Source organism: Lemur catta, chromosome 1 (genome assembly GCF_020740605.2).
Source record: "Lemur catta isolate mLemCat1 chromosome 1, mLemCat1.pri, whole genome shotgun sequence".
NCBI classification, from domain to species: domain Eukaryota; kingdom Metazoa; phylum Chordata; class Mammalia; order Primates; family Lemuridae; genus Lemur; species Lemur catta.
The window spans coordinates 109,872,435-109,995,848 of record NC_059128.1 but is presented as its reverse complement, the minus strand read 5'-3'; the positions used below and the strand labels follow the sequence as shown (position 1 = coordinate 109,995,848).

The 123,414-nt window shown below is 54.0% G+C and overlaps 9 protein-coding genes and 1 non-coding gene across 20 annotated transcripts; 6 read left to right on the top strand and 4 right to left on the bottom strand.

The window, feature by feature from the left end:
• The first annotated feature begins 13,022 nt into the window (after window positions 1-13,022).
• On the top strand, window positions 13,023-21,715 carry CDC37 (cell division cycle 37, HSP90 cochaperone). Of its 2 annotated transcripts, none has more exons than XM_045545621.1 (8): window positions 13,023-13,219; window positions 17,736-18,011; window positions 18,224-18,485; window positions 18,595-18,710; window positions 18,795-18,917; window positions 19,494-19,676; window positions 19,779-19,850; window positions 21,145-21,715. In XM_045545621.1, exons 1-8 carry the CDS (start codon window positions 13,118-13,120, stop codon window positions 21,292-21,294), a joined length of 1,284 nt encoding a protein of 427 aa, XP_045401577.1. In that variant the 5' UTR covers window positions 13,023-13,117; the 3' UTR covers window positions 21,295-21,715. The 2 variants fall into 2 exon arrangements, with proteins under 2 accessions (XP_045401577.1, XP_045401586.1); XM_045545630.1 differs by having other exon boundaries at window positions 13,025-13,219; window positions 18,377-18,485.
• An 8,997-nt stretch (window positions 21,716-30,712) lies between these two features.
• On the top strand, window positions 30,713-50,137 carry TYK2 (tyrosine kinase 2). 6 transcript variants are annotated; one of them, XM_045545579.1, is made up of 26 exons: window positions 30,742-30,799; window positions 31,245-31,491; window positions 31,612-31,775; window positions 32,681-32,893; window positions 36,127-36,250; window positions 36,346-36,493; window positions 36,861-37,024; window positions 38,848-39,214; window positions 39,669-39,893; window positions 39,981-40,138; window positions 41,504-41,612; window positions 41,705-41,897; window positions 41,977-42,080; window positions 42,165-42,347; window positions 42,452-42,539; window positions 43,736-43,863; window positions 44,826-44,961; window positions 45,045-45,199; window positions 45,476-45,626; window positions 46,082-46,179; window positions 46,462-46,654; window positions 46,998-47,116; window positions 47,453-47,625; window positions 47,961-48,078; window positions 49,297-49,407; window positions 49,492-50,137. In XM_045545579.1, the coding sequence occupies exons 4-26, from the start codon at window positions 32,701-32,703 to the stop codon at window positions 49,624-49,626; spliced, it is 3,573 nt and encodes a 1,190-aa protein (XP_045401535.1). In that variant the 5' UTR covers window positions 30,742-30,799; window positions 31,245-31,491; window positions 31,612-31,775; window positions 32,681-32,700; the 3' UTR covers window positions 49,627-50,137. The 6 variants fall into 6 exon arrangements, with proteins under 6 accessions (XP_045401545.1, XP_045401535.1, XP_045401553.1 ...); XM_045545597.1 differs by having other exon boundaries at window positions 30,743-30,799; window positions 31,339-31,491; XM_045545570.1 differs by having other exon boundaries at window positions 30,755-30,930.
• A 1,662-nt stretch (window positions 50,138-51,799) lies between these two features.
• Window positions 51,800-51,861, bottom strand: LOC123631269. Its single transcript, XR_006733111.1, has one exon. It is a non-coding gene; the product is annotated as a U7 small nuclear RNA (small nuclear RNA).
• Window positions 51,862-54,217: 2,356 nt separating this feature from the next.
• On the top strand, window positions 54,218-59,303 carry ICAM3 (intercellular adhesion molecule 3). Its single transcript, XM_045545537.1, has 7 exons — window positions 54,218-54,566; window positions 55,192-55,458; window positions 57,142-57,459; window positions 57,756-58,043; window positions 58,313-58,567; window positions 58,687-58,935; window positions 59,023-59,303. The coding sequence occupies exons 1-7, from the start codon at window positions 54,485-54,487 to the stop codon at window positions 59,211-59,213; spliced, it is 1,650 nt and encodes a 549-aa protein (XP_045401493.1). The 5' UTR covers window positions 54,218-54,484; the 3' UTR covers window positions 59,214-59,303.
• Window positions 59,304-59,522: 219 nt separating this feature from the next.
• Window positions 59,523-74,159, top strand: RAVER1 (ribonucleoprotein, PTB binding 1). 2 transcript variants are annotated; one of them, XM_045545525.1, is made up of 14 exons: window positions 59,523-59,792; window positions 61,296-61,362; window positions 63,743-64,212; window positions 68,146-68,337; window positions 68,425-68,554; window positions 68,911-69,005; window positions 69,868-69,955; window positions 70,219-70,430; window positions 70,541-70,634; window positions 70,710-70,864; window positions 71,637-71,711; window positions 72,087-72,227; window positions 72,623-72,706; window positions 72,796-74,159. In XM_045545525.1, exons 1-14 carry the CDS (start codon window positions 59,523-59,525, stop codon window positions 72,940-72,942), a joined length of 2,220 nt encoding a protein of 739 aa, XP_045401481.1. In that variant the 3' UTR covers window positions 72,943-74,159. The 2 variants fall into 2 exon arrangements, with proteins under 2 accessions (XP_045401481.1, XP_045401473.1); XM_045545517.1 differs by having other exon boundaries at window positions 70,541-70,864.
• An 81-nt stretch (window positions 74,160-74,240) lies between these two features.
• FDX2 (ferredoxin 2) lies at window positions 74,241-77,438 on the top strand. Its single transcript, XM_045545549.1, has 5 exons — window positions 74,241-74,537; window positions 74,625-74,679; window positions 74,892-74,998; window positions 76,695-76,782; window positions 76,995-77,438. The coding sequence occupies exons 1-5, from the start codon at window positions 74,384-74,386 to the stop codon at window positions 77,149-77,151; spliced, it is 561 nt and encodes a 186-aa protein (XP_045401505.1). The 5' UTR covers window positions 74,241-74,383; the 3' UTR covers window positions 77,152-77,438.
• Window positions 77,439-77,643: 205 nt separating this feature from the next.
• ZGLP1 (zinc finger GATA like protein 1) lies at window positions 77,644-80,824 on the top strand (the record flags this gene model as incomplete). Its single annotated transcript, XM_045548404.1, has 6 exons — window positions 77,644-77,689; window positions 77,822-77,918; window positions 78,544-78,909; window positions 79,730-79,815; window positions 80,165-80,258; window positions 80,405-80,824. Coding segments are annotated over 6 exons (819 nt in total), but the record flags the coding sequence as incomplete, so codon positions are not given.
• Window positions 80,825-83,986: 3,162 nt separating this feature from the next.
• Window positions 83,987-90,565, bottom strand: ICAM5 (intercellular adhesion molecule 5). The gene is made up of 11 exons (XM_045545506.1): window positions 90,367-90,565; window positions 89,164-89,433; window positions 88,644-88,964; window positions 88,132-88,419; window positions 87,587-87,841; window positions 87,202-87,450; window positions 86,507-86,752; window positions 86,141-86,419; window positions 85,819-86,058; window positions 85,154-85,420; window positions 83,987-84,426 (listed from the first exon to the last, which is right to left on the bottom strand). Exons 1-11 carry the CDS (start codon window positions 90,446-90,448, stop codon window positions 84,152-84,154), a joined length of 2,772 nt encoding a protein of 923 aa, XP_045401462.1. The 5' UTR covers window positions 90,449-90,565; the 3' UTR covers window positions 83,987-84,151.
• Window positions 90,566-90,718: 153 nt separating this feature from the next.
• Window positions 90,719-93,278, bottom strand: ICAM4 (intercellular adhesion molecule 4 (Landsteiner-Wiener blood group)). Of its 4 annotated transcripts, none has more exons than XR_006733873.1 (4): window positions 92,781-93,278; window positions 92,355-92,657; window positions 91,482-91,610; window positions 90,719-91,298 (listed from the first exon to the last, which is right to left on the bottom strand). XR_006733873.1 is itself a non-coding variant. In XM_045545476.1 (3 exons), the coding sequence occupies exons 1-3, from the start codon at window positions 93,172-93,174 to the stop codon at window positions 92,072-92,074; spliced, it is 816 nt and encodes a 271-aa protein (XP_045401432.1). In that variant the 5' UTR covers window positions 93,175-93,278; the 3' UTR covers window positions 91,994-92,071. The 4 variants fall into 4 exon arrangements, 2 of the variants coding, with proteins under 2 accessions (XP_045401432.1, XP_045401441.1); XR_006733872.1 differs by having other exon boundaries at window positions 90,719-91,294; XM_045545476.1 differs by lacking the exons at window positions 90,719-91,298; window positions 91,482-91,610 and adding an exon at window positions 91,994-92,190.
• A 306-nt stretch (window positions 93,279-93,584) lies between these two features.
• Window positions 93,585-102,466, bottom strand: ICAM1 (intercellular adhesion molecule 1). The gene is made up of 7 exons (XM_045545464.1): window positions 102,324-102,466; window positions 100,094-100,354; window positions 96,271-96,576; window positions 95,747-96,040; window positions 95,418-95,672; window positions 94,977-95,225; window positions 93,585-94,891 (listed from the first exon to the last, which is right to left on the bottom strand). The coding sequence occupies exons 1-7, from the start codon at window positions 102,388-102,390 to the stop codon at window positions 94,716-94,718; spliced, it is 1,608 nt and encodes a 535-aa protein (XP_045401420.1). The 5' UTR covers window positions 102,391-102,466; the 3' UTR covers window positions 93,585-94,715.
• Window positions 102,467-123,414: the final 20,948 nt, after the last annotated feature.

Genomic DNA, 123,414 nt, shown 5'->3' with positions numbered 1-123,414 from the left:
CCCGGTGCTTGCTGCCGGCAGCGGCGGAGTGTGTAGGATCTCCTGTTTGTGGGTCGCAGGATGGTGATGGTGCGTGCCCGAGGCGGGATGTGCGCGCACGTGGCCTCTTCCGAGGGTTGTCTGTTTTCAGTGTCGGCTGGAAGTGTGTTTTGTGCACGTGGTTGGCTGCTGCTGTCTGCCTGTTTCTCGGGATTTGGCTGTGTGTATATCTCTGTGTGTCTGTGGGTGAAGGATGTGCGCGCACGTGTGCTGCCTGTTTGGAAGGTGTCCGCCCCTACGGGGTATGTTCCGGGAGCCTGGGGGCTGTGGATATGTTCCCAAGCGTTTGGGTATGCTTGAGGTCGGTGCGTGCTCCAGGAGTTGTGCACGCGATTCTGCCTCTGTTGTCTGACTATGGTATCTAAGGACATCTATGTGTGTTGGTGTGTGTGTGTGTGTGTGTGTGTGTGTGTGTGTATGTATGTGGTCGGCCTGGGGCCTCTTTGGAGTGTTTCTGGGGTGTGTCCCTTTGGTTCCCTTGTGGCTCCAGGAGGACACCCTGTGGCCAATCAATACCCGGTTGCCCGCCCACTGCTTTGTGTATCGCTGCCTCTCCTAAAGCATTTCTGCGGGAGGTAAACTGAGGCAGGTCCCCGGTAGCCATGGCGCAGCCCCGTGCCCTTTTCAGGAGAGTAAACAGCCAAGCCTCCTCCCCGCGGCCCCCGCCGGCAAAGCCCCCCTTCCGGCACCTAAATCGGGAGTCGCCGTGACTCACGCTCCCGCCTCCCCCAGCGCCGCGCCGAGCGAGCGAGCAGAGAGCGAGCGGGATCCGAGCGCGCCCCCATCCCCCCTCCCAGGCCCCGGCCGAGCTCGGGTGGCTGCTGGGAGGGGGGAGCGCAAGCGCCTCCGTGCCTCACCCCCCACGCCGATAAGAGCTCGGACGCAAAACTGCTCTGGTGCCCGTTCCCCGGGGACAAGGCCGCCGCCCCCGTGCGCCCCCTCTCACGGGCTCCCCAGGGCAGGCCGTGCCGTCTGCCACCGCCCTCCCCCTGCGCTGTTCTCCTTGTAAAAAAACTGCCCGTCTCCAACCCCCACAGCCACACTTCTCCCTGCGGGAGGGGGCTCCTGGCGTGGGCGAACGCAGAGCAAGAACTGGCAGGCCCCCATCAGCAGCCGCGGGGCATCCCAGAGGCCAGAACTGTGTCCCCCACTTCTTTCAGGAACACCCCCAAGTGCACACTCAAAACGGCTTCTAGGGGATTTTCAGGGGCTGTGGGTTCTTTCCAGATCATTTGGGGTCCCGAGCTAGTTCAAATTCTTGGATGGTGGGAGGCGGCTGTAACGTTGGTCAGAGATCTGGATGGGGGATGGGTAACACGGGGGGGGGGTAGGGGTAGGGGCGGTGTCAGGCCGCTGCCGGGGTTGCAGGAGGAGGGCACAAGGCAGTGGCCCATAGCTGGTAATTGGAGCTGTGGCCTGATCAAGCTGGACTTGAACCAGAGGCTAGTGGGATGGTGGGGGAGAGGTGCAATTTAGGTGGCCCCAGGGGGCAGTGACAGTCACTTGCTCCCCCCCATCTGGAAATGAGCCATTATACCATTACCGGAGCAGAGAACCTGGAGCCCTCCAATTGAATAGATGGGAGGAGGGGTTGGTTGGGGTTGCAGAGAGCGGTGACCAGGCGAGGACATGAGGGCAGTGGCCGGCCAGTAGCCAGGACCGGCTCAGCGGTCTGGCTTTCCGGCTCATCCTTGGGCCAAGAGAGGGGGCTGGGTGCCCTCGGAAGACCCCAGTTGAGAAACTACAAGAAAGTGCAATGTGAGGCTGGGGCTTCCAGATATTTCTCACATCTCCCCGGGAGAAAGAAAAATGCCGCTCCAGACCTCCAGGACTCCACCATGCCCTTTAAGGCGCACAAGAAACGGAATCCTCCCAACAGGGGACACTGAGGCAGGTGCACAGCAGACTGGCCAGCCTGTCCCAGCTCTGCGAATATGGGGCTATCCTGGGGCTGGAGAGATGGGGGCTCACTTAGGCAGCTGGGAATGGAAGAAGGGGTTCGCAGAGGCTGCAAAGGGCGCCTTAGGGGAGGGTCATTGCAGCTGACCACCAGGCTACAGAAGTTTCAATTAGTTTTGCAAACCGCAGAGAGCTTGGAGATCCCCAAGGGCTGGTGGCTGGACCTAGCCCAGCTGGCTCGTGCCTCCGCCCCACCTCCCGCTCTGGTCCCCCTCCTGCCTACCTGTCGGCCTCCGCCCTGGTGATGGAAATCCGCGGCGGGATCAGCAGCGGCAGCGTGGTGGGCCTTGGCAGCTGAGGGACCCCAGCGTCGGAGGGCTCAGGAGGGGCCCAGCCCAGGCCGGGACCCGACGAGAGGCGGCGGCGAGGGCGACGGAGGTCGGCCCCCAGCATGTTGGCACAGCCGGGCTGGGGGGTCTCCCGCGGCCTCTGAGGATGGACAAGGTGGGATGGGGGCGTGGCCTGGCAAGGAGGCTCTGGCCCCTGCCCCCCCAACACCCCTCCCAAATCATCTGAGGGAGTAGCTGATGGGGGTATAGGCTCCCTGTGTCCCCCTCATGTCTGAGCCACTCGCTGACCCCTCCCACCCCTGGTGCCCTGCCCAGGTCTGAGGGCACCTTCTCAGCCATAATTTTTGTGGGTTCCCCTCTCCATGTCCCAGCCCTGGGTTCTGGGCCCTCATGTGTCTACATTCTGTCTCACGTGTGCGACCCCTCTAACACATCACCTTTTGAGGGTCTCTTCCCACCCTCAGCGTGTAAGAGGCCCCCACTTGGCCTTAATGTCAATGGCCCCCTCCCACGCCTCACACCTGAGACCCTCAAGACCTCACTCCCAGCGCCCCATTCCACTTCCTCGCCAAAATTCTGTCCCTATTTTGAAATCCCCTGCCCTCTGCCCCTGGGGCTGAGAGCCTCTTAATCTGGGCAACAGGAGAAAAATGGAATCAAGGGAGTAAACTGAGGCATGAGGGAAAGAGACTTCTCAGGGCCTTGAGGTAGTGGAACTACGCTCAGTAAACAGCTGTGGTCACCAGAGGGCGGCCGTCTCCCTGGAGGCGTAAGCCCCGCCCCCAGCCCAGGCCCCGCCCCTCGCACCTCGTCCCTGGTCCCGGCCACGGACAGGGCACTGCGACTCCTCTTCATCCCGCCAACCTAGCGCGCCACGGGGACTACGTGGGCCCTGTCGGCCAGGCCTGGGCCTCCTGCGGGACCAAGCCGAAGGCATCTGCCATTAGCGCCCTGGGGCTCCCTCTGCCGGTGGGGCTTGGAATCCGCTCCCGCCCCTTTCCTATTGCCTCTCCTGGGGCGTGACGCCAGCAGACGGCTGACGCACTGCCTATTGGTGACGTCTCCCGGCCGTTGCCAAAGCGACAGCTGACGCATGCTTGAGTTCTGGACAGCGTCAATGCCCGGGTTGGCCACTGGGGGGCCGGGAGCCTCCGGGCCCGGGTCGCCCCAGCCCCCACCCGTCTTCCCGCGGGGGCTTCCCCGGCGTGGGGATCCCGCAGAGAAGACTGGGAGCTCCCCAAAGCTGGCCGCGTGTGGCGCGTGGTCAGAGCCGGGGGCCGGAGGAAGCGTCTCCTCCGAGCTGTTGGGCTTTTATGCCTGAACCCGAAATAGCTCTGATGTGCGGGGGCCGGGCGCAGAGAGACGGCGGCTTGGGCACAGATGGGGGACGCACAGGCAGAGGCGCGCGGAGACAGACAGGGACATGTGGAAATAGAAACAGACAGACAGGGACACAGACTCAGCTCCCGGTGATGGGTGCGTTCTGCTGCAGCCGATCCTTACCTAAAAGCCTGGGAGAGGGAGAGGCTGGCTTACTTTACCTTTGCACCCAGGCGCTAAAGATTATTGCTGTGTGGCCGTGGGTCCGTGACTTAAATTCTCTGAGCCTCAGTTTCTCCTCCGTGAAATGCGATGATAATCCCTATGAGATCCATGTGAGAATGAAATGAGATCAAACTATATTGAACGGAACAGTGTCAGGCACTCAGTAAGTGCTTAATAAATGCTACTAACATCAGAGCCCATGGGAGCCTGTTAGAACCCAAGTCAGATCCTGTCCCTGCTCTGATTAGAACCCTCAATGGCTCTCACTTCATTGAGAGGAAAAGTCAAAATCTTCAGCACATGGCTCATGCAGTCCTGCAGGATGTGCCCAGTCACCTCCCTGCCCTGGGCTCCAGCCACATTGTTCTCCTGGCTACTTTTGGACACATCAAGCATGCTGTGGTCTCAGGGCCTTTGCACTTGCTGTTCTCCACCTGGATCTCTCTTCCCCCAAATATCCACAGGTGCGTCACCTCCTCCGGATCTTTGCTTACAACTCATCCTTTCAGGCATTTCTCTCCTTCTCACCCCACCCCCATTTAAAGTTACAAACCTCCAGGACTTGTGACCACCCACCCTTAACCAGCTCTGGTTTTCCACAGCACTTATCGCTTGATACCACACCACATTTGTTTATTACATTTATTATGTCTCTCCTCACCCTAACGTACCCTATCTTGCAAGAGGGCAAGAATATTTTTTTCTATTTTATTCACGATTATATCCCCAGGGCCCAGAAGAGAGACTGGAAGATAATAGGCTCTTAGTAAGTTTTTGTTCAATGTCTGGTTATTATTTTTGGGGACCCAAGAGCGTATTTATAATGTTCTTAGCAGGTCTACTGTAGACTAGCTGCTTTGCTCCCTATGTTGTTTCTAATTTCATTTTCTTGCCTTATTGCACTAGCTAGCACTTCAGTTCAATGTCAATTAGTAAAAGTGAATGTAAATATCATCTCATCAACCTAGTGCTTAGTGCCTGGAAGGCCTTTGACAGACATTTGTTGAATGAATTAATGGATGTATAGAGATAGCTTAAAATTCACCTCCATTTTTCAGCCAGAGTGCAGGTTAATAAGCACTCATCAGTCGTGGTTGTAATTACCTTTGTTCTCCAGTAAGAAATGGCATCTGTTCATTATGGCCCCCCACACATAGTCTCAATGAATGCTGCATGAATGAAGGGAGGAAGGAATAAGGCAGACAGGGAGAGAGAGGCAACCTTTCTCTGTGTATGCAGATGATACGGATACAGACATGCACACAATAGGCCATGTAGTAAGACGCTTGGGCTCTGGAATGACACCGACAGCCCTCTGCTCAAATCCTGGCTTTGCCACTTATTAGCCATACAGGCACACTTTATTACGCTTTGCTTTATTGAATTTTTTACAAATTGAAGGTTTGCGGCAACCCTCAGTTGAACAAGTCTATCAGTACCATTTTTCCAACAGCATGTGCTCGCTCAGTGTCTCTGTGTCACATTTTGGTAATTCTTGCAATATTTCAAACTTTTGCATTATTATTCTATCTGTTATGGTGGCCTGTGATCAGCCATCTTTGATGTTACTATTGTAATTGTTTCGAGGTGCCATGAACTGGGCCCAATAACACATTAAATCTAATTGATACATGTTGTGTGTGTTCTGACTTCTCCATTGGACATTTCCCAACCTCTCTCCCTCTCCTTGGGCCTCCATATTCCCTGAGACACAGCAATGTTGAAATTAGGCCAATGAATAACTCTACAATGGCCTCTAAGTATTCAAGAGAAAGGAAAGGTTAAATGTCTCCCACTTTAAATCAAAAGCTAGAAGTGATTAAGCTTCACTGAGGAAGGCATGTCAAAAGACAGCTGAGATAGGCCAAAAGCTTGGTCTCTTGTGCCAAACACCCAAATTATACAAAGGAAAAGTTCTCGAAGGAAGTTAAAAGAGCTACTCCAGTGAACACATTCATGATAAGAAAGCAAAACAACCTTATTGCTGATACGGAGAAAGTTTGAGTTGTCTGGATAGAAGATCAAACCAGCCACAACATTCCCTTAAACAAAAGCCTAATCCAGAGAAAAGCACCAACTCTCTTCAAGTCTGTGAAGGCTGAAAGAGGTCAGGAAGCCACAGAAGAAAAGTTTGAAGCTACCAGAGGTTGGTTGATGAGGTTTAAGGAAAGAAGCCATCTCTATAACATAAAAATGCAAGGTGAAGCATCAAGCACTGGTGTAGAATCTTCAAGAAGTTATGCAGAAGACCTAGCTAAGATCATCGGTGAAAGTGGCTACATTAAACAACATATTTTCAATGTATATTGGAAGAAGTTGGCATCTGGGACTTTCGTAGCTAGAAAGAATTCAATGTCTGGCTTCAAAGCTTCACAGGACAGGGCAACTCTCTCATTAGGGGCTAATGTGACAGTTGGTGATTTTGGTGCAAGCCAATGCTCATGTATTATTCTGAAAAATCCTAGGGCCTTTCAGAATTATGCTAATTCTACCCTGCCTGTGCTCTACAAATGCAACACCAAAGCCTGGATGACAGCACTTCTTTCTACAACAAGTTTTACTGAATATTTTAAGCCCACTGCTGAGACCTACTGCTCAGAAAAAAAGATTGCTTTCAAAATATGACTGCTCATTGACAATGCACCCGCTCACCCAAGAGCTCTGATAGAAATGTACAAGGAGATGAATGCCATTTTCATCTCCATTCTGCAGCCCATGAATAAAAGGAGTCATTTGGACTTTCAAGTGTTATTATGTAAGAAATAATGTTTTGTAAGGCCATAACTGCCATGAATGGTGATTCCTCTGATGGATCTGAGCAAAGTCAACTGAAAACCTTCTGGAAAGGATTCATCATTCTAGATTGCACTAAGAACATTCAGAATTCATGGGAAGAGGTCAAAATATCAACATTAACAAAGGAATTTGGAAGAAGTTAATTCCAGTTGTCATGGATGACTCTGAGGGGTTCAAGACTTCAGTGGAGGGACTGCAGATGGGGTAGAAATTGCAAGAGAACTAGAATTAGAAAGTGGAGCCTGAAGATATGACAGAATGGCCACAATCTCATGATAAAAATTAAACAGATGAGGAGTTGCTTAGTGTGGAAGAGCAAAGAAAGTGGTTTCTTGAGACGAAATTTAATCCTGGTGAAGATGCTGTGAACATTGCTGAAATGGCAGCAAAGGATTTAGAATATTACATAAACTTAGTTGACAAGACAATGGTAGTGTTTGAGAGGATTGACTCCAACTTTGAAAGAAGTTACCCATTTTACTGTGGGTAAAATTCTATCAAACAGCATCGCATGCAACAGACAAATCTTTTGTGAAAGGAGGAGTCAATTGATGTGGCGAACTTCATCATTGTCTTATGTTGACAAATCGCCACAGTCACCCAACCCTTCAGCAACCACCACTCTGATCAGTCAGCAGCCAGTAACATTGAGGCAGGACGCTTCACCAGCAAAAAGATTACGATACTCTGAAGGCTCAGAGGATTGTTAGCATTTTTTTTTAGCAATATTGTTTAATTAAGGTATGCGCAGTGTTTTTTAAAGAGATAATGCTATTGCACGCTTAATAGACTACAGTATAGTGTAAATGTGACTTTTACATGCACTGGGAAACCAAAAAAGTTGTGTGACTTGCTTTATTGCAGATATAAGCTTTATTGAGGTGGTCTGGAACTGAACTTACAATATCTCTGAGTTATGCCTGTATAACCTTGGGCAGGGCTGGGCATGGTGGCTCACACCTGTAATCCCAGCACTTTGGGAGGCTGAGGCAGGAAGATCGCTTGAACCCAGGAGTTCGAGGCCAGGATGGGGAACATAGGGAGACCCCGTCTCTAAAAAATTTTTTTTTTAAATTAGTCAGGCATGGTGATGCATGCCTGTAGTCCCAGCTACTCATGAGGCTGAGGCAGGAGGACCACTTGAACCCAGAAATTCGAGGCTACAGTGAGCTATGATTGCACCACTTCACTCCAGCCTGGGTGACAGAGACTCTTCCTCAGAAAAAAACAAAAACAAAAAAACCTTGGGCAGCCTCTCTGGGCCTCAGTTTCCTCATCTGTAAAATGGGGATAATATTCATACCTACCTGGTGGGGTTGTTGTGAGGATGATGTGAAGCAATGTGCATAAAGTTCTGAGCACAGCACCTGGTTCCTAGTAGGTACTCACAAAATGGTAGCCAATATTATAGGAACAATAACAAAATTATTAGGCCCGGTGTCGTGGCTCATGCCTGTAATCCTAGCACTCTGGGAGGCCAAGGCAGGAGGATTGCTTGAGCTCAGGAGTTCGAGACCAGCCTGAGCAAGAACGAGACCCTGCCTCTACTAAAAATAGAAAAAATTAGCTAGGCGACTAAATATAGAAAAAAAAATTTTTTAGACACAGGGTTTTCCCATATCACCAAGGCTGGTCTCGAACTCCTCAAGGGATCCTCCTGCCTCAGCCTACTTGAGTAGCTGGGACTACAGGTGTGGGCCATTGTGCCTAGCTAATTATTTTTTATTTTTTAGAGACGGGTTATTCTCTTGAATGAATGAATGAACGAATGGTTGACTCCTTTACCTCCTCTGGGTCTTGGCTCAAAATCACCTCTTTCCAGAAGGCTTCCCTGAGATGTCTCCCCTCTACCCCATCACCCTCTGTCCCTCACTCAGCTTTCTTTTTCTTTTTTTGATACAGAGTCTCCCTCTCGCTCCAGCTAGAGTGCAGTGGCAAGTGCAGTGGTGTGATCATAGCTCACCACAACCTGGAACTCCTGGGCTCAAGAGATCCTCCTGCCTCAGCCTCCCAAGTAGCTGGGACCACAGGTACGCACCACCACACCAGCTGTATTTTTACTTTTTGTAGAGATGGGGTCTCACTATGTCACCCAGGCTGGCCTCAAACTCCTGGGCTCAAGCAATCCTCTTGCCTCAGCCTCCCAAAGTGCTGGGATTACAGTCATGAGCCATCACACCCAGGTGAAATTCTCTGTAATTTTGAACAGAGAGCCTGAATTTACACTTTCCCTGGACCCTGCAAATTCTGTAGCTTGTCCTGGCTATATCCCCAGTGCTTGGAACAGCCTATGATGGGTGATCCAGGATTTGCCAAATGATAGAAGTCATGGAAGAGGCCATGCCAGAGGAGAGTGACAGGCCAGCAAGGAGAGGCAGAGACAGGCACCCTACCGCCTTCAGGACACGAGTGCACGTTTGGAGAAATTAGCCCTGGCTGAACACCAGGAGAGGGAGGCAGGGCCTCAGGAACTGGTGGAGGAATACCTCTAAGCTTGCCTCCTCCCCTGGATGACAGGACGCTGGGGAAGGGGTCCAGATGGCAGAGCAAGCTGCTCTGGGCAGCTGGCACCAGGCTCAGGCTGAGAAAGTCCTCTTCCCCCACCCAGCTTGTCAGTGCTGTCAGCCACCAGCTCTGCCTGGGAGCCACTGGCCTGGGCTGGCAGAGGAAAGCTGACTTCACCCAGCCCAACATCCTGCCACCCCCACTTCTCTCGACAGAAGGATGTGGGGAAGGGTAGCAGATCAGAGAGAAGGAAGTGAGGACAGACGCCTACGCTGTGGCCCAGAGCATTCACAGCTACCCAAGCTGCACGCCTAGAGCCCAAGCAGGTCTGTGAAGGATCGTGGAGTGCTCCAGCCATGAGCGTGTGCACTGCACACACATGCATGTATATATGCATGAGTCTTCATGCACAGTTGTGCATGTGCAACTGGTCAGGTGGAACTTTCTATAAGTCTAAGTCATACATAGTTGAGACCAGACTGTACCTGCGGGAGTGCATGTGTGTGTGTCAGGGCAACATCGCATCAGTCTACCTACGTGGGTGTAAAGTTGGATGTGCCTCCGTGTGACTGTAATAGAAGTGTGTATATATGTGTAGAGGGGAATTTGTGTGTCAGTGCAGCAGAAAACACTATTTCACGGTGCTTAGAAATGCAGGCTCTAGTTTCAAATCTCTGTTCAGCCACTCACTACCCATGTGGCCTCAGGGACATTGTCATAGGTTCAGGCCTGTTTGTGGTGTTCAATAGTGTGATTGTGCTTGTCTGGGTTTGAGTGTGTGTGTGTGTTGAAGAGCAATTCACCTCCTCTAGGAAGTCTTGGTCCTAATCACAATGTGTTGTTAGATATTTAGTTTATGTTGTTTCTTTTCAGTTTCTGCCAATAAAGCTCAGCTCCATGGGGGCAGGGAGTCATGTTTTGTTCACTGTTCTGTGCCCAACACCTGGTGTACAGTAGGCGCTGAATATATACTTAAATAGTCGTTGAATGGATGAATGCAGGCTCTGTCTGTGCGGTATATGGGGAGGGGTGGACACTGGCTGGGCTTCATGAGTTCCTGGAAGGCCCTGTGCTCAATTTGATCTCTGTTCCTTGCTTTCCTAGCCGTTCACAACCCTTCCTTCAGCCATCTTCACTTTTGTAGGAACAAGGACATTCCGGGCTCACTGCCTCCGGTGAAAAATGCGAGGGGGGTTGGACTGGTTCATGATAAAGCCTCCTTCCTGATCTACAGTTCTATGAATCTATTTTTAACATTTTTTTAGAGATAGGGTCTTGCTATGTTGCCCAGGCTGTCCTCAGACTCCTGGGCTCAAGCGATCCTCCTACCTTAGTCTTCCCAGTAAACTGGGACTACAGGGGTGAGCCCTGTGCCCTCCTATACTATGAATCTAGTCTTAATCTAATCATTTCTTTATTTCATTCAACATGAATTGGGCACCTACTGCATACCAGGCACTGTTGGAGACCTGACCCCTACCCTTATGGAAGGAGGAAGGCAGACCTGAACCAGAAATCTCATTTAATCTTGAGGGCCTTGCACCGCACCCCAGGACCCCAAGTCTCTCTCTGCCCTAGGACAGAATTTTGGTCTTCACAGTCTGAAATCGCCTCAGGGATTTCTCTGTTTATACACTGATCTTGCTCCCTCACCAGCCAGGAGCAGGGACCTTGCTGGGCTTGCTGGTTGCGGCGGCCCCAGGAGCTGGCCACAGTGCCTGGCACATAGTAGGCACTTGGGAAATAGGAGCTGAATAAATGCGTGGAGAAATAAACTATGGCGCAAAGACAGGCCCGGCAAGCATGACCGCCGAATCCTCGGTGTGTGTAATCACCCACTTTGCAGATGAGGAAATTGAGGCTTACCCGGAAGGCAAAGCCGATCCCACGGCAGCTTAGTGGCGCGTGGTTGTGCGATGCAGCAGAAGAGCAAGAGTGGCCCCCAAAAGCATTCCCAGATCCCCCTCACCCCACCCCACAGGAACAAGAGACACAGCAAGGGATCACTGATGTGGCGCAAAGGTTGGGTACAGAGACACAGTGCAAAGCAGCTCGGGGGTCCTTTCTCTTTCTCAGTCCCCAGGGTTGGAGAGGCTGTGCTGGCAGATTAGGAAATGCTTGGCGCTGATGGGGGAGCTTCCGGCGCCCTGTCCCCTGTCCCCAGTTTTGGTAGCTGGAGCTCCGGGGACCCCGTTCCGCTGGGGCCGGGCAGCTCCAGTCTCCCAAGCTGGGGAGAGCCCCCCGCGCCTACCCAGGAACCCCCGGCATCCGGGGTCCTTCCCACACACCCCAAGCCTGGCGGCGCGGCAGAAGCCCTCAAAGGGCCTATGAAATGGGGGACCCGGCTTTCCTAGGGAGCCGAGGAAGCCCCTGTGGTCCTGGTCCCTTCCCTCTGTGGTGCCGGGCCCCCCTCCCCGCCGCAGCTCGCAGCCCGAAGCTTACCTTGCAGGGGGGCTGGGGAGGGGATGCCCCGCCCTCTCCAGCCTGGGGGCCGGGAGGGGACGGGGGTGTTCAGACCCTTTGTTTGCTGGTGTGTGAGTGTGTGTATGTGTGTGTGCGATGGTGACACCCGCCGGGGTGGGTGTCTGTGCGCGCGCGTGCCCGGGCCGTGACAGCCGCTGCCGTGCTGGACTGCCTGGGCTGGAGGGGGAGGAGGAGGAGAGGGGACTCCCCCGCCCCTGCCCGCGCACTCGCGGGCTTGAATGGAGCCCGAGGGGGAGGGGCGATAGGGGGAGGGCGCTTTTGTCCGGATGGCCCCTCCCCCTCCTCCTCCCCGCGCCGGGGAATCCCCCCATCAGGCGCCCTTCTCTCCGTTCTCCCCTGGCCCGGTCCCTAACCCGGACTGCGGGGGAGACTTAGTAGAGGCGCCCCTCACCTAGGAGGCTGGAGCTCCTCCCACCCAGCCTGCCCCTCGCGGGGCATCCTTTAATCTGAGATAATCCCAGCCTTAGGCTGCAACGTGGCCTTTTATCCCTGTATCAAAGCGAGGATTGGGATGTATGGAAGTGTGCCATTGGGGGTCCCCTGGGCTCAGAGTAATGGAGTCCTTAGAGCCCCATCCGAGGAAGGGAGCTCCAGACGAACGGGGAGGGGCTATGCGTGGCCTCAGACTGGGACGACCAGGAAAGCCCCCTTCCACCCCTCCACGATCCCCCACCGCCTGCGGGCCAGGAGCACTGACCGCTGGATAGACTTCAGCGACACCCAGCGGCTGTGTGGGGAGACGCCGCCAAGGGGCGCCCGAGACCCGTTAGGGGGGTCTGGGTGATTCCAGAGTGGGTGTGTGTGCGCAAGTCCTCGCTACGGGTGGCAGGAGGTGGAGGCGGGTTGGTCCGAGGCGGGGAAACACCGGCTCCCAGGCTGGGCCACGATCCCCCCATACCTTCAACCCCCAACACAGGCAGGGCCATGCTGCTCCCCAATTAGACCCTCCCAGGACAGGGCCACACCGCCCCTCATACTTAGATCCTTCCAGGGCAGGGCCACGGGCCCCTCGGACTGGGAAGATCCCTCAGATCAGCCACTCTTCCCCAGCGCAGGGTTGGGTCCCCCAACCTTCTCGCCGAGGCCCTGCCCCTTGCAGACGTCACTGCGGCGTGGCTAAGGGCACAATCCTCTCCCTCAGCCTCGTCATCTGTCCTCCAGCTGCAGCCGCAGACACCCACCGCGGGGCGGCGAGAGATGAAGGGGCTCATAATCAGGGCGCCCACCCATATAGCCCCCACGATGCCCAGCGGAGCCCCTGCGGCCGATAACGCGGGGCCTGGGCGGGAACTCCGGGGGCTAGGAACATGTGCGCAGGGCCCTTTAAGGCGAGCTCAGTCTCCAGTGCCGCTGCCGCGGTTACTAGGGATGTGACGTCACGGGCGAGGGGCGTACGCGGCCGGGCGGAAGCGGAAGGGGCGGGGCTCCGCGCACCGAGTCTTCAGCACTGCCGCCACCGCCGCCACCGGGGCCCGAACGGGCTGGGCCGCCGAGGCAAGATGGTGGACTACAGCGTGTGGGACCACATCGAGGTGTCTGACGATGAGGACGAGACGCACCCCAACATCGACACGGCCAGCCTCTTCCGCTGGCGGCACCAGGTACAGCGTGCGCGTCCATCCCCTTCCCCCCACCGTGCCGGACCCCGCTTCAGCGTTCTGAGCCCGAATACTGCCCAGGGACCTTGCTACTCACACCTGGGATTCTCAGCCCACAGTCTGGACTTTCCGGTCTCTCGATTCAACTCCGGGACCCCAGTACCGATGGGACCTTGCGTCCCTGCCCGCGATCTCTAGACCCCCCACCCCTTATTTTTGTGTGTGGGACTCTCTGTTCACCCCTTGGGCTTCCTCATAGTCTAGACTCCCAAGACGAGCCTTGGAGGGTCCCCCTAATCTTGTCTGGGACCGTCTGTTTACACCCAGAAACCTACCTCAGAGTCTGTACCCCGAATCCTGCTGGATGATCCCTCATCCTGTTCGAGTACCCGCTTCTGATTTGGGATTTCCCATTGCCCCTTCCCCAAACCCTATAGTTTGGGCCCCCAATACTTTGGCTCTATTTTGGGATCTGCTTCCCCGGGTTTTGACCCACAATTGATACCCCACTCGTTTTGGAAACACAGCAAGGAACTTTGCCCTACCCTGAGATTCCTGTTCCTGTCCTGGGAGCCCCTACCCACTCCCGGGACCCCCTTTCTGTAGTGTAGACCCGTGACCCACCAGCATCCCCAGTACCACCTATGGCTTGGGTTCCCCTCTGGATCCAACCACCAGCTTCACCCCGATGGACTCTCCAATTCTGGCATCTCTGTTTTGAGTGCACCTTCTGTAGTCCCTGTTATTCCAGGAGACCCTGCCCACGTGGCTTCTGGCACTAGCCAGAGCTCCTGCTCCTACTTAGTATTGCAGACCCTGTCACCGCCCACCGCCAAGGCTGACTTCCTGTATGAACCTCTGCCAGCATGGGAAACTCTCCCCCACCCAAGCCCAGGACCCAAAACCCATCCCACCTTACTTCTGTCCCCAGCCTGATCTGCTACTCTCTCACATCCAAATTGTCCCTGCCTCCATCCCAGGATCCTTCCTGGTATGATTCCAAATTCACTACCACATCTTTTATCTTTCTGCCCACAACAGAACCCCCAAATCCAGACCTCAGAACCCCAAATCTGGTAATCCATCTCCTACCACCCCTTGGTGCTCACTAGCCAGTAGGGTGGCTCTAAAACCCAACAGTCTAACTTCCTGCTCCCCTAAATCAGAATGCCTGCACCCATATACCTGTGCTTATTATACTTTCAAACTCAGGGCATATACCTCTCAGTACCATCTGGCTAGGAATTTCTCACCCCAGCCTCCCATAGGGTAACTCCCAATCATTTATCCCAAAACTCCTAGAAGGGCCCTTCCCTATTCTTTGGTTGGCATTAGGCCCTATATCTGGTTCCCAGTCCCCACCTCCAAACCTATTCCTCAAAGCTGCAGTCTCCTGGGTAGTGTACCTGCCAGGCAAGCCACTGGAGTGTGGGAAGAAGGTTCTAGCACTTCTATTTCTTGCTGCGTGTAACATTTTATCATGGAATGTTTAAGACCTCCGCAAAGCTCCAAAGACTATTCTTGGGAACACCTATTTCTGTCACGTAAAGAGGTTAATCTTTACTACTGTGTGTGGAGAGTGGTTCGGTCCTGCTGGGTAGGAGGATTTTCCTCTGCTGCTGAGTAGCCTGCCTGCCACGCCCTCCTCCCTGCTGGCACAGAACCTTTCCTGTCCTGCCACTGAGAGCCCAGTGGCTGTAGTGCAGTGGAGGGGAGGCAGGGGGCCTCAGCGTCTCTAGCACAAGTTCTAGGGCAGGCAAGCTCGGGTTCTAATCCCAGCTGTAGAATAATATAGCCCCACCTCCATGAGACCCTTCTAAGAATGAAATGAAAAGTAGGTCCATAAAAACTTGGGGCAGGGCAGTGGGGTAAACCTTTTGGAGAAGGAAGGAGATTAGTAAAAAGGAGGCCTGGTGTCTTGGTTCTGAACACAGACCTGACCACATGGGTTCAAATCCTGGTTCCTTGGCATGGTGGCTCATACCTGTAAACCCAGAACTTTGGGAGGCCAAGGTGGGAAATCACTTGAGCCCAGCTTGGGCAACCTAACAAGACCCCATCTCTCTAAAAAAAAAAAAAAAAAAAAAAATGCCTGGGCATAGTGACACACACCTGTAGTGCCTGCTACTCCAGACATTGAGACAGGAGGATCATCACTTGAGCCCAGGAGTTCAAGGCTGCAGTGAGCTGTGATCGTGCCACGGCTTTCCAGCCTGGGCGACAGAGCAAGACTCTGTCTCTTAAAAAAAAAAAAAAAATCCTGGCGCCTTCTGTGTCATTCACATGCTGCATGACTTCTAGTTAGTTGTGATTGTTCTGTGCCTCAGTTTTCCCACCTGAGAATCTGAATAATATCCACCCTGTAAGGTCATTGTGAGGGTTACCTTATTTGATGTCTGTAATGCTCTTGGGGCAGTAACTACTATTGTCATCCTTATTTAGGCAATTCTTGCTCATGGTTAAAAAAAAAATTACAAAAGTTCCAGAAGGAGACAACGGAGTCTCTGTTCCCAGCCCTAGTTCCCTGACTCTTTTGCCCAGAGACAGCTGCTATGAGTGGTTTCTTGTGGCTCCTTCCAATGAACTGTACAACGTTGAGATTCTGTGAGCCTCAGTTTCCCTGGTGGTAAGGTGGGCGCAGTGACACCTGCAGGCCCTGCTTGCTGCGGTGGCTTCTGCCCTGTTCTGCCTGCCACATGAGGTGTAAGGCCAAGGCTGCGCAACCCCACTAGTTTCAGGAGGCTTTTTTTAGCTCTGGCTTCCCTGGCGGCTGCTCAGAGGACACTGGGGAGAGTGGTGGCCATCAACAGAGGCCAGGAGGGTGGTAGGGAGACTCCAGTGTGACACAGGCCCATGATGGAGAAAGGGAGGTGGCACAGGCCACAGCTGCTTTTTCATACCTAGCCACGAGGCATGGGCCACCTCAGCCCCTAATCCATATGGGTGAAACTGAGGCTCAGGATTGGCTGTGTCAGTCCTATTGGGTATTAGAATAGGGGCCAGATCTCCCCATGATCCTCACCAGTGGGTGAGACCCTGTGACAGTACTTGGGGACACAGCCTTAAATAAGGCATGGGAACGAGTCAGCAGAACACTCTGGTGGCAGTGATGAGTGCTGTGTTGGAAGCATTTTCCACGGAGTTACTCATTTGGTCCTCACGGCAACCCTGTGAGGACCCATTTCACAGAGGGGAAAACGAAGGCCAGGAAAGGTTTAGGTGACGTGTGGGAAGTCACGTTAGCAGAGTTGAGTGCTTTGACCATGTGGTAGCACCAACTCCCGATTATGGAGCATTTATTTCAGGCCAGAAATCAAGCTAAGCACTTGAAGGACATTTACTTGTTTAAGCCCCAGAGCATTCCCCAGAGAGAGAGAGATTGTGCCCTTGGACAGATGGTAATGACAGTGGGCAGCACAGGACTGGTGTTCCCTGAGTGCCCAGCGTGGCCCTTGACTTTTTACTTTAATGCTCTCCTTTGTTTCTCCTAGTACAAGCTTGTGAGGTTGGTGCTGTTGTCTGTGTTTGACAGATGAGGAAACCGAGGTTCTGAGAGGTTAGGGGATAGCCTTGGGGCATCCAACCCAAGGTGTGGTGCCCTGAGGCCATCCTCTAGCACCTCATCACATGGTCTGATGGTCCTTGGTGGTCAATGGCACTGTGGGCCGGGGTACTTGGGAGCAAAAGCAGGGAAAGGAACCCCATGTGCAGAGGCTGAGAAGCAAGAGAGAGCCAGCATCTGTGTGGGACCTGCAGTAGGCATCAGGAATCCCATCTGAACCCACCACTCCAAGGTGAGGTAGCGGGAAGGGCCAGGGGTCAGGTGGTCAGATGTACAGGTGTCAAAAACCCCTCTGGCGGCCTCCAAGCTTAGATCAGAGGGACAGTGATTGAAGGCAGCAGCTCTGGACAGAGCAGGCCCCACAGGGAGCCAGATGATGTGACGTGAAGGAGGAGCCAAATGGGAGTTGGGGACAGAGGGGACCGAGTGATAATTAGGGGCTCGGGTGGGGGTCTGAGCGAGACGGGCAGTGAAGGCGGGGCCAGGAGTCTGAAGAGACACGGCGCCATCGTGGAGCTTGGGGTGCAGTGGAAGAGAAGGCACCTGGGGAGCGACATCAGAGGGCAGGGGTGGGCAGGAGGCAGATGGACACCAAGCTGGGGGCTCAGACAGAGCTGAGAGGGCCCTGGCAGTGATCCTGGAGCAAGACCGGGGTGGAACGAAGTGGAGAAGCATCTAGAAGTGAAAACTGCCAGGACTTGGTGGAGTGGGAAGGGAGACAGGGCCTTTGCTGAGGGAGAGTACAGCAGAGACCTGGTTTTGAGGGGTAAGATGGGCTGGTTTGAGGACTGGGGCTCTGGTGCGCACGGGCACCTGGTGAGGGTGGGAGCTCGGAGGCCAGGGCAGGGAGGTGGGCGCAGACATTTCCTGGGGTCATCTCCAGTGCAGTGACCGGCTGTGGGGCAGGGGACAGGCCTTTCCCCTGAGTGACAGGCCGCTGTCCACCCCTGCCCGCAGGCCCGGGTGGAGCGCATGGAGCAGTTCCAGAAGGAGAAGGAGGAACTGGACAGAGGCTGCCGCGAGTGCAAGCGCAAGGTGGCCGAGTGCCAGCGCAAGCTGAAGGAGCTGGAGGTGGCCGAGGGCGGCAAGGCGGAGCTGGAGCGGCTGCAGGCCGAGGCGCAGCAGCTGCGCAAGGAGGAGCGGAGCTGGGAGCAGAAGCTAGAGGAGATGCGCAAGAAGGAGAAGAGCATGCCCTGGAACGTGGACACGCTCAGCAAAGATGGCTTCAGCAAGGTGGGTGGGGAGGCCACTGCGCACGCGCAGCGGGCACGCATGCGCAGCCAGCTCCACGTGGGGACGAGGACTGGGTAGGTCAAGTTAGACCTTGGGGGGAGGGCCGTGGCCACAGGGCACAGGGGTGGAGGAAGGACAGAGGGAGCGGGGACGGGTTTGGGGGGCCGAGCGGATGAAACACCCCACCGGTTCCCCCTCTGATCTGCCTGAAGGCCCATGCCCACGCTCCCGCCTCCTTGATGCTCATGGCTTCGTCACCACCTCCGCCGTGGATGGGATGGGCGCTGCGGCCACGGCCGCCACGGCCGCGTTCGAGGTGCCCCACAGCCTTGCCCCAGCCCACTCCCCTTCTCACCCTACCACAGAGCATGGTTAACATCAAGCCTGAGAAGGCGGAGGAGGACTCGGAGGAGGTGAGGGAGCAGAAACACAAGACGTTTGTGGAAAAGTACGAGAAACAGATCAAGCACTTTGGTAAGTTAGGGGTGAGTCCCCCCTCCCCAGGAGGATGAGGGGGGACGAGGTAGGGGCTGGCCCTTTGCCTCGAGGGTCTTTGCAGCATCTTGCCAGCACCTCCCCACAGGCATGCTCCGCCGCTGGGATGACAGCCAGAAGTACTTGTCAGACAACGTCCACCTGGTGTGCGAGGAGACAGCCAATTACCTGGTCATCTGGTGCATTGACCTGGAGGTGGAGGAGGTGAGTGGAGCCTGCCCCAGGGCTGGGGAAAGGCACTACCCTGAGACCGCCACTTGGTGACACCATGCCTGTTCTCCCTGGCAGAAATGTGCGCTCATGGAGCAGGTGGCCCACCAGACCATCGTCATGCAGTTCATCCTTGAGCTGGCCAAGAGCCTGAAGGTGGACCCCCGGGCCTGCTTCCGGCAGTTCTTCACGAAGATTAAGGTAGGGTCCCTCCTCAGGGCACCAGCCCATGGTCCTTGGGGAGGCAGACAGGTGTCCGCTTGTACTGGGTTCACGTCAGAAGAGAGTGGGGCCTGGGAGGGGGTGAGAAGTAGGCAGATCCTGGCCAGATTTTAAATGAGGAGGCAACAGGATCTGCTGATTTGGGGTAAGGGGTAGAGTTAAGGATGCCTCCATCTTTGTTTGTTTGTTTGTTATCGGAGCACTTGGAGGAAAAGGGCTTACCCTTAGGGAGACCAAAGGCAGGGCAAGCTGGAGGGATAATTAGGAGCTGGGATGTTGCTGTGTGGAGTTAGAGGCATCCACGTGAGGACATTGAGGACGGGGGTGTCACAGGTCTGTGGTGGAAGGGGCCTCACAGGCAGGCAGATGATCGTTATTGTATAGGCAGATGAGGTCCTGGTGGGGGGAGGCCTAGACAGAGGGAAGGAGAGGCTCAAGCCTTGGGGTGCCCATCACGTAGTTCAAGACCAGACTTGGGGAGCTCTGAGGACCTTCAACTGGAGGGTCCTGGCCAAGCGCTGGGCTGGGGCCAGTGAGCACTGCCCGTCCCTGTAGACGGCTGACCGCCAGTACATGGAGGGCTTCAATGATGAGCTGGAAGCCTTCAAGGAGCGAGTGCGGGGCCGGGCCAAGCTGCGTATCGAGAAGGCCATGAAAGAGTATGAGGAGGAAGAGCGCAAGAAGCGGCTGGGCCCCGGCGGCCTAGACCCCGTCGAGGTCTACGAGTCCCTCCCTGAGGTGCGGCTCCCTGGCCCAGGCAGGCGGTAGGTGGGCAGTGAGTGGAACCTCCCCCGAGGTCACAAGGACCCACACCTTGACCCTGGCTCCTCTGACCCCCAGGAACTCCAGAAGTGCTTTGATGTGAAGGATGTACAGATGCTGCAAGATGCCATCAGCAAGATGGACCCCACTGTGAGTGACTGACCAAGTCCCAGGCCCTTGGGGACAAGCCACATGTCCTTGGCCCTGCTCCCTGAGTCCAAAGCAGGCTGGTGAAGATGTCTCTCCTGGGCTTCTCCAAGGAATAATGGGGGTTGTGTCACTGTGCCACATGCTCACTTAGATTTATTGAGCACCTACTATGTACCTAGTGTCCAGTGATGGATGCGGAGCTTCCAGTGCATGGTCCTCAGGACGTACGATGCCTGTCACTGTGGGCCATTTATGAGCCCAGCCTCAGTTTCCTTGTCTAACCCAGAGTTTCTCTGTTGAAAGCAGCTCACAAATTACCTGGGGAAGGTGCTGAGCACATGGCAGGTTCTGGTAAACACTGGTTGGTAATGTTATTAGGCCTGTCAGCGCCAGTAGACAAGGACTTTGAGTCTCAACAGGCCTTGATTTGATCCCATTTCTTGCCATTTGGCACAGTGGTTGGCCACACTGGCTTCCTGATCTGTAAAATGGATCTAGTTCTAGGACCTGATTTCTAGAAGCTTCCATGGGAATAAACATCTAGACCAGGGTCTGCAAACTACAATAAATAAGGTTTTATTGGGCCAGAGACAGTGGCTCACACCTGAAATCGCAGCACTTTCGGAAGCTGAAGTGGGAGGATCACTTGAGGCCAGGAGTTTGAGACCAGCCTGGGCAACATAATGAGACCCCATCTCTACAAAAAATTTTAAAATTAACCCGGTGTGGCGTGGTGGCACGCACCTGTAGTCCCAGCTACTTGGGAGGCTGAGGCAGGAGGATTGCATGAGCCCAGGAGTCTGAGGTTGCTGTGAGCTACGATCACACCACTGCACTCCAGCCTGGGGGACAGAGAGTAACCCTATCTCAAAAAAAAAAAATAAATAAATAAATAAATATATATATATATAAGGTTCTATTGAAACACAGCGGCTGTGTTCCCTTGTTTTCATATATTGTCTACAACTGATTTTTTTCTACAATGGCAGAATGAAGTCGTGACAGAGACCATATGGCCTGTAGAGCCAAAAATATTTACCGTCTGGCCCATTACTAAAAAAGTTTGTTGGCCTTTTTTCTAGATTACACTATTTAAATTTAAAGTAAAATTTAAAGTTCGATTCCTCAGCTGCACCGGCCCCATTTGAAAGGCTCAGTAGCCACACCTGGCTGCTGCCATGTCGGCCAGCCGTGACCTAGAATAAGCCGGAAGTGGGCTTGAGGATGTGCAGGGGACAGGCGGGCCACACGGCAGTGGCACCTTAGCCTCACCTACTCACCCTTCTCCCCACAGGATGCGAAGTACCACATGCAGCGCTGCATCGACTCTGGCCTCTGGGTCCCCAACTCAAAGTCCAGCGAGGCCAAGGAGGGGGAGGATGCAGGTCCCGGGGACTCGCTGCTGGAAGCCAAGCCGGGCGATGACAAAGATGTCAGCGTGTGAACCGCCCCAGCTGCCACCTGCCTGCCTGCAGGCCCCTGTGCCCCTCTTTTGAGAAAATGAAAATAGATACCATCTCCCTAGCTCCTGGCTTCCTCCGGTTTCGCTGCTCCCCCCAGCTCGGGGGGCCCACCCTGTCCCCACACCACTGCCCTGCTCCCCAGCACTCATCTGAGTCTTTGCTTTGAGTCGAGGGGCTTCACTGCCTGCAGTCCCCCCCACCCCACATCAGCATTATGCCAAAGGCCTGGGGGCCCGGGGGGGGGCAGAGGTCGCCAGATTGGTCCACCAGATGGTAGGGGGAGGGTCCCCAGCCGAGGGGCTTGTTCCCGTTACTGGGCTCTGTTTTCACTGTTTATCTGCTGTCTGAGTCTTCTATTTGGTAAGCGGCAGTGGTCTTCCAATAAAGGATTTCAGATGCTCACCAGGGCTGCTGCGAGGGTTGTTGGCACTGCCCTTCTCTTGGGGAGAGGGGAGGAAAGTCCTGTGTGGGCCGGGTGCAGTGGCTCACGCCTGTAATCCCAGCACTCTGGGAGGCCGAGGTGGGAGGATCATTTGAGCTCAGGAGTTCGAGACCAGCCTGAGCAAGAGCGAGACCCTGTCTCTACTAAAAATAGAAATTAGCTGGACAACTAAAATATATAGAAAAAATTAGCTGGGCATGGGGGCGCATGCTTGTAGTCCCAGCTACTCGGGAGGCTGAGGCAGGAGAATTGCTGGAGCCCAGGAGTTTGAGGTTGCTGTGAGCTAGGCTGACGCCACGGCACTCTAGCCAGGGCAACAGAGTGAGCCTCTGTCTCAAAAAAAAAAAAAAAAACAAAAACCCTGTGTGGATGGTTGGAGGATGAGCCCAGGTCACCCCAGGCTTCTGCCCTCCAGCCGTCCTGGGTCCTCACCTTGCACATGCTGTTCCACTGCCTGGAACAGTCTTCTTCCAGAGGCCTCCTGTCAAAAGCCTTCAACACCTTCAGTTCTCACCCACTCACACCCTTGCCAGGGCCATAACTCCTGCCCCAGCCTCCTCCCTCCCCCCAACACATCAGTCCCCAACAGGTGGCCGCCAGAGGGTGCCTAGGAGCACAGGAGTCAAGGCAGGTCTGGCCCAGAAGCCTTGCTGGGCTCCCCAGTCTGCACCACCTGCCTGTTTCCTGTCTACCCTGTTGTCCCCGCTCCCTCCTTGCTGATCCTTGAACACTCAAGGTTTCCCTTTGGCAGTGGGGCCCTAGGGGACTTACACTCAGTGTACCCCCTATATATGCCAAGAGTAACAACGCTAGTGCCTTCCTCCCAGGGCTGTAGCACAAGGAGGATTAAGTGTGATACTGCTTCAGGCAAACACAGCACCTGGCACTTACATGCTCAAAATGTGGACTTTAGCCTGGCATGGTGGCTTGTGCATGTAGCCCCAGCTACTCAGGAGGCGGGAGGAGCCCCAGGCTGCAGTGAGCTAGGATGATGCCACTGGACTCCAGCCTGGGGCAACAGAGCAAGATCCTGTCTCTTTAAAAAAAAAAAGACTTTGCCTCTTGCTTGTCCCTCTGCCTTAAAAAAGGGTGCACTCCCTTAAAAAATCATGAGATATTAGTACTTCTGCCACAGAAAGAGCTTAAAGACGAGTACTATAACACCTACATACACATGAACTTGAGCATGAAATGTCTCCCAATGGAGCCCTCTGCCCGCCCCTCCCGGGCTACACTACCCTCTGGGGGCTGCTTGTCACTCAGACCAGAACTTATGCCTCCTCCTCCCAGAGGCCTTCCTTGCCCCACATTCTGAGTCACCCTCATGCCAAGCCACCCAGCCTGAATTTCATGCCCTGCTTAGCCGACGTGTGTATTGTCACCCTCCCATGTAATGTGGGCGCCGTCAGGGGACAAACGGAGTCTTTCCTTTTTCTTGCAATACCCACATCATGGGAAAAGGGGCCCTTGAGAACGTTTGCAAAGCATTGGATCAAAGGACATCCCCGGCCTCCAGTTGCTGTTGCCTATCACCACCAGGGGGCAGACGTGAGCTGCATGTCAAGTGGTGTTCCTTGGTGCTTTGTGCATGGGTGGGAATGGCAGGTGGGGGCTGCCGACCCACCTGAATCCTCAACTTTTTCCTTAAGAGATGGGGACTCACTATGTTGCTGCCCAGGCTGGCCTCGAACTCCTGACCTCAAGCGATTCTCCTGCCTTGGCTTCCCAAGCAGCTGAAACTACAGGCCTCAACTTCTTTTCGATCTTTTACTGTGAAAACTTTCACAGACAGATTCAATATCACTGATTTTTCCTTTGGCCTGAGACTCCAGTGTGGCTCAACTGTTGTTACTGATTCTGTCTTGATTTAAAATTTTGACATTTTGTTCATCATGGACATGTTTGTATTAATGTCAGCTTTTCAAAATATTGCATTGAAATATTTATCCAGCTACTCCTCAGGCTGGAGTGCAGTGGCTCCATCATAGCTCACTGCAATCTTGAACTCCTGGGCTCTCCTGCCTCAGTCCCCTGAGTAGCTGGGACTACAGGCGCATGCCACTGGACCTGGCTAATTTTTCTGTTTTTTCTTTTTTTAGACATGGAGTCTTGCTATGCTGCCCTGGCTGGGCTCAAGTTTCTGAACTCAAGTGATCCTCCCGCCTCGGCCTCCCAAAGTGCTGGGATTACAGGCATGGCCACCCTGCCTGGCTGGGATCACCCTTAGTAGTTTCTTGCACATCTTTCCAGGGTTTCGTTTTGGAAAATCAAATATATTCTTATTCCTTACTTGTTTTGTTTTACACAAAACATAGTACACTCTACGGTCTGTGTGACCTGTGTGCATTTTGCTTTGTTCACTGAACAATTCACCCTGCAGAGCTTTCCTTATCAGTCTCACATCAGTTTCCTCATTCTAACTGCTTAGAGCTCCAGTAGGTGCATGGGTCAGCGTTTATTTTGCATTAGTCCCTTCTGATGGCCACTCGGATAGACCACATTTTGTCTATCCATTCATCTGTCGATGGACTCTTGGGATATTTGTACCTGCTATGAACATGGGTGTGTAAGTATCTAAGTCCCTGCTTTCAGTTCTTTTGGGGATAAGCCAAGGAGTGGAATTGCTAGATCACACGGCAATTCCGTGTTGAACTTTTTTAGGAATTGCCAAACTGGAAGCCTCTTTTGAATTCAGTAAGGAGCTGGTGTCAGGGACCCAGGAGCAGATTGGGGACTTGTCTTCAAAGCCCTCTGGTTCCCTTCTGGATTTGGAACCACGGGAATGAGTTACTTATTCAAAAAGAAACAAGAAAAAAAAATGTTTAAAACACAAAAATAGCAGGATAAGGATGTTTCCTGGAGCCATTGAATCCACAAAATTGAAAACCACATATATGTCCATCATGAGAAAAGAGACAAATAAATTGTGGTCTGTTGCCTGGCGCGGTGGCTCATGCCTGTAATCCTAGCACTGTGGGAGGCCAAGGGGGGAGGATCGCTTGAGGCCAAGAGTTCGACACCAGCCTGAGCAACATAGTGAGACCGCCCCCCTACTCCTTCGTCTCTACCAAAAAATAGAAAAATTAGCCAGGTGTGATGGTGCACACCTGCAGTTCCAGCTATTCCAGAGGATCGCTTGAGCCCAGGAATTTGAGGTTGCAGTGAGCTATGATCACACCACTGCACTCAGGGTAAGAGAGCAAGAACTTGTCTCAATAAAAAAAAAGAAAGAAATTGGTCTGTTAAGTTTTGCAATATTGCATGATAGAACAACACCAGTGAGTGAAGTAGGCCTTCTTGCATCAACAAGGATGAGATTCAGGAACATGATATGCATGGGGCAAGTTACAGATTCCAGTTTATGAAGTTCAAGAACAGGTTTCTCTTTGGGGCCTTTGCTTTGGCTATTCTCCTGCCTGGTACACTCTTTTCCTGGACATCCCTGTGGCTCCCTTCCCGCCTCCCTCAGGTGGAAATGGAGGTCTCCAGCCACCCAATCTCCACCATCCGTCTCCAGAACTGAACTTTCTCATCTTCCCAAACTGAAACTCTGTCCCCTTTAAACAGTAACTCCCCGTCCCACTCCCCAGCCCCTGGCACCCACCATTCTACTTTCTGTCTCTACGAATTTGATTACTTTAGGGATCTCATATAAATTGAATCATACAGCATTTGTCCTTTATGTCTGGCTTATTTCACTTAGCATAATTTTGGTTTTTTGAGACACAGTCTCACTCTGTCGCCCTGGGTAGAGTGCAGTGGCATCATCATAGCTCACTGCAGCCTCAAACTCCTGGGCTCAAGCGATCCTCCTGCCTCAGCTTCCCAAGTAACTGGAACTACAGGTGCGTGCCACCACATCTGGCTGATTTTTTTATTTTTTGCAGAGTTGGGGTCTTCCTCAGGCCGGTCTCGAACTCCTGAGCTCAAGCGATCCTCCCACCTCGGCCTCCCAGAGTGCTAGGATTACAGGCTTGAGCCACTGCGCCTGGACTGTTTCCACTATTTGCCTAGTGATGTACTGATTTCTCTCAATGTCTTTTGGGGTGTTTAAAAGATTTCATAATAAATAAATTTCACAATATAGATCTATAGGTAGTGGAAAGGAACAATCAACAAGAAATATTGTTGAAGGAAAAAGATGACAACATTCATTGCACTGCAGTTCTAAACTTTTTGTGCGTATTAACTCATTTGATGCCCTCGACACTCTGCTGAGTATGGGACCCTGAATAGCTCTGTTAGGCACAGGAAGAAAGTGGGGCACAGCTAGGGTAAGGGACTGCCCAGGGTCACACAGTGGCCCAGCTGGGATTTGAACTCAGGCTGCCTGATGCCAGCCTTTGTGCGTGTCGAGCCTCTGTTTCCTCTCAGGCCAGCACAGAGTGTCCCTTCTATGGCTGCTCCTGGGAATTTTCTAGAGAACACAGATTCACCCATGTGCCCAGTGGGGTGTGGAACCTTCTTGGAAAAATCCCCAGGAAATGCACTTCATAGCTGTTTTGGGGAGGGGGCTGACTGTTCACTGCACTCTCCCATTCAAATGAAGATGAAAAGGTTTTGTTTTTAATTCATCAACTCTTGGCTTTTCCCCGGGCCCAGTGGGAGCTGTGGGGAGGCGGTTCCTTGCAGGTCTGGCAGCGGCAGGGGAATCCCCCAGTTCCAGCGACTTCCTGACAGGGTGGCTAACTCTCCTGGTTTGCCTGGGATTGTCCCAATCTTAGCATGGAAAGTCCTTCATCAGGGAAATCCCTCAGTCCTAGGAAGGCCTGGCTTGTCACTCTTAGTGCCTGGGGTCTCTGTTATAGGCCAGGGCTAGAACTTGCAGTGCAGGCAAGAGGCCTCGGGCCCTGGGACATGAGCCTCCATGGCCTCTTCTCTTCCACTGGCAAGTTGGGGGGCTGGTCCCACTTGAATATAACCTGGGAAGGCCCAGGGAGAGCTATGCGGCCAGGCCTTGGCCAAGCACCAGCCTGAGAAAATTGGAACTATTGTTATAATTTATTGTGATTACTGGGATTATTACCGCGATTGTTATTATGAGTCACCCCATCCTACATGTCCTGCTGGTTCCTTCTGGAGTAATGGATACCGGGTCCCAGGCCAGTCTGATCCTCTGTGGTCTGGTGTCCAACCCCAGAGCCTCGCCCAGGCTGACTGTTGAAGAATCTGGCACCATCAGCTTCCTGCTGCTGCACTCCCGGCAGCGACACAGAGGAAACTTGGGCTGGAAGGCCACGGCTTCTAGGCCATTCTCTCCTCCAGCAATGGCTTCTTAAGCACTCACTGGGCTCCAGGCACAATTCCAGGCACTGAGGACACAGCAGATGACAAGACAGACCCCTCCCTGGTGGAGCTGACCTTCAAGAACAGATGTCAGGCAGGCAGTCTGGTGTTCAAAGAAACTCCAGGCCAGGTGCGATGGCTCATGACTGTAATCCCAGCCCTCTGGGAAGCTGAGGTAGGAGGATCGCTTGAGGTCAGGAGTTCAAGACCAGTCTGAGCAAGAGCAAGACCCCATCTCTACTAAAAATAGAAAAATAAGCCAGGTGTGGTGGTGCGCCCCTGTAGTCCCAGCTACTTGGGAGGCTGAGGCAGGAGGATCGTTTGAGCCCAGGACTTTGAGGCTGCAGTGAGCTATGATAATGCCACTGCACTCTACCCAGAGTGACAGGGGAAGACTCTGTCTCAAAAAAAGAAGAATTTCTAGTGAAATGGCAGGTCGTGATAAGGGCTGTGAAGAAAATACACAAGCAAAGGGAACATAGTGATGGAGTTACTGATTCAAAATGAGGAGCTTCTGGGAAGTGGTGAGGTTTTATTTTTTGTCTTGGGAGCTCGGTTTGTTCTATCATTGTCCCTTAAAACTGGACCCATACTTTGGGAGGCTGAGGCAGGGGATTACTTGAGGCCAGGAGTTTAAGAACAGCGTGGGCAAGATAGACCCCATCTCTATTTTTTCTAAAAAGAAAAAAGAAAGAAAGAAATAGAAAACTGGACCCATAGGTAAAATTCATGAAAGAGTTTTTTTGTTTGTTTTGTTTTGTTTTGTTTTGTTTTAGAGACAGGGTCTCACTCTGTTGCCCAGGCTGGAGAGCAGTGGTACAATCATAGCTCACTGCAGCCTCCAACTCCTGGGCTCAAGTGATCCTCTTGGCTCTGTTTTTCTTTCTTTTTTAATACATGAAAGCTCAATTCCTTCAGATATAAGGATATTTGTGGGTTCAGAGTTGTCAGACTCATCTATGTCTGCCCAATATTCCCATTCCAACCTCAGGGACCCAATAAATCCAAACCAATGCCCTTATCTTAGTAAAGGAGACCATTTGGGGTGTGCATTTAAATGACTTTAAAATTCTGTAACCGATACACTTGGGCCTTGGGTCTGATCTCACACACACACACACACACACACACACACATATATATGTGTATATAAAGATTCCTTAAGGCCACCAAAACAAAACAAAATGAAACAAAAAACCTGTGCCTGTGTGCATTTACACCCCTAGAATGTTCCTTGCAGGAATAAAATTGAAAACCACATAAAAGGCTATCAATAGGAGAATGGACAATTAAATCTTTTTTTTTTTTTTTTGAGACAGAGTCTCACTCTGTTGCCCAGGCTAGAGTGCCGTGGCATCAGCCTACCTCACAGCAACCTCAAACTCCTGGGCTCAAGCAATCCTTCTGCCTCAGCCTCCCGAGTAGCTGGGATTACAGCCATGTGCCACCATGCCCGGCTAATTTTTTCTACATATTTTTTAGCTGTTCAGCTAATTTCTTTCTATTTTTTAGTAGAGACAGGGTCTTGCTTTTGCTCAGGCTGGTCTCAAACTCCTGAGCTCAAAACGATCCACCCGCCTCCTAGGATTATAGGCATGAGCCACCGTGCCCGGCCAGGACAATTACATTTTGATCTATTGATTTGTACAGTGGAATATGATACTGCAGAGAAAAGGAATATTCTAGAGTCTCTTATGTCAACATGGATGAATGTCAAGAATGTATCATTGGGTAAATAGAAACAAATGGCAGAAGAACATATACAGTATGATACATATGCATAGTTTTCTTGTTTTAGTATGATTTTTTTATTGTTTATTGTTTATTTTTATTGTTTATTGTTTATTTTTATTTTTTAGAGACAGAGTCTTGGTCTATTGCCCAGGCTGGGGAGCAGTGGCATGATCATAGCTCACTGGGTTCAAGCGATTCTCCCGAACTGGCCTCCCAAATTGCTGGGATTACAAGCAGGAGCCAGTGAACCCAGCCCAGGCTGTCTTTTTTTTGAGACAGAGTCTCACTCTGTTGCCTGGGCTAGAGTGAGTGCCATGGCGTCAGCCTAGCTCACAGCAACCTCAAACTCCTGGGCTTAAGCGATCCTACTGCCTCAGGCTCCCAAGTAGCTGGGACTACAGGCATGCGCCACCATGCCCGGCTAATTTTTCTATATATTTTTAGCTGTTCATATAATTTCTTTCTATTTTTAGTAGAGACAGGTTCTCGCTCTTGCTCAGGCTAGTCTCGAACTCCTGAGCTCAGAACGATCTGCCTGCCTCAGCCTCCCAGAGTGCTAGGATTACAGGCGTGAGTCACCGCAGGCTAAGTCTTTATCCACATTTTCATACTGAATCTCCACAGCTGTGCTGCAAGACAGTCTTTTCGCCATATTTTCTCAGACTCAGAGAGGAGCAGCCATGTGCCCTTGTCCTTGGCAAACAGACCCCAACTCCAGAACAGTCTGACCTGTCTGTGCCTGTCTGCTAAAGAAAAAAAAATATTCTAACACTGTTAAAACGGTAAGGAAGACTCTATTCAGGACTATACAATAGGGGTATTGCAATAAGGGAGAGAAATCAGGCTCAGCTCCAAATGCGGCAAAGACAGCCGGGGATTAATAGCCAGAAATCAGAGTGAGGGGGTCGTGGAGGGAATATTATTACTAAGAGGTGATATTAAGGGTAGGAAGAGTCTTGCTAAACTGATCTAACAAGACTCTTGCTAAAGGCAGGACAAGGATTTATACGTCAAAGGTGGGGGATGAGGAACTTGATCAGATATTAGGGGTGGGGGATGACTTAGTAGGATCCTTTGCTAAGACTGGCCAGGCCAGGCCAAAGACAGGCTCAGGGTCATGGTCAAGGACTGATCAAAGCCTAGTCCAGAAGAGGGGTCAGAGAACTAACGTTTGACTAAAGTTTGGTCAGAGATACAGTCTTTGTCACCTCTCCATGCCTCAGTGTCTTCCTCTGCGAAATGGGCATAATAAGAGGCCCCACATAGAGGGTTGCTGACAGGATTAAATGAGATAATGCAACGTAAAGCGATCAGCGTGTAGCCTCCTCAGTAAATGGCAACCACTGACTGGCCAGTGGGGATCTGAACTCAGATCTAGTGGTGGGAAGTCCAAGCTGCTACCTTGACCACTAGGGGGCCTCAGACGACAGGGCTGCTGGTGATCAGGAAGGGGACAGGAACTGGTAGGTCAGGAATGCCTCCCGGAAGTTAAGTGGGGAATCCCAGCCCGCAAGGTGGAGTTGGCCAGGTAGAGCCGAGAGAAGGGAGGTGGAACAGGATGGAAGGGGGAGCCACAAGGCAGGGGTTTGGAGGGTTGAATGGCGTCCGGGTGCAGCCTTGAACGCTGAGGTGAGGACAAGATCCTACGCCCCGAGTCAGGGTCATATACACCTGACTTGAGTACAGAACCCAGCTGGGAAACCCAGGTTCTGGTCACACCGCCCCAAACCCAGTTCTCCCGCCTACTTCCGTATCTCCGCCCTCCCCGTGGCAGCCAATCGCAGACGTTGTAGTGCATCCGGGGGGCTGATCCAGCCAATCGAGGCTGAGTCACGAGTAACACCAAGGCCCAATTGGACCGCCGCAGTAGCGGCGAACAGCCAGGGCAGTGGCCAATGGGCGTGTGCGTTTCAGGCGGCCAATGGGAGGCGGCGTCTCGGTGGCGAACCAGCTGCGGCTCCCCTGGGCGGCGGCGGCGGCGGCGGGGCGGGGTCCGGGTTCGAGTCCAGAATCCTGGGGGAAGGGTGAGTCTGGAGGGGGACATGGAAGGGGCGCTCCCGGGAGGTCATCAGGAAGGAGGCGCGGGGACTGGTTGCGCTTGGCAGGCAGCACTTGGATGGGAGCCCCCGCTGCCTCGGGTCCGGTCCGATGCCCGGTGAGTGCACATCCTGGTTCCTGCCCCTGTCAGCCGGCTCTGGAGGTTTTGCGGGGCGGGGGGTTGCAGCCTTCCCAGGTGCGGACCTCACCCCGACCCCATCTGCAAAGGCGGGTCTGGATCCAGTGCGGACGAGGAAGGAGGAAGTGAGCACCGGGAAAGCCCCATGTCTTGGATCTCGTCTGAAACATTAGTAGATGTTAACACTGGGCATTTATTAAGCACTTACTGTGTGCCAGGCCCTTCCCCTGCCCCATCTCGTTGAATCTTCCCAACAACCCTTTGAAGTAGAGACTTGCATACCTATTTTCCAGACAACGAGATAAACTCAGAGAGGAGCCAAGTCCTGAGGCATTTGACTTTCTGCCATTGTGACATCCTCCTCTTCCCATCACTGTCTTAAACCAGCGACATCAGTGGAATCCCTGACAGCCCTTCCCTGACCATACCGGAGACCTAACCTTTCACTCAGGAGGCCTAGGCCCTGGGTTGGGGAAACAGAGCTGGACCCTAATCCTCCTAGCAGTCAGCAGGGACTGGAGTCACTCATGGGGCGAAAGGGTAGGTGTGGGCGACAGGGATCGTGGCCTAAATGAGAAAAACAATGACAATGATGAAATTAATCATAATTATTTTGTTCTCATTTTGGTCATTTGTTATCTTTTTCATGTCTGCATCAAGGTCTGAACTGAACGTGTAACATGCTGAACTTCGTTGAAACGTCACAACCATCTTTTGATGGCAATGTTCCCAGCACCTCCCTTTTCCTGATGGGGAAACTGAGGCCCAGAGTGGCTGAGTGACCTGCTATAGCTGACACAGGGAGCTCCAGGACTCACCCCCAGGTCTGTTTGACTATGCCTATCTGCCTGCTGATCTCAGGGAGGTGGGTTCAGAGTGGATTTTTATGTTGGTACATATTGTCAAAAGAGGGGAGGGGCTGGGCACAGTGGCTCACACCTGTAATCCCAGCACTTTGGGAGGCTGAGGTGGGAGGATCACTTGAGGCCAGGAGTTTGACACCAGCCTGGGTAACACCGCAAGACCTCATTTCTACAGGAAGAAAAAAAGTTTTTTTTGAGAGAGTCTCACTTGGTTGCCCCAGGCTAGAATGCAGTGGTGTAATTATAGCTCACAGCATCCTCAAACTCCTGGGCTCAAGCGATCCTCCTGCTTCAGCCTCCCCAGTAGCTGGGACTACAGGAATGTACCATGATGTCCAGCTAATTTTTCTATTTTTAGTAGAGACGGGGTCTCACTCTTGCTCAGGCTGGTCTCGAACTCTTGATCTCAAGTGATCCTCCTGTCTTGGCCTCCTAGGGTGCTAGGATTACAGGTGTGAGCCACTGCGCCCAGCCCAGAAAAAAAATTGAAAAATTAGTCAGGCATAGTGACATGTGCCTGTAATCCCAGCTACTCCAGAGGCTGAGGAGGGAGGATTGGTTGAACCTAGGAGGTTAAGGCTTCAGTGAGCTATGAATGAGCCATTGCACACCAGCCCGGGTGACAGAGTGAGACCCTGTCTCTTAGGGGAAAAAAAAGGGGGGGGGTGGTTTCACTGTTATCATTGATGACAGATCTACTAGGTGGGGACGCATACCCCAGCCCTGTCAAAAAAATGTGGAAACAGAGGCTCAGAGATGGGGAATCGGGTGTCTAAGGTCACACAGTGAGGGGGACCTAGAATCTTTGAGGTGCTAAAGGGGGCCTCCAGGCGAGGCCTGGGACCTGACAGACTGTTCTCTCCCAGCCGAGTCAGCCGTGAGGAGCATGCCCCTGTGCCAACGGCGGGGCTCCAGGGGCAGCAAGCCCGATGCGAACGGAGCTCAGCCTGTGGCTGCCATGGGGGGCCTGAAGGTGCTTTTGCACTGGGCTGGCCCTGGTGGTGGGGAGCCCTGGGTCACCTTCAGTGACAGCTCGCTAACCGCTGAGGAGGTCTGCATCCATATCGCACACAAAATCGGTGAGTCTGGGACATCGACACCATCAGGGCTGGGTGGCGGTACAGGTAGCAGCTGGGCCCCACCTATCCATCCATCCATCCATCCATTCATTCAGCAGCCACTGAGTGAGCACCTACTATGTGCCAGCCCCAAATCACTGCCTTTGTAGAACTGATATTCTAGTAGGGAAGACAGCAGAAACATAATAAATAAATGGCCAGGTGTGGTGGCTCCCACCACTTTGGGAGGCTGAAGTGGGAGGATCAGAGGATCACTGGGGACCAGGAGTTTGAGCCCAGCCTGGACAACATAGCAAGACCCCATCTCTAAAAAAAAAAAAAAAGAAAAAGAAAAATTAGCCAGATGTGGTGATGTTCGCCTGTAATCCTAGCTACTCAGGAGGCTAAGGTGGGAGGATCACTTAAGCCCAGGATTTGAAGGCTACAGCGAGCTGTGATCACGTCACAGCACTCCAGCCTGGGTGACAGAGTGAGATCCTGTCTCTAAAAAAACATAAATAAAATACATTTTAAAATAAAAAAGTAAGAAAACCGGATGAGAACATCAGAGATAATGGAGGAATATTAAGCAGCGAAGGGAGATGGGGCGTGCTGGGGGTGGAGAGAGGTTTCTCTGAGAAGGTGCCACTTGAATGACAAGTTAAGGAGGTGAGAGCGGGAGGCATGGTGATATCCAGGCAGAGGGAACAGCAAGTGCAAAGGCCCTGAGGTGGGAACTGGTCAGGAACAGTGAGGAGCAGAGTGAGTGAAGGGGAGACAGGAGGACGTGAGAAGGCAGATTATGTATGGGCTTGTAGGCCTTGGAGGGGACTTTGGATTTTATTCTGAATGACATGGGACCCCCAGAGGGCTGTGAGCAGAGGAGAAACATGGCTGGACTTGGGTGCTCACAGGCGCCCTCTGGCGGCAGTCAGGGGAACAGGCTGGAGCGGTCAAGGCAGGAGAAAGGAGAGTAGGGCAGAGGTGACCTCTAGGTGGGACATGAAGGGGGCAGGTGAACCAGGGCCAGATCTTACAGTAAGTTATATGCTAGACGGAGGACTTTAGAGTTTAGACCTCCTGAGAGCAGTAGGGAGCAGAACCCCAGAATGGCTTAGAGAAGCTGCAGTCGATGTGCTCGGAAGTATGATTTCACCTGTTGGTGGAGGGAAGGGCTCTTTCCAAGGAGGCAATGCTTACCTGTCCCTTCCTCCAGAAAGCCCCCTTAACCCTCGGCCACCACATCCTGCTTCTGGATTGGGGCGCTCCGGTGGATGTCTGCATCTCATATTTCCCCATCCGTGGCTGATTCTTAAAGGACTTGGACAGGTTAGCTGGGTGGCGTGAATGAGGCCCAGCAGAGGGAACAGTGTGCATAGAGTGCCCAGAGAGCTCGGTCAGTTGGAGGAAGCAAAAGACCTTCAGGGTGACTGGGGTTTCAATTTGGACAGTTTGAAAGGAAGTAAGAATTGAAACCAGAACATAATAGGCAGAAGCAAGGTCATGGTTACTCAGTGCTGGGATGGGGTGGCGGGGGCAGGTGTTGAGCTTTTTCAGGGGACAACAGGGAGCCATGGAAGGTTTAAGCTAGAGAGTGAAGCAATCTGACTGGTTCTTTAGGAAGTCTCACAAGGAAGATATCCTCCCTTTGCAACAGGCAGTACAATTAAATGCAATGACTTTGCAGAGCAACTTGACATCTTCTAACAGTTGAAATGTACATTCCCTGAGGCCATGTAGTTCCACTCCTGGATGGATATTCACTCTACAAACACTCAGCTCGTGTCCCAGGGGACACCTATGACAACATTCAGAGCTGCCTCATTTATCATAGTTAAAAATGGTGGTTGGGTGCGGTGGCTCACACCTGTAATCCCAGCACTTTGGGAGGCCGAGGCAGGAGGATCACTTGAGGCCAAGAGTTTGAGATCAGCCTGAGCAAGAGTGAGACCCTGTCTCTATAAAAAATAGAAAAATTAGCCAGGTTTGGTGACACTCACCTGTAGTCCCAGCTACTCTGGAGGCTGAGACAGGAGGATCCCTTGAGCCCAGGAGTTTGAGGCTGCAGTGAGCTATGATAACACCACTGCACTCCAGCCTGGGCAACAGAGTGAGACCCTGTCTCTAAAAAAATAAAAAATACATAAATAAAACCCTACTGTAGCATGAAAAGCACATTGCAGAAAGACATCTGCAGTATAATGCCACACATTTCAAGTTTGTGACATTCAAGACTAGATTGGAAAGGACACAAAAATGATAAACACTACTTTGGGAGTATGCTGACCACCTCTTTGAAGGAGGAAAAACAAAAAAGATGTAGACAGGAGCTTCAGTTGTACTTGTCAAGTTTTATTTCTTTATCTGGTGGCTGGTACATACATGATCATAAATTATTCTAAAGGGACTATTTTAGATAAAACTCTAAAATGATATGTAGAAAAAGAAAGATGCCTTGGGTGGCTATGGAGAATGATGGCAAGTTTGAAGGCTGGACTAGAGTTGAGCTTTGGATTTGAAGGTGGCAGACGGATCCCAAGAACATGGAGGCTGCAGAAAGAGCAGGCCTTGGTGACCAATCTTCTGTGGAGGGGATGGGAGAAGTTGAGGACAAGGACCACGTTCCTGGCTCAGAGAACTGGGCAGAGGAGGGGCAGGTTTGAGGTCCACGAATGAGATATGTTTGGAATAAGGCACATCTAAGGGGGGCCTCTGATGTTCATGGGGAGATCCCAGGAGGAGGTTGCATGTGTCTTTGGGGCTGGAGTTTAGGGGAGACATTGGGCAAATTGCCAGCAGCTGATAGGGTTGTGTTAGTCAGGCTAAGATAGGTTTTGCTGCAGTAACAAGCAAACTTCCAAATCTTCCTGTTTTAAGACAATCAAGGTTTACCTAAAATCGAATACAGGTTGGATGGTTCACCTCCATCTTCACCACCTGGCACAAGGTGGTGACAGGAAAGATGGTAAGGGGGTTAATTCCAAGCTTGGAAATGTGTCCACCTCCCATTGGCCAGAAACCAATCCAGTGGCCCCATCCTAGCTGCAAAGGAGGCTGGGAAATGAAGTCCTCCTGTGAGGCCACAGCATAGTCACTCATGCATTGTCCTCTGCCCATGAGCAATGTGAGACCAAAGCTGTAGGCAGGGGAGGTGGCCCAGGGTAGGAGTGTAAAGAGAGACAGAGAATCTGGGGGTCCTCCCTGTTGATGGCATCAGGTGACCTGACCTTGACCTCATTTCTCCCCTGATGCAGGCATAACTCCTCCCTGCGTCAATCTCTTTGCCCTATTCGATGCCCAAGCTCAAGTCTGGCTGCCCCCAAACCACATCCTAGAGATCTCCAGTGACACAAGCCTGGTGCTGTATTTCCGCATGAGGTAGGTGAAGGCCCCTTGGAAGGTTTGTCCCCTTCTCTTCTGGACCTGATCTGAGTCTATACTAAGCCCCCAGCTGTGCCCTTCCCTTCCTGCAGGTTTTATTTCCGGAACTGGCATGGCATGAATCCTCAGGAGCCAGCTGTGTACCGCTGCGGGCCCCCAGGCACCGAGGCTTCCTCAGAACAGACAGAGCAGGGGGTGCAACTCCTGGACCCAGCCTCATTTGAGTACCTCTTTGAGCAGGTGTGAGCAGGGCTGGGGAGGGGTGGCAGGACTATTTAGGGGGGACTTACGAGCAGTTGAGGAGCCTCCACTTCCCTCCCTGATTCAATATAGCCAATAAGTTTCAACTCATGGCATCTGGGATCTTTTGGTTGCCTGAACTGATTGAGTTTGGGTCGAAGGGGAAAGAGTGTTGTGATTGATTAGTGATGTCTGCCACAGGCATAGGATTGGACAGAGTTGGTATGTGTGCTGTATATTTGGTCTTTCCAGAAAATGGTGATCTCTCCCCTCCCCAAGGTGGCCAGAAACAGTAAACCAGAGTCCTCTGGCTAGAGAGTGAATGCATTCTTACGGCTCCTTTTCTGCCCAACTCCCCCGTCCCCAGGGCAAGCACGAGTTTGTGAATGATGTAGCATCACTGTGGGAGCTCTCAAACGAAGAGGAGATCCACCACTTTAAGAATGAGAGCCTGGGCATGGCTTTTCTGCACCTCTGCCACCTTGCCCTCCACCGCGGTGTACCCCTGGAGGAGGTGGCCAAGAAGATCAGGTGTCTGGGAATGGGGTGTTGACACTGCCTGGGTCGCAGGGGGTGGGAATGCCCCAAACATCTGGGAGCCAGGGTGGACTTTGCATATTGCCATGCTGTTATTCATTTATCACTTAGTGAACACCTACTAGCACTAGTTTTTTGTGTTTTTTTGTCTGTTTTAAAGGCAGGTATGGGCCAGGTGAAGCAGCTAATGCCTATAATCCTAGTATTTTGGGAGGTCGAAAGCCCAGGAGTTCGAGACCAGGCTGGATAACATAGCAAGACCCCATCGCTACAAAAAATAGAAAAATTAGCCAGGCATTGTTCCACGTGCCTGTAGTCCCAGCTACATGGGAGGCTGAGGCAGAAGGATCACTTGAGCCCAGGAGTTTGAGATTGCAGTGAGCTGTGATGATATCACTGCACTCTAGCCTGGGCAATAGAGTGAGACCCTGTCTCAAAAAAATAAAATAAAATAAAGGCAGGTATATTCCTGAATGGCACTAGTTCTAAATGTTGAGGTCACAACAGTGAACAAGTCAGACAAAACTCTCCACTTTCTTGGAGGTCCCATCCCATGGAGTCAGGCAGTTAACAAAATACAAAAGTGAAATATACAGGCCTGGTGCTGTGCCTCACTCCTGTAGTCCCAGCCATTTGGGAGGCTGAGACAGGAGGATCGCTTGAGCCCAGGAGTTGAGGCTGCAGTTAGTGGGGTGGGGGAGGAAATTGGAACAGGAAAGTAGGGACCTGGCAGACCCCCAAAGCCCATTGGCTTTGAGAACTCATTCTAATTCAAGGGAAGGAAGGACACAGGAGTCTGGGGAGCTGGGAGCCAACTCTTCTCACTCCCACCAACAGAGCTGTGGTGGATCCATGCATCGCAGTGAGGGCTGGCCAGTCAGGGCATACTGCCTGGAGGAGGCAGCACAAGAGATGGATCTTTCAAAACCGGCCATTCTCTCTGGGCACGGTGGCTCACACCTGTAATCCCAGTGCTCTGGAAGGCCTAGGTGAGAGGATCGCTTGAGGCCAGGAGTTGGAGGCTCCAGTGAACTATAATTGGGCCACTACACTCCAGCATGGGTGACAAGGCAAGACCCTGCCTCAAAAGAAAAAAAAAGACAGCCATTTTTCTTAAAGCATGTATTTTGCCATCTCTATCCTGTTATCCTCTGAAGGACTAGGGCTGTGGCAGCAAAGTCCAGGGCTTTGGGAAGCCCAGAGGAGGGACCCCGTGCAGGCTGGACATCAAAGAATGCTTCCCTGGAAGAGATGACTTCTCTGCTGAGACCATAAGTTGAGTAGGTTGCCAGACTACACTGGCAACACATTCTAGGCAGAGAGGATAGCATACATGAAGGCTGAGGCAGAAGGTGGCAAAGGCCCGTTTCCACGGCAACTGAATATAGAAATTTTTAATGTTTTTTTTTTTTTTTTTTTAAGACAGGATCTTGCTCTGTCTCCCAGGCTAGGGTGCAGTGGTGTCATCATAGCTCATTGCAACCTCAGACTCCTGGGCTCAAGTGATCCTCCTGCCTCAGCTTCCAAAGCAGCTGCGACTACAGGAGACGCCATTACGCCTGGCTAATTTTTCTATTTTTTGTAGATATGGGGTCTTGCTTTATTGCCCAGGCTGGTCTTGAACTCCTGGCCTCAAGTGATCCTCCCGCCTCTGCCTCCCAAAGTGCTGGGATTTGAGGCATTTTCCACTGTCCCCGGCCAGTGTGCCTATTTTCTAGATGAGCTGAGGCTCCGAGAGGTTAAGCCGCTTGCCCCATGTTGCCCAGCCTGGCCTGCCACACAGGTCCCTGACAGATCCCTCCATGTGGCCCCCACAGCTTCAAGGACTGCATCCCACGCTCCTTCCGGAGGCAGATCCAGCAGCACAACGTGCTGACGCGGCTGCGCCTGCGCAATGTCTTCCGCAAGTTCATCCGGGCCTTTCAGCCGGGCCTCCTCTCCCAGCAATTGGTCATGGTCAAATACCTGGCCACACTGGAGCGGCTGGCGCCTCGCTTTGGCACAGAGCGCCTGCCGGTGTGCCACCTGAGGCTGCTGGCCCAGGCCGAAGTTGAGCCCTGCTACACCCTGGACAGCGGGCCGTCCCCCGCGGACCCCAGCCCTGAGTCTGCAGCTGGGCCCTCCACCCACGAGGTGCTGGTGACAGGCACCGGCGGCATCCAGTGGCGACCTATACAAACGGAGGTGAGCAGGGTGCCTCTTCCGCTCTGGGGTTCCAAGTAGGGCTGGGGCGGGGATCTCTGCTCATCTTTGAGGGTGGCTGAGGTGAGCCCTCTCCCCATATGGCTCTTGGCTGGCTGTCCCCTGGGGTCTATTCCTTGGAGAGTGTGCTACATCTGCCTGCCCCCTGGGGTCCTGATTTCTGGAGTCTACACCCCTGGGAAATCCCTTTGTCTGGGGACCTGGCACCTGGGGGTGAGTGGACCGGGATTGTCCACTCTGCCTTCCCAGAGGTTGCTGACATGTGTTATCTTTTGGGAGTGGGTCCCTGTCCTACCTGTGACACCTGGACTCCTGGGAGGGTGACCTGAGGTGGTGCCTGGCCCCTCTGGCTCCCATCTCTCTCCTGAGGAAAAGTGCAAAGGAAATTAACAGGCATCGCCTACTCCAACCCCTGCCCTACACACTGGGTGTCTAGGGCTCTAGTGGTGGCGGTGGCAGCAGCAACATCAGTGGCAGCAGTGGCAGGAATCCCCACGCCAGCCTGTCTGGGAAGAAAGCCAAGGTGCACGAGGTGGGGGACCCACCAGTGGACAGGCCGCAAGAGCCACCGTGGGCCTACTTCTGCGACTTCCGGGACATCACCCATGTGGTGCTCAAAGAGCGCCATGTCAGCATCCATCGGCAGGACAACAAGTGCCTGGTGGGGCCCGGGCAGGAGTGGGGGGTCCGGGCTGGGGGCTGCTCTGGTTTGGGCCACCTGCCTGATGTGACCTGCCCCTGTCCTAAGGAACTCAGCCTGCCCTCCCGGGCCGAGGCCCTGTCCTTCGTGTCACTCGTGGATGGCTATTTCCGCCTGACAGCTGACTCCAGTCACTACCTGTGCCACGAGGTGGCCCCACCACGGCTGGTGATGAGCATTCAGGATGGCATCCACGGCCCCTTGCTGTGAGTGCCCAGGGCGGGGGTGCAGGGGGGCCTAGGGGACCTAGGGGGGTACCACTGAGGCTGCCAGCTAGACTGTAAGCACCAGGGGCTGTGTGTGTGCATATGTGTTTGGCTACGTGTGCATGTGTGTGTGCATTTATTTCTCAGTGTGTGTGTGTGTGCACACGTGTGCATGCATGCACCAGTGTGTGCTTATGTGAGTGTACACGTACACATGCATTTATGATAGTGCATGCACACACACCAGTGTCTTTATGTGTGCACACGTGTTTGCCTGTGCGCATGGATGTGTGTGCACACACTGTGTGTACATGAGAGTGAGCATACGTACGTATGCACATCAGGGGTTATGGGACAAGGTGGTATGGACTGCATGTCATCATGAGCATCCTGTGTTCGGGACTGTCACTGTGCAGTTCTGGATGTACAACTGCCTGTTTGTCACGTGGCTATGTCACTGCCCCAGTGACTGTGTTTGAGACTGTCATTGCATATTGAGGTTGTCATTGCACAAAATGGGTGATGTGTTGCACTGACACTGGTGACAATTCGGGGTATGTCGGGCACTTCCACCTCTGCAGGCAGGTGCCGTGCTGGCAATTTGTGTGTCACTGTCTCAGCAGGTTTGTTTGTGACTTGTGGGGCCAAGAATGTGAAGTGTCCATACCTGTGGGGTCATCAGGTGCAGGGGTGTGCATGGCCATCCTGGGTGCTGCCAGGTCATGGTTTGTGTCTGTGTGCTCATCTGGTCATCAGCTGTCTCTTGTCCTTACCTGTGACACAGGGGCAGGGGGGAGTGGCTGTTTCACCTCGTGAGGCCTGTGGCCGTGCCTGCCTTCACGGCTGGGTGTGTACTGCCCCTGGTACAGGTGTCTGGGGGCCGTGTTGCTGTGTCAGCCACTGCATGTGTTGCTATCTGGGCCTGTGTGGCTGTGTCACCTTGTAGTGCCTCTGATAATTGTCACCTCGGGGTCTGGGATGTCAGGGCCCCCGTGTTGCTGTGTTACATAATCAGGTGTATCTATGATTGTTGTCCTTTGGGTGTATGACAGATCATCCATCATCTGTCACCCTAAGAGTGGCCCCAGGTGGCTGTTTCCTGTCTTGGGTGTGTCAACCTTGTCAGCCCCTGTGTCTGTCATGCACAAGTTTGTACCTGTTCTTGTGCTTGTGTCTCTGTGTGAGTGGCTGTATATATGTGTGTGTGTCCAGACTTAGTGTCACAACTTTAGTGGATGTGTCTGTCACTTGTCCCAGCTGGGTTGTGCCCCTCTGGACAGGTGTTCTGTGGTGTTGTTACCCAGTGTGTGTCCAGCAGTGGCTCTGGGTGGCCTGATGGTGTCCCCTCATCCCCCTCTTCCCCAGGGAGCCGTTTGTGCAGGCCAAGCTGCGGCCCGAGGACGGCCTGTACCTCATCCACTGGAGCACCAGCCACCTCTACCGCCTCATCCTCACAGTGGCCCAGCGTGGCCAGGTGGGCCTGGGGCAGGAGACCTGGGCTGGGGCTGGACATGCTCCCTGCCTGGACCCCTGCTCACCGTGTGTACCCCTGCCACCTCCACACAGTCACCTGGCCACGCACAGAGCCTGCACCTCCGCAAGTTCCCCATTGAGCAGCGGGCTGGGGCCTTCGTGCTGGAGGGCTGGGGCCGCTCCTTCCCCAGCGTGCGGGAGCTGCGGGCCGCCTTGCAGGGCTGCTGGCTGCGGGCCGGGAACGACAGCTTCTCTTTGCACCGCTGCTGCCTGCCACGGCCGGGAGGTACGGTGATAGGGACCACTGGGTGGGGGTGGCATCTCTGCCCCATGCCAGCCCTCAGTGACATCACCCCTGCCCCCAGAAATCTCCAACCTCATTGTCATGCGGGGGCCTCGGGCCAGCAGCAGGCAGCTCAACCTCAGTCAGCTCAGCTTCCACCGTGTCGGCCAGGACAAGATCACCCAGGTGGGTGGCAGGGAAGGGCTAGGGTCCCGGAGAGGTCAGCTGCCAACTGTCCTCATGGCGATGTTCTGTGCCTTGTTCCTGTAGCTGTCCCACTTGGGCCAGGGCACGAGGACCAACGTGTATGAGGGCGTCCTGCAAGTGGAGGGTGGGGACCCCGAGGAGGGCAAAGTGGACGGCGGGGACCCTCTCGTGCCCGGTGGGAACTCTGGGCAGAAGCTACGAGTGGTGCTCAAAGTGCTGGATCCTAGTCACCATGACATTGCCCTGGTGAGTGACACGGCCCAGCCTGCGTGTGTCTGCAGAGTAGGGCGCAGGGGGACAGGATGGGACGAGTTGGGTTTGCAGCCACCTGACCTGCCTGGTCCCCACAGGCCTTCTACGAGACGGCCAGCCTCATGAGCCAGGTGTCCCACGTGCATCTGGCCTTTGTGCACGGCGTCTGTGTGCGCGGCTCTGAGAGTGAGTGGGCCCCGCCACACCCAAGCCCCTGTTCCCCGCCACCCCCCACTTTTACCTACTGCGTGGGTGGCATCGGACCCCCAACTTACACCCCAGCCTATGACCACTTCTCCACTCTCCCTTGCACCCTGACCCTCGGCTACACCTTGACCTTCAACCTATATTCCCAGCTCTGACTATATTCTAGCCCTCAACTTACATCCCTTGACTTCGCCTGCACCCTGACCTTTGACCTACACCCTGATTCCTGACTACATCTCAATTAACATCTGCCACCGGCATGACCTCCACAACCTAGGCCCTGTCCACCCTCTGACCCCATCAGCACTAGTGCCCCAGGCAGACCCCAGCCCTGTCGGGACCCTGACATCCAATCCTACTGAAAGCCCAGCTGCAGCACACCCCAACTCTGTGTGGACCTCAAAACTCCTTGTACAGGTGACCCCAGACCCGCCAGTCCTTCAACCCCATGTGTGTACATTTCTTTTACTTTCACCTTGGCACTGGCCCACGCCCAGACCCGCATCTTCCTGCCAACTCTGGAAGAATCCATTTTGGGTTTTTTTTTTTTTTGAGACAGGGTCTTGCTCTGTCACCCAGGCTGGAGTACAGCAGTGATGCAGTCACAGCTCACTGTAGCCTCGAATGCCTGTGTTCAAGTGATCCTCCTGCCTCAGCCTCCTGAGTAGCTGGGACTACAGGTGCACACCACCATGCCTAGCTACTTACTTATTTTTTTGTAGAGATGGGGTCTCACTATGTTGCCCAGGCTGGTCTGGACTTCCTAGCCTCAAGTGACCCTCCCACCTCAGCCTCCCAGAGTGCTGGGATTACAGGCATGAGCCACTGCACCTGGCCTGGCATCCTAACATCACTGTGCCCCAGTCTCAAGCACCCTACTTCCCCACTTCCGTGGTCACCTTTATCACTTGAACTTCACCTTCCTCAATGCCCCAGCCCACCTGGACTCACGCCACTGTCCACCTCTGCCTTACCCTGCACCGACTGCAGCCTCTGCCCTGTCTTGCATTTCTCCTCTCCCCAAACTCACTTCCAACCCAGACCAAACCCTGCCCACACCTCTGCCCTGACACCTCCCCAGCCACAAGCCCAGTCCCTGAGTCCAATCCTGCCCGTCTCCCCCTCCAGAGGGTAGAAGCAGGCAGGTAGCCTCTGGAGCAGCTTTGTCTTTGCAGACATCATGGTGACGGAGTACGTGGAACATGGGCCCCTAGATGTGTGGCTGCGGCGAGAGAGAGGCCATGTGCCTGTGGCCTGGAAGGTGGTGGTCGCCCAGCAGCTGGCCAGTGCCCTCAGCTACTTGGTGCGTGGCCTGTGCCTGGGGCCCTTGGCATTGGGGAGGGCCAGGGTCGTCTTGGCATTGGGGTGGGAGGCCTCCACCCTTTGCTCAGTCTACACGCAGACCCTGGCTCATGAACCTCCTCTGCCTAGTGGCCCAAGGCCCTTGGGGCCTGGCTGTGTGGCCTCCTCTGACTGTCTCTCTCTCTTACCCTTCCTTCTTCCAGCCCCTCCTGCTCTGGTCACCCCAGTTTCCAGAGCTCCCCCTTCACCTACTCATTCAGTGTTTACTGAGCACCCTCTATGTTCCAGGCCCTGTTCTAGACCCTGGGGACACAACAGAGAACAGAACAGACCAATCCCTGTCCTCAGAGAACTGGCATTTTAATAGGAAGGGACAAACAAGGAAAAATGAGTATGTGACAATATGTTAGAAAATAATAAGAACTACTAGGCGTAGTGGCTCAGCCTGTAATCCCAGCACTTTGGGAGGCCAAGGTGGGAGGATTGCTAAAGGCCCAGGGTTCGAGACCAGCCTGGGCAATATAGCAAGACCCCGTCTCTTAAAAAAAATAAAATTAAATTAAAAGATAAAAAGCATAGGGGCAGAGATAAGGAGTTGCTATGGTTTGAGGAAGAGGTGAAGTTTTAAATAGGTGGCCCCAGAAGGAGGTTGGCAGGGGGGAGCTCTGAGGGTTCTGGGGGAACAGAATTCCAGGCAGAGGGAATAGCCAGTGCGAAGGCTCTGGAGAAGGAGTGTGCCTGTGTGGGTTTGAGGAGAGCCTTGGCCACCAGCTCTGGGAGAACAGGAAGTACCGCACAGTCCCCAGCGCTATTTCGTCATGGTGACAGTGTATTGGCATCCCAATAGTCACCACAATTGTCTTTTTCACATTGGCTGTCCCTGGGGGGGCCCCATGGTTTAGGGGTTGGGAGTCAGGTCTGCGCCCCTCCTCCATGGCCACATCCCTCTCCTTTCCACCCCAGGAGGACAAGAACTTGGTTCATGGTAACGTGTGTGGCCGGAACGTCCTGCTGGCACGGCCGGGGCTGGCAGAAGGCACCAGCCCCTTCATCAAGCTGAGTGACCCAGGCGTGGGCCTGAGTGCCCTCACCAGGGAGGGTGAGAACCTGAGCAGGGCTGGGCGCAGAGAGGGGCTTCCTCTCCTCTTCCCACCCTTAGTGACCTCTGACCCTGGCCCCCAGAGCGGGTGGAGCGGATCCCGTGGATGGCCCCTGAGTGTCTGCCCGGCGGAGCCAACAGCCTGAGCACTGCCACCGACAAGTGGGGCTTTGGTGCCACCCTCCTAGAGATCTGCTTCGATGGGGAAGCCCCCCTTCAGGGCCGAGGCCCCTCTGAGGTACGTCCAGGGGAGGTGAATGGAAGCCAGGCCAGAAGGGACAAGTGTCCCAGCTCAGCTCAGCAGAGTCAGTAGGACTGGGGTTCCAAGTCCTGGCTCTGGGGCCGTGAGCAAGTTGTCTCCCCTTTGCCGATGCCTTGTCTACAAAATGGAACTGGCCAAGAGCAGGCACCTGGCTGGTCTGGACCTGCTGCTCTAGGGACCTGCCTCTGCTTCTTGGGGAAGGGGTGGGAGAGTATGGGGGTTGCTGATTCCTGTGGGTCCCCTGCCCTGCAGAAAGAGCGTTTCTACCAGAAGCAGCACCAGCTGCCGGAGCCCTCGTGCCCCGAACTGGCCACACTCACCAGTCAGTGCCTGACCTACGAGCCAGGCCAGAGGCCGTCATTCCGCACCATCCTGCGCGACCTCACTCGGCTGCAGCCACACAGTGAGCCACCTCCCAGTGCTGGGACCCTGGGGAAGGGGCCAGGGATGGGGTTCCTGCTGATGCACCCACAGTATGCCCAAGGTCTGTGGTTAGGTGTACAGTGGCTCAGGATGTGTGCTGGTTTCCAATTCACTTAAAGGCCCTGGCTGTCCTGAGCTGTCCTTTTTATTAATGTTTCCACAACTTCTTTGGATATGAGACCACCACAGTTTTTTTCTTTACTCAATGAAATGTCTGTGCACTCTATCCAATCTCAGGACATCCAAGTGTCAGTTTTAATGTGGCCCACTCTGCACATGTTGGACAGGAACTGTAATTTTTCCGTTGTTGCAAAAATATGTTTTCTTGCCTCTGGGGGCAGAGGCTGGTGGAGCAGCAGCCACTTCGGGACCCCCAAGCATGGGTCCGCTGGGGAAAGGGCCAGTGTCTGGCCTCACTTACTGGGGCTCTTCCAGATCTTGCTGACGTTGTGACTGTGAACCCCGACTCCCCGGCGTCGGACCCCACGGTTTTCCACAAGCGCTATTTGAAAAAGATCCGGGATTTGGGCGAGGTGAGGGCGGGCCCTGGCCCACGTGGTGGGGGAGAAGTTTGGGAATTAAGTAAAGGCCTGCCTAAGGGTGGTTTTGGGGAGAAGTGAGTGGGGTGTGGCATAGAAGACCCTCAGCTTTGAGTGAGGCCTTGGGGAATTGGAAGAGGTCTGGGCTCCCAGGAGACCCATCTACACGGAGTAGGTGGGACCTGGAACTTTTAATGTGGATCTGCGTGGGGGCAGAGCCAGGGAACTCGGGGGTGGGGCTGACCAGCCGTCGTGCGCTCCGTGCGCTCCGGCCAGGGTCACTTTGGCAAGGTCAGCTTGTACTGCTACGACCCGACCAACGACGGCACTGGCGAGATGGTGGCCGTGAAAGCCCTCAAGGCGGACTGCGGCCCCCAGCTCCGCTCCGGCTGGAGGCGGGAGATAGACATCCTGCGCACGCTCTACCACGAGCACATCGTCAAGTACAAGGGCTGCTGCGAGGACCAAGGTGGGCCGGGCTGGGCGGGGCCTAGCTGTGTATGGGGTGTGGCTAGGATGTGGGTGTGGCATTGTGGGCGGGGCCTGGTTTGTTTGGCCAATTAGAGCTTCTTCAGCCCAGGCTGCCTCCTTCCCACCTGGCGGGGGCTGCCTGGTGGACCCAGGATGGGCAGAGTCACCGGTAGCTCCCTCGCGTTGGGGATGGGGTACAGGATGGGCCCTTCTCACCTAAGGACTGAGCCTAGCGTGCGCGGGTCTTGGCTTTCCCTCTCCACTTTGGAGGGGGCTCTGCATGGCTCGGGGTGGGCTGTCCCCGGCCCCTCCCTCTATGTCCCCCCCGTCCTCCGCACCAGGCGAGAAGTCGGTGCAGCTCGTCATGGAGTATGTGCCCCTGGGCAGCCTCCGAGACTACCTGCCCCGGCACAGCGTCGGGCTGGCCCAGCTGCTGCTCTTCGCCCAGCAGATCTGTGAGGTGGGTCGGCCCCGCTGCTGCTTCCAGAACTCGCTCCCTCCTCTTGGGTCTGACCTGGTCTGAGCCAGTCCAGGCCTGTCGGCTTGCACACCCGCCTCCGCTCACTTGGCCACGCCCAGCAGATTCAGCCCCGCCCAATTGGCCCTCCCCCCGCCAAGCATCTTTCGTCTGGCCCTGCGCCTGCTTTCGGGCCCCGCCCCCCTTGCTTGGCCACACCTGTCATCCTGCACTCTCCAGCAGCCAGTCCCCAGGCCTGACCTGACCCGCCCCCAGCCCTCCTGGCTGCTCAGGCCCGCCCTGCCCCACAGATCCTGACCTGGTCCACCCCGCCCCCAGGGCATGGCCTACCTGCACGCGCAGCACTACATCCACCGAGACCTCGCTGCGCGCAACGTGCTGCTGGACAACGACAGGCTGGTCAAGATAGGGGACTTTGGCCTAGCCAAGGCGGTGCCCGAAGGCCACGAGTACTACTGCGTGCGCGAGGATGGGGACAGCCCCGTGTTCTGGTGACCAGGAGGGGCGCACACTGGGGGTGGGGTGCCAGGGTTATTTGGAAGAGGCAGGGTGGAGGAGACAGACGCTGGGTCTGAGGTGACCCCCCTCCTCCCCCCGCCGAAAAAAAAAGAAAAATCCCAGTGGAAACTGGCGGGGCCTAGAGATGTGAGGGGGCGGGGCCAAGCTGGCCTGGCCAATTAGCATCTCACCCCCACTCAGGCTGCGCCCTTAAGGGTGGGTCCTAACTGAGGCCAGAGGGGTCCCTCAGTCCCACTTGAGGGCTCCAGCCTGGTCTGACCCCAAACCCCGAGTCTAGCCCCCAGGCCTGAATGTCCCCTCCCCCTAGGTATGCCCCAGAATGCCTGAAGGAGGGTAAGTTCTACTATGCGTCTGACGTCTGGTCCTTCGGGGTCACCGTGTATGAGCTGCTAACACACTGCGACTCCAGCCAGAGCCCCCCCTCGGTGAGAGCCAGGCCCTCGCTCCAGAATTTGCTAGAGGAGTTAGACATACATTCACATCCCAGCTCCTTACCCAAGCAAGCGCTTAACCTACCTGAGCCTCCTAGTCCTGATCTATAAAATGGGCCACTTACAGTGCATGCAGGGGGCTTTGATTGTGACAGAACCCCCACTCCAACTGATGTAGGCAAAATAGGAACAGCATACTCCACTGTTTATACACTGCATGGGAAAGGGCGTGGCTGAGGGTGGGGCTTACACTGGACTCTCAGGTGTCATCAGGAATCCCATTTTCTCCACCTCTCTTCTCTGTGGTAGGATCTCCCCCTGTTGTGCCAGCAGTGAACCCCAGACCTCCAGGTACCCTGCCTGCTGGCTGCAGGCTGGGGGCCAGTGGTCCCCCTTACGCATAATTCTCAGGACTTTTCTCTGGTTGGTCCACCTTGGCTCATGTGTCCACGTATGTGGCCAATCACTGCCTAGCCACCACGGTCCACAGTGATTGGCCAGACCTAGACTGGAAGGAGGAGCCCAGAATATGTTAGGGGTTTATTCCCAAAACCAGAGAACCTTTACAGAAGAAAAAGAAGATTCTGGATGGATAAGAACTACTTGCTGTAAGGCTTTAATAATAACAGCAAACACATAATTCAGACTTACTCTGTGAATATTAGTTTATCCAACTCTCACAGTAACCCCAGGTGGTAGATGCTGTCACCCCATTTTAGGGAAGAGGAAACTGAGGCCCAGAGAGGAAAAGTCCTAAATCCAAAGTCATACAGCCAAGAAGTGTGTGGAGTTGGGGTTAGAACCCACGTGGTTGGCCAGGCGTGGTGGCTCATGCCTGTAATCCTAACACTTCGGGAGGCCCAGGTAGGAGGTTTGCTTGAGGTCAGGAATTTGAGGCCAGCCTGAGCAAGAGCAAGACCCCGTCTCTACAAAAAAATAGAAAAATTAGCCAGGCGTGGTGGTGCACACCTGTAGTTTCAGCTACTCGGGAGGCTGAGGCAGGAGGATCACTTGAGCCCAGGAGTTTGAGGTTGCAGTGAGCTATGATGATGCCACTGTGCTCTAGCCAGGGTGACATCGTGAGACTCTGTCTCAAAAAATGAAAAAACGACAAAGCAAAAAAAATGATAAATAAATAAAAGGGGGGGAGAAAAAAAGAACCCACGCAGTTTTCACTGCCTCTTGAAAAGAATTCGTCTTGTTCTACTATAGAAATTCATCGAGCTCATAGGCCACACCCAGGGCCAGATGACGGTGCTGAGACTCATAGAGCTGCTGGAACGAGGGGAAAGGCTGCCCCGGCCTGACAGATGTCCCCCCGAGGTGAGACCCCCCTGCATCTTCTCCTGCCCCCACTATCACGGTATGGAGAGAGCCGCCACCACAACCTGGGTGTTTCCTTCCTAGATCTATCTTCTCATGAAGAACTGCTGGGACACGGAAGCCTCCTTCCGCCCCACCTTCCAGAACCTCATACCCATCCTCAAGACAGTCCAGGAGAAATACCGAAGCCAGGCCCCTTCGGTGTTCAGTGTGTGCTGAGGCCCAGTGGTGCCTTGGGGCACCATCCACTTCGGGGGCTTGGACCAGGCAGTACTCACAGAGTGGGCCCAAGACGGAGAAATCAGCCTCACCTACCTGCTGTGCCTTACTTCTGTCCGGAGACCCCACCTCTGTGAACTGACTTTCCATCCATGGCCGTGAGCCGGACCGTGACCCTGAGGAACCCAGGACAAGCAGGGAGCGAATCAGGCCTTTAATCCCCTAACTCCTACACTGGGGTCCACCATCTCCACTAGCCAATAACTACTTGTTAAGTGTACACATTACTTGGTGAGGACCACGTGCCGCATAGACTGCCAGTTTCACCTTTTCATTCCTGTGTGACCTCAGGCCAATGGCTTCACCTCTCTGGGCCTCCATTCTTCACATGCAGTGGTCATGCTTGCTTGCTCATAGGACTAATGTAAAGATCTAATGAGGTGGTATATGTAAAATGCTTAGCAGAGGGACGTGCAAATAAGTGTTTAATAAACATTCAATATGATTGTTATTCTGATGTTTGCCAAACTGTTTCTACGGATGTGACTTAAGATGGATTATGAAGTCAGTCACATTGTGAAAGGCAGTTAGAAATTTTTCTTCTAAAGACTTTATGCAGGCTGGGCAAGGGGGCTCACGCCTGTAATCCTAGCACTCTGGGAGGCCGAGGTGGGAAGATTGCTTGAGGTCAGGAGTTCGAGACCAGCCTGAGCAAGTGCAAGACCCCATCTCTACCAAAAATAGAAAAAATTAGCCAGGTGTCATGGCATGCACCTGTAGTCCCAGCTACTCGGGAGGCTGAGACAGGAGGATCCCTTGAGCCCAGGAGGTTGAGGTTGCAGCGAGCTACAGTGATGCCACTGCATTCTCCCCAGGGCGACAGAGTAAGACTGTCTCAAAAAACAACAAAAAAAAGACTTTATGCCTTGTAGCTTTCCTGACTGAACAATTCTATGCTATTCTAATGACAGATGCTTTTAATAACATTTTTCAAAATTAAATATTCATTATAATCTGAAATCTTTGGGGAGGAATAGGTAATATTGACATTGTTCCAAATTCCAAAAGCATGTAAAAGTAGACAGTGAAATGTGTCCCTCCTGTGTCCCTCAGCTACTACTTTCTCTTCCCTGGAGGCAACCAATGTCATCAGGTTTCCTATGTATGCTTCTGGTGATATGTTACCCAGATACAAGGAAATCTGCATACATATGTTTTCCCATCTTGTGCAAAATAGTAGCATGTTCCATACACTGTTCTAATCTATATCTTGCTCTGTGTGTATGTGTGTGTGTGTGTGTGACAGAGTCTCAGTCTGTTTCCCTGGGTAGAGTGCAGTGGCCGTCACCATAGCTCATTGCAACTTCAAACTCCTGGACTCAGGTGATCCTCCTGCCTCAGCCTCCCCAGTAGCTGGGACCACAGGCACATGCCACCACGCCTGGCTAATTTTTCTATTTTTAGTAGAGACGGGGGTCTCGCTCTTGCTCAGGCTGGTCTCAAACTCCTGAGTCCAAGCGATCCTCCCGCCTCAGCCTCCCAGGGTGCTGGGATTACAGGCATGAGCCACCGTGCCTGGTCTGTATCTTGCTATTTTTTCCCCAATAACAGGTCCCGGGGATGGTCCCATATATCAAGATACACAGAGTTTCCTCGTGTTTTATAATTGTGTTGTAGCCCATCATTTAAACGTTATCAGCATTCATTTCCTATGGGTGTTTATGAAGTAATTTCCAATCCTTTGCCGTTCCCATGGTGTTGCTACAGCGAGCAACCAAGGACACACACAGTTCACCCATATGCTAGGATAGCTGTGGGTCAAATCCCTGGAGGGAGCAACTGTCTTCAGGATCTGGCTGGTAATTTGGAAAGATATTGCCACCGAGATATGCTTTGATGTTCGGCAGGGCAGGTCTCTTCTCATTCTTTTTCTCAAAATGATCTTGGCTTATTCTTATGCAGTTATGTGCTTTAAAATTAACAAACTTACTTTGTTTAGAGTAGTTTTACAGTACAGTTGAGTGGAAAGTATAGAGTTCCTAGGTGTGTGTGTGAGAATGAATGAACCCCTAGTTTCCATTAGGGTTTACTCTTGGTCTTGGTGTTGTATATTCTGTGGGTTTGGACAAATGTACAATGACATGTGTCCACCATTATAGTATTTTGGGGGGGGGTGGATCTTCTGGTGAGGACCAGAAAACTTGCTAGACAAATTCTAAAAGAGCTGTGACATTCACCATTACAGTATCATACAGAGTAATTTCACTGTCCTCTGCGCTGTGCTACTCCTCCTAACCTCTGGCAATCACTGACTGTGTATAATTTACTGTCTGCATAGTTTTGCCTTTCCCAGAATGTCATGTAGTTGGAATCATACACCGTGTAGCCTTTTCTGATTGGCCGCTTCCGCTTAGTGATATGCATTGATGATGCCTCCACGTCTTTCCATGACTTGATAACTCATTTCTTTTTAACGCTGAATAGTGTTCCACTGTCTGAATGTGCCATGGTTTAGGTATCCACTCACCTTCTGGAAGACATCTTGGTTGCTTCAAAATTTTGGAAATTACTATGAATAAAGCCGTTATAAACATCTACCTTTTATTATTATAATAAACCTTTTATTATCGACCGTTTAGCAACATTATTCAAAACTAGACAGAGTAACGTAACTAACTTACACTTAACCACCAGGCAGCGTGGACAGTTTTCACCAGGCAGTGTGGACAGTTTTCAACACCCATGGCCAGTCTTGTTTCAACTTTACCCCCTCCACCCACCCCTACAACTGGATGATTTTGAAGCCAATTGCAAACATAATCATTTTTTTAACGATCCCTATTGTAAAAATATACATATTGCATAGAAAAAACCTACGGGAAGAATATATGCCAACATATTACTAGTGGTTATGTTTAAGTGGGGTGATTATAGGTGAATTTTATTTACTTTGTAAAAATACGGATAAATGTGTATAAAGTCTGGATTTAGGACTTTCTTCTATGTATTTTTTATTGATATATAATAGTCGTACATATTTTGGGGGTACTTATTTTTGTACATACACCCTGATTGGTACTGAATCAGGGTAAAGTGGCATATCCGTCACTCAAACATATGTTTTCATCTATAAAAACTTTGATGTGTATCTCAAAAAGATGTAACCACAAACAATAACCACAGTGTCACTATCACACCAAAAAAGCCCGATAATTCTTCAATCTCACTGTGTAGGCTGTGAGTGTTTAGATTTCCTCCATTGACTCTTAAATATTTGTGTTTTGTTTGCTTACAGTGTGTTCAACAAGGTCCACAATTGCATTTAATTAAGGCCAGTTTTCTTTAAATCTCTTTTAGCCTCTGGTGTTCCCTTCCTCTCCCTTTCCCCTCTTACAATATATTTGTTGATGAAACCAGGCTGTGTGTCTGGTAGACTTTACCAATCTGATGTCATCTTTGTGGTTCTGTTTAACACATTCCTCTATCCAGTGGAACTCGATTGACCGTAAACAGGTTCAGTTTTGATTTTGTTGGAAAGATTCCTTCATGCTCTTAGCAGGAAGCACACAAGTCCTCCTTGTCTTTCCTTGACATGAGCAGCCACCAAGATCCATTAGGGACACTGTTTGTATTTTCCAACATTTAAAAAAAAGTTTTTCAAATTGTAAGAATTGTGTGGTGAACGCCCAACATTCTATAATGACCATGTTGCTACATGTGCTTTATTATATTATATCTGTCCATTGGTTTGCCTGTCCCTAAATCTGTCTCTTTGGATACAAATCAAAATAGATGGCTGTCTATTTTTTTTTTTTTTTTTGAGACAGGATCTCACTCTGTTGCCCAGGCTAGAGTGCAGTGGTGTCATCATAGCTCACTGCAACCTCCAACTCCTGGGCTCAAGCCATCCTCCTGCCTCAGCCTCCTGAGTAGCTGGGACTACAGGCATGCACCACCATGCCTGGCTAAATTATTTTATATTTTTGTAGAGCTTCGGCCTTACCATATTGCCCAGGCTGGTCGGGAACTCTTGGCCTCAAGCGATCCTCCCACCTCAGCCTCCCAAAGTGCTGGGACCACAGGTGTGAGCCCTCATGCTTGGCTCAATTATTTTATTTTTTGTAGAAATAGGGTCTTGCTATGTTGCTCGGGCTGGGCTATCATTTTCTTATTATGGTAAAGTATATATAACATAGATTTTACCATTTTAACCACTTTTTAATTATTTATTTTTTAAGACAGGGGTCTCACTATGTTACCCAGACTGGTCTCAAACTCTGGGCTCAAGCGATCCTCCTGTCGCAGCCTCCTGAACAGCTGGGATTACAGGTGTCAGCCAGCATGTCCAGCTTCCACCCCCCAAAAACTCTCGAGGCTGTGCCTAGAAGTCCTCCTCATCTTGGCCCCCTTAAAACGTTGCCTTGAAATCCTCCCTTATTGCCTTAAGGACAGTGCTGCAGGTCCCCTGTTAACTTCCTTTCTCCCCCACACCTAAGTTCACCCGGAAGGAGGTATCTCATTCCCCCCACCCCAAGGCCTCAGTGCTTGAGAACAAAGGAAGCCAATTGTGTCAGCATTTCCTGAGAGTCCAAGGGGTGGGGTGTCAGCAGTGCACGGAGGGCTGCCCTACCCTTGGTGGAGACCCAGGGGTGTCAGCCATCTTGCTGTGCCCCGCCTGTGTCCCCCCCAGGCCCTCAGGGTCAGAGCATCCCCCCTCCCCACCAGGCCTGGGCAAGGTACAGCCCCCCTGGCTTCTGCAATCTCAACCACTGTGCTTCCTTCCCCTTGGGTGGCCCCGCCTCACCCCTGCCCTACAGGGCACCTCCTGAAGGCACTTTCCTGCCTCAGGCTGGCCACCATGGTGCCCTCCAGGCCACTGCCTGGGACCTGCCAGACTCTGCTTCTCTTCCTGCTGCTGGTCTGCTGTGTGCTGTCCCCAGGTGAGACCGGTCAACCTGGGGAGGGCTGAGTTTGGGGGATGGGCAGGGGGTGGGGGAACGGAGAAAGTGAAGCTCCCCATATCCTGCAGCCCTGGCCACTGTCTCAGCTTCCTGGGGAGAAAGTTCTGGCTCCTTAGCTCAGCCTTCAGATGGTCAAGCCCCCCACCGCAACACACACACACACACACACACACACACACACACACACACACACACACACACACACACACACACACACACGCTTGGGCTCTCTCTCTCTCTCTCTCTCCTCTCCTGCTCCACCTGGACCCCTGATCTTTGCCTATGCGGTTCCCTTTGCCCAGACCACTCTTCTCCTTCACTTGGCTAACTCTGACTTAGCCTTCAAAACCCGTGGATGTGGACACCTCCTCCAGGAAGCCTTCCTTGACTCATCTCCTCTGTGTTGGATTGGAGCCACCTCGGGCCTCCCTCTGAGCCCTCCCCCATCCCTGACGGATTCTCTGTCTTTCCCACTGTACTGGCAGCATCACGAGGGCAGGGGCCATTATATCTCAGCTACAGGAGGGGTCGAATGGTGGGGCCTGCTGATGGGTGGGTCAGGGGTCCCCAGAACAACCAGTGGAAATTCTCCATGTTCCCAAAGGTTCCCAGGGGCAGCAGTTCCTGCTGCGAGTGCAGCCCCAAGACCCGGTGCTTCCTGCTGGCGGGTCCCTGGTGGTGAATTGCAGTACCGAATGTCCCGATCCGAAGCTCATCATTCTGGAGACATCCCTGTTGAAGAAGCCAGTGGGCGCTGGCCCGGGCTGGGCAGCCTTCCAGCTCATCAACGTGACTAGTGACAGTCGAGTCCTCTGCGCCGGGTTCTGCAATGGCTTCCAGATGATAAGCTCCTCTAACATCACTGTGTACCGTGAGTAGATGTGCCTGCAGGTGGCACTGACCTCGGGCAGTGGTAGGGACAGATGGCTAATGGCTTGGGGCAATGGGGACCCTGAGTTTGCAGGAATGTACCAGCGTTTTGACTCAGAGCCCAGACCTGGACGTGCACATCCGTGTGTATGGATGTGTTTGCTGATGAGTGTATCTGTGTATGTCTCTGTGTGTTTGTAAGATTCACTGTGACTGTGACCTGGGTGTGTAGCCCCCCGCTGACACTCACTGGGAAGTTTCTGTCCAGGGCTGGGTGTCATCTCTTTCCAACTCTCCCTCAACACTGAAATCACCTATGGAGGCAGTATTTACACCACAGGAATTGGCAACTGCTGTAAATTGGGGCTCCTCCTTCCCACCCAACCTTGAGATCCTGGTCACTGGCATGACCACCATTTAGCAGTATACCACTGTCCCTGACCAGTAGTACCTGAGTTTAAGGTGGGTTCCTCCTTGTTAAATATTCTACGATTATAAATATTAAGATGTTAAATATCTTTCACAGCAGCCAGTCTGTAGGTCTCTGTGTCACAGCTCTAGACCAAGGCTGTCAAGGGTGAAAAGATGCTTCCCAAGGAGGCCTGGGGTTTTGCAGCAGAGGACCCAGCTTGGGGGTGTGAGTCCCCCATGACTATGCCAGAACACCCTGAGAAGCTGTCACATGGCAGGTGGACAGGGAAAGCTTTGAGTGGCTGGGACTGATTGCAGAGAGCTGAACCAACTTCTGGGACAGGGTGAGTCAAAACTCCAGGCCAGAAGCTGGGAGGAGGGTCCAAGGGAGTCCCTAGACATGACATCAACGAGGCAGTTGTTTGGAGACCCACACTCTAGCCAGGGTTCTGCTACTTCCTTGCTGTGTGTCCTTGGGCAAATCACCTCACCTCTCTGGGCTGCTATGTTCTTCTTTCCATAAAAGAGAAAAATAGAAATTTCATGAGGATGCTGTGTGCATGAAGATGGATGACTGTCTTGTAGAGAAAGTTCTAGATAAACAGGAACTTTTATGATTAATATTAGTATCATAAATGGTCATAAAAGTTCATCCCCTTTCCTTTTTTTTTTCTCTTAACTGTGACATCTTTGTTTTTTATTTATTTATTTATTTATTTATTTTGAGACAGAGTCTCACTCTGTTGCCCAGGCTAGAGTGAGTGCCGTGGCATCAACCTAGCTCACAGCAACCTCAAACTCCTGGGCTCAAGCGATCCTACTGCCTCAGCCTCCCGAGTAGCTGGGACTACAGGCATGCGCCACCATGCCCGGCTAATTTTTTCTATATGTTTTTAGTTGTCCAGCTAATTTCTTTCTATTTTTTTAGTAGAGACGGGGTCTCACTCTTGCTCAGGCTGGTCTCAAACTCCTGAGCTCAAACGATCCGCCCGCCTCGGCCTCTCAGAGTGCTAGGATTACAGGCGTGAGCCACTGTGCCTGGCCAACTGTGACATCTTTGGTAACAGAAGATTTTCCTTTTATTTTAGCACCTAGCAAGGTGTCTGAGAACACAGGAAATAATAAACACTGGTACTTGAACAGTTCTAAGCCCTACATGTTTATTAACTCAAAGCTCACAGTTCTGCACACAGCCTCCCTGTGTCTTCCCCTGTCCCTGTGGTGGGGGTTGCAGGGCCAGGTGACAAGTGCCATTCCCTCTTCCCTCCCCCAGGGTTCCCGGATCAGGTGGAGCTGGCACCCCTGCCCCCCTGGCAGCCTGTGGGCAAGAACCTCACCCTGCGCTGCCAGGTGGCCGGCGGGGCGCCCCGGTCTCAACTCACAGTGGTGTTTCTCCGTGGGGAGGAGGAGCTGAGCCGGCAGCGGGTGGCTGGGGAGCCTGCCCAGGTCGAGGTCGAGGTCACAGCCACGGTGCTGGCGAGCAGAAGTGACCATGGCGCCAGTTTCTCATGCCACACAGAACTGGATCTGCGGCCCCAAGGGCTGGGGCTGTTTGAGAACACCTCAGCCCCCCACCAGCTCCGAACCTTCGGTGAGGGAAGGGGCTTCAGATGGTGGGTGATGAGCTAAGCTAGGGGAGGGGGTGCTCCTGGGAAGGCATGCCCCTGGCCATTTGGTCAGGTGGTCCCAGAAGGGAGGCTCATGCTGTTTGGGAGCTTTTGAGAATGTGTGTTCATGGCCCTGCGAGTGTGTCCTGAGAAAGAGGTGACCCAGGCCTCAAGCTATCCTGGGACGAGGACCCTGGCTGGGGGGATGAGGTGTGCTGAGGAAAACAGCATCTGTGGTTGTGTGAGGCCTCCTCCTGCTCACTCGTACCCTTCTCCCCAGCCCTGCCCGGGACTCTCCCTCACCTCGTGGCTCCCCGGTCCTTGGAGGTGGGAACCTCCAGGCAGGTCACCTGCACCCTGGATGGGCTGTTTCCATCCTCTGAGGCCCAGGTCCAACTGGCACTGGGGGACCAGATGCTGAATCCTGCAGTCACAAGGCACGGCGACAGGCTCATGGCCAGAACCACAGTCACAGCACGGGCAGATCAGGAAGGTTCCCAGGAAATTGTCTGCAACGTGACATTGGGGGGCGAGACTCGAGAGTCCCGCGAGAACCTGACAGTCTTTAGTAAGAGGGGACGGGGTCTCAGCAGTGGGGGGGGAGGGGGTGACGGGCGGAGAGTAACCGAAAAGGCAGGGCCTGAGCTGCCCAATAGAACTTGCAATGTGGGTTGGGAGCACCCCAAGTAGGACAAGGCCCACAAAGAGGGAGGGGGTGGCTTGAGAAGCCTAAAGGCGTGGCCCGGATACCCCCAGAAGAAAGAAGCCCGGGAGGGCGCAGCCTGACTCTCAGGAGGGTCCTGGTCTGTAAGCTCCTGCGCAATGTCTTGCCCTTAGGCTTCCTAGGGCCCATTCTGAACCTGAGCGAGTCCAGCGCCCCCGAGGGGTCAATAGTGACCGTGACTTGCATGGCCGGGGCCCGAGTCAACGTCTTGCTGGACGGGGTTTCGGCTGCAGCCCCAGGACAGCCCGCCCAGCTTCAACTAAATGCTACCGAGATCGACGACCAGCGCAACTTCTTCTGCAGTGCCATTCTCGAGGTGGATGGGGAGATCTTCAAGAGGAACACAAGCGTCCAGCTGCGTGTCCTGTGTGAGTTGGTCACTCTGACCTTTAATCCCTTGAACCCTGCCCTGGAAAGATTGGACATTCCTTTGCCTCACTGTGCCTCTGGTGTGTTGAGTGTGTCTGATCACATTGTGATTCCACAGATGGTCCCAAGATCGACCGAGCCAATTGTCCCGAGCGCTTGAAATGGAAAGAGAAAACGAAGCAGGTCCTGCAGTGCCAGGCCCGGGGCAACCCAGCCCCGCAGCTACACTGTTTGCAGAAAGACTCGAACCTTGAGGTGCCCATTGGGATCCCAGTCTTCGTCAAGTTAAGATATAATGGCACTTATCACTGCCAAGCGGCCAGCTCACGGGGCACGTACACCCTGGTGGTGGTGATGGACGTTCAGGGTGAGCCAAGGCGGGGTCACGGGTCTGGACAGGCAAGTCCAGAACGGGCTGGGGCGTGGGTATTTACTCCGCGCTTTCTCTGCACAGGTCGGAACCACCCCTTCGTCACCATCTTCATGGCGGTGTTAGTGATCGTGGGCTTGGTGACTGTCACAGTGGCCTTAAAATACCTCTACGGGGCGAAGCGGAGAGGCAACTACAAGGTGAATCAGGAGAGCTCCTCGCTGCCCCTCACGTCTATGCGGCCCAAGGAGGCCGTGGCGGAAGAACCGTCCTGAGCTGCAGGACGCTGACACCTTGGGCCAAAGTCGGTGGGGCTTTGGCTGTACCCCCTGATTCCCCAACCAATAAAGCCCCCAGACTCGGTAGTGTGTAGCTTGGTTCCACCTGCGCTGCGGGGCCGTCCCACTGCGCTGCGAGACCCACCGCGTACCGCCGCTGCTGCGGAAAGGGGCGGAGTCTGTGGCGCCCAGACGCGGCTTGAACTCTTGAGAGGCGGGCTGAGCCTTAGCCAATGGGCTGAGGGGGTCGGGAGGGAGGTGGGGCTTCTCTCAGCCAATCGGAGGGCGTTCCTACGTTGCCGCTCTATGCCGCTCCGCCCCGGCTCGCTGGTCCCAGAAGGCGCCGGGTTTCCCAAGATGGCGGCCGACGTGTCCGTTACTCACCGGGCCCCGCTGAGCCCGGAGCCTGGGGCCGAGGTTGAAGCTGGTGATGCCGCGGAGCGCCGGGCGCCCGAAGAAGAGTTGCCGCCGCTAGATCCAGAAGAGATCCGGAAGCGCCTGGAACACACCGAGCGCCAGTTTCGTAACCGCCGCAAGATACTGATCCGGGGCCTCCCGGGGGACGTGACCAACCAGGTATGGGGGGGGCGGTGTGGGAGCGTGGCGGGAAATACCACCGTGCGCGTGCGCGGGGGGAACAGGGCCACACCAACGTTGACGTGCCCGGGGGTCGTTGGCGGGGGCGCGGGATCCACGCGGGATCGGGAGAGACCAAGAGCGGGATGTGGGGGGGGGGGTTGATGATGAAGGGAGAAACCAACTTTGGGCTGGAGAACGTTGCTAGGGGCGACCACAGGCTTGGGCGAGACCAAGTGATTGAAGGGGGCGGGGAATGGGAGGTGGCGGGCAGCTTTGGCCCTTTTTGGGGGTTGTGAATGGGCCTCTAGATTGGGACACCAGTTGCCCTTTCTCGTGCTTATCCCCACCCCCTGTATCATGGGGTGATGGGACCTCATATCCAGAAGTTTCAGGGGTGTCTGGAGCATGCCCCTCATATCACGCGTTTATTCACTCCTCTCAGAGGTAGATCCGGAAGTTACGGCAGCCCCTAAGGTCTTATCCCCCAAAACCCCAGGAATAATTTGGAAAAATTGGGTCTCCTGCCACCAGCCCACAGACCTACAGAAAGGAAAGGGGGCCTGGGTTTTGTGGAGCACCCCGTTGGCCAATCTGCCTGCCAGGAGGGCCCTTCTCCTGGGGCCTACGTCCAGCAAGGCTTTCCAGTGCTCTTTGGACTCAGGGAAGTGGCATCTATGCTGCCCTGCCCTGTGGCGGCGGAATGGGTTCTGTCTATCTACTGCTGAGAATCCCAGCTCTCTGGCCCACCAGCACACTTGCCACTGGTCCTTCCTGCCCATGGGTGGGCACATGCCCATGGATAGGGCCCCAGGAGTGTTGGAAGGGGCTTGATGTGGGGACAGACCAGGGGCAGGCACCACCAAGCACAATCTGATTTGTTTCTGGAGCCAGTCCTCCTCTTGGTGCCTGCACTCTCTCGGCTGGGAACACACTGCCTCTCTGGCGAAGTGCACAGCGTATCTCACACAAGCAGGCCTCAGCGCCTTGCTCTGAAAGCTGGCTTGCGAGAGGGTGGTCCTGTCAGCAGGAGAGAATTAGGACGTATGTGAATCCACACAATGTGGGCTTATTAAGTACTGCAGTCAGGTTCCCCTGGGTAGCATTCCCGCCACTGCCCTTACCTACTGCATGACCTTTAACAGGTCCCTTCACCTCTCTACCCTCCATTTCCTCATATACAAAATGGGTTCATTAATACTTCACTTGTAGAGTTGTTGGAAACAGTCTTGCAAAAGAAGGTTCAGACAGGTGACGTGGGTTCCCTAAAGGCATATTCTCTAAGAGTGTGTTGTGTTGGTTAATAGCACAGGGCCTGCAGCCATGTTGGGTCTGGCCTGCTGAATGGCCTTGGGCAAATAACTGCTGTAAGCCTCGGTTTCCCCGTTTGTAATAGGGGGGTGGTAAGTGACCTGCCTTCATAGCTGGTCCACGTGAAGGTGGCACTGGGTTGCTCCCTGTAGTCTCTGGTGACTCCTGGTCCTTTGTCTTCTGTCCCCGCAGGAAGTGCACGACCTGCTCAGCGACTATGAGCTCAAGTACTGTTTTGTGGACAAATACAAAGGGACAGGTTTGTGGGGCCGTGGGGTGGACCAGGGCAGGGGGTGACAGTCCTCGAAGACGGGAGGGTCCCGGCTCAGTGTCTCCTCTCCTAGGGACCTGGTATCGTCCCCAGGCTGCGCAGTAGGTTGCCTCAATCTGTCTCTGGTCCTGGGTGCCCATCTTGGGGCAGCCTTCATGTTCTCTAGGCTGCGCGGCCAGATACCTTGGCATAGGGCTCACCCTCTTCCCACATTACTGGCCCCATCCTGTGTAGTCTTCCCTTTGAAGCCTTCCACACCCTTGGCTTCCACCTGGGCTGTGCCCCTCTGTCTTTGCCTAAATGGCTGCCTTCCTCCGGCCTCTAGGCCAATGTGATTTCATGCCGCTACTTGCCCTTCCCCAGGAAGCCAGCTCCGATACCACTGCCAACCCGATTAAACCTGATCCTGACACTCACCGTTATCCTCTTTCCTCACAATCTGTCTGCGGCTCCTCCCAACATGTGCCCCAGCCTCACCATCTCCTTGGCCACCCATAAGATTCCAGGCTGTCCCCTCTTCCATCCAGGCCCCACCCAGGTTTCAGCAGGCAGCTGCCTTTCAGAGCATTGACCACTCTGGGCTGTGGTTGCTGGCTCTCCTGTCTACCTTCTGCCTGGAGTGGTCAGCTCCATTACAACGGGGACAGGTCTTGGCCCCTGGTGGATGTCAGTGCCCACCAGGCATTGTGCCGGCATTAGACCTTCCAGGGCCTTTGCTTGCAATCTGTAACATGGGTGAGAAGGAGCTAAGGACAGGTACCCCTCGGAGAGCTAGTAGTGGTTAAGGTCTTGGCAAACAGACCTAGAATTCACATCCTGCTTTGTCCTGGGGAAGTGGTTTACCCTTCCAGAGGCTCCATTTGCTCACCAGCAAATTGACTGTGACCATAACATGTGTTGTACCTGCTTGAGTTGGCCATAGAACCAAACACATTAAAATGCCTAAAAGGCTTTGGGTACTTGGCACATAGTAGGTGCTTAGTAAACAGTGGCAGGAAGGCCGGATGCAATGGCTCATACCTGTAATCCCAGTACTTTGGGAGGCCAAGACAAGAGGATCACTTGAGGCCAGGAGTTCAAGACCAGCTCAGCCTGGGCTATATAGCAAGACCCTGAGCATGGTAGGGTGCACCTGTAGTGCCAGCTACTCGGGAGGCTCAGGCAGGAGGGTCCCTTGAGCCCAGGAGTTCAAGGTTGCAATGAGCTGTGATCACACCACTGCACTTCAGCATGGGCGGCAGAGTGAGACCGTGTCTCTAAAAAAAAGAAAACAGAAAGAAAAACAAAGAAAGAAAGAAGCAGTCAGTAAGTCACATGTTTACTGAGCACCTAGGTAGGTACCACACATCAGGGATGCAGATATTGAGTGACACTTTTGTTCACACAGTCTTTCAGCAAGTATTTATTTAGTGCCTCCTATGTGCTAGGTACCAGGGACACAGTGGTGAACCAGACAGAGATGGTCTAGTCTGGGGAGGAGGATGGTATTCAGACAACTCCAAGTGTGAAGGTGAAATGGTCTTGAAGGAGCACAGAGCTGGGATCTGAAGCAGGAGCAGTCAGGGTAGGCTTCATGGGGAAGTGACCTTTGAGGTCAGAGCTGACATGTGGGCCAGGGTTAACCAGGTAAAGAGGTGGTGCTCAGTGTTCCACACTCAGAGAACAGTAGCTGCAAAGGCCCCGGATGAAGTGTGCCTGGCATGGCCCAGGAAACAGTGTTGAGCGAGCCCACACAGGCTCTACTGGACGCTGCAACGAGAAGCCACCAGACAGGGGTGCAGCACTTTCTGCTTATCATTTTGAACAAAGCTTCCTGTGGCCACTGGGTAGATGGGGAATTGGGAGCGGCACATGGCAGCAGGGCCGAGGGGCACAGGTGCCCTGGAAAGGTGGTGGAGGGTGTTCAGAGCAGGATCTGATCTCTGAACCCAACTGCCAGGGTTCAAGTCCAAGCTACTCCACTTGGGCGAGGAGGCACTGTTTCCTCGCTGGCAAAATGATGGTTGTGAGGACTAACTTGTGCCCATTTGACAGATGAGGAAACTGAGGCCCCCAAAGCCTCCTAAGGTTTGGGACTTAGACCCAAGCTCAGTGACCACACGCTTAACCACCACCCTTGGTGTCACCTCAGTTGCCCACGTAGTTCTTAGGACAGAGCCAGGCAAGCGCTGCTGTGTGTGCGAGTGGGCTGACTCGCCCATGCGAGTTGCTCAAGGCTGGCAACTGTTCATACGGGGTGGTGTCCAAGGTGTCACCATCTGAGATGTCCAGCATTGGGATATCACACCTAGTTTTGAGGGCAGTGGGGTAGAGGAGCAGGCCCTCGGGGCCCCACTGACCCCGAGCTGCCCTCCTCCTGCCGCTTTAGCCTTCGTGACCCTGCTGAATGGGGAGCAGGCCGAGGCTGCCATCAGCGCTTTTCATCAGAGCCGCCTGCGGGAGCGCGAGCTGTCGGTGCAGCTGCAGCCCACGGATGCCCTGCTGTGTGTGGCCAACCTGCCGCCCAGCCTCACGCAGCAGCAGTTCGAGGAGCTGGTGCGGCCCTTTGGCAGCCTGGAGCGCTGCTTCCTGGTCTACAGCGAGCGCACCGGCCACTCCAAGGGCTATGGCTTTGCCGAGTACATGAAGAAGGACTCAGCTGCCCGCGCCAAGTCAGACCTGCTGGGCAAGCCGCTGGGCTCGCGTACCCTCTACGTGCACTGGACAGATGCTGGGCAGCTGACGCCTGCTCTGCTGCACTCCCGCTGCCTCTGTGTCGACCGCCTGCCACCTGGCTTCAGTGACGTGGACGCCCTGTGCCGGGCGCTATCTGCCATCCATGCACCCACCTTCTGCCAGGTGAGCCCTGTGCCCGGCGCGGAGGGCATTGGGGAGCAGATGCCAGGCCCAGAGCACCTCAGAGGTGCTCACCCCTCAAGTCAAGAACTTGACTCCAAAGGCAAGTTCTTTGGAGTCACTTGCCTTTTCTGATCTCCTAGTTCCCTTTTCAGTAAAGCAGCAGCAACACAGCTTTGAATGGGGTGCTTGCTAGAGAGGCCTCATGGTGCGATGGGCCCGGATCTGAGCCAGAGAGCTGGGGGTGAATCCCTGGGCCTCCTCAGGCCTCTCTCTGCCCAGTCAGACACAGCAAGGCTGCCCTTATAATTGCCGATCTCAAGGCGTGCTCACCCCTCATTCGCTGATACCCTCACCACATGTTTGTTGAGTTCTTACCAGCCCCCAACCACAGGCTAGGCTTTGAGGAAGGTGTTGCAGAGGGGCTGAGGTGGGAGGATCGCTTGAGGCCAGGAGTTCAAGACCAGCCTGGGCAACATAGCAATACCCCATCTCTAAAAAAAAAAAAAAGGAAAGTGGGGATTGGCCAGATTCCAGCCCCGAGCCTCAGTTTCCCTTCTCTGTCAGTAGGGATTCAATACCTGCCCTCACTGGGGTTGGCCAGACAATCCCATCTTCATTCAACCCACATGTGCCAGGCACTTCTGTGTGTACCTTGCTTGCCCTGTGACTGGTGCAGTGGGGCAAGGTAGGCCAGGCCCAGCTCTCTGATAGCCTGGTAAGGTCTTGTCCACAGACCCGCAAGGGTCCTTTGGCACTCATGTGGGTCCTGAGTACATTACCTGCAATTGCTCCTGTAACTACCTGGAGAGGCAGGTGTCATCCCCATTTTCAGGTTAGGACACCGAGGCACAGAGGAGTCGAGTGACATGCCCAGGGTCACACAGCCAGGGCCTGGCAGAGCCAGGATGGGCAGGCTGCTGCCTAGATCCGAAGCCCTGGACCAGCCGAGAGGAGGCCACTGCTTGGGCTGGGATGGGACAGTCCTAGGCTCAGACCCCAGCTCTGCAGCTTTGAGCAGGTCCTGGCTGCCTTGTGTAAGTGGGGTGTTGGTGCCCCATTTAAACTAGGTGTCTTTCGGAAAGTTGCCCACTTACCATTCATTCTGCTACCTGCTGTCGCACACCTGTGTCCAGGAGGATACAGGGTGCATTATCATTAAAAGGGTTTGTTCTGTAAAATTTGGATTCAGCCAAAAGGCCACACTCAAAGATCCAGAAGGCCACATGTGGCCCCAAGGCCACAGGTTCCCCACCCCTCCACCAGACATTTATTGAGCACCTGCTGAGTACTAGGCATTGAAGCAGTTTGCCTCCGAGGAGCTCACGTTAAGTGTCCTGGTTGAATGTGATACCTATTTAGTAACCATGTGGCCTTGGTCACCCTTTGACCGCTCTGAGTCTTTCTCTGTTCATCTGTAAGATGGGCGTGATTATCAGAAGATGCACGGCCCAACTGAGCCAACACTTTTCCTGGCCAGGTGCTCAGTGGGTGCAGGGCCCAGGCCTGGTCATGTCGTGTAGCGTCGCTGCCTGGTTTGGCCACTGCCTGGAACAGGAGTGTTCCTTTCTCCACCCCTTGTTCAGCATCTTATTTAATCCTTACAACAGCCCTATGAGGTAGGGCCAGTTGCTCGCCCATTTTGCAGATGAGGAAAGAGGAGGACAGGGACATGAAAGTGTAGTGACCAGCCAGGTTGGCCAGCCGGCAAGAGGTGGGCTGGGATTCCAGGTGGGACAGCTGACCTCAGGGCCCAGGTGCTTCAGTCAGGCACCCCCGGCCCCTGAGATTGCTAGATGCCAAACTGCGAGTTTACTGTCCCCATGGCGGGCAGGGAGCAGGGTGTTTGTTTTCTGTATAATCAAGATGAGACTCGTGGGGAAACCCACAGAAACCCACTGCAGTGCGTTCCGCCATTTATTCATAGGTAAATTGACATGTCTTAATTGCTTCATTTTATTACAAAGTTGCTTATAAATATTCACCATGCAAATGTATAAAGCAAGTCTCACAAGACCTTGGGTGTTACTAAAAAGCCTTTTGCACTTATTTTTGTGAATGGGCAGTCCAGTCTCACTTCAGAATTCAGCGTGTCTGGAAAGGTGAGGCTCCCTCCTTGCTGGCCTCAAGTTTGCTATGTTCCTTGTTTAAAACAACCCATGAGATTGTTTTGTGCACTTCAAAATACATATGCTGTGTACTTTCCGGCTTTCCCCCCTGCCTTTTTTTTTTTTTTTGGAGACACAGTCTCGCTCTGTTGCCCGGGCTAGAGTTCCGTGGCATCAGCCTAGCTCACAGCAACCTCAAACTCCCGGGCTCAAGCAATCCTTCTGCCTCAGCCTCCCCAGTAGCTGGGACCACAAGCATGTGCCACCAGGCCTGGCTAATGTTTTCTATATATTTTTCGCTGTCCAGATCATTTCTTTCTATTTTTAGTAGAGACGGGGTCTTGCTCTTGCTCAGGCTGGTCTCGAACTCCTGACCTCGAGCAATCCTCCCGTCTTGGCCTCCCAGAGTGCTAGGATTACAGGCGTGAGCCACCGTGCCCGGCCTGTCCCCTTTTTTTTGACCCAAATACTGCTGTGCCTGGTTTGGTCTTTCTCCACCTGCTCTGTGGCATGTTTCCGTGCTCAGGCACAAGAGCTTTCTTAGTTCTTTTGTGGCTGGGCATGTTCCATTTGATGGACACTATGCTATGCTAGCCCCTACTGATGGACGGGGCATTGGTCCCGAACCACAACCCAGCCATCCGCTTGTCACTTCAGACCAGGAGAGACAGCATTGTTTCTTGGGACAGCCATCACCACGCCCAAGGTGGCCAGTTCCATGAAGGGCATCTGCCTGACCTTGTCTGATCTCAGGTCTAGCTCCGTGGCCTGGACAAGAGACCCCCTCACTCCCCGAGCCTCAATGTCCTCATGAGGGCGCTGAAAATGCCTGCCTGTGCCATGCGGTGACAACGCCAGCGGCACCCAGCCCTCGGGTGTGCAGCGTGGTCCCTCGGTGCCAGGCAGGGCCTGGGCTGGGTGCCCTCACAGAATTTCTGCTTGCTGTGGGACAGCCCCCATCCACAGTTCCAGCACCCAAAGTGCCCTGACAACCAAGGGCTTTGTCCCTTGAGTTTATGGCAGCCCCAAACCTGCCCTGAACCAATGCGGGCCCCTTGTGGCCTTGATCTTTACATCTTGGTCTTGCGGTTTAGTGTGGTTCATGTGTTTGTGGTACGGGGAGCTGCCCCAGACCCTGTCGGGAGTGCCTGGTACATAAATAACACTCGCTGTGTGCGGCACTCTGCCCCTCCAGTCTCCCCAAAACCTCAGTCCTGGAGCATACCTGGCCTCAGGGGTCCAGGTAAGGGGCTGTGGGCCCAAAGATCCAAGTGGCTGCTGCCAAGGGGGCAGAGAGACCCCCGTACCCTAGCCGTGACTATACCTCTGTCCTTAGTGCTCCCTGGCTGCATGACCACTGCCTGCCTGGCACCGGCAGCCTTGAACCCAAGCTTGGAAGCCACCTGCCTTACCCACAGGCTGTGTGCCCTTCCCACCCCTGCCTGCAGTGTCCTCACCTTGTGGTCAGGGGGTGCTCCGGAGCCACCTGCCTATCTCCCACCTTGCACCTCGGTGTGCTCTGGAATCCCGGTGGAAGTCCCTCCTCTGTCGTGTTGCCCTCCCAGCCGCTGTGTGGCCTTGGGGGAGCTGCCCTCTGCCTCAGTTGCCTGCTCTGGAAAATGAGTCTGGTGCAGCCTCCCAGGGCCATGGAGAAAATCAGATGAGCCGGTGCAGGAACAGGGCTCAGGATGGTGCCTGGTCCTAAGGTCCCCCTCTCTGGAGGGTCCCTGTCATGATCAGGAGCCACGTTTGGTTACTGTTGTCACTTCACGGGGTGGTGCAGTCACTGCCACCCTGGCACTCATGCCCACCTGCCTCCTCCCCACAGCTGGCTTGTGGCCAGGACGGGCAGCTGAAGGGCTTTGCGGTGCTGGAGTACGAGTCGGCAGAGATGGCGGAGGAGGCGCAGCAGCGGGCCGATGGCCTGGCCCTGGGGGGCAGCCACCTGCGCATCTCCTTCTGCGCCCCTGGGCCCCCCGGCCGCAGCATGCTGGCTGCACTCATCGCTGCCCAGGCCACGGTGAGCGTGCTCGGGTGGGGGTGCCCCAGGGTGGGGATGGGGAGACCCCGGGCAGAGCGCTGAGCTGCCCTCCATTCCTCCCCGCAGGCCCTCAACCGGGGCAAGGGGCTCCTGCCTGAGCCCAACATCCTGCAGCTGCTCAACAACCTGGGGCCGTCCGCCTCCCTCCAGCTGCTGCTCAACCCCCTGCTCCATGGCAGCGCAGGGGGCAAGCAGGGTAAGGCGGGGCCAGGCGGGACCCCCAGCGCGCTCAGAACAGGGGCCGCAGCCCTGTCCTCCATGTTCCCTGGAATTCTGCTCCTTTCAGCAGCAGGCACTAGGAAGCCCTTGGGCAGGGCTCAGGAGAATGGAGGTGGCCTGAGGGACAGCAGAGCAGCCCGTAGCCAGGGCGGGTGGTGGGAGGACGGGGCCATCCCTCCCTGGAGTGGACTCCGCCTCTTCTGAGCCCTTCTTGTGGGCATATCTGTTATCCCCTGAAAGCTTCAGTTTCTTGCTCTGGCAACAGACTTGGTGCTGTGTTTCATGGTGGGGGGACACAGGGACCACCACCCATTCCCTTATGTCTCCCCGCAGGCCTCCTGGGTGCCCCGCCGGCCATGCCCCTGCTCAGTGGGCCAGCCCTGTCCACGGCACTGCTGCAGCTCGCCCTGCAGACCCAGAGCCAGAAGGTAATGTCGCCCCTCCCCACACCCACACGGCCCTTCCTAGCACGGCTAGCCTGCCTAAGGGTGGCCGTCAGTGGCATTGGGGGACCTCTGGCTGTCCCTGGGGCCCAGGATGAGGGTGATGCTGACTCACCCCATCCAATCCCACACACCAGGGTTTGCCTTTCCCTCTGCTCTGGGGAGGGCCCCTGGCCTTGGTGGCTGGGGCGGGGTCAGGGGACCTGGACACACACCCATTTACATTCTGAGACTGGGCGTGGGCTGGGAGTGCCACTGCCGGGCACCAGTTTGTGAATAGACTCTGCTCGATGTCTCCCCTGCAGAGGAGCCACTTGGGGAAGAAAGTCCAGGCTGGCCCCCTCAGTACGCACACACGTGGATATACATGTATGGGTACACGTATACAGACACAGATGCACCCATTCCCCACCCTGTCTGGTTTGGTTCCCTGAGGCCTAGTTGGTGACATGGGTGTGTTCAGTGGTAACAGACAAAGTGGAAGCTTGTGGGTTCAGACCTTGTGTGACTAAGTGACTGAGACCACCTACACCATGCTGTGTGACCATTTGCCAGGGGCTGGGTTTTGGAGAGTGTGTGCCTAAGAAGGACTGTCACTGTGTCTGACGTTGATGGGCAGTGTGGGGTGACAGGCCCTGGCATGCAGGAGACCCTCAGTGGCCTGGCTGACCAGATGGGCAATGGGTGGCATGTCACAGGCATGGGCAAACACTGTGTGTGTGTCTGCCTGGGACTAGCCATAGACTCTCGATATGCTGAGTGTGGTGACCCTCAAGACTCTGGGTGACACCTGTCTGCTGCCCAGGCCACCCTGCCCCGTCTCCAGCTGTCTGTGCTCTGTTCCCAGAAGCCCGGGATCCTAGGAGATTCACCCCTGGGCACCCTCCAGCCTGGCGCCCAGCCGGCCACCCCCCTCCTGGGAGAGCTGTCTGCAGGTAACATAGACCCCGCCCCGTGTCTCTCCGGACACCAGCACCCTGCCCCTCCCAAGCCCCTTTTCCCCACTGGAGTTGGAAGTTCCCAGCTGTGTGGCCTTGGACAAGTGACACAGCCGCTTTGGGTCTCAGCATCCTCATCTGTCAGTGGGGTGCCCACCTCACGGAGTGGCCATGAGCTTTGTTCAGTGGGCAATACTTAGTTGCCCTGGGAAGAGGGGTCCTGTGTGGCCGGGCCACTGAACTCCTCCTTCTCTCCGTAGGGGGGGGCCTGCCCCTGGAGCTGCCACCCCGGCGAGGGAAGCCACCACCCCTGTTGCCACCACTGCTTGGCCCCGCTGCGGGTGACCGGGAGGCCATGGGCCTGGGTCCCCCAGCCACCCAGCACACTCCTCCCCCAGCCCCCGTAGGGCTCCGAGGCACTGGCCTCAGGGGCCTCCAGAAAGACAGTGGGCCTCTGCCGACGCCCCCTGGGGTAAGGCCTCGTTCTGCACCTGCCACCACTCCAGCCACCCACCCCAGCCTCCCACCCAGCCAGGTGCCCCCCTGCCGGGGGCCCTCGTGAATCCGGCCCTCCTGCCGCAGGTCTCGCTGCTGGGGGAGCCTCCCAAGGACTACCGGATCCCCCTGAATCCCTACCTGAACCTACACAGCCTGCTCCCGGCCAGCAACCTGGCGGGTAAGGAGGCCCGGGGCTGGGGAGGCGCCGGGAGAAGCCGCCGCCCAGCTGAGGGCCCCCTGCCTAACCCCCCAGCCCCTGGCGGTGGCGGCAGTGGTGGCAGCAGCAGTAGCAGCAGCAGCAGCAGCAAAGCCTTCCAGCTTAAGTCCCGCCTGCTCAGCCCCCTCACCAGCGCCCGCCTGCCCCCCGAACCAGGGCTACCCGACAGCTACGGCTTCGACTACCCTTTGGTGAGTGGCTGGCTGCGTAGACCTTCATCCCCTGAGACCAAACCATTCTCCAAACTGGTATTTCTCTAATACTGACTGCCAGGCCACGAGCCAGCGGGGACTGTGCCAGATGCATTGCATCCCTTACCCCTCCTGTCCGTCTGTCTGTGCACGTCTGACCCTGCTTCTTGTCTGTCTGCTTGTCTGTCCGTTCCCAGGACCTGGTGATCTCAGCCCACATCTGTCTGTTAGTCTTTGTGTCCCTCCCGACAGGCCTTAGGCTGTACTCGGTCCCCCTAGAGACAAGCTCAGCCTCCTACCCAGCTCTGTCCATCTTTCCTGCCTTTGATTCTCGTTTCTGTCCCTGGAGAGTTGGTCCTTTTATGATCCCAATGTCCTCCAGGTCAGAAATTGCAAACTGGCCGCCTACAGGCCGCCTGTGTTATGTTTGTCCCACACAGGGCTTCAAACAAATCACAACTAAAATAAATGTCAACACAGGAATTTCGAGAAGTCACACAGCATGGATTCCCAGCTTGCCTTGAGAACTTCAAACATCTGGCCTTGCTGGGGCCATGCACCTTCACAGCAGCCACTGCTGGGGCCGAGGGGCAGCTACCTCCTGGGACGGAGCATATTCTGCCTCATTCCAGCTCCCCAGCCTCTCACGGCCCTTACAGGCCATGTTTGCCTCCTCCTGGCCCCAGCATGGTAGGGGACAACTTCCCTGGTGACCACTATGCCATGGAGTTCAGCCAGCCTGATCCACTGTGCTTCTCCCACTTTCATTCAGGATGTGGGACCTCGGCGGCTCTTCTCCCACCCACGGGAGCCAGCCCTCGGGCCTCACGGACCCAGCCGGCACAAGGTAAGAGCTGCCCTGCGTGTCCTACCTGCCGGTGTAGCAGTCAGCCTTTGCCGCATAACAAGCCATGCCACTGCTTAGCCTACAGCAGCAAGCATTTTATAATGTCTCACCATTCTGCGGGGCTATGGGTGGTCCCCTGAAGTCACCTGGTGCTCTCCTGGGCCTCGGTGGAGCACATGGCCATACTCACATACCTTGGTCATCCATGGGCTGGGACGGTTCATCTCTGCTGCTGGGCTGTGCTATTTGCGGGATCTCTTCAGTCCTGCTGGCCACAGCTAGTTAGGGCAAAGCACAGAGCTGTTTGGGGGGATCCTATGCAAGGGAGTAGATGCTACAGTCACCTATTCTAGTGAGCTGACCCTTTCTCTGCAGATGTCTCCCCCGCCCAGCGGCTTTGGCGAGCGGAGTGGTGGGGGCGGAGGCGGGCCCCTCTCTCACTTTTACTCGGGCTCGCCCACCTCCTACTTCACCAGCGGCCTGCAGGCTGGCCTTAAGCAAAGCCACCTCAACAAGGTAAGGAGCCTCCCCAGCTGAGGACAGGTCCCCTGGGACAGCCAGGATTTGGAGGCACCTGCCACCAGGGGTCTCTGATTTTCGCTGCCTAGGCCAAGGTTGGGGTAGTGGCAGGGGTCAGTCCTGCTCAGGACAGAGTGGAAGCAGCCTGTGGTCCTCCCTCCATGCTAGTCTTCCCTCATGTCCTCCCCCAGCAGCCCAGGGGGTGGGTGGTATTAGTCCCATTTGACAGATAAGGAAACTGAGGCTCAGAGAAATGGTGTGATTTGCCCCAGGTCTCACAGTTAGTAAGTGGCAGAGGCAAGACTGGAACCTGAAACCCCTCACCTTCCCTCTGGGGGTGTTCCCTGTGGCCCCCAAGAAGTGACCCGTCCTGCCTCTCTCATTTCTCCCAGGCTGTCGGCTCCTCCCCACTGGGCTCCGGAGAAGGGCTCCTGGGTCTTGGTCCTGGGCCCAATGGTCACAGCCACCTGCTGAAGGTACGGGCAGGGGGTGGGGACATGCAGGGCTGGGGAGCCCTGATCCTCGGGCAGCCCCTGACCCGTTGCCCCCTGCCCTCTGTCCCCAGACCCCACTGGGCGGCCAGAAACGCAGCTTTGCCCACCTGCTGCCCTCACCTGAGCCCAGCCCCGAAGGCAGCTACGTGGGCCAGCACTCCCAGGGCCTCGGCGGGCACTACGCGGACTCCTACCTGAAGCGGAAGAGAATTTTCTAAGGGGCTGGCACCAGAGATGCCTGAGGACCTGCACCAAATCGCTTTTCGGTTTTCTGGTGTTTTGTTTTGTGTTTTTTTAAAACATTTTCTTTCTTTCGGTAATAGAAAAATCTCTGAAAGACTTTACTGACCAACCAGCGGAGCCTCAGGAGCCCAAGGAGTGTGGGGGCGTCTAGGGGCCTCAGTGCCCCTCTGGCCAGCTCCCGGAGCTGAAACCCTGCAGCCTTAAGAGAGGGGGCCTGGCCTGCTCTCTCCCTCCCTGTCTCCTGTCCTCTGCCTGTAACCGTCTCTCCAGGAGTCCTCTCCTGCCTCGTCACTCCTGTATTTTGGCCTTTTGAGTGCCTTGGAGGTTTCCCTGACCTCCCGTGAGGATCAGAGACTGTCCCCCTTTTTTAACTTTGACAATTGACTTTTGTTTCCTTTTCTAATTTTTAATTTTTAAACCATCCAGGACAACCCCCAGCTCTGATTCCTTCAAGGCCCAGCCTGTCTGGGCTTCATTCCACACTTTGCGGTTTGAAACAGCTCAGCCCTTTTCTCTTTCCCTGTGTCTGCTGCAGGCATGGCTGTTCTCCTGCCTCTGCCTGCCCACTCTGGCCTGTACCCCAGCTCTAGGTCCCCGGCTCCCTGCCACAGCCCCCTCGCCTTCTGATGCCTTAAAGCTGGGCCCCAGGGCCTGCTGGCCAGAGCTTCAGATGCTGAACTCTGGGAGCTTGACTATGGACCAAACAGCTCTGGCCTGGGGATTGGGCCCCCCTGCCTAGGGTCTCCACCCTGGGGACAGTAGTAGGCCAAAGCCTTCTTCTTGGCAAACCAACCCCACCACTCCTTTGCCCAGATGGACTTTCTCCAGCTTAAACCAGTACCCCTGCTGTCTGTCTGTGGGAGTTAGGCATGGCGCCCATCTCACTGAGCCTCTGCTGTCCGCCCCCTTGTTGAACTACACCCTCCAGCCCCAGGCCAGATCACTGGAGCTGGCCTCCTTCCGGCCCAGCCCCAGAAACCAACAGCTCTGTGCAGATAAGCTCTGCACCTGCCCACCAGCAGGCCCTGTGGACCTGAGGTGACCCTGGGCCCTGCCTCTGGCCGACTGGGCCACCAGCTTCCCTCCCCGGAACGGGGGCCTACATCCACTCCAGGGGATGTCCTCTCCCCAATCTCACCACACAGACCTTTGCTGAATTAAAGTTTGTAAGTAAATGGTTTTAAAGAAATCAGAGCTGGCTGTTTCTTGGCACAACAGTGGGCCTGGGTGGGAGGTCTGGGACACCCCAGCAGGTTTCCATGCGTTGGATCCTGCCCTGCACCTTTCCACCCTGGTAGTCCCCACGTGGGCCTCTTACTGCCGCGGCCCCCAAACGCTTGGCGCTTATATTCGGGCAATTACGGGCTTTTTGCGCGCCTCTCCGGTAGAGCGCATGCTCAGTTGACGGGTCACGTGATGCCTGTCATGGCCGCCTCCATGGCCCGAGGAGGCGTGAACGCGAAAGTTCTGCTGCGGGCTGCCAGGGGCACCTGGTGGAGCATGCCTGAGGTCTGTTCGGGGTCCGGGGAGGCGGCAGCGCCGGCGATAGCCAGAAAATTCCAGGGGACAGGTACCTGGGACGCCCGGGATAGGCAGCGTTAACGCGTCGGACGCCGGCTGGGTGGGACGCAGCCGCTCACCCAACCGTGTTTTCTAGGCTCGCGCCGGACGGGAGAGGAGGAGGCTGGCGGCCCTGAGCGGCCCGGGGACGTGTGAGTGCAGGGGCCAAGTCCCCTATTTTTCGTACCACAAGGTTCCCCTGGTCCCCGCTTTGCCCTCAAGCTTCGTCCCTAGGTCCCTCTTCTGCCTTGCTCTATTCGGTCCTTGTCCGTCAAACCTCAGCCCCAACTTTCTAACCATAGATTCTACCCGGGCCCCTGAGCCCATCGTCCACTTCAGCATTCGCACCTCTGTCTGTCCCCAGAGTGAATGTGGTGTTCGTAGACCGGTCAGGCCAGCGGATCCCAGTGAGCGGCAGAGTCGGGGACAATGTTCTCCACCTGGCCCAGCGCCACGGGGTGGACCTGGAAGGTAGGAGCCGGGCACAGGGAATTGAGGAGGTCCTTATCCATTCGTTCAAAAACACACAAATCAGGTATGTCTCTCCACTATTTAACCCACCCATGACTGCCCACCAAATATGTACTAAAATTCAGACTTCACACTGTGGCCCTATTCCGTTCCTTTCTCTTAACTTATTTGTTATTTATTAGAGGCCACTAAAACTCCTGCCTTCCAGGAGCTTTTGTTCTCTTCTCCCTTCCTCCCCTTATTCTAGCCACACTGGCTTTCTTGCTGTTCCTCAAACAGCTAAACTCATTCCTGCCTCAGGGCCTTTGCATGGGCTGTTTTCTCTGTCTGAAGTCCTTTCCCAAGATACATTGTGGCTCCTTCTCATCCTTCAGATCTCAATGTAAATGTCATCTCCCTGACAATCTTATCCCCCTGGGTCCAGCTAAAGTCCCTATGCCCTAGTCACTGTATCATATCAGTGTGATATGATATGACACATAGCACATCTCAGTGTTTCATTTCCTTCTTTGTCACCTGTCCCCCAATGAGATCAAAGACCCTGTTCTCCTTGTTCACACTTATCTGTTGCCTATTGTGGTTCTTATATTGATCTTATCAGTATTTGTTGAGGGAAAGATAATAATAGCAGAAATCACTTTCGGCTTGTTGATACATAGTAACTGATCGAATCTTCATGACAACTTTGTACGGGAGGGGAGACCATTATTCGCTTTTATAGGTGAGGAAAGTGATCTCCAGGATACGAGTAAGTGACAAAACTAGATTTCAGCCCAGCTCACTTTAGCCACTAATCTGTGCTACTCTTCTATGACCATTGAATACCTACTGTGTATCAGGCAACAGTGTACAAAACAGATAAGGCCTGTATCATCTCACACCAATTTCAGCCTAATAGGGACAATAATCCTATAACTAAACATATAATTACATCATGAGCAACTGGGAAGGGTGGTCAGAAGGAAAATGTACAGGGTTCATTTTTGGGGGGTGACTATAATAGGGAACCTGATTTAATTATCAAAGGGAGCAGAGATGTTGGGGGATCATGGCAGGCTTTTCTCAAGTTCTGTCGTGGAATCCATTGGCTAGCATCTGGGACAGAGATTGGAACATGAGTTTTAGAAACAGGTGGCCTGTGTTCACATTTTGCCTCCTACCAGCTGTGTAACCCTGAGGAAGGTACTTAGCCTCTTGGGCCCTTGTTTCCTCATCTATAAAATGGGATAATTTAGTTCCTATCTCACTGAATTGCTGTGAAGATTAAACTGTTTAGGCCAGGCACGGTGGCTCACACCTATAATCCTAGCACTCTGGGAGGCCGAGGCGGGAGGATTGGTTGAGGTCAGGAGTTTGAGACCAGCCTGAGCAAGAGTGAGACCCTGTCTCTACTAAAACAGAAAAAATTAGCCAGGTGTGGTGGGGTGCACCTGTAGTCCCAGCTACTCGGGAGGCTGAGGCAGGAGGATCGCTTGAGCCCAGGTGTTTGAGGTTGCTGTGAGCTAGGCTGACGCCACTGTACTCTACCCGGGGTGACAGAGTGAGACTGACAGAGTAAGAGTTGGGAACAGTGAGCCGGGTAAATGACAGAATGGAGGGTGTGCACAGTGCGTGTGCAAGCCCCGGAGGGACAGATGAGGCATGTGGTAAAACAAGGCTTCTCCTCCTGAACGGACCCCTCACTTCCTGCCCCTAGGGGCCTGCGAAGCCTCCCTGGCATGCTCCACCTGCCATGTGTACGTGAGTGAGGACCACCTGGACCTGCTGCCGCCTCCTGAGGAGAGGTGAGCTCTTCCCAGCTGCAGGCTTGGCCACGGGCCTCTGCATTCCAGGAGTCCAGAGGTGCCCCTGGGCAACAAGGGAGGGCCCCCCCTCCCCTCCCCTCCCCACCCCACCTCCAGCTCCTGGAAGGGGAGCTGCCCCTCTGACTGCTCCCGGCGGACCCCCCATCTCCCCAGCAGCCGAGCCAGCCTAACCACTGCCCTTGTTACCCCAGGGAAGATGACATGCTGGACATGGCCCCCCTCCTGCAGGAGAACTCCCGGTTGGGCTGCCAGATCGTGCTGACACCAGAGCTGGAAGGGGCGGAATTCACCCTGCCCAAGATCACCAGGAACTTCTACGTGGATGGCCACGTCCCCAAGCCCCACTGACATGGGCAGCTGGACAGGCCTGGACCGCCGTGGCGCCAGAGTGAGGACTGAAGGAATAGTCAAGTTGCCAGCCCAGCCCAGCCCAGCCCAGAGCACTGAGAGGCTGGAGAAAGAAGCAGGAAGCCCTGGAGAAGGCCAAAGCCCCTACTTGGGGGAGATCCCACTGCCTGGCCAGGCTCTGGTGGGGATAGGGCCGCTACTGGGGCGGGCTCCCGCACACCCCTGAGAATCAGGGTGCCAGGAGGGGCAGACTTAAATCAGAGCTGCAATAAAACTGTCTCACAGACCTTCAGTATGTTGAGTGTCCTTGGGGGGGCGGGGGGCAGGTCCCCGGTCTACAACTGCATATGCTGGGGACCCCCCTTCCCCTCCACGAGCAGCGATGGCCAGTGACGACCAGTTAGTGTGCTGAGGCGGAGGCCTGGGACTTCTTGGAAGGCCACGCCCCTGCAGCTGCGGAGGGATTTGGAGGGATGGAGACGCCGAAGCTGATCCTCTGATCCTCGTGTGATCGTGCTGGCCCGTCCGTGCTGCCCAGGTGGGGCTCATTGGTGGGCCCAGCGGGGGCGGGGCTGGGGCCAGGTGAAATTGGGAAGTGGGGGTGGGCTGGGCTGCGGCGTGATGGAAGCTGAGCCAGCTCCAGGCTGCTCTGACTGCCTGATGCCACCAGAGCTACTGGCGCCGCCCTGTCTGGACCCAGAGCCGCTCCCAGGATCCCCCACCCGGCAGGAGCTGAGGACCCCAGAATGCTGCAGACTCAGTGGGAGGTGTGTAAGGACAGGCTCCCTCCTTCCCCCATCATGCACGCCCCTCTGACTGCACCTGACCCAGCGGTCAAGGGGTCATGACCTCTGGTTCCTGGGGTTATCCAGGGTGGCAATGTTAGTTACAGGTACTTAATTAACAAAAGAAGAGGTTCTGGTCCCTAAGGACACTTGGGGTCATCCAGGGATCAGAGGCCGTGCAATTCCATGGCTCTGAGGCCGATGTAGGCACCAGCACGGGTTCATCCAGGGGTTATGGAGGGTAAACCAATAATAATGATAAAAATCATCGTGATCATCATGGCAAACCGGAGGCTTCAGATCTTGACTTGGTCCCTGAGGGTGGTCCTTGCCGGGGCGACCTACTGGATCGATGACGTGGTTAACTGATGTGGAGGGTTGAGAATGGTGCTGGGCGCACACACAGTAGGCACGTGGTGTTTGCAATTACTTTGCAACTTTTAAACCTTCTACCAGCGTTAGGAGTAATTCTTGGCTCCAGACAGGCATGTAGCCTCCCCGAGGGCACACAGCTAACAAGGAGCAGACACAGGTTGGAACCCCCCAGGCCTGCTGGGCCCAGGAGTCATCCAGGGAACTGGGTGACCCCATTGCCCCTTGTCCCCAGGTCTCTCTGGCCTGCATGCCCGGACTCAGTCACCGCTCTGCACTTCCTCCAAGTGACAGCAGAGGAGCTGGCCCAGCCCCCGGCCCACAACACCCAGGCCCTGGGACCCTACTGGGAGCCGATGTCTCTGGGGACTCCGGGCCCCCTGCCTCTGGACAGGGATTCCAAGGCTATGCAGACCCAGATCAGCAAGAAATGCCACAGCCTGGACGCCACAGGAACTCCCCCGGCCCCACCCCAGAGAAGGCGCCGGAAACAGCTGAATCCCTGCCGGGGCACTGAGAAAGTGGACCCCGGGTTCCAGGGGGTGACTCTGAAGTTTCAGATAAAGCCAGATTCCAGCCTGCAGATCATCTCCACATACAGGTAGGGGCTGGCAGGGGCCAGGAATCCCTTCATAACAGTAACAAGAACACCCAGGGTGCCAGGCAGAGGCTTGGGGACAGGTGCTCCCAGGCATCAGCTCATGGGCTCCCACACCAGCCCCATAGTACACAAGGCCCAGTCTCTGACACATCGAGACCTCAGGCTGGTGCAAGATCCAGCCCTGCTGCCACTGAGGTGTCCCCTGCCAGTGTGAGACCTGATCTTCTGTTTATGTGTCAGGCTGGATGCTACCAATGGCTGCTGTTATTTTTCCCAGTAATGGTAACAGTTATGAGAACAACAGCAATAAGAGGTAACAGGCAGCACTTGATATGTATGGGCTCACTGAAGCCTTGGGAAGCCCATTTTATAGATGAGGAAATTAAGGCAGAGAGAGGGAAATAACTTCCCAGGGTTACATAGCAAGAATGTGGGAGAACTAGGATTTGATTTTTAGTTTTGGATTTTTTTTTTTTTTTTTGGTAGAGATGGGGGTCTCACTATATTGCCAAGGCTGGTCTCGAACTTCTGGCCTGAAGTGATCCTCCCGCCTCGGCCTCCCAAAGTGCTGGGATTACCAGCATGAGCCACCATGCTGGCTGAGAACTGGGATTTGAACCTGGCAGGCTGACCCCAGGCTTACTACCTCTTAAAATAATATCAATGATGATGATGATGAATGAGGGGCAAAGCCAGGCCTTTCAGCATCAGATTCTTCCTTGGGAGGTGCCTGATGTCTTGATAGCAAATTTTCATTTTTGGGGAGCTGTCGGAGACAAGATACAAACCCCCTAATGCTAATGCCTTGTCTATCCCCCAGCTTGGCCTGTAGCAGCCGCTCTCAGGGGCCCCCTGCATGCCCCGCCAGGGCTCCAGAGGCCCACCCTGCAGGCAGTGAGGCCCTGGGTGAGTTCTGAAGACTTGACAGCTATAAATATTTTGGGGGGTGCCAATTTCCTATCTTCCCTATCTTCCTCCCTGCCCCCCTTCCCCATCCCGCTTCCCCATTTAGACCCTTCCAGGGGGAGTCACAGTGTCCCCCTCCACTCGGGCTGAGTCACCCCCACCCCCAGCTTCCCTGCCGAGCAGTGCCATCTGTCTCCCTTCCTGGTTTACACTCTCTCTTAGATCTGGCAACACCCCAGGGCTGGCCTGGAGCCAGGTGGGGCCTTCACACAGACCCCTACAAAATACCAGCCCTCCTGGCCCACATGCTTGGCCTCTGACCCCTGCCCTTTGCCACCCGACCCTTCAGGGCCCCGGTGCTGTGCCTCATGCAGGACCCAGACGACTCCACTCTGGAGAGATGCCGAAGATGGGACCCCTCTCTGCAATGCCTGCGGTATCAGGTCCTCAAAATGGAGGAGGGAATTGGGATTGGGGGGTCCCCAAATCAGTCTATCAACATCCAGCTCTTGGGAAAAGTGGTTTTCTTGTGGTGGTTTCTGGGCCCCCGCTGCGTCCTGAAGGGTGATTTCTTGTACCCCCACCTCAGGTACAAGAAGTATGGCATCCGCTGCTCTGGCTGTTGGCTGGTGCCCAGGAAGAGTGTCCAGCCCGGGAGGTTATGTGGCAGATGTGGAGTGGCCCTGGACCCACACCAAAGCCCAGTGCAGGCAGATTAAGCCCTGAGCCTTCACTGATTCCTCATCTGGAGCAAAAAAAAAAAAAAAAAAAAGCTGTGAGCCAGTTCTGCCTCAGTTTCCCCAGAGGGAGAATGGACAGAAGCTCTCCTAGGCGGAGTGGATTAAGAGCCAACCTGCCCTGTGTCCCCATTCAGGGATCCCAAGGCAAAGACCCAGGCCACAGGCCCCAGAGCCTGTCTCAGGGGGTCACCTGTCCCCTGCTCGGTCCCTTCTCCAGTCAGGCTGGGCTGAGCCCCACTCAGGAAATGCAGTTGGTAGTGATAGTTATATTGTTAATAGCAAGAACAATAAAACAGCTACTCAGAGAGAAAGAGTGGTGTGATTTGGGGTTCCCATCTTGTGTGCCCGTCTCCCAGCCTGGGAAAGTGGGGTGGGTATTTTCTCATTGTGAGGGGCGTGCACGTGCACACACAGGTACAGTCATATACAGGCCATAGTCTGACACACAGAATTAGCCACATTCACTACACTGTCCCATCTGGGAAAACAGCCACCACCCACAGAAACGGACAACACACTTAGAAAGACATACAAAACAGACACATGTGTGCCAATAGACATGTGTGCTAAAGGACACACGCATCAACAGACATACATGGAGATAGACACAGACCACACACAAGACAGAAAGGCACAAGCATTGACACACAAGCATTGACAGACACATGTGTCAACAGACATACAAAACACATGTAGATGACACACGTGGATAACAGAGGTGCACACCCAAGGGGGCCCTTCATTGGTCAGCTACACCCCAGCCTGCAGACTGTCACGCTGTCTCAGTCCTTACACATGCCAGCCCTGCTGTGTCCCCTGCCTGCTTTCCAGATCTCCCTAACCCAGCCAAAGGGTGTCCCCTCTCCCCCAAGCCTAAAGCCAAAAGCTACCTATGACAGGCCGGCCCTGGGCAAGTGGGACACACAGACCCCCAGCACTCACTTCAAGGGAGAGTCCAGAATGGCTGGGATGAAACAAGGGCAGGATTGTCCCTGCTACGATCACAAGGCCAGTGAGACCCTCCTTGTCTCTCCTGGGTGGCCCTGTAGGGACAGGGCTGGGGTCTAGATCTTCCAGTTGTCAGATCCATGAATCATCTGGTCTCACCCTTTCTCCCCTGGAACACCCTCCCTCCACATCTCCCTGGGGCTACCACATTCTTGTCATGTGGAGAGGTCCAACCCCATCACCTCGTCAAAGAAGCCTTCCTTGAAGACCCAGTCTAAAATAGACACCCTCTCCCACCCTATGTCAGCCTCTCATCCACCTCCTTGCTGGTATTCACCCTCCTAGAACCTACCAGAATTTTCTTTTCCTTTCTTTCTTTCTTTCTTTTTTTTTAAGAGATAGGGTCTCACTATGTTGCCCAGGCTGGTCTCAAACTCCTGGGCTCCAGCGATCCTCCTGCCTCAGCCTCCTGAGTAGCTGGGACTACAGGTGCGCACCACCATGCCCACCTCAGAAGCTACTAGATTTTTCAATTCTCTGGCCCATCTGCCCCACTGGACAGTGACTTCTCAGGTCTGACTCACCACATCTGTGTCCATGAATGACCTCCCCAGCGCCCAGCATAGAGAAATTCTTGGTGATATACCCTGAACACATGAAGGTCTCAAACTATGTGTCTTTCAAACTCAAGGCTGCTTTTACCCATTTATTCAACATGTCTTGAGCAACGATGTGTGCCAGGCCCCAATGGGGACACTCAGCTGTGACTAGAACAAAGATCCCTGCTCCAGGGTGGCTGATGTTCTAGGGAGACAGTAAAATATTCAATTAAATGTCCAATAGGATCTTAAGCTATAATCCTAAGCCTGAGCAAGACCGAAATTCCCTCTCTACAAAAAATAGAAAAATTAGCCAGGTGTGGTGGCACACGCCTGTAGTCCCAGCTACTTGGGAGGCTGAGGCAGGAGGAATCACTTGAGCTCAGGAGTTCAAGGCTGCAGTGAACTATGATTGTGCCACTGTACTCCAGCCTGGGTGACAGACAGAGTGAGACCCTGTCTCAAAAAAATACAAAGTTGGGGGGGCTACCTTAGCCCCTTACCCATGGGACTGAGGGAAGGCTTCCTTGAGGGGGTGACATTTGCATACAGACCTGAGGGTTAGGAACTGGCTCTGGGACTATTGGAGGTGAGGACACACCAGGGAGAAGGAAGAGCAAGAGCAAAGGCCACGTAGCAAGCAGGATTTTGTGGGCTTCCAGAAACCTAGAAAAGGCTAGTGGGAGTGCAGAGAGATGATTAAGGGGTGACAGGGGCTGCTCCTTGCTGTGCCTTTTGTACCTGGCACCAGGCACCCAGCACTGGCTTGCCCTCTCGTGCTGTTTCCTCCTCGTCTCATCCTTGCTCATTCAGTGTTTGCATGGGGCAGCCAATGGCGCTCAGCAGCCCAGGGTGGCTTCCTTTTCCAGGGCCCTGTGTTCCTGCTTCTGAGGCTGTGGGGAGAAGGCCCAGCTGTTCCGCCTTATGCCGCTGGGGGTGAGCGGATGGGAGATACACAGTGGGGGTTGCAGCTGCGATCATGTGTCTGTTCTGAATCATGATGCGCCCAGTGAAAAGGCACTTGGGGGTAAACTGAGGCACTGTGGGTGGACATAGGATGGAGGAGGCATTGATGGGTGGGGCAGGGGCGCACCCTTTAGCAGGAGAGACATCCTGAGGGCTGACATTCATAGCTGGTGAGGTCTCAGTGCAGGGGCGAGGCAGCAGGGGGCCGCCCATCCTGGCAAGGTGGCCTTGCCTTTGCCCCTGCCAGTAAGTAAACAGGCCCGGGGAAGCACCTAGCTCCCACCTCCTAGAGTGACCCACATCAGAGGGCAGTGCTGGGCGGAAGAGATAAGCCGCGGGGAGGAGAAGGAAGTAGTAAGGTCCCTACCCCTGCCCAAGGGTTCATAAGAGCAGGAAACAGGGCAGGGATGGAGGACAATCTCCAGGTCACACCTCAGAAAGATGCCTTGGATTGTGTCTGAGGTATAGCAGGCTCGCAATTTTTTTTTTTTTTTTTGAGACAGAGTCTTGCTCTGTTGCCCGGGCTAGAGTGAGTGCCGTGGCGTCAGCCTAGCTCACAGCAACCTCAAACTCCTGGGCTCAAGCGATCCTCCTGCCTCAGCCTTCCGAGTAGCTGGGACTACAGACATGCGCCACCATGCCCAGCTAATTTTTTCTGTATCTATTTTTAGTTGTCCATATAATTTTCTTGCTATTTTTAGTAGAGACGGGGGGTCTCGCTCTTGCGTTGGTCTCGAACTCCTGACCTCGAGCGATCCACCCGCCTCGGCCTCCCAGAGTGCTAGGATTACAGGCGTGAGCCACCGCATCCCGCCAAGGCTTGCAAATTTTAAAGAAAATTTTTTGCATGCATGGCAAAGTCGGGATTTGAACCCTGGGCTTGTTTAACTTGGCAGAAGCAGAAGCAGAGACCCGGAGTCCTTCATAAAAACTTTATTGGGGGGGGATGGGTAGAAAATGGGGGTGACGCCCCTGGAGTTGAATAAATAAATAAATAAATGAATAAATAAATAGAGCAATAAACAAGCCCCCCTGTGCGCATCTGGGGGGCGTCTCCCGGCCCGCGGGGAGAGGGGACCAGGCTCACGTGGAGGTTAGCTGGATGGCGAAGACCTCACCCCCAGCAGGTGACTCGGCTGTGTCCCCGGCCTCGGGTCCACCTTCCGCACCCGCGTTCCCGCTGGCGCTGCCGCCCGCGCCGTTGAGACACACAGCCTCGCCCGAGCTCTCGGCCTCCTGCACGTTGTACTCGCCCTTCTTGCAGGCGGTGGATTGTACGTAGAAGGCCAGGCCGGCCCCCGCGGCCAGCAGCGCTGCGCCCCCCGCGGCGCCACCCACGGCGACCCACAGCCACGGACCTGAGGGGTGGAGACCCTTACGGAGCGTGGCCACGTTGAGGGGGGGGCTCCCCGAATCCCTGCCACCTCTGCCCCCTCCCTATAGGCACGAGATCAGTCCTTATGCCCCAAGGAACTCACAATCTGGCCTTGGGAGAAAGGAGAGACCCCATTCAATAAGGCCACTCCCAGCACCAGTGCGACCCCAGACCCCAGACCTAATTTACATCGCACATCAGCCCCATGGGGATATAAGCCTGTGACCAGCCAGCCCCCTGGTGACAAGTCAATTCTCCCCACCCTCAAAAGAATGAGGGTTGGCAGGATCAGGTCAGTCTCTGCACCCCAGAAAGACCCCAGCCCTAGAAGCTACAGGAAGTGGGAGGAGGAGATCTAGTCGTCCCTCCCATCTTCTGCCGTTGGTGACCCTTCAACCCCCAGCGACACAGTGGAGAGTAAGTTGGGTCAAGTCTCCACCACGCACTACCCTCCCCAAGTTATTAAGTCCCTCCCCAAAGCAGTGACAGCCCTGAAGGGTCCCTCCCCTGGAATTGCACCTCCCACTTCCAACTTGCCATCAACAACCCCACCCAGTCAGATGCCCTTGACTTCTACTCTGGTGCACTCTGGTCTCACCTATGGGGACTGAGGGAGGCAAAGACGTGGTCAGGGGCCCCAAGCCCCGGCGCCCCACGCTCAGGTCACGCCCCCGTGCATATAATTAGCCCCGCCCCCAGCTGCCACTTACCGGCCACGCGCACCGTGATGCGCCGCGCATGGCGCCCGTGCGCGTTGGTGGCTGAGCACTCGTACTCGCCGCCGTGGCTTCCCATGGCACCCGCCACGCTCAGCGTGCTGTTGTTGCTTGACAGGCCGATGTTGAGGGCCCCTGGGGGCGCGCGCCAGCTGATCTGGGCTGGAGGCCAGGCTTCTGCGCGGCAGGTCAAGGTGAAGTTCCCGCCTGGCCTCACGCCTCCGGGAGGCGAGGCGGCCAGCTCTGCCACCACCGGCCGGTCTGCAGGGGGACAGAGGGTGAAGTAGGGCTTAGCGCCGGTCCAGCGCTGACCAGGTGCCCTCCTCCGGCCCACCACACAGGTCTGTGACCACCCTCCTCTGATGGGCAGGCGAGCCCCCTTCCCCCACTAAGGGCTGTTGTTGGGACTAAAATTCTGCGCCCTTCTTCACTGAATGGGAGGAGGTGGAGCCCCAGGCCAGTGTCCTTCTGACCCAGGATTTGAGAGGGACGTGGGTCCTGTTCCCTAAACCTTTCATTATCCACAGGTTTAGGTCGGGATTCCCTGTCCCCCAGAATGGCACTGGGACAGATGCCCTGAACTCGCATGGGCTCAACAACCCCTGCAGGTCACTTTTCCAGATACTGTGTCTCTTTCATCCGATGCTGCCTTCACTCACATTCCACACCCACGGTGACCATCCGGGAGTCTGTGCCATGCGCATTGGTGGCCACACAGCTATAGGTGCCCGCGTCTTCTCGGGACACGAGCTGCCGCTCCGGCCAGGGCACACCTTCCCGGGAGCAGCGCACTCCTGGGGAGGGGCGACCCCGGGCGGCGCAGGCCAGCGCGGCAGCCTCAGCCCCCTCCAGCCAGGTCTGGTGACTTGGGCAGGTGGACTCATCCATTTGTGGTGGCGCTGCAAAGCAGCCATGGGGGGTGTCAGGGAGGGGCCCGGACCGTGGGCACCCCTACACCCCGCCCGCCCGGGCCCCGCTCACACTCTGCGCTCACGACGACTGTTTTGACCATGGAGCCGTGCCGGTTGGTGGCATTACAAACGTAGATACCAGGTGCCAGATCACTAGGGGTGCCAGGGCCTCTGGGACCAGCGTCTGGGGGTGCCAGCGGCAGCAGCACCCCCTCACTGACGCCCCCAGAGCCGACGCACTCCACGCTGGGCTCTGGCTTGCCGTCGACCTCACAGGAAAACAGTCGACCAGATCCTTCCACCCACGTCCAATTACTGGGGCAGCTCAGCTCCTCAAAACTGGGGCCATCTGGGAAGCAGGATTGTAGCAGTTCACACAAGGGACAGGAAGTCCAGCCAGGGTTGTCCCGACAGACGCTGTGCTGCCACTACTCACATTCCACCGTGACAGCCACATTTTTGGCGGCAGAGCCTCGAGCATTGGTGGCTTCACAGCGGTAAGTGCCCGCGTGCTCCCGGGCCACACGCAGCAGGCCCTCCATGAGAGCCCCGCCCTCCCCAGACCGAACACAGCTCACGTTGGGCGGTGGGACCCCGTGCGCCACACAAATCAGCGAGGCCTCTGTTCCTTCCAGCCAAGTAATGCGTTCGGGGCAGCCCACGCTGTCCAGTGCTGGCGCGTCTGGAGAGGGGAATGTGTGTTGTTAGCTTTGGGGTTTGGGGGCCAGTCTAATGTCTCCAGACCCTCCTTCGTGTCCCAGGGCTGCCACGAAGGGTTGGGAAGGCTTTGGTCTACACAGGGACGCCGATCCCAGGGGGTGTCGCGCTAGTCTAGTCATGCATCTGTTTTGGGGATCCATGAGCCTCGAAGGCCCTTCCCCAGTTCAGGGCCTAAAAATTGTTAGACTGCCTGGACCGCCCACGTTTCTAAGACTCCGCTCAAACGCCACGCCCCAGCTTATGGACACACCAATTCCTTTCCCTCCATCCTTCGCCAAGATCCTGTCCCAATCCCAGTAACCAGCCCCTTCCCTTTCCCAAAATCCCGCCCACAGGCACGTCTCACACCCTAGGCCAGCCACCCCCAGACCCTCAACGAGACAGAGATGCTCTCTGCACACCCCCACTCACATTCCACCGTCAGCATCACGTCCTTGACCGCCTGGCCCTGGACATTGGCCGCTGTGCAGCGGTAAACACCGGCGAGTGCGCGAGTGACAGGACCCAGCAGCCCCAACGCCAACACGGCCCCGCCGTCTCGCCGCGCGCAGTGCACCGAGGGCGCTGGGTTTCCACGGGCCTCGCAGCGCAGCGTCTGTTCTGGGCCCTCGGGCCACGTCCAGCTCCTGGGACAGTCCGAATCGTCCAGCCGAGGGGCGTCTGCGGGCAGGGGCGTGGGATAGAGAGAGGCTAGACGTGGGCGGTGAGGAATGGCCCTACCTCGACGACACGGCCAGGGACCATGCAGGTCCTTGGAGGGCACAAGGAGCGGGGCGAGGGGTTAACACCAACTCACATAGGACGCGAAGCTCAGCGCTCCTGTTCTTGCTCAGGGTCTCACCGTCCACCTCGAGGGTGGCGGCGCAGAAGAATTCGCGCCTGTCGTCGTCGTCGGTGGCATTTAGCTGTAGCTGGGCAGGCTGCCCCGGGACCGCGGCTAGAATTCCCTCCAGTGTGACCAGGGCTTGGGCTCCGGCTGCGCAGGTTACTGTCACCATCTTCCCCTCGGGGACGCTGGGCTCGCTCAGGGTCAGGAGGGGCTCGGGGAAGCCTGGAGGCGGAGCACTGGCTGGGGTCCGCTGACCACGTCCCTCCCGCCGGTCAAGGCCCGCCCCTTATTTGCCTGAACCTAGAGCATCACGCCCCGCCTCTCAGGCACCGCCTCTCCAGCTGTTCAGTCTGCGTCCTCCGTCCGCCCCGCCCCTTTGAGGGACTCTCGGGCCACGCCTGTTCCGGAACTGAGGCCCCGCCCACTCCTTGCCCCGCCTTCGCGTTCTTCTGGCCCTACTCCCAAGCCACAGTTGTCTCCACCCCCAGCCCCCTCCCCACTCTCCTTCTTACTGTAAATGGTCAGGTTCTCCCGGGTCTCGCGGCTTTCGCCCCCCAGGGTCACGCTGCAGACCAGCTGCTTGGCACCCTCCTGCTCGGCGCTAGCTGTGGCTGTGGCAGTGGCCATGAGTGCGTCCCCCTCCAGGGTGACATCAGGACTCAGCCTCTGGTCCCCCAGCGCTAGGTACACCCTGGCCTCTGAGGCCGGAAACAGTCCGTCCAGGGCGCAGGTCACGGGCTTTTCAGAACCTACTTCCAAGAGCCGGGGAGCAGTGAGGCGCGGGGTGTCCGGGGACAGGGCTAGGGGGTCGAAGTACAGAGCTTGAGCGAACTTACGTACTGAGCACTCAATACGTACTAAGCACTTTATATGCACTATTTTATGGTATTATCACCCTCAAGGCACAGAGAGGGAAACAGTTGGTGAATGTTGAAGGATTAGCATTCAGATGTATCTGTCTTGAAACTTCTTAAAATCCCGCCCTACTCCACTTGGTCCCCATGTCCACCCCACACCTACTCACAAAAGGTTCGGAGCTCTCTGGGGGCCGAGCTGTTTTCAAACAGTCCCAGGCCGTGTGGCCGCAGATCCAGCTCCGCGCGGCACGAGAAATTGGCCCCATGGTCCTCCCTCCGAGCCAGTACAGTAGCTGTGAGCACTGCGCCCCGCGCTCGGGGTGGCTCGCCGGCGAAGCTGCGGCGGATCAGCTCTTGGGTGCCCCGCAGCAGGGTCAGAGTGAGGCTTCCACGGGGCCCGGCGCCGGGGACCCTGCAGCTCAGGGTGAAATTCTCGCCCACGGGCTGCCACGGAGGCAGCGGCACCAGCTCTACGCGATCCGGCCGCTCTGCAAGGAAGGAACAGCGGCTCTTGGAACGCCGGGACTTAGGGGGACTTGGCGTGGAAGCCAGGGGAGCCTGGTCCAAGACTGGAGGGCTTGGAGATCCAGAGGGTGGGGCCTGAAGGGGAGGACCCCGGGACCCAGGGGGCGGGGCCTGGAAGGGAGGGAAAGTAGTGGAGTACGCGCGGGGCCACCCAGAACTCACGGAAAGTGCGAATGAGCCCACGCGCCTGTAGTGTGCGCCGCGCGCAGCGGAAGAAGCAGACGGGCTGGGTCTCCGGCTCGCGGATGTCCACCAGCTGCCGGGCCAACCAGCGCAACCCCCTCTGGGTCCCGTTTCGGCGCAGCGAGGTCTCCAGGCCACCGCGTTCCGGCCGAGGGCAGTTAGTGCTGCAATTCAGCCACAGCGAGCCCCCGCGCTCCACAAGCGCCACGCGGGGCTGCAGGTCCGCCCAGAAGGGCTCCTGCGCGACCGCTGCCCAGGGAAACGCGGGCTCAGCCTGGGGAGCCAACTCCCTGAGATCTTAGCGCCCCTATGCCGAGTCAAGGGTTCCCGGGGACCGAGCAGAGGCCGCAGCCAGGAAAGAACCCAAGAGTCCCGCGTCCTGCCCAGGCCTCGGGTTTGGAGGCGCGTGCTCCCAGAGTTTAAACCTCAAGGGTGTCTCTGGGACGTGGCAGCAGAGAGCCCTGGTCTCCAAAGTGCCGATGAAGCGGTGGGAAAGCATGAGGGAAGGGGGGAGACGAGAGGAAAGATGGGGTCTTCGATGCACACAGCAATGCCGGGAGAAGGGGACCCCGGGTGGGGGAGGAGGAACCAACGGGTTTTCGGGTTCTGGCACATTGCCGGGAAAGGAGGAGACTGAGGCTGGGCGAGGGCAAAGGAGATATGAAACTGGGTGAAGGATAAGGAAGGACCCTAAACCTGGATGGGGAACATGGAAAGAGGACGAGGGGCTGGGCTGGTGGAAGGAACCGTGGGAACAGCCGAGGGAGCCGGTTGCCAGGGCTCCCGGTGGAGCGGGAACAGCGCCTCTGAGTCACGGTAGTTGGAGAGATGGAGTCTTCGCGGACCGCGAGTGGAGAAGATGCCAGTCCGTGGACCATGGTGCACAGCAGAGCGGGAGGAGGTACCCAGGGAGGGGACACGAGAGCCACGGGGTCTCCAGGGCGCGGGGTTGGGCGCCGAAGAGCGTCCAGGGTCTCCGAGGGGGTAGGGGCGAGCCAGGAGTCAGGAAGCTGGGTCTTGGTATGTGTGGGGGCGCGGGGGAGAGGGGAGAGGACCAGGCTCGATGCAGGGACAGAAGCGTGGGACGAGGCGAGGGCGGAGCCGGGAGGGACACAGGGCCGCTTCCCGGGTCCGGCAACTCCGCCCCCGCCCTGTCCACCCCGAGCCGGGGCGGGCTCTTACCTGAGAGGCCGAGGAGCCCCAGGCCCAGGGCAGCCCAGAGACCGAGTAGCGCCCGGCGCAGCCCTGGTGAAGGCCCTGGCATCGCCGCCACGGGGGAAGCGCAGGAGGCGAGGGGAGCGCGAGCGAGGAGCTGGGCTAGAGGACGGCGCGGCGCGGCGCGGCGGGTGGGGTGTGGGGGAGGCAGAGTTGCGCTCGGGGATTGGTTTAACGTTGGTAACTTGGTTTCCAAGGAGGGGGCGGCGGCAGAGGCGGCGGGGGGGGGGGCGGCAGGCGAGCGTGCGCTAAGCTACTGGCCTTGGCGAAGGCAGGCTGACAGGAGCGAGCGACCCCCAGGGTCTACGCGGCGGCCGGCCCGATCGCCCGGAGCCTTCTGGGGGCGACCACGCTCTCCCGCGTCATCCTCAGCGGCGACTCGGAGGTCGGGGGATGCTGGGTTGCCCTTCTCAAACCCCCTCCCCAGCTCTGGTTTGGATGCTATGATAATGAGCTGGACTCCGAGCTCCGCCCCCATCGTTAGCTCCTCCTACCAGCGCCTCTTAGGGCAGGGATTGATGTGGGGGCTTGGAGAGGTTTGGGAAGCACAGGATGGAGAAAGGACAGTTCTAGCGGAGAGCGTGGGGATGCCACCCTCACTGATGCTTTTCCTTTTGACCCCGCGCCGCCACACCCCTAATCCCCCTTCCGCTCGGCCCCAGCACGCGACAGAGGGGGCGGGAAGAAAGTGCCAGCGAGTTGGGGACACGGGTGCGTGCGCGCAGCGTTCGCGGGCGTCTAAATCAGAATCGGCTCAGCTCCGGGTCTGTATTTACCCAGGGTGCAGCGGGCACGTGTCTTCTCTGCGTGTGTGAGCGCGAATCCGCCTTCCGCGCCGGCGGGCGGGGCTCTGGATGGCGCCGGCTCTGCTAGGCACCCAGTATGGGCCTGGATTCTGCCTCCATGCGACACCGAGAGGCCAACGGTGACGCTTTTAACCCCGCATCCGGGCCCCCAGGCTTTGACACCCGCCGCATGTGCCCACCTGGTCTGGTGACTACAAGGACATTGCCAGGACGCAAGTCTGTGGCATTCCATGTGGACCATCTGATTACCCCTTCCCGCTGCCTCTATATGGATACCTCTTCTGCGAATCCATGTCTCTCTATATGTCCATGTGACCCACATGTGTGGTCTGACCCCCGGCGTTAATGGTGAGCTCTGGCTACACGCACGGTTGGGTTGATCTCCTGGGAAGCACCAGTTCTAACCTGGAGATGGGGTTAGGACAGGAAACTTAACATCCAATCAGAGCTGCTGCGTGGTAGCGGCAGAGCCAATCAGGAAAAGCCATACCATGAACCCACCCCCTCCGCCCCATCCCAGCCCGTGGCCCTCCCGGGCCCTTGCTTAGCCCGTCTGCACCGCTTGGATAATGCCAGCAGGAGAGGTTTTTCCTACACCAACTGGGAGTGCGGGCCTGGGGATCTGGGACCCCAGATGGGCCCTGAGTGAGAAAACCTCAGGTGCCCTCAGGGAGACAAGGAACTTGGAGAAAGTGGTACCAGTGGGGCCTAAAAAGGAGACCACTTCCCTCCAGGAGATGCAGTAATGGGGACCCTGAGGCCTCGAGACAAAGGTTGGCTGAGGAAGGCTTTATTGATCCGGGAGGGTTCCCCACATTGTTCCAGATTCTTCTTTTCCCCTGCTCAGCCGGCATAGAACGCCCCCTCTACGCCAGAGATCGCATCGCTAGGCACCTGCGCAGGTAGGCAGCCCCCACAGCGACAAGGATGATCACAAGAACTGCGATGGAAGTGAAGGCCAAGGCTTTGGACGCGGGGCTCCAAGCTGGCGCAGGAGGTGAGAGTTAGGGACGGAGCACGTGGAGGCCTGATGACTCGCGTGGAGCTCACGCTTAGTCTGTTTGTGCGCCCTCCTGGGGTCATAACCCTGTCTCCCCCGGACCCCCGTCCCCCGGTCCCCAAGTACTGAGGATTACAAGGGGGCCTCACCGAGCGTCAGCGTAATGGGTGCCGAGCTGCTGCCGACCACCAGGCCGTCGAGATTGAGGCGCGCGAGGCACGTCACGGGCTGCCCGAGGTCGCGGAATCCGGCGTGAAATGCATGGGTCAGCGTCACGTTGGCTGGATCCAGGCCAGTGAAGCGCTCCAGGCTTTCAGAATAGATAACTCGGCTGCCGCGTCTCAGGGTCACCACCAAGAAGCCCACGGGGAACACGCGCGTCACGTGACAGCGCAGAGTATACATGCCACCCTCTAAGACCGGAGGCTCCAGTATGACGCTGTGCGGTGCTTCTAAGGCAAGAGCGAGCCCCTGAGTAAGGTCCTCGGGCGCCCCCTAGACCGACTGTCAACTACACCCCGCTCCTCCGGACCCCCTGCCCCTCCCCCCAGCCGGGGCTGAGCCCAGTCCCTCACTGTAGGTCGTGATCCTGGCGGTGGCCCCGCGCGTTTCTTCTGCGCAGGTGACGAAGCAGCGGACGTCGGAGCTCCAGGCCCTCACGTCGAGCAGCTGGTAAGATACCCAACCCGGCCCACTGAACGTCTTGCCCCGCCGCAGCTGGGTGTGGAGGCTGGAATTCGGCGGCAGGGGGCAGCTGTTGCTGCAGTTGAGCCACACTGAGGCCCCCGGCCGCACGGCCACGGACTGCGGGTTTATGCGCACCCAGAATGACGCTGAGGTCCCGGAGGGTGCGGGAGGGCTTTCCCTGGGACCTTGTGCCCGCCTAACCCGGCGACCCAGTATGGTCCCACTTCTCCAGTATGAGGCCGCTAACAAAAGCAGCAGCGACAGGGGGAACACAGACCCCATGGCAAAGAGCTCGGACTGAGGGGCCCCACGCCAGAGAGCCGAAGCTGGCTCCGGAGATAAGAAGGCCCGAGCTCCGCCTCCTCCACCCCGCCCTGAGAGAGAAGGGAGGCCCCCCCACCCCTGAAGGCCCAGGAGCCCTGCAAAAAATACTCCCTTTCCTTGGCTCCACAGTGGGATTCCAGACCCTGTTGTAAGCCAAAGAGCATCACCTTTTTCTGGAGATGAGACTTTAGTTTTCATTAGCGTCCCAAAAGGTCATAAAAAGCCCCAGATTTGGACCAGAGCCTCAGCGTTTGGCCTTGAACCCACATCCTTTTCTTGGGGGAGGAAGTGGGAGGACAGGGTTGCTGCATAGTTGCTTAGAAAGGGATCCAGCTGGACGCGACACCTCCCCTCAATTCACACAAGTCTAGGGGGATGACAAAGCTTTATTAGCACAGAGGAGAGGCTTCCAGAGGTGGCAGGGGGGTCCTCCAAGGCCTCAGCCCCTCCCCTTACTGCTTGCAGGGCCCTGGTTGCTCCAGGAATTTGGAGCTGCAGAGCATTCTGTTCCCTTGTGGTTCCACTGAGATGGAAACAAGTGGGACAAGGAGACACACAGGTGTTGGACAGTTTCATGGCAATCCATGGTTTAGCTGCCAAGGCACCCATGTGTCTTCCTGACAGACTCAGATCACGCATGTTAGGGCATGGCCATTGTGAACACTGGCAGAGACACATGTGAGTGGGGAGGTAACTAACAAAGGTCAGTGTCAGGCTGGGGGGTGGGGGTGGGTGGGTAAGGACTCACTGGGTGGTCCCTGAGCATGTGACCATTGCTAGTCCGTGTAGTGTCTTTGTGCCAGATAGAAAAATCACCCTTCTAGGGGAAAGCAGCTTGGCCAATGAAGTGTGAAATGGATCTTATTTGTGCAGTTCAGAGCCTGTACAACTGTTCCTGGCGCCCCTGAATGAGATTAGACTGGGAGCTCCATGAAGGCAGGAACCTATATTCACCTTGTTCACCATCTTAGACTACACAAATGGCACTCAATAAATAGCTGGTAAAATCACAAATCAATAAATATGTCATCATCGAGAGTTAAGGACAGTTAGGAGACAGCAGCGCCAGAGCTGGCATCTGTCAGAGGAAGTATGGGCATTTGTGTTTCAATGCTGCATGTGTCTGTGCAGGGCCATTTCTTCCTTGGGGCTGTGGGGCCTCCGTGCACACAGCAGGCAGTGAGTTTCAGTATTTCCCGGCAATGTGTCCCCATGTTGGGGGCATGTGTCTCTTATCACTCCCACTGTAGCCAGGTTAGACTTTGATATTCCTCACAATCATGCCTTGAGTCTTGCCCCCTCCTCTTGGCTCAGTCCTGTGGCTACAGGTCATGTATGAGGGCTGAAGGTGCTATGACCCCAAATGCCGTCTGCATCTGACTGAGGCCACTGTCCTGTCCTCTGGCATCCGGTAGCAGTGGATGTAGCCGAATGGCATATGTCCACCACTCTGTTCACCACGTGGGAGGCCGAGGAGGAGGCCCTGTCCTGGGATGGGCTCAGGGAGGTGTGGCCGGTGTGTTCAGCTTCATGGTGGTCGCCTTCTGAGCCTCTTGTAGCTTGTATTTCTTGATCTTCCGCTGGCGGTTATAGACATAAGCCGCGGACCCCACAGCGCCCAGGGTGGCTAAGATTGTCACCACAACGATGGCCACTATATTCTGGTGGTCTGAGTCTGCCGGGAAGACACAACAGGTGGTGAGGACAGAGCCAGGCTCCCTGCCCCTACCCCACCCAGCCCTGCACACTGGCACACTCACAGAGCACCATCACAGACACTTCACGGATGAGCTCGCCACGACTGCTGATGGCCCGGCAGATGTAGGTGCCAGAAAGATTCCGAGTGACACAACTCAGGTTCCCGATGGGGAGCAAAGCCCCATCCTTTTCTCGGGAACAGTTCAGGTGGGGGGACGGGTTCCCCCGGGCCTGGCATCTCAGAGTCTGCTGGGAGCCTTCTTTCCACGTCCAGTTTCTGGGGCAGTCCCTCTCGTCCAGCCAGGGGCCGTCTGAAGAGACACAACAAGATGACTGATTGAGGTCAGGGACCAGGACACCCCTCCCCTTCTAGGACTGAAGGACTTAGGTAGGAATATGGGGAGGGGGCTTCCTAGGGAACAGGGTTTGAAAGGCAAAAGCTTATGGGACTTCAGAGATTGGGCCTTGGAGGACAGGGGTCATTGTCTAGCAGCCCCACTCACACAGGACGCGGAGCTCCCGGGTCCGGTTCTTCTGCAGCACCTGCCCCGCCACCTCCAGGGCAGCAGAGCAGGAGAAGCTGCGCCCGTTGTCCTCAGCGCTGGCATTCAACAAGAATTGGACCCGCGGGCCTGGCGGCCCCGCTGGAACCCCACTGAGCGTCACCACAGCTTCAGCTCGGGCCTGGCACTCCACCATCACCTCCGTCCCTTCTGAAACCTCTGGCTCGCTCAGAGTCAGGTTGGGTGCAGGGAAGCCTGAGGGCGGAGCATACAGTGATCCCCGCCCACACGTGCCCCGCCCCTGAAGCCCCGCCTCTCCCCTTTCTTACTGTAGATGGTCACGCTCTGGCGAGTCTCCAGGCTCTGGTTCCCCAGCATCACCGCGCACGTCAGCTGCTGGGAGCCCTCCTCCTCTGCCTTCCCCTCGAGCACGGTCTCGGCCGAGAGGGAGTCGCCGTGGTACGTGATTGTGCTCATGGGATCCAGCCTCCTGTCCCCCAGTGCCAGGTGAACCTGGGCCTCTGAGACTGGGAACAGCCCATCCAGAAAGCAGACCACGGTGTCTTGTGTGCCCATCTCCAGGACCCGGGGAGTGACAAGTTGCAGGCCAGTCGATGGCAGGACTAGGGAGAGAAAGTGGGTGTGAGCAGATGGGGGTGGACGTCCTCAAGCCCTTTCCTGGGGCGTTTCCACTTCATTCCCCCACCGGAGACATCCTCTTCCCGGGAGACTCGGTCATCCCTGTCCTAAGACACAGGCACCCCTTAACTGGAGTCACAGCCTTCTCAGAAGATTCTGTGGCCCCCATTGCAGGACACTCCACCCTCGCCCTGCTGGCCCCTCAATGCCTCACCGAAGGTTCGGAGCTGTTGGGGAGCTGAGGTGTTCTCGAATAGTCCCAGCTGTATGGGCCGCAGATCCAGTTCTGTGCGGCAGGAGAAATTCACTCCATGGTCGCTTCTGTCCACTAGCACCGTGGCCGTGACCTCGGCGGGCTCCCCCACCACCGGCTGCCGGTTCAGCTCCTCCTCCCCACGGAGAAACACCACAGTGAGGTGAGACCGGGGCGCCCCTCCGGCCACCTGGCAGTGCAGGGTGAGGTTTTCGCCAATGGGCTGCCAGGAGGGCAGGGGTGCCAGCTCCACCTGATCCGGGAACCCTGCAGGGAAACAGAGGGGACATGTCCCTGTGAGCTGGATCGCACTGCCAGGTCACAGACAGGTCACACCTGCCTGGAAGCTCTACGACTTCACTTCACCTTCTCCCCAAAACACACCCTTCCATCTAAGCAGACAGGAATGTCAAGAGCTTTGGGGAAACTGGTGAGAAGGCCCCAAGTGTTTGTGACCAAGTCCAAAAAATTCATTATTTATGGCAGCAGTTTCTTGCTTTCTTTTTCTTTTTTTCCTTTGTTCTTTCTTTCCTTCCTTCCTTTTCTTTTTCTTTCTCCCTCCCTCCCTTTTTTTCTTCTTCTCTCTCTTTTTTTTTTATTTTGTTTTATTTTCAGAGACAGGGTCTCACTCTGCTGTGTCGCGCAGGCTGGAGTACATGGCCAGATCACAGCTCACTGCAGCCCTGAACTCCTGGCCTCAAGCGATCCTCCTGCCTCAGCCTCCCAAAGTGCTGGGACTACAGGCCTGAGCCACCATGTCTGGCCTATGACAGCATCTTAGAGTAGAAAGTGGAAAAGAATTTCAAAGTCTATCACCAGGAGTCTGGTCGAATAAATCTAATAAATTTCAGTAGCCCAGTCCACTAGACATTGTTTTCAAAAGACCCTTCTTGGCTGGGTGCGGTGGCTCACACCTATAATCCCAGCACTCTTGGAGGCCAAGGAAGGAGGATAATTTGAGCTCAGAAGTTCAAAATCAGCCTGAGCAATAGCAAAACCTTTTCTCTACTAAAAATAGAAAAATTAGCTGGGCATCATGGCCATCACGATGCACACCTGTAGTCCCAGGTACTCAGGAGGCTGAGGCAGAAGGTTCAATTGATTGAGCCCAGAAGTTTGAGGTTGCAGTGAGTTATGATCATGCCACTGCACTCCAGCCTGGGCAACAAGCAAGACCCTATCTCTAAATAAAATCAGATAAAATAAAAAATTAAAATGGTGCCGTTAGAGGTAGGACTATTATTAATCCACTTCACAGGTTGAATCACTATAAATGGACAAGAGGTTTCTTTTTTTTTTTTTTTTTTAGGAGGTTTCTTTTTTAGGGTGATGGAAATGTTTCAAAAGTAGATTGTGGTCATGGTTGCACAATTCTATAAATACACTAAAAAAAATCACAGAATGGTATACTTAAAAAGGATGAATTTTATAGCATATAAATCATATCTTAAGAAAGCTGTTGGCCGGGCACAGTGGCTCACACCTGTAATTCCAGCAATCAGAGAGGCTGAGGTGGGAGGATTGCTTGGGGCCAGGAGTTTGAGGCTGCAGTGAGCTATGACGTCACCACTGCACTCTAGCCCCAGGGACAGAGGAAGACTCTGTCTTAAAAAAATAAAAATTAAAAAAAAAAGCTGTTAAAAAGTTTAATAAGGTCAAGAAAACCCTAAGGCATCAGTTCTTACCTCTAACCACCTGCTATAAACTTTAAGGTGCAGAACTTGAGGTGTTGCCAACCCCCAAAAGAAACTCAGCAACTGCCTGAGCCCAGCTCCCTGCCTTGAGGGCCAGGAACTGGGGGCAGGGAGTCTGTCCTGCCCCTACCTGTCCTTGACTATGATCTAAAGTCCCTTATGAAATCCTGGTCATTCCGCTCTTCAAATATTTGTGTACCTCTCTCTTCCTGGTTACAGTTATTCTCCACAACAGTGTGGATAAGGCCTGCAGCCAACGGCTCTCTGGTTTCCTGTAAGTCCAGCTTTCTCCTATCGAATGCCTGTCTTTATGAACTCCTACACATCCTTCAAAGCCCAACTAGTGGTCACCTTCTCTGGGAATTATATCTCTAACCTTTCTGGAGAAGGCTCAGCTATCCAGGGAGGCTTCATCTTCTTGACACCAGGCATGGGGCAAGACCAAACTAGAGTCAGTGTCTCCTAGGTGACCCTTATGCCCTCACCTTTCACCCTCTTGCTACTGTGTGGGGCTCCCATGGTCACAGAGGGAGAAATGTGGCAGAGCCAGGCCTCAAAGCTGGAGCACTAGGCAGAGATGCAGACAGTCCTTCAAAGAGGTTTCCCCCGGGTTTCAGAGGTCACTGGGAATGTTTGGAGACTCCCTCACTTGGGAGGGCCGTGGCCAGAAACTGCTCAAACATCCTCCAGATCAGAAGCAAAGCTGGTATTTGCCCAAAGGCTGCCTTTGCCCTGGCATCATGAGAGTGGGTTGTCCTTTCTGCCTTACTGAATCATTACACCCCTCGGAGGAGGTTGCATGTGACAGCAGAGGAAAGCAAGAAACCATGTCACCCCAGGTCACCCAGCTATGAAGGGGCATGCTGGGACTTGGAACCCAAGGCTAATTCCAAAGCCACTTGGCCAGTTCTCTTTCTTTCTTTCTTCCTTGTTTTTTTTTTTTTTGTTGTTTGTTTGTTTGTTTCATTTTCCTTTGGATTATATTTATTTATTTATTTTTGCCTTGGCAACTCATTCTCAATGTTCAAAATCCCAAGGTAGGAAAGGGCGCAACAGAGAGAATTCTGCACTCCCCAGCCCTCTCCCAGAACCCCATCTCTTCACAGCCAATTAATATTGTCCTTTCTTGAATGTCTTTTTAAGGCTCTTTTATGCATAAATACAGCCTCTCCCTCCTTCTTCCCTGTCGCTCCCTAACTTGAGAGTGGCATGCCACACATATTTGGCATAACTTTCTTTCTTTGCAACTTTATAGTACACCTTGGAGCTCACTCATTCTTTTGCATAGTTGCATACTATTCCTTGGTATGGCCAAACCACAGTTTCTCTTCCTGGCCCTCCATATTTGAGAGGTTTGCCAACGTTTGCCCTTTGAACAAAGCTGTAGTGGGAGGATCACTTGAGTCCAGGAGTTCAAGGTTGCAACGAGCTATGATCATGCCACTGCCCTGATGTCCAGGCAACAAAGCAAGACCCTCTCTCCAAAAACCAAACCAAAACAAAACCAAAAACAGCTTCAGGGAATAACCCCAGCCCCCCACCAGTTCCCTCATGAGCAGGGCCACATGTAGCACTGTCCTAGGACTGCCCAAGTCCCCTCAGCCTGGCCAACACAGCTGCTATCAATTCTTCTGATCATTGTCAATATGCAAAATAAAATGCCATCTCAGGGCTAGTTTTAATTTTCATTTTTTTTTTTTTTAAATAGTGATGGGGGTCTCATGATGTTGCCTGGACTCAAGCCATCCTCCCAGCTCAGGCTCCTGGGAACACAGGCACGGCCTAATCTGTATCTTTTTTTAAAGTGTCGTTACCAGGGCCTTGTCATGTGTTTAAAGAATGAGGCGGAGAGAGCTGGCATTCTCAAATGTGCTAATTTCTGTGGATGCTCTAAATGCATGCATAGAGGTTCACCGAGGGACTTCCAAATGACAACGAGACTTTCCAAGGATGTCCCCACATGCTCTTCAGTGAGCCCCTCCCTGGCCCCACCACCAAGCGACAAAGAGGCTCCCAGCCTGCTGGCGTTGGCCCTGTAGGTGTCCCCTACCCAGGTTGCCTGGTCCAGCCCCCTAGGCCCTGCCACTCACAGTAAACGGTGAGCACGGCTGCAGCCATTGTCTGTTCACCGCGGCAAGTCGAAAAGCATAGCGGCTTGCTGTCTTTATGCACATTGCTCAGTTCATAGGCCTTCCAGTTGTTTCCACGGGCAACCTCTGTTTTAGCCAAGTCAGTCTCCAGGCCTAAGGTGGCCTGGTGGTCACAGGAGGAACTGCAGTTGACTTGCACCGAGCCTCCACGGGGCAGCGTGGCGTTTGCAGGGAATACAGACGTTTGCGCACCTTCAGATTCTGGAACAAAAAGGCGAGGCGAGGACAGGCGTTACAAATCAGGTTCATCACTATAACGTGACCCTGTGCCCCGCCTGCACTGGGGACTGGGGACTCAGGCTCGAACAAGACAAAACTCTCTGCCTTCTGTTCGGGAGATGGAAACATTTCATGAACAAACAAGATAATTAAGAACTGATGTTAATATGAGATTTGATGAAAACAAAACAGGGTGATAGAACGGAGAGTGCCGTGGGGGCAGGGTGATGTCTTAGCAGAGATGTGAGTACCGAGAAAGGCCTGGTGAACCAGAGGAAAGAGAAGTGGATGCCCGGCAAAAGGAACAGCAAATGCAAAGGTCCTGGGGCAGGGTGGAATGAGTTTGGGAAGGTCATGTGGGCACCGTAGTCCATGGTAAAGATATTTCCTTTATTCTGAGGACAATAGGGAGCCCAAGGAAGGACTTTAGCAGAGTCAGTTTTAACATGAAGTCAGGGCAGGCCTGGTGGCTCACACCTGCAATCCCAGCACTTTGGGAGGCCAAGGCGGGAGGATCATGTGAGGCCAGGAGTTCAGACCAGCCTGGGCTGCATAGCAAGACCGTGTCTCTACAAAAATATATATTTTTAATTTTTTTAAATTAAAAATTAGACGGGCATGGTGGCACATGACTGTAGTTCCAGCTACTCAGGAGGCTGAGGTGGGAGGATCTCTTGAGCAGAGGAGTGGAGGCTGCAGTGAGCTATGACCACACCACTGCACTCTAGCCTGGGTGACAGAGTGAGACCCTGCCTCAAAAACAAACAAACAACCCCCCCCCACAAAATGCAAACAAAAACATGAAGTCAGAGCCGTCCTCCCTCCCAAAAGGCCACATGAAGGGGGTCAGCCCTCCAGGAATCATCCTGGCTTCTTGTTCCCTTGGACAAGTACTTTGCCCTCTCTAGGCCTCAATTTTCCCATCTGTAAAGTGGGTGACTATAGTCACCCCACCTCCTGCTAATGCAAGTAACTCAGCACGGGGCAGGCAGCAAGTGACTACCTCTCTGGTAAGCGCAGGTAAGAAAGAAGAGGCTTGTTCTGATTAGATCTGTCACACTCTGGTGCCTCCAAAGCTTAAAAAAGTCTATCTGAGCCTTGGCCTCCTAGCCTCCCCTCAAAGATTCCTGTCCTCAGATTTGCTGTATCAGGGGTGTTCTATCTGGGGTGGAGGTGCGTGAGAACATCAGCTCTGTAAATTCTCCAAGGGGGATTCTGGAATTATATTCCCATTTCACAGAGGGAAACAGTGAGGCTGGGAGAGGGGCGATACCTCGGGTAGAAAGCAGTGGATGGCAGTGGAGTCCAGATGGGAGTCTAGATTAGAACACTTCGTAGCGCTGTCAACCAAGGTGTCAGTTCCGCTGTCCTGCTTCCCCAAACTGACCACCTCCAGCGACCCTCTGCCCTGCTTCCCGCTTCCCTAGCCGGGCTGGAGTTGGGGGAGGGGAGTGCTGGGGCATCCTTCTCAGCTCTTGGCCCCTGGGTAAGTCAGCTCTGGAATTCCCCCGAGTAGAAGCAGCCCAGGACTTCCCCAGGGGCAGAGGATGAGGAACAGAATATGTCTTTGGGGCGGGGGTGTTCTTGAGCCTACTAGGCTTGGAGGGGAGGGAGAGGGTGGGAGGGTAAGTCCCTAAACCATCTGACCGCGTCCTGGAGCCAGGTGCTGTGCTGGGCCACGACACTAAACGCTGCCAGGTGGCCGCTATCACGTTCCCCATTTTACAACTGGGAAAACTGAGGCTCAGTAAGGCGCAATCTATATAGCCTGAGCCCACAGGTGGAGGATTTGAACCCTCGGCTGTTGGGCTGTTGATTGAATTCCAATCGCTGGTTCTAGCCCCACCTCCCGCTAAACAGCTACTCCTGGGAGCTGGTCCTCCCGCGGCGCCCAGGGCGCAGCCGGGATCCCGGGAACTGCCGGAGGGCGCCCACCCCACCCCAGACTCACCTGGAAGCAGAGCCCCGAGCAGGGCCAGGAACGCAGGCAGGGCGGGCAGGGCGTCACCGGGAGCCATAGCTGGCCGATGCAGGGCCAGGGTGACAGCACCGAAAGGCAGACGTGCGCTCCGCCACTGGGGCGCAGAGGAGCGAGCTGGTCCCTTTATAGTCTTTGGCCAGGGGGGCAGAGGGGCGGGGCTGCTTTCCCGGAAATCTCGAGTCTTCCCCTCCGGAACGAGGGCCTTTCCGGACCAAAGTGTGCCTGGCCCGAGCCCGGTCATCCTCCTTCGCCCACCGCTTGGGCACCCCCGGAATTTCCCAGCTGAAGCAATGGGGCGGCTGTGGCCGCAGCAGCGGGAGCGACCCTGGGGGCTGCCCCGGACCCCCACGGGTCCCATCCCTCAGCTAGGCTGAGCTTGACTCGCTGTTTACACTGCAGTAAGCGCTTTATTGAATACTGCCCACTAGCCTGGACAGGAAGGGACTGTTATTGTGCCCAATTCACAGATTGGTAAACGGAGGCTCCGAGCTGAGCAGTGATCCGAGCTCAAGCTTTCACTCCCCAGCTCGCGTGGGCCTCTTTAACCAAGGGGACGAGCCCCTCGGTTGGGTAGGGGCCCAGGAATCCTCCCGCGGCTCCCTCCAAGGGGCATGTCCCCGCCCCGCTGACACAGATTTCCCGAGAAGCGCCAGAACAGGCCCAGGCATCTCCTTGGCGCCCAGAAACCGTGGGAGCGAGGATGCGCGGCCGCATCACGTCCGGGGGAATCAGCGTTCTTCCCCCTGCCACCCATGGGTGCTCCCACCCCCGCAGTCTCCTCGCTTCCCCTTTTGGCCTTGGCGGCGGGGGGGGGGGCGCCTTTACAGCTCCCAGAAAAAGGAAGGAAGCCACGTGGTCCTGGCGCGCCGAGCCTCCTCTGCTGGTGTCTCAGGCTCTGCGGGGAAACTGAGGCAGCAGCTCAGGCCTGGACAAGGAAGGGGAGATGGGGCGCTCGAACCCCTGCCCTCCGCGCGCAGCACCCTAAACTCGGACTCCGTGGGCCTGCACTGAATATGTGCGGGGCTTTGGCCACCGCCTGCGCATGTGACCTCAAAATTCGTCATCCCCTGCGTTGAGGCTGGGGACTCCGAGCACCGAGCTGCGCCGCCTAAGGCTTCCTGTTATGGGGCGCGTTTGGCGTCTCCATGGAGACCTCCGAACGGCCAGAGAGGTCGCGCCCCAGAAGGGGACCGGAAAGGTCCTGGGGGCGCACGGGCCCTTCCTCCCGGGGAAGGGGGCTGAGAGTCACCCGCCGTCCAGAAACGCGTCCCTCCCCTCGCCCTGGTCATTCCTAAGGAATTTCCACGGGGATCTTTTTCTTGCGGTAGGGGTGGTGGCTGGAGGGACTGAATTCCCGCCCCGGAACGGCCTGGGCAAAAATCACAGAGCCGAACGGGGACGTCCCGCCTGGTTATTTTCGGGCAATTTTTCTCCAGCCGGTCTGACCCAGGTCTTTGGCTCGGGCCCTAGGAGCACGGGCGGCGAGCTCCCCCGCGCGGCCAAAGTGCCACTTGCAGCCACACACACAAAAAGTCCTTTTCTCAACTGGCGGCGCAGTGTTTATTAAGCACCTACTGTGTGCCAGGCATCCTTCCAGGTGCTGGGGACACAGCAATGAACAAAATAGACAAAAATCCTTGCCATTGTTTAGGGGTCGTCTTAGTAGGGGCCAAAGACAGGAAACAAAAATAAAACATATGGAGTGTTTGTGATTAGCGCCAAGGAGAAAAAATAGAGCAGGGAAGGGGATTATGAAATGAGAGGGTTTTAATGAATAATCTTTTTTTTATGGCAGAAATGGCCTTTATTGGTTGCAAGGCAAAGTGTAAGAGGAGGGGATAGGACAGCTCCCGCTCCTGTGGAGGTGTCCATAGTCTGTGCTGCCGCCCTCGGAAAGACCAATAAATAATCCCTTTTTTCCTGATTTTTATTTCTTTCTCTTTTAGAGACAGGGTCTCGCTCTGTCACCCAGGCTGGAGTGCGGTGGCATCATCATAGCTCACTGCAGCCTCCGACTCCTGGGCTCCAAGGATCCTCCTGCCTCAGCCTCCCGAATAGCTGGGACCACAGGCATGCACCACCATGCCTGGCTAATTTTTTAAAAATCTTTTAATAGAGACAGGTCTCGCTATGCTGCCCAGGCTGATCTTGAATTCCTGGCCTCAAGTGATCCTCCCACCTTGGCCTCCCAAAGTGTTGGGATTTCAGTGTGAGTCATCATGCCTGTCCCAATTACCCTTTTAAATAGAGTATTCTGGACAGACTTAGGTGACATCTGCACAAAGACCAGAAGGAGATGAGGAAGAATGTACCAAGCAGAGGGCACCGAAAGTGCAAAGACCCTGAGGTAGGAACTGTCAGGGGGCCGGTGTGGCTGGAGCAGGGTAAGTGAAGGAGAGAATTGGAAGACAGAAAAGCAGGGAGGTGACTGAGTAGATTGTGGAGGTGCTTGTCACCTGGGAAGGACTTTGGCTTTTACTCCCAGTGAGGTGGGAGCCATAGAGGGTTCTGAGCAGAGGAGGGACCTGATGTGACTTAGGTGTTCACAGGTGCAGGAGCTGCAGCCAGGAGACGGGGAGAAGGTGATTGCTCTAGTCCAGGTGAACAATGATGGGACCCGGACTTGGTAGTGGCCTTGGAGAAAGACCTTGAATTTGGCATCAGTTTTGGAGGCTGGGCCAACTGGACATGCTGGGACATGAGGGACGAATCCCCTGCCTGGGCTGAGCCTCTGGGAGGATGGAGGGCCGTTTTTTGAGACGGGGATGGGCTGGGAAGGGGAGCAGGTTGGCACGGGGAACATCCGCTTCCAGTCTTCCACTCCCTTGGAAGTGGAAAGGGAAGCAGACGTTCCCCGCCCCTTTGCCACAGTCTAGAGGAGGAAGGGCAGGGCTTCCTCTTGGGTGCCAGGCAGTCTCAGGCAGGCCAAGGATTGGGCCCCCTGCAGAGGCCATGGACCCAGGGCACAAGCATCCAAGCCCCACTCCACAGCATTGCGCCTTCTTTCCTCACACTCTGAGCTCTGGTGTGGCCGCCTTGCAGTTCCCTCAGCCTGGAATGCTGTCCCCCTCATCCCCGACAGGGCCAGCTCCTCCTTTCTTGTGGCCTGAGCCTCCTCTTAAACACTCCCTGTCACTTGCCCTAACATTCTCATTACTGAACTTATCACTTGCTGAAAATTCTTTTGGTGTATTTGAATGGCTGTCACATCCATTTCTGTGAGCTCTAGAAGAGCAGGAAGACTGCCAGCCCCAGCCCCTGAATCAATATCTGGCTCTAATAGGTGTGATCAATACATATTTGTTGAATGAATGAACTTGTCTCTGAGCATTCTGCACATGCTGTTCCTCTAGCATAGAATTCCCTTCCCACCACTTTTACCAAAAGCCCTCAGAGCTCCACCCAAGCTGGGGTTCCCATCCAGGCTCTGTTACTTGCCAGCTGCTTTAGTTTAAGTTCCCCCAAAAGCAGACACTGAGACAAGGGTGGGAGTGCAGGTGATGCCAGGAAGCACCAGTGTCTTGGTGGGACAGTGGGTAGCCAAGGAAGGCAAGGCAAAGCAGCCAGGAGAGGTGAGCCAGGAGAGGTGGGTTGTCCTTTTGGGGACAGCTGGGACTCAGTCCCACTGGAGAGCTGTGGAAGATGCCTATACTCTGCATCAAACCTGTCCTTTATTGGGTGAGGGCTGTGCATTTTTTTTAGAGACAGTGTCTCACTATGTTGTCCTGCCTGGTCTCAAACTCCTGGCCTCCAGCGATCCTCCTGTCTTGACCTCCCGAAGTGCTGGGATTATAGGCATGAGTCACTGCGCCTGGCCCATGCTTTAACTGAGATAAATTCCCATAACATCAGATTCACCATTTTCACCTTTTTAAAAGTTTTTAGTATAGTCACAAGGTTGTACAACCATCATCACTAACTAATTCCAGAATATTTCTGTCACCCCAAAAAGAAACCTGGTACAGTATCTCTCAGTCCCCTCTATTGCCATCTTGTCGTGTCCACTACTGCTCTCTGTCCCTATAGATTTGCCTATTCTGGACGTTTTATATGAATGGAATCATACAATAGGTGGCTTTTGTTTATTTTTGAGACAGCATCTCACTCTGTCACCCAGGCTAGAGTGCCACTCAGCTAATTTTCTCTTTCTTTCTTTTCTTTTAGTTTTTTTCATTTTTAGACAGGGTCTCATTCTATCGCCCTGGGTAGAGTGCAGCGGTGTCATCATAGATCACAGCCACCTCAAACTCCTGGGCTGAAGCAATCATCCTGTCTCAGCCTCCCGAGTAGCTGGGCTACGGGCTCAGTGCCATCACACCTGGCTAATTTTTCTATTTTTTGTAGAGATGGGGGTCTTGCTCTTGCTCAGGCTGGTCTCAAACTCATGAGCTCTAGCGATCCTCCTGCCTCGGCCTCCCAGAGTGCTAGGATCACAGGTGTGAGCCACATTTCTTGGGTATTATGAATCACCCTGCTATGAACATTCATGTACAAGTTTTTTTTTTTCTTTTTTTTGAGACAGAGTCTCACTTTGTTGCCCGGGCTAGAGTGAGTGTCGTGGTGTCAGCCTAGCTCACAGCAACCTCAACCTGGGCTCAAGCGATCCTACTGCCTCAGCCTCCCAAGTAGCTGGGACTACAGGCATGTGCCACCATGCCCAGCTAATTTTTTTTTCTATATATATTTTTAGTTGGCCAGATAATTTATTTCTATTTTTAGTAGAGACGGGGGTCTCACTCTTGCTCAGGCTGGTCTTGAACTCCTGACCTCGAGCGATCCACCCGCCTCGGCCTCCCAGAGTGCTAGGATTACAGGCGTGAGCCACCGCGCCCGGCCTCATGTACAAGTTTTTGAGTAAACATGTTTTGGATTCTTCAGGGTGTATACCTAGAAATGTAAGTGCTGGGTCGCATGATAATTTTATGTTTAACTTTTTGAGGACCTGCCAGATTGTTTTCACATTCCTCTCAGCGATGGACAAAGGTTCAACGGTTCCTGTTTTTCTGCATCCTTGCCAACATTTTCCTTTTATTATCATTATCATTACTAACATAGTGGGTGCGAAGGGGTAGCTTGTTGTGGTTTCCCAGCATTTCTGACCTTCCAGTGGGCAATTCCAGCATGAACCCACAGCAGTAGGCAACGAAGGGCACACACGACCAGATTGCTGAGAGCATCTGCTACAAGGCGTGACCTTGAGTAAACCTCGTTTAACTTTGGGACCAGCTGAAACCGACTAACCATTGCTTAAGTTGTTACAGACGGCACAGAGACAGAATTGCAAGTCATGTAGCCCGGGCATGCGCAATGGAAGAAAGCTGCCATCTCCTGTTAACACGTTGGCATTAACTTGGGACTAGTTAGAAATGCCATAAAAGCCTGACCCACCCCCAGATCGGGGAGATGGATTTGACAGTTGCCTCCTGTCTCCTTGTCAGTTCACTGATGGTGGAGTTTTTCCTTTCTCAGAAGCAGGTGCCATGGTATTGGCGTCTACGTGCCTCAAGCAGTGAGCCCCTTGCTTGGTGACACACTCCCCTGGTTGTGCCTTAATGGCCTCAGCTGTAGAAAGGTATGATATTGCATGTCTCAAAGGGTGCACATGAGGTTTCCATAGACTTTATTTTTGCCGGGATCACAATTCCTTCTAACAACCCTAGGGTGTAGGGCAAAAATTCAAGACGTTCACGTTTTGATCAAAACACAACTTTGTGGCAGAGCAAGGTGGCTGATGCCTGTAATCCCAGCATTCTGAGGTGGGAGACTGAAGTGGGAGGATTGCTTGAAGCCAGGAGCTCGAGAGCAGCCAGGGCAACATAGTGAGACCTCATCTCTACAAAACATAAAAAAAAAATAGCTGGGTGCGGTGGTGTGCTCCTGTAGTTCCAGCTACTCGGGAGGCTGAGGCAGGAGATCGCTTGAGCCCAGGAATTGGAGGTTGCAGTGAGCTATGATTGTGTCACTGAACTCTAGCCGGGGCAACACAGCAAGACCCTGTCTCAAAAAAAAAAAAAAAAAAGATGAGGCCAGGTCAGGTGGACCCGCACCCAACATTAGTGTCTGTATAAAAAGGGCAAACTTGGATGCAGAGACAGACACATATACACACAGGGACAACGCCATGTGAAGATGAAGGCAGAGATTGGGGTGAAGCTTCTACAGGCCAAGGAACACAAAGATTTTCAGCAAACCATGAGAAACTAGGAGAGAGACCCGAAACAAATCCTCAGAGCCCTCAGACAGAACTAGCCCTGCCCACACCTTCATCTTGGATTTTAAAAATTCATTCATTCACTTAGAGACAGGGTGTTGCTCTGTTGCCCAGGCTGGAGTGCAGTGGCGTCATCATAACTCACTGCAGCCTCGAACCCCTGGGCTCAAGTGATCCTCCTGCCTCAGCCTGCCAAGTCACTGGGACTACAGATGCGCCCGCCTGCCCCAATTATTTTAAAGAACACTGTAGACATAGTATCATTTTTCTGATGCCTTTTTCCACCCTGGATATGGCTGAGGGATTTCGCTGTGGGGGAACAGTTTGTGACCCATTTCTTTTGAAATCCATATGGGCAGCAGTTAGTCTCCACTCTGTGATGTAGACTGAACCCCATTTGTACTTCTAGCTACAACTATGCAGTTGGTTCCTATTCTTGGCTGTGGTGTCCCCACAGGGTGGCTAGAGGCACAGCTGACAGGTGGCATTTCTTGCACAGCCTTGGCACCCCTTTAACTGGTTCCAACAGCTTTTTCTATTTCACTTAGTTAAATCTGGTGCTATTAAGGGCAAGGCATGTTGGTGCGCACCTGTAGTCCTAGGTACTCGGGAGGCTGAGGTGGGAGGATCGCTTGAGCCCAAGAGTTTGAGGCTGTAGTGAGCTATGATGACACCACTGCACTCTAGCCTGGGCAACAGAGCAAGACCCTGTCTCAAAAATATGCATATATATATATATATATCATTATGAACTTCCAGACTCAATAGTAAAGCATAGAACAGAGTATGGAGCCTGGGGTGACTTCCTGTTACTTCGAACATCAAGCCATGCTTCTGGCAGAAGGTTTGCACTTCAGGGTAAGTGGTGCCCTGCAGGGCTTCCCTCTCTGCATCCATATCTGCAAGGAAGAGCACAGAGGGGGTTAGGAGGAAGAACCCAGAACTCTTCCCAGCTCCACAGATCTGCTTTGAACCTCATTGGCTGCCCGCCACCCCCAATACCCACTAAGGTACCCGCTAAGATACCCCCTACGGCTGGAGTCCTTCACATAGCAAATCAAGATACAAAAATAACGTGGTAAACCCAGGGAGGCTTACCATCCCGGATTGCCTGGAACTTTCCTGGGGTTAGCTCTAAAAAGCCCACATCTCAGCAAAACCCTCAGGCCTGGGTTAACCAAGATGGCTGGTCACCACCCTCGGGTTAGGGTTGCCAGATATTATACAGGACGCCCAGCTGAACCTGCATTCCTGATAAACTTGTTAGCATAAGTATATCCCATTCCAGCACTATTTGGGATGTACTTATACTAAAGGGTTATTTGTGGTTTCTCTGAGATGTAAATTGAACCGGATGTTCTGGTTTTGTGATTGTTTTGGGTTTTTGTTTGTTTCTGCTAAATCTGGCAGCCCCACTCACTGTAAACCTGGATCCTAAGACCTTCTCCACCACTAACTTCACTGTGTAGTCTTGTGCCAAGTGTCAACTTATCCTCAGTTTAACCCTCTGTGAAATGGGAGCGATGCATCTGCTTGGCAGGGTTAGAAGCTCCCCAAAGTCAAGAACCTCCGCTTGCCGTGGTCATTGCTGCATTTTCAGCACTCAACACAGGTGCTCAGAAAATGTTGGTTGTGTCACCGAATCCTACAAGTACAAGCACAGACTGCAATGTGGGCGTTGAAGAAACATTTGTTTTCTCCACGTGGCCAGGAGGGAGGTCAATTGGGTGTCCGTGAAAGGAGCTCCCCAAAGCCACTGGCCCAACAAACCTACCCCCTCAAAGAAATAAAATATTTTTTAAAAAGCTGCCAGATGCAGTAGCACACACCTGTGATCCCAGCTACTTGGGGGGGCTGAGGTGGGAGGATCGCTTGAGGCTGAGAGTTTGAGACCAGCCTGGGCAACATAGTGAGACCCCATCTCTAAAAAAATATAAATAAATAAATAAGAGAGAGAAAAAAAAAAAAGAACAAAAGAAAGCTGCCCAAATCCTAGCACTGGAGTCGACCTGAACACCAGTCTTGGATCTGTCTCGTATCTAAATATTTTAATTGCTTTCCTCATCTGGGATGTCGTACAATTGTGCCCTGCCTTACAGACTCCACAGGCTATTTAAATGTGTCCATAAAATATTTATTAGGCAGTTACCTTATGCCTGGACCTTTGCTACGCATCCGGGTACAATGACAAACAAGACACATATGTAATCAATGTGGTGTGCTACAAGCTGGCCCCCACTGGCTTGGGAGAGCTGATTGCTAAATCTTCAGAAATTTCATGAGCCATTTGTTAACACAGCAATTATTAAAAATTACATTAAATTAATATAAAAATTAAAAGTGGAACTTACAATGGAATACATGATACTAAAGGCAGAAATAGAAAATACTCAAAACTCATCACCCAAAAATTATCTTACTACATTTGACTGTGAACACTGCACTGGAGGTTGTTTGCAAATATCAATTTGGTGGGGGGCGGGGCTGGAGAAGCGGCATCCCCCATAATGCTGATGCCCTCTGTCTCCCTTCCCCAAATAAATAAAAAATATATTGATTTGGCATCAGAGAAATATTAGATAGTGGTGTGCTACCACACAGCTCCTCCCAACTCTGTGTTCAAGTGAAGTCCATTGGCAGCTTGAAATTGACTGTGGTGGGAGCATTTACGCCACAGACATTGGCAGACAAAAAAAAAAAAAATGAAATTTAAAAAAAAACACTGGAGGCCAGGCGTAGTGGCTCAGGCCTGTAATCCCAGCACTCTGGGAGGCTGAGGCCGGAGGATCCCTTGAGCTCAGGAGTTCGAGACTAGCCTGAGCAAGAGTGAGACCCCGTCTCTAACAAAAAGAAAGGAAAAAACAAAAACCCCAGCCGGGCTTTTCAGGTGCACACCTGTAGTCCCAGCTACTCAGAGGCTGAGGCAGAAGGATCAGAAAAAAGAAAAGAAAAAAAACTTGGAGAACATTTGCCAGGACATCACGCTATATATTCTTTGTCCTCATGGAGTTTACAGCGCAGTTGGGAAACTTACACATAAATGAAATGACTGAAATTAAAAAAAAATAATTGGAATTTACGAAGAGTGCTGTCAAAGAAACCTGAGTGAGCGGAGCTAGAGAAGAACAAGGACAAACCTATTAGACTGGGGGACAGAGAGGGGGTCCCTGAAGAGGAGGTGTTTATGCTAAGACCCAAAGGATGGGAAGAAGGAAAAGAAAGATCTCTAAAAGTGAAGGTCTTGATATGGGGTCCAGAGCTTCATGGGCTGCGGGACCTGCCGGAGGCAGCATAGCTCCAGCACGTGGTGGGAGAAGATCATATGAGATAAAGGTAGGGAGGTGAGCAGCGTCCAGTCACACAGGGCCATGGATCTGTGGCAAGACTCTGGCACTTTTTAAGCCTGGCACATAGTACGTTCATCAGAAATGTTACTTGAAACATCATATGCCTGTCACCTATAGCAACTCTATCAAGTCTGGCTCTTAGTCTGGTTTATCGAGGAGGAAACAGAGGGTCCAGGAGGATCCCTCTCACTGGTTCCCACATTGGTCACTAGCCGAGCTGCATTCACATCCAGGTCTCTGCCCATTGCCCTAACTGCCCCTGAGAGTGCCTGCAGGCACTAAGTCCCCAGCCCTGCCATGCTCCTTACCTGACACCGTGGAACTGATGAAGACGGTCACACTGCAGGACGGAGGCACTGGGAGGGGGCCCACCTGACCCTGGAGAAGCCGCCAGCGGGTGCCTGGGCTAAGGGGGCCCACACTCATTGCTGCCCGCCCACCTCAATAATTCTTCCCTGGGAAAGGGCCTGGGGTTCAGCGATCTCACACCAGTAGCCCAGCAGTCTTCCTGGGAGGCCAGCCTGGCAGTGCCATCAGCAGCGGGGCACCTGTCTCACCTCCCATGGTCCCCTCGGCGTCCTGCAGCCCCCACCACCTCCAGCGACCCTGAGGAGTTGAACCAGCTGCTCCCCACTGCCCTCACTGGTCTGTAAGTGCTACCGGGTGGACATTAGACAGTGGCCTCCCAGCCACGGCCTCTGGATGTTGTCTCCTGGAGGCACAGGCTCCCTCCCCAGCTCCCAGCCCTGAGTGCTCAGTGGTAGCCACAGCAAGGGCGGGTTCCTGGCACTGGGTGTTGGGGCCCAGGGACCAGCCAGCCTCTCAAACACCTGGGTCCCCCGGGGCCTCCCTATCAGTTGAGCTGGAGCCCAGGTGTGCACAGGGAGATGCCGGGAGCTGTGCCCAGCCCCAGCAGCAAAGGCGAGAGTGACAAACACTCACCCACCAACCAGGAACAGTCCTTCCAGGTCCAGGCACCGTGTGTACTATTTATTTATACTTTTTAGAGATAGGGCCTCCCTCTGTCATCCAGGCTGGAATGCAGTTGTGCAATCATAGCTCACTGTGACCTCAAACTCCTGTGCTCAAGCGATCCTCCCGCCTCAGCCTCCTGAGTAGCTGGGACTACAGGTGCGTGCCACTCAGCTAATTTTCCCTTTCTTTCTTTTCTTTTTTTTTTCATTTTTAGACAGGGTCTCATTCTATCGCCCTGGGTAGAGTGCAGTGGTGTCATCGTAGCTCACAGCAACCTCAAACTCCTGGGCTCAAGTGATCCTTCCACCTCAGCCTCCCGAGTAGCTGGGACTACAGGTGTGCACCACCATGCCTGGCTAATTTTTTCTGTTTTTAGTAGAGACGGTGTCTCACTCTTGCTCAGGCTGGTCTTGAACTCCTGACCTCAAGCGATCCTCCCGCCTCGGCCTCCCAGAGTGCTGGGATTAGAGGCATGCGCCGCCGCGCCCGGCCACGTGTGCTATTTAAACCATAGGTTCTCATATAGGGGCCATTCTGCTCCCAGGGGACACTTGCAATGTCTGGAGACAGTTTTGGTTGCCACGACTGGTGGGAAGGGTGTCACCAGTGTCTGGAGGGTGGAGGTCACAGATGCTGCTCAGCACCCTGCAAGGCACAGGACAGTCCCCACCACAAAGAAAGACCTGTTCCGGATGGTCAGCAGTGGGGAGAAACCAGCTTTAAATCTTCGCCTGCATGGAGACTGAGACCAGGTCTCTTTGACAAGGAGGGAGACTGGCAAGCCTCTGAGTGGTGACAAAGGATCTACTGGTGTCAAACTGAGACATGCTCTTTGAAATACTCAGCAGCATATGCTGTGTGTCCAGGGAAGACTCTCACGATTCGACATTATTGAAATTGTCCCGGGGGCCTGACCCTTGCCCACCTCCTGTCAACTATACCCACCCACCACTGGAGGCAGAGAGAACAGATGACACCTTGGCATCCGTGTGCCTGGTTTGAACGCTGGCTCCTCCATCCCCTTCCTGGGGGGTTTAGGAAGGGGCTTCAGCCACACGGTCTGTGAAATAGGAACGAGAAGCACTCAGGACACTCAGAGGCAATAGGCAATGGAGTGCAGTGTGATAACAGATCAAGGTCAATGCCAAAATCCACCATGAACACCCCATGAATAAAGCAGTTGGGTCTGTAAAGTGCCCAGTGTGTAGTGGGCACCCGATAAACAGTGATATCGCTTCTACTGAACAACCTGGGCTTTTTCATATACCTTTGTGTCTTTGTCCATATTATCCTTTCTGCCTCAACTTCCCTTCTTTGCCTTGTCCACTCAGGAAAAAATCTGCCATTCAGGGATCACCCAGACCATCCTCACGTTCAACGATTTGCTAGGAGGACTCTGAGAATTCAGAAAAGCTGTTATACTCATGGTTGTGGTTTATTACGATGAACTTCCAGGTGTCTCCTCCCAATGAAGTTGTGTGAACAGTGCTTAAGTCTTGAAGCAACAACATGTGCCAACACGCATGGTGTACTGCTGACCAGGGAACTCCGCCCTGAGCTTTGGTGTCCGGGGTTTTTATTGGGGGTTGATCATGTAAGCAAGGTTGACCACCTGCATGGCTGACCACAATCTCCAGCACGTCCAAGGCTCAACTGATACCATGCGACCCAAAGCTCACACCATAAATCACTTTGTGACTGTCTAGTGTGACTCAAGACCCTCCAGGCAAACAAAGACACTCTTATCAGACAGGATATTCCAAGGAGGTAGAGGTCAACTCCCAGGAGGAGGTCAAGCAATAAACCTTTAATGTGCAGGGTGTGGACAGCCCAGGCCTCCTGAGTTAATCCTTTAGTCAGCAGTAGCAACACATTAAGTGGAGTTGACTGTCACCATTTGACAGATCGGAATACTGAGGCTCAGAATGAGAAATTTATCACTAGCCTGAAGGGCAGAGTTGGGGAGTGAGGGCTGGTCTGGCCCCCACCCCAAAGCCAACCTGGCCGTCCAGCCACCTTCCCACAACCCACCTGGACCCTCCAGTTTGGCCACACCCCACTGACTTCTCTGAGGCCCCAGTTCTGGGCTCCAGTGTCAGTCCAGACCTTCCCTTAACACCTCGTCTCACCCATCTCTAGACCTTGAATTTGCCTGCACCGTAATTTCTGTTCCTTCCCCCATTTCCCTGGGTCCCAACAGGCTCCTTGGACCTATCTCCACTGTATGGCTGTATATGGCTGTGACCCCTCGGTGATGCCTCTTGATGTTCATAGGAGGATCAGAAGGCTTTGACCTTGACTTTGACCCTGGCTTTCTTTCTATTCTCTAAACTGGGCTTTCTCAGTCTCACCATGACTGACACTTGGTGCTAGATCATGCTCTGCAGTGGGGCTTGTCCTGTGCATTGTAGCATAGCATATCTTCAGTAGCATCCCTGGCCTCCACCACCACCCCAACTACCACAGTTGCAACAATTAAAAAATATCTCTGGACATTGCAATGTCCCCCAGGGGGCAGAATTCCTCCTGTCTGAGAACCCCTGATCCAACGCATCTAGCTTATTTCAGCCTCAGGGCCTTTGCGCATGCCATACCTGAACTCTCCATCCCTTATCCTTTCATGTCATTCGCATTTCAGCTTAAATGTTAACTCCTGAGGGTCTCTCACTGACCATCCTGTTGCTCAATGTCCCCTTAAGTCACTCTGGATGCCATCACCCTATTTTAATTTTCTGCATGGCACTCACCACCAGCGGATATGTTTCTACTTGTTTACTGTTTGTCTTTCCCATAAGAACATGAGTTCCATGAACACAAGGATCTTGTCGGCCAAGATCCGCGTGCCTGGTGTACAGTAGGTGCTCAGTAAATAATCGTCACATCAAAGGGCTGATCCACAATTGTTTTGTCTTTCTCTGCTCTTGTGTGTTACCGCAGACAGCTGAGCAAGACTGAACTGCCCCGGGAAGGACAGAGGCCCTCTGCAGCGCCCGCCTCCTTGGCATTCCTTGGGGGCTCCAGCCTCCCTTTTGCTCTTGCTGGTGGTGGAAGGGCCAATTTAGAACCCTCTGGAGAAGTAGGTTGGAGAAGAAAGTTTTCTGGGCTCAGTGCCACCTGGAAGACACAGACCCCGCAGCAATCCTAGTAACTTTTGTCTTAGCTACTTCATGGGTGTCTTCCTGTCCAATTCTCACAACTAAGATAATGAAAGGGACTGTTTGGCTCTTGGGTACTGGCTTAGCTGGGCACTCAGCCAGACCTGGTAGTTAACTGTTGTGTGCCAGGCTAATACAGCTGCTCGTAACAGATGCCGTTCGTTGAGGGTCTGGGGGTTGCCAGCTGGTTGGCATTCCGTGTCGGCAGTCTGCACAACGACCCCAAGGGGCAGACATTAGGATCCTGTCCCATGGAAGGAAAAAACAAGGTGTAGAGACATAAAATCCCTTGCCCGTGATGCTTCCCCTCTGCGGGCTTGAGTTTTCTCAGCAACCTCCTGGGCTGTGGAGAGAATGAAATGCGTTTACATCGAGAGTGAGCTTTGCAACACACCTGCATCGTAAGACGGGCTCGAGAGATGCTGGTCGTGATTAATTAATATTACTCCTTCTGCCAGTTTCACCCAGCAAGTGGTAGGGTCAGGAATCAAACCAAGTTCAGCCTCCAATGTCAAGGTTCCAGCAAGTGTTATCGAAATCTAAGTCTCTAGACTGGGGTTTTCCGTCTTCGATACTGAAAGACCGTTAGGGCCAGACCGTTCGTCCTTGCGGGGGCTGTCCTGTGCCACAGAAGGTGTTGAGCGAGCAGCAACCTTGGTCTCCCCCCAGATGCAAGTAGCACACACACACCCCAATCACAACAGCCACAAATGTAGCCCAATATTGCCAAACTGTCCACTGGGAGCAGAATGTCCCCCCCACCAAGAACCACTGCTCTACCAGTAGTAATAATAATGTTACAATTTTTTTTTTTTAAACAGAGTCTTGCTCTGTTGCCTGGGCTAGAGTGCAGTGGTGTCATCATAGCTCACTGCAACCTCAGAGTCCTGGGCTCAAGCAATCCTCCTACCTCAGGCTCCTGAGTAGCTGGGACTACAAGTGTGTGCCACCATGCCTGGCTAATTTTTTCTAGTTTTGGTAAGAGACTGTGTCTCACTCTTGCTCAGGCTGGTCTTGAACTCCTGACCCCAAGTGATCCTCCTGCCTCGGCCTCCCACAGTGCTAGGATTACAGTCATGAGCCACCGCACCCGGCCAATGTTACAATATTTTGAAGGATATAAGTTTCACATGGTAATATACATAGTGTCTTAATTCTCCCAGCAACTTGGGGACTTTAATTTGTCACTTTGGTTTATCAGTGATGAAAATAAGCATCAAGCTGGGTGTGGTGGTGCATGCCTGTAGTCCTAGCTACTCAGGAGGATGAGGTAGGAGGATCCCTTGAGCCCAGGAGGTAGAGGCTGCAGTGAGCTATGATGACACCATTGCACTCCAGCCTGGACGACAGAAGGATACCTTGTCTCTAAAAAAAAAAAAAAAAAAGAAAAGGAAAGGCCAGGCATGGTGGCTCACACCTGTAATCCTAGCACTCTGGGAGGCTGAGGCAGGTGGATCGCTCAAGGTCAGGAGTTCGAGACCAGCCTGAGCAAGAGCGAGACTCCGTCTCTACTACAAATAGAAAGAAATTAGCCAGACAACTAAAAATACATATAGAAAAAATTAGCTGGGCATGGTGGCGCATGCCTGTAGTCCCAGCTACTCGGGAGGCTGAGGCAGTAGGATCGCTTGAGCCCAGGAGTTTGAGGTTGCTGTGGGCTAGGCTGATGCCACAGCACTCTAGCCCAGGCAAAAGAGTGAGACTCTGTATCAAAAAAAAAAAAAAGAAAGAAAAGAAAAGGAGAAAGAAAGAAAATAGGCATCACAAACAATTTGCCAGAAAGGGCCCTCAGCAGGGAAGTGAGTTGAGAGTCAAACCCAAATAGGATTCAAAAACCCAACAGTCATTGCCTAAACTGGAATCTGTGGATAGTAAAAAAGTTCTTGGCAATTTTTTTGAAGTGTGACAATGGTATTGTGGTTAGGTCTTTTTTTTTTTTTTTTTTAAAGAGGGTATCTTTTAGAGACACATAATAAAATATTTATGGAATGATAAGATAATTGGTATTTGTTTCAAAATAATACCAGATGGGGAGGTGGATGGGGTGGGAATGGGGGTTGGAGGAGGGGGTAATGGTGGCCCGGGCTGGGCCTGCCGGGGACTCATGACACCATTCTGCCTATTTTCTTGAGTGTCTGAAATTCTCCACAGGAAAAGTGTAAAATAGTCTTCAGCTTGTACTCTTAGAAAATAATCACCGTTATCGTCACACGTTGAATAGGCTCTGAGCCCCAGGCCAGGAGATTCTAGACTTCCTTTGCCGTCTTGCATGGCTAACATGATCACTGCCACTTTACGGAAGAATCCAGGCTGAGCAAAGTTAAGAAACCAAATTAATTAACTTTGAGCCGGGAGGCGCCTGGACTCGGCATGAGCGGGGAAGCGGCGCCCCCTGGAGGCCATCCTGTGAATGGGCAGAAGCCGCTTGAACCCAGGGCAGGGTGGAGGGAGATGTAGCAGAGGTGCTGGCCAGGGAGCACTGCTTGGGGAGGGAGGGCAAAAACAAACAAACAGAATAACAACAACCAAAAAAAACAGCAATGGAGAAAATTAATATTTTCTTCAATTTTTTTATTATGTCTAAATACTAAATAATATTTTGATGCAACATTTAAAAATATCAAAATTAGGCCAAGCACGGTGGCTTACACCTGTAAGCTGTGATGCTGCCCATCTGCCAGAAGGGCAGCCGAGGACCAGGCCCGCCAGGACCCCTGCGTGGCATCGGCCGGAGAGGGTCCTCTCCCATCAGCCCTAGGTGTAAACGCCTCAGCCCGAGTCTCCTGTCTGGGCTCAGAGACACCGTGCGCCACACCCTCACATGGCGTTGGGAACGTGTTGCAGGAAAAAAAGGCTCAGGAGAGGTGGCTCTTCCCAATACCTTCTAATCCTCCCTGTATATTTCAAGGCCCCATACAAGTCTCTCTCCTCCAGGAAGCCCTCCTGGATCTTCTATAACCCTTCTCTGGGTCCCCATGGCACTTCTTTCCCTTTAGAGCAAGGAATGGACCTTTGCATCTCCGTGCCCCTAGGGCAAACACAGGCACAGACACGCTAAGCTTCAGCCAGTGTTTGTTGAATGAATTCATGTCCACCCTGATGTGACAGGCTGAATTTTTGCATCACCCCCAGAAATTGATGTGTTGAAATCCTAACCCCCAGTATGATGGCATTTGGAGACGGGGCCTTTGGGAGGTCATTAGAGTTAGGTGAGGTCACAAGGGTGGGATGTTCATGATGAGACTGGTGCTCTGATAAGAAGCACACATTGAGAAAAGGCCATGCGAGGACACACGGAGAAGGTGGCCATCTACAAGCCAGGACGGGGCCCTCACCAGACACTGAATCTGCCAGCACCTTGATCTTGGCCTTCCCAGCCTCCAGAACTGTGACACGTAAATCTCTGTTGTTTAAGGCACCCAGTCTATGGGATATTATGATAGCCACTCAAGCTGACTAAGACACCAAACTTGCTGCAAACCAAGTCACATCATGGTGCAGCTGGGATAGAGCCTGGCATGTTGGATTCCTAGGGCTGTCATCACAAAGGCTAATTTTCCTATATTTTGTAGAGACAGGGAGTCCTTCGCTCTTGCTCATACTGGTCTTGAACTTCTGGCCTCAAGTGATCCTCCCGCCTCAGCTTCCCAAAGTGCTGGGATTACAGATGTGAGCCACTGTGCCTGGACAGAAAGAATATTTCTCAAAGGATATTCAAGTAATCAGAGAGAGGGACGTCTTGGGAGGAGGAGGAGTCCACACATCACCCCTTGATAACTCTAAATCTTTTCCCGCGTGCACCTGTTATAGTGACCTCAGTTTTATTTTTAGGTGCTAATTAGGAGTCCTCTATGGGGGCGCTGTCCTCCAGAACTTTCTGTGATGATAGAAGTGTTCCCTGTCTGCCACATGTGGCAAATGAGTGCTTGAAATGGGGCTAGTTCCACTGAGAAAGGGAATTTTCAATTTTATGTAATTGTCATCTGTTTAAATGCAAACAGCCACAGGTGGCCGGTCACTAGTGACCAAATCGGACAGAGCTGCTGCATAGCACTGCAGAAAACATTTTAGGATGCTGGACAAAAAGAGCCAGGTTCCAAAGTCAGTGTAGAGATTGCAGAAATTTTGTTGTCTTTTTTTTAAAAAGTAAATGTATGGGGAGGAAAAAACTGATGAGAAATTGACTAAAATACACCCAGGGGCTGGGATTGGGGTTATTTTTCTTCCTCCAAATGTTCTGTAACAAGGTTACAGTATTTTTAGAAATAAGTTATTTGTACAGTATTGTATAAATAGTAGAGTAAATGTTATATAAATGTTATATATTTAAGATATTAATTTACTATATGCAATGATATAGTATATACTATTTAAATTACTATATACCACTGCAATTTAAATCACATGTAGTATATTAATTTACTATATGTGGCTGGGTGTGGTGGCTCACACCTATAATCCTAGCATTCTGGGAGGCCAAGGTGGGAGGATGGCTTGAGGCCAAGAGTTCGAGACCAGCCTGAGCAAGTGTGAGACCCTACCTCTACAAAAAATAGAAAAATTAGTCAGGCATGGTGGCATGCCTGTAGTCCTAGGTACTTGGGAGGCTGAGGCAGGAGGATCACTTGAGCCCAGGTGTTTGAGGCTGCAGTGAGCTATGATCATGTCACTGCACTCCAGCCTGGGTGACAGAGAGAGACCCTGTCTCAAAAAAAAAAAACCTTTACTATGTCCTATATTGTAGGACATAGTAAATTAAATGACATACATTAATTTACTATATCCATGTTATAAGACATAGATTAAATTAGTATATTAATTTATTATATGCTTTGTTGTGTATATGGTATATAGAAAATGAAATTACATGCAGTATATTAACTTACTATATGCTTTGTTATATATAGTACATAAAAATTAGATTACATATAGTATATTAATTTACTATGTGTTATGTTATAGTACATTGTTACTCAAATTGCATATGGTATATTAATGTGCTATATACCATGTTATAAAGTTAATTAAATTATACATAGCACATTTATTTATACTATATCATAGTATATAATAGTTTACATTATATCTGGCATCATAGACATCATTTAGACATCCTCAGTTATTCAAGCCCTCCTTGCATGCTGCCTTTCAGTTTTGTAAGTGCAGTATGGTCCAGCTCCCCGGACAAATGAACTTGTTCTTTGTTCAAAAGTTGGGGGTTTAAGTCCCTCTCTGGCCCTCTTGGACAAGTGGTTTTCTCTCTCTGAATGCTAGTTTACTCATCTGCAAAATGGGAATGTCGTCATGCCACCGAGGTGCTGATAAACAGTCTTCAAAATGTGCTTGTTCCGGGATCTTCAAGGTCAGTCCCCTGAGCATGGTAACAGTACAAGGTCATTTGACCTTTTCCCTGGCTTGACATTTGAACTGACAGTACAAACTGCCGGCGTCAAAGACAGTGGCTCCAAACATCACTGAGCACGCACCAAAAAAGGGGGAGAAAAGCCAGTTTCAGTTAAGGATGTTCTTAATGAAGCTTGATGAAATAGTAAAATTACTAATTTTTAAAAAAATCTCAACCCTTGAGCATGTCTTTCCCCCCTTATTCATTTTGTTTTATTTCCGTAGCTTTATTATGATGTAACTGACAAATAAAAATTGTGTATACAATGTGATGTTTTGATATCTGTGTGCATTGTGGAATGATTAAATCAAGCTAATTAACATATCCACCACCTCATCTACTTATCCTTTTTCGTGGTGAGAACAATTTAAGATCTACTGTCTTGGTAAATTTCAAGTATACAATACCCTCACTCATTTTTGTCATATTATTTTCTTTTTTTTTGAGACAGAGTCTCACTCTGTTGCCCAGGCTAGAGTGCCGTGGTGTCAGCCTAGCTCACAGCAACCTCAAACTCCTGGGGTCAAGCAATCCTCCTGTCTCAGCCTCCCGAGTAGCTGGGACTACAGGCATGCACCACCATGCCCGGCTAATGTTTTCTATATATATTTTTAGCTGTCCAGATAATTTCTTTCTATTTTTAGTAGAGACAGGGTCTCGCTCTTGCTCAGGCTGGTCTTGAACTCCTGAGCTCATAGGATCCACCTGCCTCGGCCTCCCAGAGTGCTAGGATTATAGGCTTGAGCCACCGCGCCTGGCTGTCATATTATTTTCAAGTACAGTAACATTGACTTTTTTTGGTGTGGGGTTTTTTGTTTGTTTTGTTTTTTGGAGACAGGGTCTTACTTTGTCACCCAGGCTGAAGTACAGTGGTGTGATCGTAGCTCACGGCAGCCTCGAACTCCTGGGCTCAAGCGATCCTCATGCCTCGGCCTCCCAAGTAGCTGGTACTACAGGTGTGTACCACCATGCCTGGCTAATTTTTGTTTTTAGAGACAGGGTCTTCCTGTGCTGTCCAGGCTGGCCTCACTCTCCTCAGCTCAAGCGATTCTCCCCCCTAAGCCTCCCAAGTTACTGGGCAGAACCGAATGGCCGTATTATCCCCCGGAAAACTCCCTCACTCTGCCCCTTTGAATTTACACCCCCTCTGCAACACCTGGCAACCACTGATGTGTTGTTCTCTGTCACAATAAGCTTGTGTTTTAGAGCATGTCGAATGAATGGAGTCACACAGCATGCACGTGACCTCCCGAGGTGGGCACCTTTCACTTAGAGCAATGCCTTCCAGATTCACCTGTATTGCCATGTGCATCAAAAGCACCCTCCTTTCTTATTGCTGTCAGCATTTCATTATAGGAATGTATTATGCATCAGTCTCTCTCTTTTCATTCCCCCATAGAAGGATATTTGGATGCTGTGCTCATTTCCTGTGGTTGCCATAGCAAAATACCACTAGGTGGCTTAAAACAATAGAAATGTATTCTCTCACAGTTCTGGAGGCCAGAAGTCCAAAATTAAGGGGTCAGCAGGGTCACACTCCCTGCGAAGACCCTAGGGGAGGATCGTTCCTTGCCTCTGCCAGCTTCTGGGGGTGACGATCAATCCTTGGCATTCCTTAGCTTGTAGGCGCGTCACTCCAATCTCTGCTTCTGTCACCACACAGTGTTCTCCTCTCTCTGTGTCCAAATTTTCCTTTCCTGAAATGGACACTGGTCATTGGATTAGGGCCCACCCTAATGAGCTCATCTCAATTTGATGACATCTGTGTTATCCTCTGAATGTCTGTGTCATCCCCCCTCCACCTGCCAAATCGCCATATTGAAACCTGATCACCATTTCAACAGTATTAGGAAGTGGCCGTTTGGGAGGTGATTAGGTCAGGAGGCTGGAGCCCTCATAAATGGAATTAGTGCTCTTATAAGTGGCCTTATATGTGGCCCCGTAGAGCCCCCTTCTCTGCTTCTACCAC

Bases quoted from the DNA above. Each gene is read 5' to 3' on its own strand.
- ICAM1 (XM_045545464.1), bottom strand. From the start codon at position 102,390: ATGGCTCCCGGTGACGCCCTGCCCGCCCTGCCTGCGTTCCTGGCCCTG. The intron at 96,577-100,093 runs GTGAGTGGCAGG...GTTTCCCTGCAG, and splicing joins AGCCGTGCTCACCGTTTACT to GGTTCCCGGATCAGGTGGAG. The intron at 95,673-95,746 runs GTAAGAAAGGGG...CTCCGCCCTCAG, and splicing joins CCAGAGCGTGACCATCTACA to GCTTCCCTGCACCCAACCTG.
- FDX2 (XM_045545549.1), top strand. From the start codon at position 74,384: ATGCCTGTCATGGCCGCCTCCATGGCCCGAGGAGGCGTGAACGCGAAA. The intron at 74,680-74,891 runs GTGAGTGCAGGG...GTCTGTCCCCAG, and splicing joins CCTGAGCGGCCCGGGGACGT to AGTGAATGTGGTGTTCGTAG. The intron at 76,783-76,994 runs GTGAGCTCTTCC...TTGTTACCCCAG, and splicing joins CTGCCGCCTCCTGAGGAGAG to GGAAGATGACATGCTGGACA.
- TYK2 (XM_045545589.1), top strand. From the start codon at position 32,701: ATGCCCCTGTGCCAACGGCGGGGCTCCAGGGGCAGCAAGCCCGATGCG. The intron at 39,215-39,668 runs GTGAGCAGGGTG...CTGGGTGTCTAG, and splicing joins GGCGACCTATACAAACGGAG to GGCTCTAGTGGTGGCGGTGG. The intron at 49,408-49,491 runs GTGAGACCCCCC...TTTCCTTCCTAG, and splicing joins CTGACAGATGTCCCCCCGAG to ATCTATCTTCTCATGAAGAA.
- ICAM3 (XM_045545537.1), top strand. From the start codon at position 54,485: ATGGTGCCCTCCAGGCCACTGCCTGGGACCTGCCAGACTCTGCTTCTC. The intron at 54,567-55,191 runs GTGAGACCGGTC...ATGTTCCCAAAG, and splicing joins CTGCTGTGTGCTGTCCCCAG to GTTCCCAGGGGCAGCAGTTC. The intron at 58,044-58,312 runs GTAAGAGGGGAC...TCTTGCCCTTAG, and splicing joins CGAGAACCTGACAGTCTTTA to GCTTCCTAGGGCCCATTCTG.
- ICAM5 (XM_045545506.1), bottom strand. From the start codon at position 90,448: ATGCCAGGGCCTTCACCAGGGCTGCGCCGGGCGCTACTCGGTCTCTGG. The intron at 88,420-88,643 runs GTGAGTAGGTGT...TCGACCCCCTAG, and splicing joins CAGAGAGCTCCGAACCTTTT to CCCTGTCCCCGGACACCCCG. The intron at 87,842-88,131 runs GTAAGAAGGAGA...CTCCGCCTCCAG, and splicing joins GGAGAACCTGACCATTTACA to GCTTCCCCGAGCCCCTCCTG.
- CDC37 (XM_045545621.1), top strand. From the start codon at position 13,118: ATGGTGGACTACAGCGTGTGGGACCACATCGAGGTGTCTGACGATGAG. The intron at 18,711-18,794 runs GTGAGTGGAGCC...TCTCCCTGGCAG, and splicing joins TTGACCTGGAGGTGGAGGAG to AAATGTGCGCTCATGGAGCA. The intron at 19,677-19,778 runs GTGCGGCTCCCT...TCTGACCCCCAG, and splicing joins TCTACGAGTCCCTCCCTGAG to GAACTCCAGAAGTGCTTTGA.
- ICAM4 (XM_045545476.1), bottom strand. From the start codon at position 93,174: ATGGGGTCTGTGTTCCCCCTGTCGCTGCTGCTTTTGTTAGCGGCCTCA. The intron at 92,658-92,780 runs GTGAGGGACTGG...CTCTTGCCTTAG, and splicing joins CGCCAGGATCACGACCTACA to AAGCACCGCACAGCGTCATA. The intron at 92,191-92,354 runs GTGAGGCCCCCT...CTCCTGCGCCAG, and splicing joins ACCCATTACGCTGACGCTCG to CTTGGAGCCCCGCGTCCAAA.
- RAVER1 (XM_045545517.1), top strand. From the start codon at position 59,523: ATGCCGCTCCGCCCCGGCTCGCTGGTCCCAGAAGGCGCCGGGTTTCCC. The intron at 68,555-68,910 runs GTAAGGCGGGGC...GTCTCCCCGCAG, and splicing joins CAGCGCAGGGGGCAAGCAGG to GCCTCCTGGGTGCCCCGCCG. The intron at 70,431-70,540 runs GTAAGGCCTCGT...CTCCTGCCGCAG, and splicing joins CTCTGCCGACGCCCCCTGGG to GTCTCGCTGCTGGGGGAGCC.